A 141635-nucleotide genomic window follows, 5' to 3' on the forward strand; every position below is an offset into this window, starting at 1 on the left:
AAAAAAAAAAAAAAAAAAAAAAAAAAGAGAGAAATCCACTTAGAGCTGCTTCTCCTGTAAAATAAGCCCCAGGTTCACAGAGTGAGATGCCTCCTCCCTGCTGCAGCAGTGAATTAAGTTTGTCATTTGTTATTGTGTCTTGCCAGCGCGCGAAATAGCAGCCCTGGGCTGTAATCTCCACTCATCTGAGTCTGCACAGTAATTGCTGGCAGCCATGGAAACCAAACTTCCCACAGTCATTTATAAACTTGACCCTCCTTGCTTCCTTATTGCTGCATTCAGCCAAGCCCTTGATGGGGGTAAGTGAAGAGAGAGGAAATCGTAAACTGCGAGAAAATCCAAACGTTTGGCGGTGGAGCACAGAGAGCTGGCCAAGAGCCCATCGTGTGAGTGGGAGCCTTTCCAATGTCACCGCTGGCTTTGCAGCAGGCTCCTGGTGAAGAAGGTGGAGCAGTGCCATCTGCTGCGATAAGCTCCAGTTAATGACTAACGGGCCTTTATCTGCATAGCATGGGATGAGAGGCTGTCTCCTGGCCTCCAAACCCCTCCAGGCTTCCCAGGGAGCCGCGGCCAAGCCATGCCATGGCTTGCCTTCTGCCTGAGACATCCCAGCTGTGAACTGGGGATAGCCTATTTCACAGGATCAGGATGAGGGTGAAATGTTGGAGGCCTCTCAGTAGATCAAAGATTTGGACCATAGAAGGCCAAAGAACTCATGCTTCTCTTTTCCCCAAGGGTACAACAAATATTCCAAAAATGTTTCCAGCCCAGCTGAAGGTGTAGAACCTTGCCTAGTTGATGTCCTACTGGAAAACTTGACCAACCACCAAATACTCAGCACATGCACAGTGTTTGGATGGCTGAAGCCAGGTGAGATGTCTGACATCACTGTTAATTACACAGCTTTGTGGCCATCTGAAAACCTGATCATCTTTTAATTGCTGTGAAATACCTATTGCAGCAACAAAGAACAAAGAAATCATTGAGTGAAATTTTGAAAATGGCTAGATTTGATCTAGTTTAATTATTCAAGGATCCTCAGCTGTCACACTTCAGGAACAGCAATGACTGAATGCTGACAGGAGTTTCAACACTACTGAAAAACATGTCATTGACCTTTGGGACCATCAGATTACACCACCTGACAAATAGCTACATCTCATTCCTACAATCCACTTGTAAGGGTTTCTTTTCTTTCCCCAGTACTTTTTCTATGTCAATATTATTTGATCTAAAGCCCAGACCAAAAGGATGACTTTTTCTTCTTAACATGCCACACCAGGTTATGATATCCTGTCAAAACGTGTTAAGCCAGGCTCGGTTACATTTAAAAGTGACACATCCATAACAGCTGCAGCATTCAAAGATGGTCTTTTCTGGCATGGTGGATTAAGAAGTATGCCACCTCATTTAATTTTTTTCCTTTGGGAAGAGGGAAGCTAATTAAGATATGCTTAGCTTGGTCATTTTTTTTTTCCTAAAAAAAGAAGTTCCTCTGTAACTATTTGGACCTTATTTAAAAGGAAAAGGATATGCTTTGGTGTCATTATTTACCCATGAGCTATGTGCTAGCCATTAAGTTTGTCTCTAGAGGTTAAATTTTCTTGTGTTCAGATTTCTTTTGAGTCACGGTTTTCAGATTGAAAGAGTGTTACACCTCTTAGAAGGATTTAGTCTCTTTCTTCGTCTTTAAGTACTGCCTGATGCAACATGCTTCTCCTGGTTGTTGGAAATAACAGCAGCTGCACAACATTCCCTTTTCTTTTCCTAAATCCTTGAAGCCATTTCATCTATATCTTCCCACAACTTCCCTATTTAAATTTCCCATCCCTCTGCATTGTTTAAAAGCCTGCATGGAGCTTGTAGGAGATTTGCACCTCTGTGCTGTACATCACAGACTGGAAATGTTGCTGGAGAGGGGTTCAAGCAGCAGAATTTGCTGGGCCCAGCTGCATCTGCTCAAATTTGGCTTATTAAAACTACCTGAATATCAACTTTTACCATCTATGTTTTCCTCTGTAGCTTGCTAGCAGCTGGTTACTAAACTTAGTCATGAGAAATGGTGCACAGAGGCATGTGGAAAAAAAATAAGTGATCATGATAATCAATAACTGCATCATAATGAACTGGTATGAAAGCTTGGGCTTAAGTATGGTGAGAAATCTATTTTATATTTTCAACACCCAGGCTATTTGCCTTTACATGCTGAGTGTATCTTTGGCATGGTTTGTTTTAAAAAGAGACAAAGATCTAATTAGGTAAGTCCATTACCCCTGCATCTCTGGGTAGTTTAGAGTCTGCACATAAGTTAACCTGCTCTAAAGCTGCACACATGCAAGTCAAACACATGCACCAGAAGTCCTTTCATAGCTTGCTAGAAGTCTTCAGGGAGGCTAATGGGACAGCATGTGAGCGAGCTCATCAGGTCAAGAAACGTACTAACAGTGCCTTTCTCGCAGGTTCCAGACCCACCCAGACCCTCTCTGCCCAGGGTGAGGTCCTGTCTGCCCCTGGAATCAGCTCCACTTCACGTGGTCACCACCTCCTTACCCGCAGCACTGCCCACAGCATGGGTAGGGATCAGCACCTGGGATTTGCCCTAACAAATTTACCAGGGCTTCAGGTGCAACATTGAACAAAACAGAATAAAACTACAGCTTTCGCAGCACCCACTTAATTCAACTGCTGTGATTTCTGTGTATTGACTTGACCTAAATTATTTAACAAGTGATGTTTATTAGAAGGAGCAGCACATACGCTTGCCCTGTTCTTATTCTTTTCCAGGCATCTGTCTATGGCAACAGTTTGGAGGGGAAGAGGAGGAAGGAAGGGAAAGAAAGCTGCTGATTTTGGGGGTTTGTTTTGTTTTGTTTTTTTTTCAGGCTGACAAATTCTCTGGTGACTACAAAAGATATTTTATGAGTGAAGTGGGAAAAGGCCCACTGGAATATCCCAGTTGCTGCAGGGTGTGGGATCTAGGCAGACAGCATTGACCCACTCTTCTCCCCCTCCCAGCCAGGCCCATGAAGGTGCTGTTTGTCTGCTGGCTTTGCCAATTCACCCCATTGTGGGGAGCTACAGCTGCACTGATGCTCTGTGGCACAAAGGCTGAACGCAGTGGGAGGGGGCTGCTCGGACAGAAAGGCAGCAATATTCTCCTCAGGCAAGAGGGGAAGAGCTGGGGGTCAGCACCAGTGTCATAGGGTCTCAGGCCTGATGATCTGGAAGAACACTGTCAGCCTGAGAGCATCAGTCACTGACCCTCACAACCACAGACAGCAAATAAGCAATATGAAGTCCTGAAATTTTCTCCCAAAACCTTTCTAGTGATACTTCCACACATCCCAAACCACCAATCCCCTATCCCAGAATCTAGCTGTGGCAGGATCCTATTACACTGGGCATAGCACAGTGTTTGTTAGCTTTACTTTCCTTGGAGGATTAGATACTTTACTGCCAGTCTTTATGCCATCAGCCGCTCTACCCAAAAGCAGTGCCTGGGATTTGACTTTTAAAAGCTGTCTCTGAGGGCACACAGAACTCTGGTGGCAATGCCTCCATGAGGTTTTGCATGTGTACTGCTTCTGAAGTCCATCTGTTCTCCTCAGAGAAGCTGGGCTCCACTGCTGTTCACCCCAAAGGATCAAGAGAAATGAAGGAAGATGTGACGATTCGTCTGGACCCGTTCTTCAGCAGGAGGTAGGAAAGATGCAAGTGAGAAACTGCTAGTTGTGCTTCCTCCAAAATCTAACTGCACATGGCAAATTGGGCAGGCAGAGCATGGTTTGTTACATCCTGTAGGACAAACAGGATTAACAGCCCTGGTGCTAGCCAAATGCAGAATTATAAAAAACAGGGATGGAAGGGCTCAAAGAACATCTTGTCCACCCCAATTCCACAAGGCACCATCTGCTGTTTGCCTATTCAGCTCTTAAAAGCCTCCCACGATGGAGATGTCACTGCCTTTCCAGGCAACTTTCTCTGCTGCTTTTTCTGCCATTACTGTCAGGAAGTTTTCTTCTCATGCCAAACTAAAATCTCTCTTTCTATGATGCAGGGCCATTATTCCTTACCCTCACCAAAGAAGTCAGGAAAAAAAAAAGTATTCTGTTTTCTTACTGTGGCTTTTTGTGTTTTTAGAAACCATTGTCAACTCTGTCTTCAGTTATCTCTTCTCTCAGTTTAGCCTAGTTCTTTTAGTATTCTCCAACCCAACATGTTTTCCACCATCTATGCTCTCTATTATATGTCACAAGTTAGCTCAGAACTCTTGGAGTGTGGTGATGGCATGTCCAAAAGAGAACCCAGCAGTCTTCCAACTGATGGTGTTCCTCCTTTAACCATAAACTACTTTTCAGGGTCACTTTTTCCATAAAGCATTTCAAATCCTGCCTTTCTAGATGTTTGTAGAGCTCACCCTCAGCTGCAGATTTAATAATCCCCTAGCCTATCCACCAAGCTGTTTTAATGAAAACATGGTATTATAGAGCACCCACTCAATAAATCTTTATGGTCTGACAGCAAATCATTGAAAACTTATCTCTAGATCTGTTTATCCTTTTTCCATTGGACTGTTCTCTAGTTTGTGTAGCTCCATGTCTATAGCAGACTGACATCCTTGTTTTGCCCGGTTTGTACAGTGAAAGCACCAGCAGTGTAGCACCAGCCTGAGTTTCCAAGGGGGTCACGCTAGGTGCAACCTCCAAAGAGGTGGATTTTTCCCTTGCAGGGGCTCCCAGCACAGCAATGTGACTGTAGGGGCTCAAGCTCCACTTCTGGTAGCTGCAGTAAACGAAAGACCAGGCTGCACAGTGTGTTTAGGAAGGGAAAGCTTTCTGGAGCCATTAAGCCACTAACGTCCGTGTAGTCAGACCTGAAAGAAAGGTGCTGAATTGATGGATGTACTTGTCATATTTATGGTTTGTAGCAGTGTGATGAATGTGCTTTGTGGTTTATAATGTGATGCTCATTTAACTCTCCTTTTTAAGATCTGGCTGATTTATAGAAGCCAGTGTTACTACTGCATTTCGGTGGGGTGACAGGGATAATATTAGAGCACAGAGGTTTGTCAATTAGTCTCGTATGACAAAGTCAGGCTCCAAATGGCTGCCTCTGATTGGGAAGATTTAACCCTGGAGAAAATGGATCCATTTAAAATATATCTCTGGTGGTGGAGTGACCCACTGATTTATGTCCTTACCCAGCATTTTGTGGAAGTCCTAATTTATGAGACTACAGCTCCAGGTGCCTCAGTGAGTCAATTCACAGAGGTGTGTCCCAGCACACAGCACATCTCTGGCTGCAGCAGATGTCAGGTACCGCCGCCCAGCTGTAGCAGAACACCCCAGAGCCATCCCTTCCCTACTTTTCCCATGATGGCTAATGGAGTATATTTGGTTTTATTACCCATGGAGAAGCACTTGATTTTCAGGAGTCAGGGGTTCAGCATGCACCAGAAAGGATGGGTGCAAGATCTCTAATCATGTGAGTCAGGGCAGGCATATAGTACTGCTGAGAGCTTCGATTTATCAGATTTAACACACATCAGTGTCCATGTTCTCATCCTCTGCTCTGCCATGGACTCTCTGCTGACTTTTTTAGCAAGTCTCTTCCTCCATCTGCTTCATCTTTCCCCCCACTTTAAAGCTAATGGAAGTACTTAGCTCACACATGTAATTAGCACTCAAGCAGCACTCTAAAACCACCAGGCTCATGTGTGTTTTAAGCTTTTTCACCCCAGGAAGGCAAATGCCTATGTATAACACAAAATCACATCATACTATTTCTGGTAGGCTCTTCCATGTTCATTTAGCTCAAAATGCTTTGCCAGGCTCCTGGAAATGCAGTTAGTTATCAAGCTAAATATAGCAAAACATCTGAGGTTGAGGCAAGAAATTCAGAAAAGTGAAAATGTGTGCAGACAGAGAAGCCAAGATCACCCATTTAAATCAGTCAACACACCTAGTTCTTTTTCATTTGCTGTCTTGGACCCTCTGGATTTTGTTTACTCCTGCAGAATTTTTTGACAGCTGCCCCTTGGGAGTGCATTACACACTGAATTTTGTCCCTGGGACGGAGACATTTTAAGCAGACAGATGGTGCAAGAAACAAATAGTTGGATACACAGGTGCCTGGTGCTGGTCAGGTGCATGGAGGTCAGGATGAAAAGTGGGGATAGCTCTGTTTTGGGAGGGGAGGAGCAGACCTAGCCAGAGGTGTTGTCAGGGGTGGGGTGGAGAGGTGCCTGCTGACAGGCGTTCCAGGGGCAGAGCTGGTACAGGGCTGGTAACATAAAAACATGATTGGGTTTGGGGAGGAACCTCATCTGTTGGCTCGAACAAAACCAAACCCTCATGACCTAGGATGCTTTTGAAGGCTGCTGAGAGCACCTCAGCTCCAGCACCTCCTGAGATAGCCCTGGAGAAATGCGTCCCTCCCATGGAAAATGGTCACAGTAAACCATATGTTAGCAGTGATGTGGCAGTCGGGCTCTGTCACCAGAGAGGCCACAGACAGCCTATCTATTGCTCTGAAGTGGGTCTCCCGCTGGTTTAGTTCTTACTGCTATTTTTAGGCTGAGGCACTTTATGCCTTCAACTTCCCCCCTTTTTTTTTCACCATCAAAGGGCCGTGAACTCTCTCACACAGTTGACAGAAATTTGTATCCTTCAGCAGTAATAGATCCATCAAGACTAGGCTGAGGTAACTGAATGCAGAAATGCATATTTGAGATGCTGTTCATTCTAATAAACTACACTGCATGAGTGGAATAGATATTGAATTTAAAATATGCTGGCATGAAATAATTCTTACTAAGTGGTGTCTGGAGTCAGTTTTCAATCTAATTTCCCTTTTGTAGATTTATTTTTTTTATTTATTTTTTTTTTTGCGTAAATAGATTTTATAAAGATCAGCAAATTTATTTTTGGGCACATAGAAGTTTTCCTTATGATGAAGAAGACAAGAATGGTTAAGCATCCACCTGTACACTTAAGGGACTGAAATTGTTTGTTGGCCCCAATATACTGAAACTCATCTGAATACATTTCATCAGAGAAAAAATTGAATTTTTCAGAGGTCCAGCTGACTTTTGAAAAGCTAAGTCTTGTGTCAAGGTTAACTAGGAGATAACTTTGGAATGGCACCAAGGTAGCTGGCCCAGCATGGAAGACAGCCATCAGGCTGGCCCTCACCCAGCCCTGTGAGGCTCTGGGAGACTGGATGCAGCCATGCAGCCAGAGAGGCTCCTGCCCATGCCCTGGGGTGAGCTGGTGGGAGGGATAGCTTTGCTAAGATGAAAGGTAGAAGAACCCCTCTCTACACTTCTGCCTTTGTCCCCACTGCATCCTTCAAAATGGGGCTCAGGCTGGAAAGTAAGAATTCCATACAGACATGGTTTCTTTCTACAAATATCATCATCATCATTATTATTATTGCCATAAATTGTACAGGTACAAAGCCAAGAGGAACATCATCATTACCCAGCCTGCCTGAGATGGGCAGTGGGAACAGAGGTGGTGTTCATCCTCATCACCGGCCTTCAGAGAGGAGGCCTGTGCACAGACAGACAGGTTTGGTGGATGTTTCCTATTAAAACAAACAGGGGGAGCACAATATAATATATTGCAGTCATTAAGAAGAGAAAGATGTTGATTTCCCCAAAGACTTTACTACAGGACTTCAGCTCAAAGTAGCTGGCACCTTGTGCCACATGACCATCATCTGTCATCTGTCATTTCACCCCCTCACTGGAGCCAACCTGTCTGAGCAAACTCCTCTTTCTGGCTGCTGCTTTCCCAGTGAAGTCTGAGCCAGCCTTTTGCTCCATGACAACACGCTGAATCCAGCCCAGCCTCTCAGCAGCCAGAGCTCTTGCCATCTGATGGGTGGTTTGTCTCAGCTCGGTTCCTTGCTGGGGGAAAACAAGCACATCTCACCACTGGGCTCCCCAGCTTTTGGCAGAACACCAAAGATGGCACAGCATGTGGAGTATCCCCTCATCCCCTGCAGGTGTACAGCTAGGTCCATACCACTGCAGGGGTGCATCACCCCACTATCCTCTGTGCAGGGGGTCAAGCACATTCCAGCCCTGCCCACCAGCAGATCCCTCAAACTGACTCTTTCCATGAAGAATATGGACACATTAAGCTTAATCCACTGGTCATGGAACTTATAGCACACCTGACCCTTCAGTCAAGGTATAGCCTTGAAAGGTCAGAGCAGGCTCAAGTGAAAAAAGGGCTCTGCACTGCTCCAAATTCCTGCAGCTCCATGCCAGCCACACAGCTGTGGTGAGCAGCAGAGACCAGGCTGCAGGCATGTTAGCAAATAACTGCTGTACAGACTGTTTATTGTCCACTTGATGCCAGTCCTTGTCAGCATCAATATCCCAATTTCTCTTGCTACAAACAAAGGTTAAGTGAGTCCAATTACTCTAGTAAGGTAATATCAATAATGCTACTAATTACAGCAATCGCCTTATGGATCATTAGTTCGTGATTATGACTTTGTCAAGTGCTTCGGCAATTTTATGCAAGAATCGCTCACAATGTGTCATGGAAAAGAAATATCTTCCTGGCATTGCTAGGCTCCTCTCTGTATAACTGATACTAAAAGTTTGTGTGAGGTCTGCCAGAAGCTTCTTAGGAAAAGAGATGTCTGTCTAGTATTTGCAAGTCCACAACACACAGTAGGAAGAGGATAATGGCAAGAGAGGGATGGAGAAGTCCTACCTTATGCAAATGGTAATTCATTGTTTTGAGTCCTGAAGAATTTCAGAAAACAGGATCCCATGCAAATAAAATGGACCCAGATTGTGTGAGGTACCGGCATGTTTTTCTAATAAGAGGCATGATTGTCCTTACAGCCTCCCTGGAGAGTCTTGGCATGTCTTATTTTCTTCAAATAAATAATTAATTTAGTTTAATTAAGATCATCCAATAGTCTGGAGATAGGTTTTACTAATTCAGAACTCATGGAAGGGTCTAAGTATGTAGATGGTATCCACGGAAACGGATTTTTCTCTTTCAGTCAAACTGGAGGTGGTTGAAATCTCTCTCTGTCCTGTAAATTTTCCTTTGCCCATAGCTCTGCTGTCAGAGCAGTGGTGGCCAGACACAGAGTGTTCCAGAAGACATGCAGTGAGAACCCTCTGTGACCCCTTCTTTGGTCACAAGCAAGTGAGCTCTTAGTGCCCACATCACACGGAGGAATTTTTGGTCATTTAACAGCTTTTTCAGGGCTTTTCCCAAGACCTTCTCCACATGACCATATTCCACATTTTCAACCCCTTGCTTAAGTGAGTACTAAAACCATTGAAACACAACTTTAATTAAAAAAAAAAAAAAATTGAGTTTAAAGTGAGAGAAGATACCATTATAGCCCACAAATCTCACTCATGCACATGACAGATCATAAATTTCACCCTCCATTTCTTGCACCAATATGCAGTAGAATTAAAATGCCTGTTGTAGAAAAGGTCCTTGTCTGGAAGATGATAAGCTTCCTCAACTCATCATCCCATCAACAAATTCAAGGACTCTTTAGCATTTTGGAGGATCTAATGAAGATCTGAAAGCCTTATGAAGCTAAAGCAAACAGCTGGAAGTGAGATTTATTCACAGACAATCCCAGGGTGCTAGAATATCCCTGCAACATGTAGGCATCTTGTCTACACTTGTTCTTCACTGTTGTTCTGGATCTGCTGTAAGAACCAAACTGACAAAATAACCATGGTGGAAGTCCAGCACAAAAGAATGATATAACCCACTGCTACTCACTAAATTTTCAGAAATGGAGAAAAGTCATTCTGTTCACTGTTAAAGTTCCAGTGTTAACAGTGAAACTCATGGCTAAATGTCTGCCAAGTTGCACAGCTGGACAAATGGTTCAAAAATCCAGGGACCTCAGAGAGTATAAGAAGGTAAATCTCAGATGAACATGACTGTAGAAAAATGGCATCCAGAAAATGCAGCATCCCAGACCAATTTCTGCCACATTCTACCAAAACTAATTTGGTAGGCACTAGCACTTTGTTGGCCATAAAGATGCAATACAAGCAATCATATATTTGGATGGCTTGTGTCATGGTTAGAGCAAGCCAGGTGGGAGAACCAGCTCCTCCCATATGTTGAATACACCACAATGAAAACTGAGGAGACAAGGACCTGACCTCATTTCTCACTTCATACCCTCTTAAACTTAGGAAGGTGGCTCAGGCAAGGCTGAAAGCAATATTCAGTCCATAATCATGTGAAATATTTAACAGAGAAAGCAGATGCTTAATAAGATTTTAAATTACTCATTAGAGAAAACCTTAAGCAAGGGACAATATACACAAGCACATTAAACAGGACAGCATCATGGTTTTTTCTTGTTTTAATGTACAAGCAGGCAACTGAAGAGAAAAAAATCCCTTAAACTCTTGTAATAATGCAGCTCCTGTCCACATCATTGGGATACCAGCTGGAAAAAGATAGATAATTCACCTCCATTTTCATTTGGCAAGATGAGAAGATCAGATGAATTGTGATGGTGTGTAGCATTGGGCCGCAAGAGTAAAATCTGCACTGTTTGTTCTCCATGGTCGGCATTGATTTACCCTCACTTGAACTGAGAGGTTATTTAAGCAGTAATTTCAGCTTCCTGCAACACAGAAGCAATAAATGGATTCTCTCGTGCATTTGAGACATTTTTATTAAGCACATGCATGGGGAGACAACTGTTGATTATTCTCCAAAGACAACTGAAATAATAATTATGGTAACAAAATGTCAGAGGAAAAGCGTGGCTTCAAGCACTCCTGCCATTTGTTTATCCCTGACATGCTCATAAATACCCACCTTTCTCCTCTGTTTTCTTAGGGCTCCAGAGGTGGCAGGGTGGGGAGAAGGGAGTGAGATGCAAGCAGCAAGGCTGTTTGTGGCATTCCTGGTGACTGAGACCCTTTTCATTCATTAGTATGTGGTGAGCAGCTTCATGGAAATGGGAAGTGATGATGTACAAAAGTATTGGACGTTAATTTCTTTTTCCTCATGGGAACATTTGGCCTGTCCTCAAGACCCTGCACTGCTTGGTTGTGCTTTAAGCAAACCAAGAAGCCTAGCCCAGACTTGATGTCACTGTCTTCCCCTACCTACAAGGATACAGAAAGGACCATAGCCTAGTTCTGTATGTCGATGTGCCCAAGTGCCTGACACATAGCTGGAGAACACTGTTATCCCACCTTTTGCTTGTGGTTTGTGCAACCTGATTTTTGCCAGTCCCATTAGCAGGGGTACAAGAGGGCTCATCCACCTGGTCCATGAGAATGCACAAAGGAGACATCAGCACCAACAATTCCCACACAAGCAGTAAGGGCATGGTTTAGGGGCAGGCTTGGTAGTGTTGGGTTAATAGTTGGACTGGATGATCTTAAGGATCTTTTCCAACCTAAATGTGCCCAAGGCACAAGGAGCAGCCCTTACACAGGCAGGCACACACCCTTGCTAACTGGGCTGCAGCATTTCCATGACCTTACCCCCTGGGATATGCACTACATGGATATAGGGAGCTCAATTAAATGCTGCCTCTGAGAGAAGAAAACTGACTCTCTTCACTATGGTCCCTGTATGCATACCCTATTACCAAAGTCAGGCACAAAACAAGTGTCTGAGCACTGCACAAGTGTAGGATCCCCTTCCACCTACTCCCTCTAGTCCAAAAATGATGCCTTTTCCCAGGGAAGTCAAAATGTGCCTCATTTAGCTGATTTAGGGCTGTGAAAATTCACAAAGCTGCCACTCCATCCCCAGCACTGGGAGTATGCACCACACAGCTAAAAGAGGAGGTGCAGCTGACTTATTCCTGCTTCCTCGGTGCATCCATTCCTGAGCAAAGCATCCTTTGTTCATACTGTGCTAGAATTAGTTCCCTGGCTGAATAAAACACTACAGCCTGCAGAGCTGTAATTTTGGCACTGCTCACCAGCACTAAAAACAATTTTGAAAAAGAGAAAACAAAAAGGAATAACATATCTGTCAGTTCTTGGCACTAATCAGTGAAAATGGCTCCACTTCAGCAGTACCAAATGAACGTAAAGGTAATTGAAATGCAGCGGCCAGCAGGCTGACCACCTTTAATAGTATAGTCTCTGTGCCAGATTGAGAATTATTTGGATTTTTCCCAGGGGATTTTCATATGTATAATTACATTAACATGTAGGACCTCTGTGATATGCCAAGCCAACAGCTCTGAAGATCGCTGTTCTCTCTTTATAAACAAAACAGATTCAATCCAGGAAACAGATGCTGCCCTCTCAGGGAGCCTCATCCTGTCCATCAGACATGCAGCTACCTTAGATCATGGCATAGTTACTGACCAGCCCTGGTCAGTACACAAGAGTAATCCAAACAAAGACATCTAGCCCATGTCTGTACCTCTGACCTTTAATCAGGAGCCACCAGCCTGTGGTTCTGAGTCAAAACTCAGAAACAATTCAAGTGCAGCTCAAATGTAGGATCTGTCCAATGACAGAGGCATGGCAGTGCAGGAGTTGCAGGTAATCCAAACCCCTAGCTGTGATGGGAAATGGATTAAACCTCACAGTCCCATCCTCATGTCTGAGTCAAACCAGTCCCTGTGGCGGAGTAGTGGAGAGAAGGCTCTCAACCAGGTACGAGAAGTAGGACACAGTGATTATATGGAAGATTATGATTAGATTTATTACTAATACAATATCTAAATATTGCCAATGCAAGTATCTAAACAACAGCTTTATCATCTATTACAATGGATTACAGTATTATCAGGTCATGGTCCCTCCTGTTGAGTCATGAGCTTCAGTGAGACCCCCCCTGCTGTCTACACTTCTCAGAGAAGTCAAGGTGCAGCTAGGCCCACTTAGTGTCCAATTTGGTTAACAGTTTAAAGGGTTATAAACAAATTTGTCATTCTGCCCTGTCATTCTGCAGGGCCAAATACAGTAAACATGTAGAAATGTCCAATTTGGCCCTCAGAAATTCCAATTACAAAACAATAAAACACCTATGTAGCTATTTTAGGATTTTATCTCTGTATTTGACTAGATATTAGTGCTTTTTAATCATCTGTCCAAAAGTGAGTGTTCCCTGCCTTTATGGACCCTGCAGGCTGCAACTTTGGGAGACCAATTTGCTGAGTTGTCCCAGTCTCCAACAGTATTTTATGCCCTCCTGTAAGCCAGTGTGCAGCAAAGGAAACATCTCAGCTCCCCCAGCACTGGAATGCATTAATTATGCAAGCAACCAGAGAGTTCCTCCTGCAATACCCACCTGGTGCTCTTGTCTGCGGACACATTGCCATCAGAGAAAGGTATGTATGAGGGGAGAATAAATTCAAAGACCTGACTAGCTTTTCTTGCAGTCACAGTCCCCTCTCACCATGAAGAAACAGGATTTCTGGCCAGGCTTTGTCAATCCCTGCCTGTAAATGTCTCCCAAAAACCCTCCCAGCCTTGGCTCCAGGAAGCACACACAATGGTCTGCTGACCCTTGGCAGTCAAAAGTTGTTGACATGATTTTGTAGGATCAGGAAAGCTGGACACATCTATACCATAAGTAGTATTAAGTGGTCTGAAGTATTCCTAAAGAATAAAGTCCTTTGGAGGCAAGGGATTGCCCAGGCAGCAGTCCTGCCTGACTCCTGGCCAGTGTCCAATCTGCTCCTACATGAGATGCGAGTGTTTCTTCCCAAGACTGAAGAGTTAAAGCACAACCCCAAACCCAGAGGCTCATGGATCACAGAGGACTTGCTGTGACTGTGTCTGTGTAGTTCAGCCTGGGATGAAGAGCAGTGCTGAGCTCACCCAGGTGATTGGCTCCTCTCCTTCACACACATCTGGATGTGGCCTTTGCGGATATGAACCAGCACAGATCACTGGGTCAGAGCAAGCCAGCCCAAGCCAAGTCATTTCTCTTCAAAACTGATCTGGGTGGAGTATGAATGCTGTGTGTAAAACGAGGAAACAAGGACCCAAGAGCTGATGAGATTGACTACCAATGCCAGTGGCCTCATTTCATAAAACTTTGGTCACCTCCAGTCTCCTCTGAATCCGAGGAGATTTCAGTTTTGGTTTTCATTCTGAATTCCTCAAACCCAACCTACCTTTCAGTGAGTCTGCTTTTGAGATTTCTTGCTTTGCAGACTGGGAAAACTGGCTTGTTAAAACATTTAGATGGGGAGGACTAAGAGCATCTCCTCTATCTGTAATTCAGGCACAGAACAGAGGATGCAACCACAGGGCATATCAGAGCACACTGATTACTCTGTCAGGAGCAACTTAAGATGGCAAATTTGAAGCTCTTATTTCTGATCATGAAATGCCTGCAAACACATCAAGACTTTTGCACCTGCACTCATTATTCAAAATTATTTGATGAGCAGTATGTGCAAACATGTTTAACTACACATGGATCATCTACAAATAATTTGATGTGACCTTCACTCGAGTTCAACATTCACATACTGCCAAGGGACCTGTCAACCACACCATTCTTTTCAGCCTTGATTTCTTAGGGCTGAAAAAGGGAAAATATTCCCTGCAAGAGGGATGAGAGAAGAATAGCAGGATATTTTGTGTTTCTGTGAGACAAAAATCGGACAATGAAGGGAGGGTTCAAATTTAGAAATATTTTCATCCTTTCCTGTCTAAAGGATCAAGAAAGGCACACTCCTGATCACTGGACTTTTTGGAAAAGTTCACCTCACATTTTCTCCTTGTGGTCTCAAAAAGTCATCACATTTGCCTACATGAGGGTGATCCTCTTTGCAGTGGAAGATCTTTCTCCCTGATTTCACATTGAATAATTGCTTTAGCTCTGGGAGCCTGGATAGAGCTATTAAATGGCCTGTAGAGTCATGCAGTCTTCTTTGTAACGCAAGTCCCACAGAGGCACCAGTTCTCCTCCTCTCTATTTGACTGTTTCAATTTTGCTCTCTTTCTTCTGGAGCCAAAAAGGGAGGAAAGAGGAAAGAACCAGTGACAGACACCACTGATATTGCTTGATAAAAGGAACTCCTACACCACAGTGATGGGTGAGAGGAACCTAGGAAAAATCAAATTTGACTGACAGCCTCAGTTCTGGATCTCTTGACTGTGGTATTGGCATGATAGTGCTAAAGGTCTTCTCTCTAACACAATAATATTTCACATACCTGCCAAGCACGCTGATTTGAATGCATTCATCTCCCAGTTTCTGTCACCACCTATCATGGTTCGTCAAAATCACTGCTGCATTATTAATAATCTTTCCTCTGTGTATATGTGTATGTTTGTGGCCCAGATGGAAAAGTGCTCCACCTGATCAACAGCAATCTCAGTGGAGGGCACCGTCTGGGATTTGGAAAAAATTCACGAGAAGTCTGCTCTTCTGTGTCAGTTTGAGAAACAGTCCATCACCTAGGACATCATCTCAGGTACTAGCTAAAGCATCCTTTCCAGCTGGCCATGCAGGGTACAGGTGAAGGATGAAGTGACAAGGAAGAGCACAAGAGTTTACTTATTTTAATGGAACTAATCAGGAAGCTATCCTGATTAGATCAGAATGTGAAGAGTGTGCAGGTGAAGGGGGATTTCACCCCAGAACTCTCCAGAAAGCCATGAAGATAAGAGCTTTGCCTGGCTAAAATCCTCACGGGGAGGGCATCATGCAACATTTTAGTGAGCTGACAGCATTGTCAATAGGATGACACTACCCTATTTTAAATGCTGAAGTGGGAAAACTGTGTCTGGTGGCATAGCAGAGCAATAAAGAACCTCATCTATTAGTCATGGCTCCTGTTAGGAAAGGAAAAAAAGAAAATCGCTGGCATGAAAAGGGCCAAGGGGCACTGACATGTAATCCCTACTTCAGAAAATTCTGGGAAAGGACATTGAGAGCCCTGTGTTTCCCTTAACACTTGAAATATCTGATGGCTCTCCAAGACACAGGAATGTGAGCAGTGATATTTCCAGAGAAGGATTCAGTAATAAATGCTAATAAATGCTAATAAATCCTGATCTGTGTTTTGCCAGAGGGCAGCTCTCTTTCAAACAAGCATGTATGTTCCATCACCATCTTCCCTTGACAACAGAATGGCAAACAAAACTGTATCCCAGCCCCCAAAGATAACCCCCAGCCCATTATTTCCTCTGTGTGAGCCATCTGTGGCACTTTAGAAGGCTCTAATTTTACCTGTAGGGCCCAGGTGGTGAAATGGAGAGTCCTTCATCTTTAGCAGAATCATCCTGGGACTCATATCATAGCAAATTTGCAGTTTTATCTGTCCTTTGTTCCCTAGTAGATGGAGTTTCATGGCCAATGAATAATGAAACCATCTCTTTCCACAGTACTGAACATGATCTTGGTATCTTCCTCAAGAAAAGACAAGGCCAAATGAGCATGAGAATTGAAGCTGTCCTTCAGCTCTGAACCCAGTTACTCTGGGAGAGCACTCGTCATGCACTGGGCTTGACATATATTTATTTCTTTGACAGAAGGCTTATCTTGTCAGTGTGACAATGATGTTTGATTCTCACAAGTGCTTCTCAAAGCAGGGTGTACATCATAAACATCCCCTCCCATCCGTGCCTTGCGACACTTCCCACCCTGCAGTGACTCTGCCCTGCATCTGCAGCCTCCTGCAGCGTGAGGCTGGCAGTGGTGGAACCGAGGCATGGGGTGCACTAATTCACAGCTTACGGCAGCTGGGAAGGTGAATCTTTGTTAAGGTCCCATCCTGGGAATGAGAGAAGCTGAGCTGAGCCCCATGTTCCCTTCAAGTGCTTCCAGAGGGAGGCAGAAACCCCTCACAAAAGAGTGTGGCATGGGGGTGAGCATGCTTAAGCTCACTTCAACTGCCTGCCATGCTCTGACAAAGAGATGTCCATCCTGCCTCAGGAGAAGGATTTTTCAGGCTTTATCCCAAAGCATATGATCCAATACCTGCCCTTTTGTTTTGCCTCAAGCATGTTGTAAAGGGTTGTAAAGTTAGTCCAGCCACTTTAAAATCCAGCCACAGCTTTTGTGTCCATGACCACTTGGAGAGGGGCAATACATTCCATGGATAAACTACATGCAGCATTTAAAAAAAAAATATTATCAGCTCTAAAGCTGTTGCCCTTTAATTTCAGTGAATGACCCCTTGTTCCCGTGTTGCAGGACAGAGTTTAAAGAAAAAAAAAAAAAGGAGAGAAAGGAAGAAGCAATCAATTTCACTTTCCATCTTTAATCATTGTGAATGTCTCAGACAAGGCTCCCTCCAACTAGTCATCATTTCTGGCTAAAGAGTCCCTGCAATCTCTCATCATCTGTAAATTCAATGACACTTCTATCTTCACTGACCTTCTCTGGACCTTTCAATATCTCTTAAATTTTTCTTCACCTGACAAACAATGATTTCTGACCTTCCATCAGCTTGATCCTTCCTGTTGTCCTCTAAAAAGGAGCCTGTTGCATTATTCAGTCAGTCCCTGACTATTGCTTGCTTTCTGCTTATTTAAAAGTAGGTACTGGAGTCCCTGCTTTCAAAGAAAAGTCCTTTATTTTAGGCAGATTGTCAGTGAAAGAACAAGTTGATAAAATCTTTACACAAACCTCAGAAGAAAGCTTTCAAAGTGAGTTATCCCCTCATTTCTACTCCTAACACACACACACAGAGCTGGATATTGCTGTTGACAAGCCTGGAGAGAACAGAAGCAGTTTTTATTGCTATGGCATCGACTTGCTTTGGAAGCTGCCCATAGTTTAGCTCTTTGAGGCTTTTTTGCCCTTAAAATAAGCTGTAGTTTTGGAGTAAGGCTCAGGATGGGTCTTGGAAAACACAGTCTGCTGCTAGCAGAAATGGTGAGCGCATTGGTCTGTGTACTCTCATGCCTCTTTGTCCCTCTCCGTAAAACAGGCAGTGATGCTGTTGACCTGCTTTGCAAGCATATTGATGGTTGCTAATGAAGAGCTCTAGGAAAGAGCTGGCTGTTGTCCTGCATCAGTAATTTTCCTTAGTTTTGGACTGGCCCCTCCTCCAGAACATTCCATCTCTCTATCCTCAAGGACATGAAAGCAAGGACATGTTCTCCCCCAGCCCTACCTGCTGCTGTCTTACAGCCCAACACATTGCCCAGGCCACTGGTTTGCCTGAGAAGAACATATGAACCTCTGTGAGCCCAGCTTTCCCCTTCTTCTCCCCAGGCTTCTTCGGGCAGCAGCAACATTCCATGCTGAAGACACTGCAAGTGTCAGTGATGGTTGTGAGGAAACAAACTGAAACAAACCAATGCTATTCACACACCACAGCTGCTCCTGCAAACTTCTCCAGTGCTGCAACACTAGGCCAGCTCTTCCTTTCAAAATTTGCTGCAGAGCCCTGGCAGCCAGGCACTTACTGTTTTTCCATGAAACCTGAGATGCTGAAAAACAGCTAAAGGCTTCTGCCAATCCTTCCCTTTCATCTCCTTGCTAAGGCTTCCTGCTACCCACACTACTATTGCAGTCATGCTCAAACTACCCCAGCTTAACTGGTTTCTGCTGCCAGGTCTCCAGAGGACAGGATAGTGCAGGGAGGCGATGAAAAGAAAAAGTTTATTTTCTATGCTGGCTTTCTTTCCTACATGTGGTTTCTTTTCCACTTGGGAAAGGGCTGAAGTGATGATTATCAGGTGTGTGTTAGCAAAGAAATCCTAGAAATCCTGTGCCATATCCTTTTCATGCTGTGAATCACTGACCTTGAGCAGAAAATAATCTGCTATTGAGCCACATTACAATGGAGTATATGCAATGTGGGCATCCCTGCTGATATTTGTCTATCTTTGTTTTACTATTTATATCTGTAATTGTCCTGAAGAGAGAAATTAATTACAGCCTGTCTCCTTATCCAGAGATTTTGTTCATATTACAAACCTCTGAAAGCACAACTCAAGCAATTTCTGATTACCAGTGAAAGTGTCAAACTGGAATACAAGCTTCTTAATTAATCTCTCCCTCTTTCCCTCTTTTCAAATAATGATTTCATGGTGTTTATGGAAAAAAAATTGAGAAGAAGAAAGCATGTGTTAGAGACTGAGAGCAGAGAAACAATTTTCTTCCATGTAGAGGATAATTACAGGGGAGAAGCTGGAGGTAGATTCTGGCTGAAGATTTTAGGCATCATATGTGGCATTTTTCCTTCTCTGTAACAAGCTGGACAATGTATATGTCCATGGAAGCTGGACAATAAAAACTGAGCATCCTATTTGCACAGTCCTTCACATCCCCAGGACTCTCAGGGTCTTCCACTAGCTGAAAAATCACATATTTTCTACAGAAATGTGATTCAAACAATTATGCTTTGTGCAGATGAGTTAATGCACATGTGTCTGTCTGTTCAGTTGTCTGCCTTTCTTTTCCTCACTCCCCTGAGCTCACTGGGAGATTTTAGCTGATTTTAATGACAGGCACAAATGAAAGGTTTCATAGGAAAAAAAGAGGATGTCTGGGTAGAGGACATAGTCCCATGTCCTAAATTATGGAAAGTCTGCAAGCTGAACTCATAGCTCATTAGACTCAAGACAGTCCATATGGATAGAAAACCTTTTAAATGCCCCAACCACAGAAAAAGTTTCAGCTGGAGTAACTTGACCCAGGTCTCATTAGTTCCAGTCGTCATCAACTATTCACTCCTTTCCTCCTGTGCCTCTTACAGGCTCCCAGCAGGTTTTCAGTACCTTTTGGGCCATCAGCAGTTTCCTCTCCAGGCACTGAATCCCCTCCCTCCTTTTGATTCTTAATGGTGAATAGGGATGGGGAAGGAAAGACACTCTACCTCTGCTCCTCCAACATCCACTTGTCCCTCTGGATGCTCAGGCAGAACAGAGGCTCTGTTTTCCCTGTTTCTCTTGTAATGATATAAAAGGAAGAAACTATCCTTTGCTCTCACCTTCCTCTAAACTGCCCTTGAGTGAGAGGATAACTATTTTTCATTATGACTATTACTTCCCAGGTGACTTCCCTCTTCCTGCATTACTACCAGTCTGCTAATCTACAGCAGCTCATGAGGATGAGACCTTGTCAGGGCCCAAGGACAGCGGTGGAGGTCATCAAGGTCCATTTATGGATTGCACAGCCAGCACAGGGGCCAGGGAGCACCGCTACCGAAACTCAAACACATGCAGCTGAGGATGCCCAAAGGCAGCAGTCCTCGAGCCCCATCTAGCCATCAAGCCTGTGGATGTGAGGCAGCAGAGCAAGGACAGGGACTCCCTTGTGTCAGAGCAGTGCCAACAGCCTGAGGAACCTGCTCAAGGCTGCTGGGGTGGCTAGGTAGGGTAGTTCAAGCTATATCACTGTCTCTCGCTGTGGGGCTCACCGTCTGACTGCTTGCTTTGGAAAGGAAGCCTGGCATGGAGTGCCTCCTAAGGGGTTCCCGTACAGAGCCCTGCTCAGCTCTCAGATAAGCAGCTTGCAGCTGAAGGCAGTGTTTATGTCTGAGTTAATTCCCCTCCCTTAGAGGTTATGGAGATATTTGAGCAGTTTATTCTGAGAAAAAGCAAGGGAGACTCTCTCCCCATGGTGATACCTGTGGGAATGCTGAAAGAAGCTGTCTGATCTCCAAGTCAGAGAAAGCTGCACAGCTACAGGTAAGGAAAATTCATCCTCTGGTTTTGGAAAGGAAAGTCAAGCTCACTGTTAATTAAAGCAGAAAGTGTAAATGTTTCTGTTAAGATAGTGTAGATAGGACCCCACATGAGATCTTGTCCTTGCCATAGAGTGGATTAGGAAGAAAACAAACAAACGTGTTGGGAAAAGCAAAGATTCCTCATTATCAGCATTTCCTAGAAGACTGTCAGAGCAGATCATGAGACCCACTGGCATGTCAGAAGAAACCAGATGCATAAATATTGTAAGTCATCTTCTTAGATGGTAGAAAATTAACTGGATGTGTACTTGTTACCTTGCTTTCCCACAGAAACAAAGTTAATAAAAATAAAAAATTTTATAAAACGATCAGGTTTCAGTCCTTCTCCCTTCTCATGAGTAGCTTCTGAAGAGGCTGATTGTGAGACCAGCCAGACTGGACAAAGAGGGTCAAAGACTTTTATGTCTTAGCAAGTCAATGAACAAAAGCTGTCTGAGTGGTAAGTACTTGAATAGCACAGCTGAAAAAAAAAATCATTCAAGAGTCAGCTCAGCACTCAGAGATTAGAGGATCCATAAGCAAGAGACACCTGAGTATACCCCGACCATAAGAACTTGAGGTGGAACTTACCACCCCAAAAAGGACACTGTGCTGTGTTGGTGCTCGCAGCTCACAGTGCCTTTCCACCTGCCAGGTCCCTTCTGTCTCCTGTCTCCTGGAGAGCCCTCTTTGGAAAACAGGGCTGAAGTCTCAGCACGTATCTATCTATGCCTGCCTGCTGGAGCAACAGGAAAACCTCCACAAAAGGAGGGGAAAGAAAAGAGAAGAGGACAGGTAGAGTCAGCTGTGTAGGAGAGCTAAATAAGACCCAGAAGGCCCAGTCAGTAACTACTGAAAAGGAAAGAGCATTGCACAGCAGTGGCTCAGCTTTTCTGACAGATGTTTCTGACAGATGTGTTCAATACCCCATGTCTCACTTCATTTGGTTTCCCTCTCATCTGTTAGCCAGGGATGTTGATTCATGCACACACAAGCAGATATGCACCCTTTGGTGTCTGATGGTGCTTTTTATCCATCCCCAGGAATCTAAGGCTGGACAGACCTTTGAGAACAGACATCAAAAGAAGGAGGCCGTACCACAGCTGACCTGTGAGCTGCCTTACCTTGAAATGCAACTCAACCTAAATGACGCTGGGCAGGGAAGGTAAAGCTGGCTTCTATAAAAAGCAAATACTGTGGTGAATGCTCCAGCAGCAGTGTAATCAGGTGAGAAAACAAGGGCTGCCCAAACATAGTGGAAATCTTTCATGTCTCAGTTATCTTCTTTGAGATGACATGGAAGGACAATCTATCTTTCTTCTCTGAACCCATCTTGAGCTGAGAAACAGAAGGAAAAAGGCATCTTTCTTGAATAGAAGGAAGCATCCTTCCATTACAATGCACAATTGTAAGCCAAGAAAGCCAACCTTGTCTTGGGCCACATCAAGAGCAGTGTGGCAGCAGGGCAAGGGAGGAGAGTCTGCCCCTCTGCTCTGCTCTGGTGAGATCCCACCTGGGTGCTGCATCCACCTCTGGGGCACCCAAAGTAAGAAGGAACATGTACCTGTTGGAGCAAGTCCAGAAGAAGCCAAAGATGATCAGAGGGATGGAGCACTTCTCCTATGAAGACAGGCTGAGAGAGTTTGGGTTGTTCAACCTGGAGAAGAGAAGGCTCTGGGGAGACCTTATCACACCTGTAAGTACTTAAAGGGGTCTACAAGAGAGCTGAAGAGGGAATTTTTAGAGAGTCATGTAGTTAGTAAGGGCTAATGTCTTTAAATTGAAAGAGGTTACAGATTGATTAGATACTAGGAATAAATTACTGTGAGGGTGGTGAGGCAGCAGAACAGGCTGTCGAGGGAAGCAGTGGGTGCTCCATCCCTGGAGGAATTCAAGGCCAGGTTGGATGGGCCTTTAAACAACCTGGTCTAGTGGAAGGTGTCCCTGCCTATGGCAGGGAGGTTGCAATGAGGTGTGCTTAAAGGTCCCTTCTAACACAAACAACTACGATTCCATGACTTTCTTTTAAGCAATGTGATCAGACAAGGACTAGAACAATTGAATAAACTCAGAACCACACAATGAGCTTTTTAGAGTCTACTTTTCAGAGCAGGATGGCACTTGAAGGCAAACCTCATGGAGTTCTGCAGACCTAACAGTGCAGCTATTTGAATGCAATGTGTGATGTTGTTTATAACCTGCTGAGTGGCTGAGTAGTGTGGTATGTGTTACATTTGAATGCACTACATTGCACTGCTAACTGACTCTTATCTTCTTTCTGATGTGTGGTCAGAAAACTATTTGTAAATGTTTACTATCAAAAATTCTGTTATGAGCTATTCTATATGTTAAGTAAGTTGGGCTGAAGTGGACACAAATTATCCCTATCATCAAAGCTTTTAAAGTTCAAATCTTTATTTAACCATGTTTCCTAGGAATCTCTTGCTTTCACATCGATAATAAACTGTTATACTGAGGCCCTCAAGGAGCAGTAAAGTAAAATTTTCAAGCAGGCTTGAAATCATAGGCAGTGTTTCTTTTTGTGTTGGTACATCCTGTACAGTGAGAAGATTTCAACTTGACACGTGTGTTGCTTTGCACTTCAGCGCTCACTACTTCAGTGTCACTCCTCACCCTCTGTCTAGTTCCCTGTTCCAAGAACCAACCTGGCATCCTGCTTCATATGGCACCATGTCTTAGACCTGCCACCTTTTTCCACACATTGTGACATTTCCCTTCCTTCCCACAATGCTGTTGCACATGCCAGTGTTGTCTGCTTAACTGTATGAATTTGGAGAGACTGTAACAGGTGCTGACGTATGCCAAACTTCAGAAAATTCGTCTGTGCTCTTTTAACCCCATTAGGAGGTTTTAAGTGATGTGCAAGATGGCAGATCCTCAAAGTTCTTAATCCTCTGACACCTACTGTGGTATTTAAGCAGCTAAAAACCAATAAGGACTAGAAACATTATCCTTTTGCACTCTTATAAATCTTTTTGTGTGCTTACTCATGATGTGGGCTTCCAGACTGTCCTAGACTCTCACCTTTTATAAATCAATTCCCTGCTGGTTTGCAGAACTAAAGACCTAAGTCAATGAATCAACAGCTTGTTCTTCTTAACCTAAAATTTCAGTTAGAATGAGGAGTCTACACAGACCCCTGCCTGAGTATTTTGTAAAGCCTTGAAATATCAAATCAAAACCCTTCTAAATTCAGCACTTCCCTTGTCTCCTCTTTTCCCTTTGAGTGGAGCGGAGACATATAATGCAGCACAGTCCTGCAGCAGGAAGTTTGTGGCTAGCAGCTGGATAAGCCTCCCCTAGACACAAATTAAGGTGGCTGAAGCAGAGAAAACTAGTTTGACTTTTGAACATAGTCCAGCTTTGTTTTATCAACAACTATTTGTACAAAGCTCACAACTGAAGCAGCACAGATATCAACAAAGTAGTTCAACCACTTGCTTTGATCCTGAGGCACTGACACAGGCAAAGCAGGAGGTACCAACCTGAGAGCTTGCTTTCAGAATTGGCTTTTTGCACCATCCAGACGGGACTCACCTAGGGGCTGTGTGTATTCCAGGTGAGTTGCCATGCTGAAGGGAGTCCATGCAAAGGCTGTTTGTGAGGGGACTCTGCCAGTCCTCTCCCATCCTGCACAGCAGCACAAACCCCAGAAATTTCCACAGCCGCGGGAGATGAGGATGTGGTGACAACCTGCAGCTGCTCAGGGGAAAGCACATTGGAGCCTCCAAATTGTGTGAGACATGGAAGGAGCTGGGCTGAGAAACACAGGCTATCATTGGAGACTTTGCAGTTCTGAAGTGGCATCCACATGAGGGCAAACACACCTGTTAATCTTGGAAACACTGGAGATGCCAGACAGTGGGATCACTGTGGTGCCAAATGTGATAGGGGCTTCTTTTTTGCTCATGGCAATGTCCTGAGATGTGAGATTCTTCTGGACCATCACTCTCTGGAGAAAGAAAGCTGACATGTGCAAACTCCTCATGCCTCTCTCCAGCCAAAGTCCTTATCAGATGTGCCAGACCTGGCTGTTTCTATGTTACATTTCTCCTTTTGTGGCATGGTCCATGCAACTCAGTTCTCAGGTACCTCATCCCCTGTTTTATTTCAACCTGGTAGTATCTGTACAGCAGTGACAGTACTTCAAATTTTGCTCCAATATATTTTAATTCGGAGCACAGATTGCCACAAACGATTGCCAGTCCTATCCTCCCTTTTCTATTCCCTGCAAAACCAGGTTATGCTGTAACAGAAAAGCATTCCACCTCAGTTTAAAGATCAACTTCATGTCATAAAGGGAGTAACTGTGGTCGCAAGGCAGCTCCCAAGGCCCCGGTTCAGCAGTTTGTCTCTGATCAGCAAAACATTTAAGCACATGTTTACCTGCAGGTTGATGATTGTATCACTTAGGCTTGCCAGAGCCATGCTTTTCTGTCTCTGGTTTATGAACCCCTAGAGACTCATGAACTACTCCTAAGGGGGCATGAAAGGTACTTAAGAAGAGCAAGCTTCTCACCAAGAGGCATGTTTGCTACAGAGAAGGTCCAGACTCCTGCTTAGGGAGTGAAGAGACTGAGGACCAGTGTTTGAAAGCAGGACAGGTCTGACAGGGTCAGGCCATGGGCTTTAACAAAGAGCTGAGATCCCACCACCTCTAGGTTTGTCTTCATGGTATCTTGCAAACCAATGTCAAGTTGCTCTGGAGCCAGTCTGACAGGATGCCATCAGCTCCAGACCAAACACGGAGCAGTGGTGGTGAGCACAGGGCTGAGTTTGAGCTGAGACACTGTGATGAGGGACAGGCATTAGCAAAAGCCTCCAGTCTGGGGCTTGTGGTAGGTGGTTTAGAGCAAAATCAGTGTCTGCCTGAAAAATATCTTACCGATATTTCCTTAGATTGAAAGCTATGGAAAGCTTGGTGTTTCTTATCCTCTCCACCATCTGGACAGAAATCGCATGAACTTCCCATTTTTTCTGGGACAAAGCTGTATCAGATTCTTTCCTCACAAAGCTGATCATGAATAGGCACCTGATTTCAGCCCTGGGGGCATTGTGCCCATTTCTGCTCTTGCTTCATCCTCCCATGCAGCCACAGCAAAATAAAGAAGCCTGCAAGTGGTGAATAATCTGGGCCCATCCAATCTTACAAAGTAAATGTCCCATGTCTGCCCTTTATCGATCCATCTGCAAATGTGCATATGAAAGTAGGTAATTCGTGCTGAGATTTACTAAAAATATATCTAACTCACCTTGTGTTTTAACTGGCCATTCAAATTACTTTCAGAAATCTATTATGTGCATTATCATTTTTATTTTCAGCACAAAGGGGAATTTTTTTCCCAGCCAGTCAAGTTACTGTCTACTTTTATACAATAAATTGCAATAAATTAAGTTAGCAGCAGTATAAACAGAGGTAATAGATCCCTGTCTCTGTAGTCGCAGCTGACAGAATTATGGAAATGTAGAATGTCTATTTCTGAGTTTATTCTAATGCTGATGAGTTTGCACTGATGTTCAGTCTCTCTCATTTCTCATTTTATCACCTCTAATGCAGTGATTTCCCCCCTGCAAGCTTCCCTTTCCTGAGGCTTGATTTAGTCAAGTAAATCCTAAAGGCTAATTTAAAAATGAGCTGTAGAAAAATGCTTCGAGTTGGCATTGTAGGTACCACTTAGGCTTTTGTCTGAATAACAGAATTTTGTTTCAAAATAATAAAAGTTGCTGCAATTGAATGCATTCAGTGCATCCAATAAAAATACAATCCATTTTCCCCTTGAAATATGCTCATAATAAAACAGAGAATGTATTTTTGTTTTAAATCCATTTCAAAATTCCAACCCCTGCTGAAGGACAGCATGGAGCAAGTGAAGTAGGTGGGAAAATGTGAAAGTGAAAATTCGTAGCCCAAAATGTGTATTTCTGTGTGCAAACATATAAAATGGCCACCTTTTCTAATTACCTTTCCACAACTCTGGCTGTGTAAAGAAGGCCTCAAAAATGCATGGATTAGCACCTATTTGGGGGATTCTTTCCACCAACAACTGTAATAGGAACTTCTGGGAATAATAATTAAGCCCTTAACCTTCTGACAGTTTCCAGATGCACCAATCCCCAGTATTGATTTAAAAAAAAAAAAAAATCAGTACTTTCATAAATTACAGAGGAGGTGACCTTGGAAGAATCTCTATCCAGAATTATGTTTGATGACCCTCTGTTCTGAAACCCCCATCTGCCTTTTTGCAAAGTACAGGAGCACTATCTTGTTTTTGTGAGAATTTGGTGAAGGTTGTCTTAAAAATCTGTGACAAGAGCCAAGAGCCACATCCTTCCCAGTACATTTGAACAGTTGCTTTGGTCCATTTCCAGACCTAAGATTCCATTGGAAAGAGCTTTTTTTTATGAGGAACAAAAGTGTGGGTTGGTTTTTGACTGGGGGAGGGGAGTGGGGAGAGGATCTGTTAAAAAAACAAGCCAGAAGAATCACAATAACCTTTCCTTCTTGCCCCTGCCCTAGAATTCAGATGGTCATTGAAGCAGATGGGAAAGGAGCTACTGAACCTACAAAGACCAGATTGTGACCACCAGAGGAAACTTTCTCCTGGTTTTAACACTGACATCTGAAGGGTTCCTGGAGACTGCTTAAGTTTGGTGAGATTTCTTTGGGAAACAAGCAAAACAACACTGACCCCAAGATAGGCTGTGCACCCATTCATCACACTGCTATGGAGCCTCAGAGTCTAATGGTTGTAGGTGCGGAACTGGCTGGAATTGTTCCTTTTCCCAGGAAATTCCTGAACTGGGAAACTTGAGGATTGTTTGAGACCAAAATTATTCCGATTTTCTTAATTCTCCAGTGTATTTCTCTCCTCTTAGCACTTTGCTTTTAGCATTTTGTTGAGCAAAGACAACTGCAACAGTGCAACAACAACAAACAGTGCCAATAACAAATTCCTGTTATCAAGTTTCATACCTGAGCCGTGGAATCAACCTCTGTTGGTTCCAGGGATACTCTCTGCTCTCAGCCAAAGCTGAGTTAGTTACTTTGCACTATCTTGGAAGCATAAAACATACCATAACAACACAGCCATTAGCACATATATATATATACACCAGTGTCTGCAAGCTACAAACTGGGGCAATTTCAGAGAAAAACAAGAAATCTGAAGGAAAAATAAGGGCTCATTCATTAAAACCCAGCCTTTGCAAAGGCACCAAATGGAGAGCACAAATCTCTTGCTGAGGAAGAGACAGGTATTTTCTCGGTAGGTATAGCTGCCCTTGCATACCCTGCAAAGCTGGGAACTGGCTAAAGGGAGCACCCCAGAGCACACAGCTGTGACCAGGAGTTCAGGGCAACAGGAGACCAGAAATGGCACTGCTGCCATCTAGTGAGTTTTATAACCATTTGAGCTTAAGAGAAGATGTAAATCTTGGCAGGTAGCACTAGCTTAGTAGTGCAGAATAACACAGACATAAACTGTGAACTTACCTGCGGTAAGGAGAGGAACACGGTGAAAAACACAGTCTTCAGCACATAATGAACATAATGTTGTGTAGATCCACATTCAGGCCAAAAGATATTGCTGAGACATGACTGCTAGCAATGTCCAGAGCAGAAACATTTAAGAAATGATGCATTTGACATTTATGTGATCATTTGTCTCCCATGAGCATTTCTTGACAGGTTCTCAGAATTCAAATTTGACTTCTGTTCTGGAATATGGCAGGGCTCTGCTCTACAGAATGGAAGAGTTTAAATTAAAAGTACATTTTCAACTATAGTAATTACACTAGAATTAACACAGACATTTCCACCCTTACTTAAAATTGTGCTTCTGTACTCCAAAAAACCTGAAAGCAGGGATTTCCACTGCCTCCTTTTGTCATAGCACAAACCTTCATTTTACCAGTTATTTCCGTCTCCACTTAGCTCTCCTTTCTCCTTGTTTCACAAAAAATTCTCAATGATTAGTGGTCACATCTTCTGCACTCTATCTTATATGGTGTACATTTTCCATCCCTTCTTCATCTTTTCACCTATGTTTCAATCTTCCCTTATATGGGAGTTTTTCTATGTCTCGTCCCAGTGCTCTGACTAAAACATAGTCTTCTCCTCCTTTGGAGTAGATCTAAATTGAACTGAAAACTCCTGCTGAAGACATAGCACCAATTTGCATAATAGCACTGCAATATCCCACACACCATACTAGGTGCATTTTGCTTCTCTTTAACCACTAATTTTGTCCAAGCAAAGAACTATTCATTTGTTGAATGTGCTGAAAATATGCAAACACACTTAATAGAAATGGAAGAACGTCTGTTACTTTTTTCCTTGCTTAGACATTGTCCTCATCCTCCCACCTATCAGAGCTTATAATTTCCCAGTGCTGTTTCCAGGACAAATGTGTCTAAAGAGTCCTAAATTTTAGCTCAGTAATAGGATTGCTAAATCCAAATATAGAATGATCTAAATAAATATATAGAGGTTTTAGCCCAGCCTCACTCATTTTACTAGGACACTGATGTGGGGGTGTTTTGAGCTGTGCTAATTTGCAAATTTCTTGGTAATAATCATCTTTTCTTCAGGTTCCTTCAATTGTAAACTAATGCATTTCAAGGAGGAAAATGTGACGAAAACGGCAATAACTGTAATAGGCTCAATGGGGGAGGTTTTCAGATTTTTTTTTTATTTGGTCATTTATTTCTTCAGAAAAAGCAAGCAGCTCAACCAAATGAAAAAAAAAAAAACAACTCCTTGCTTATGAAATCTAGGAGACAATACAATGCTCTTGAGTGATGTGGTAAATGCTTCCATTACCTGAGATATTTAACCATGAATTGAATCCATGACTGCAAAACATCCCATTCTTTCTGTGTTCCAAGTGCAGCACCAATACACAATAGCCTTCCCTGGCTGGTACTGCTAAGAAAAGAAATGAGTTATGGCTGGGATATACACTGGTATAATCTCTCTGCTTCTCTCTATACAAGTACACTGTTATATCCTGCATAGAAACAAACAACAGGTTTTGTGTTGGGTTTTTTTTTTACTTTCCCCCATTCTGACATCATGACTGAAACCGACCAAACTCTTCCCTAGGTTTCTCACCAAAATAAATGTGGGGGAAGACCCATTTGGTTCCCCATTTGGAACCAACCCATGCTGGTTCCTTATTTGGGACCAGCACTTCACGGGAGAACAATTTATCCCCCTTGTGTACAAGTGATCAGTGCACAGCCCAGGCACGTGATAAGGATTTGAGAATTACCAGGAAGCTGGTCAAAACTGTTTCTCAGACTGTTACAGCTTCAGCATCCCCAGACAATATTGAAAACCCTCAACTTCCATCTGGAGAGCAACTGATGAAAGAAAAGAAGAAATTTCAAAATGTTGTTGCATGCTGCAGTGAGTTATGAGCTGAAGGAGCTTCCACTCTGATTCATCTTGAAGCACCTTAGCTTCTTCTGAAGGTTTCTGATGTGCATTAGGAAGAAAACGTTCTCATTTTATGTTTATCCCACGTTTGTACTTACACTTCAGACCAATACTGTCTTCACACAAAAAAATTTTATTACTCTTCTGTCTGCTTGGTGCAAAGCACAGCTAAAATTCATTTTATAGAGGCCTTTCATTCCTCCATCTTTCCCAGCATGAGCTCAGCCGCAGCCTAGACTGCAGAATCCCCCATTAGATTGTTCTCTTGTACCAGGTTGTGATGCCACAGGTCATTATTTTTAGGTTCTCCTGTAATCCAGAAAAGTGAGCTTGATTTAATTTTATTTCAGATTGTGGAGCAGTGAGAGGTGAGGCTTCTTTAAGCAAGTTTGCAAACAAACAATAGTGCAATCACTGTATCCCTGACCAGCTATATTTACCCCCATACCAAGGGCTAACTGCTTTTACGTATTTGGGGAAAGAAGGGTTGATGTCTCCATGAAGTACAGTTTTTCTTTCCTTTGAGTGACATATTCAATTTGCAAAATGAGAATGAGTGCAGGTATGACAGCCCTCTAGAAATACTTCTGAGCAAAAACAGCAACAAAAGACAATAATTATATTAGCTAAAATAAGATGTTGGCACAAGAACAAAAGAATGCAAGCTAACCATGTATACATTTAAGCTGGTAATTAGGAGATGGTTCCTAAGCATCAGACAAAAGAGACTCTGGAACAGTCTCCCAATGAGCATTCTGGGGGAATGAGACTTGATACTTTAAAGATTGATCAGTTTACAAGAAGGGATTGAATGACAATGGGCGTACAACAGCAGGAAACAGCACTTGATGACTCAGACAATGTTGTCTTATCCAGTGACCCTGAAAGCATTGAAAATTACCTGTAATGTAAAACACATAAAATGTCCTGCAACACCACCAACTTCTCCCAACACGTACCACTCTGCAATTCATAGCTTTTTGTTATTCCTCCCTTCTCATCACATTAAGTAAATCTTGCCTTTAGTGTCACGCCAGCCTTGGTAAGTCTGGAGCCCTTTTCACATGCTGTCTCTTGCCCATATTTTTGCAGCAGCTCCATAGTCCATGGCACACTACAGTCACAAGCTTGGCATTACCCCAGCTGGCATCTCAAGAATTTCGCAGGTAACACTGCCCTGTTGCCAGCCTCTGCAAACTCTACTGCCACTTTCTAGCTGTTCAGGTAATGGTGAAATCTCCTGCTTTTCCAGAGAGTTCTGATCTCCAGCAATGGCATCTGTAGCCAGAAAGCAGAGACAACATACAGTCTTGGTCCACAGAAATAGCCATGAGCCATCTACATAATCTGGAGAGAAATCTTAGTAATATGGCAATTTCTGTTACCCAGTACAGGACAAGATATCAACGCTCTGATCTGTCATAAACAGAAAGCTTCAGGAATGAAGCATCCCAGAGTTGCAGGCTTTTTTTCCTAAAAGTGAAGGATCATGCTACAATGTCTAAAAGGAGAAGAGCGAGTCAGTCTGACCTTTACCTATAATGGAATCAAGGTATGAGAGGAGGAATTTAAATAAATTAACAGATTCAAGGGAAAAAGAGGAAAATGCAAAACAAGAATACAGATAAAGCTGATTGCCTGCTGTTTTATGGGACCAGGGCTGTGAGCAGACACCAACAAGGTTTCCAGGGAACAGGCATGGAGGACGACCTCAGCACTGAAAGCAATGCAATACGCCTTGCATGGCTCCGTGAAACTCAGATTAAACCAATTCTACCTCCCTGGCAGGCAGTAGAAGACAGCAAAATCAGTGAAAAGAGGCAAACTCAGTGCTGATTGATTGCCTGCATTTAGCCTTTCCTTTTTGTTTATCAACCCAGTATAGTCCTTTCCCCTTTGCTTAACCACTTCCAGGAACAGACTCTTCCTCTCCAGACCACACAAATCCTACTGTAGTTCACCGTACTTTTTCCCTACCAGATGGACACTAACCTCCCATCTCATGTCAGCTCTCAGCATGAATACAGAGGGTGCAGCACGAGGAACACGGGGAGAAGGTGTGTCCCTCACTGTGACAGATGCTGTGGCTCCAGGGAACATTCAGGCGGCCGTGCTGACATTACAAATGAATGCACACACCTTTGTGGTATCATTAATGACTGAACTGACAGATGAAGAGGCATGAAAATGAATGCATCCTGCAAAAAAAGCAAAGACAAATGGGAAGTAATTTAAATAAAGCCCCAACACCAAAACAATGCATGTAAAAAATCTTTCGAGGTTTTGATCCTCTTGGGAAGCGAGTCCTTGTATCCAAAGAGGAGTCAGCAGCATGGCTTATAAATAAGACTAAGGAAATTGTATGGGTGAGGCAACTGGCAAGCGAGCAAGCAAGGTTCATTACACCTAAATGACACTGTGGCATCGTGGTCACTTCCTCCACTTTCCTGTTTAAGGGCAGCTTGGTAGCCGGTAACCCACAAATTTTGTAATGTGCGCAAAGAGTAACACTGTCTTCACAAAACAAGCAACAACACTAACAAGTGCTACAAGAGTAGCACTGCCTGTGTGCTGCTTTTTCTCCATAGGTGAAGAGCAGAGGTTTTAAACCAGGTCCCATTCCAGTTAATGCCAAATCATCTCAGAATCTAGGGAAAAAATATGAGAAACTGGGGCAGGAGTGAAAAGAGACTTATGAGTTGCAAAATGATGACAGGTAAAATTGATAACTGTTCACACAGCTTTGAGTGCTGAATTTAATTCAGTACATAACTTAGTTGTAAGCTCATGCTCGTGTTATTATTCATTCTTCTTACACTCACTGCACTTGAGACACCACAAAACTATGTACTAAAACCCAATGAAACAAAAGAGGGCTACTAAATCTAGCAGCTTGGGCTGTTCAGTCAGGAGAAAATAAGCCAACAAGGATGCATGGTGGAAATAAAGTGGGAAAGCAAGACAGAGAGAGTGGCTTCATGGGCAGTAAGTCCATAACTAATACATAACTAATCTTGCATTAAGCGTAGGGAACTATACACACATCCCGAAATGTTCTGCACTGCCAAGAGCATTTTATACAATATGTAACTCACAGCCAAGAGGACACCTGAAGGAACATACCATGTACCTTTTTGCAGTTTCTTTCCCAGGGATGTAGGCAAAAGAATGCAAGATGCTCTGAACAAAAGGAATAAGCAATATTCTCACAACAGTCTGAGATTGACTGAAGCTGCACTACAGGTCTTAAAAGCTATAGGGACTATTTGATCTTCTAATTCCCTTGCTACAACCTCTTTCATTCCCGAGTACAAAGAAACAATTCTGTCAAGTGTTAAGGATTTGAAGGGGTTGTGACTCTCTTAAATTTGCTGTCAGCATTCTGACATTTTCCCCACCTGACCTGCTTAATCTTGATGTATACTCTAAAGAGATTCCTGGATTTTCTAGAAAAGTGAAAGGCTAAGCTGTCTGAAAGCACCCAATAAATGCCAATGTTTTGTAGTAGCTAGTTCCCTTTATGAGCACTGAAGAATGGGAATTATTGAAATGAATTTTTCTGAGCATTTCTTTGCTGATGAGAAGTGCAGTAGCAGGGACTACATGTTATTGTTGTTACTGTTACAATTCCTATTATTATTACTATTATGTTTGTTCTGTGGGAGGAAAGAAACGTGAATGGATCTCAACAGGGGAAGTCTGAGTGATTGGTGCTTCAGTGGCTTTATGTGCAAGTATCCTGCTAGATGCTCATTTTTGCAAATACACCTGCAAATTCATTCTCTTTCATACACACACAGTCCCTGACACAATCTAATATCTATGAACCATCCAGCACTAAAAATATTAAACTGCAGGGGAGCTCAAATGCTTTCCCTTTCTAGGGTGCAGAATATTAAACGTACCATCCCCACGCATTTACTAGCTATCATCACCAAAGGCTTGCTATCATCAAATACCAGGCTAATTTAAACTCTCAATTTTCAAAGCAATCTGAATCCCTGTTTCTTTGGGTTGCACATAGCCTCTCCCAACCATGCTCATGGCTTCTTAATTCCTCCCACTCTGCCTCCACCTGACCCATAGGCCAGGAGCCCCCAGGAGTTAACTGATGTTTCTGTTATGTCCATAGATGCTTTTGTACAGCCTGTAATACGAGCAAGAAAGCTGAAAACTATAAAAACACGGGAACTGTGATTTTGTTGTGCTGTGCACTGTCAAATGGGGTATGAATCCACCACTGGGACACCTAGAAACATCACCAATAAGAAGTAAAGGAGCAGATCATGTCAGGTTCAGCTCTGATCAGCAAGATCCTGGTCATAGATTTGAAGAGTCACTTGTCCACCTTGGTGATTCCTCCCTCAGTTTCAGTCTGGAGGGCAGAGTGATTTTGGTTTTGCCATATACATGCAAGAGAACATCTGCACAGGCTTTGTGCTCAGCCTAGGGGCTGGTGAGTTTTTACCCTGATATGTTACAGCTGCTGCACTTGCAGACCCTGATCTGTATGTGTAGGCTGTACCCCTCACTTTGGATCAAACTACACTTTCCCACAGCATAACAGGCATAGGCCTCTATTCTCTTCAAATCCCTCTAGCCCTACTGCAAATAATTACCGTCATCATCCTGTACTTGTTAGGACACAAAAGCATCAGCAGGACCAGAAGATGGATCTGTAGGGGCTGGGGAATGGCCTGGGTCAGGTCTAACCCCAGGCACGGCTGGGAATGGTAGTCTGCAGACAGCATGTGAGTTGTGAGAGTGTGAGCAGCCTTGCCAAAGAGACACGGGGGTATCTGCCGGCACCTAAATCACAGGACAACTCTTGGATCAGTGGAGATTATGGGATCTAAGGTAACAGTGAAATGAGGTTTGTTGAACCTCCCAACAGGTCAGAGCGAAAGAGGGCTAACCTAGTGGGAAAAAGGATTCTTTTCTGACCTGGCTGTTTCCTGAGCTTTTTGTTAACTTCTGTCTTGAAGCCTTTGCAACAATGAATGAGCTCTTTAGAAGATGCTGGGAAAAATTTGCCTTTCTCTTGGCTGCCACCTTTGGACAATCGATAGGAATGAGCGTGAGGGTTGCGTGATGCCTTCACAGGCAGTAGTCCCGAGTGTGCAGCTCAGTCGTGAACAGCCTTATCTCTGTCCCAGCTTCGCCGAATCCCCACCTGTGCCGCGCATCCGCTCAGTTCCTCAGGGAATCAGACAGTCCTGGGGGAGATGTGCCCATTCGTGTGCGTCTGTGACTAATCTCACGGAACTGCTGGCTCTGTAACTGTTTAATAACAGGATTTCCCACTGACCCACCGCGGCAGCAACAAGCAGCCAACAACCAGCGCGGGCTACGAGCGCAGCCAGCTCAGTCTCTTACAGGCACGGACGGCAACACAGGGGAAGCTGTGCCGGCACCTCGCAGCACCCGCACACACGAAGAGGAGGCTGCGCCAAGCCAGGGGGAAGGTAGGCACCCCTCCACTGGTGGTGGTCGGGATCAGAGCCGGCGCCGGGCACAGATGTCACCCGTGTGTCGCACGGCGCCGAGGGGACACGCCGCTCCCGGGGAGCCGCGCCGGCCATCGATGCGCTCGGCGAGCCGGAGTCCCGCCCGGCGGCTGCAGCGTTGGAGGCGCTCGGCGCTCGGCTGGCCGGCGCTGGCGCGGCTCCCTTGTCTCCCTGTCCAAGATGGCGGGCGCGGGCGGCGGCGCGGCGGGAAGCGGCGGGGCCGAGTGAGGCGGCCGCGGCCCGTCCCCACTCCGCGGCCGCGGCTCGGCGCCGGCGGGCCTTGTCGCCGCTGGGCGGCCCCACAGTCGGGGCACGCCTGGGCCTGCTACAGGGGCGGAGCCGCAGGCTGGCGTGAGGCTGGAGCCCGCTCGGGTGAGGGGACGCGCGGGCGGGAGTGGAGCGGACGAGCCCGCTTTGAACGGAGGCGGCGGCGGGGCCCGGGCTCCGGGGGGTGTCGGGGCGCATGCGCAGGACGGGCCGGCCGCCGGTGCGTGCCCGCGGAGGGGCCGGTGCCGGGGTTGGCGCCCTCGGCTGCGGGTGGAATTCCCGGCGGTCCCGCAATTCCCGGCGGTCCCGTCTGCCCTGACGGCCCCGGCTGGGAGCGCTGGCGGGACACGGGGTGAGGGAGCCACCTCTGCGGCCAGTGAGCAGCGGGGCTCCGTGCGAAGCCCCGGGGCTGCAGAAGAGCAAGGCTGGGCCTTGAACCCGCAGGCTTGTGCGCTAAGGAACGGGAGAGGCGAAGGGAGAGCTTCCCCCCTGAGCCTGGGCCATCGCTGCTGCAGCCCGGGAGTTTGAAGCAGGGGAACCTAATTGAGGTTCACAGGATGAGAGTAGTTAAGGGTATGCTTTGTATTTGCCGGATTGGAGGTCTGGGCTGTGAGGGCCTTAGGGCGGTATCTACCAATCTTTGTACCTGCCAAGCAGATAAGGTTTAAAAAGAGACTAAAAGGTATGCATGTAGGTACAAGAGAAATCTTAGGCTCTCCAAGCCTTCCATTCATTAATGACTCTTCAGCTTTGTTTTGCTAGCAGTATCTGGATTAGGCCCTTACCATCTTGAGCACAATACTCTGGTGTTGTGTGTCTTCCCACTGAAGTCTGTATGACAAACAGCACAAAATGTTGACAATGTCTGGTTTAAGATTATGAGCCCACAAGTGGCAAGATGCTCTTTTTCATTGCTGAGTGCAGTGCTCTCTGCATATACACATGCAGTGCTTTTGTGTGTAGGTAGAATCCTTGTGTTTACTACCAGCAATATATAATGGTCAGAGCACTGACTCGACATTCTGCAGTGGGTGTTTTCTCAAAACCTGAAGAAATAACATGTATTCCTATCAATTTAAACATCTCCTGTGTACCCACAAGCCTGATTGAGTTGTGACATTGTTGCATCAGCTAAGTAACCACTATAGGATGAGCAAGTTGTACATTGTCAGCATCAGCCAGTTGTTTATAAAATCGTGTTGCATGTACAAGCACAAGTTCCCTGCTCCCAAAGTATTGCCATGTAGCTTCAGTGTGGCGAGGTTACCATGACAGCTGGGATAAGCAGACTTCATGGTTTTTGTGGCTGGGTGTTTACACGTGTGCACGTACACAAAAACACACAAAGGCAGCTGGGAGCGATTTGATTAATCCTGTCAGAGCAGAATGTGGATCTTTTTTTGCTGAGCTGGTCACTGGCTGAGGGAACATCAGTGTAGCTATTCCACAGCAGCACTGCCCTGTTGTATGCCCCTAGCTGGCACAGTGACTCAGTTAGAGGAGGCCTGAAGCCTGGGGGCAGAGGTTGGGTTGCTGCAGGCCCGGCTAAAAGGAATGCACTCTTCCATCCCCTCTCCCAGGCTGGCATTCAGAATGGCTGCAGTGGTAGCATTGGGAAACACATCAGAAGGATACACACCTCTAATACAGAATGTGTGATCCTCTAGTAAAAACAAACAAACAAACAAAAATAATGATTCTTTTGTAATTTAATTCTTTCTGCCTGGTCCCTTCTTTTCTTCATCTGAGATTCAAGGGTTTGAAATCTATTTAAACATCCCACTCTTTGCTACTGTGGCTCCTGACAAAAAATGGCTTTGACACAGTTTGTGTGTGGTTTTGTGGGTCATGAAAATCAAACTCAGTTGTCTTCTCACCCTCTCTCTTTTTCTGTAAATAAATTAGTTCAGTGATTCAGATATTTTATAAGAGATGGTATTTTCTGTCTTTAAAACAATGCAACATCCATTTTGATTAAAAAACACAAATCTGTCAAACCTGAAGAGTGACCTTTCAGGTCACTCATTTCCTTTCCCACTGTCTTCCAAAGAATCCTTATTTGGTTCAGAGAAAGTTTCCCCATTTACATAGTGATTTTTCTTTATGGGAAGGTTATTTTCATTCTCTGTTTCTCAGACCTTTTCCTATAGATGGGAACGGGGGAAGGAGCCCAGACGTGGCAACTCATTCACAGGCTCCTGCAGGACCACCATGGCTTATGATGGCTCCAAGAGGAAAGAAGGTATGACTGCTTCGTAATCTCAGAGGGATTTGCAAAAATAAAATAAAAATAGATTTTTTTAAAGGGTGCCCCTTGCAGCCCTTGCCAGACCATGCAGTCAGAGTGGGAAAGAAGTTAGGGTGCTGTGAAGCCCTTAAATTTAACCTGGCCAAGTTACTGGAAGATCCCAAGCCCTTGACTTCCAGGTGTAAAGCACTGGGATTAGAACTTGAGAGAAATGGGTGGTATTTCCTGGTGCAGAATGGTGGTATTTTCCCTGATCAGGAACTCTGCCACTGCAGCCTTTCTTCTCTCTGCCAGGTCAGTGGGACAGGGGATGAGGTATAATGATACATTTAGTCATTGTATTTCTAGGTCCACAAGTCTTTAGGAAGGAATATACAAGCATTAGAGATTAAATCTGGAATGCCTGTGTTAGAGCACCGAGTCCCATCCCTCTAGTCAGACATTACAGACTGTTTGTTACCTTTCAGGCCTCTGTGCTCAGTTTTGTGCATCACTCTGTGCCAATGTTCTCTGTTAGCTTATTTTATGAGTGATCCACTTTTCTGTCCTTCCTAATGTGGTATTTAATTTCTTCCCTATTTCCCATTTCACATAAATCACAGAGTTCCTAGAGAGTCACCGAAGTACTGATGACGTGCTGGCACCTGGCAGGATACAGCGAGAGAAAAAGCGCTCATACAAGGATCTTCTGCAAGAGGAAGATGAGATAGCAACTCAGGTAGAAACCCTCAGAGAAAAGGTTCAAGGTGTAAGGACATGCATAAAGGTAGTAATGGGATGGAATGGGTTTCTTGTCCTTTTCTTGTTTGTTTTTTTTTTTTATTTAGAAGTGTGCGTAGAAGACAGCAAGAGCAGCTAATCATGGCCTGTATTGTTCAGTAACTTTCCTGGGGAAAAGGAGGGAATCAGTCCCTGATTCTGATTTTTCTGGCCTCAGAAAATGAGATAGTAGGAGTGTTGTTCTAGTGTTGATGTAGAACCTTGCAAGTCAGAAAATTCTATTAATAACTTCTTACCTACATTTTTAAAAAATAGCATTTACGGTTGTATAAATAGCCAGCAAAGGATGGATAGAATATTAATTGATGCACTCTTGTCTTCCTAATTTTGCAGACAGACTGAAACCATAGCTCTTGAGAAGAATGAACTTTGCCCTATTTACTTCTTTGAGGCCTTACCTCTTGAAATCACATAGTTGCAACTTAAGTTTCTTCAAAGCTTTCCTCTTTCAGCTACAATTTCTGCTGTTAGGTCAGAGGTGGCTATCTAGTGATTTGGGTTTTTTTTCATTTCAAAAGCAAGTTCTTGTTTAGAATTAAAATCTTCTACCATGCAGTTGGAATTCTTTAGAGGAGCTTCAGTTTTGGATTTATAAATTGATCAAGACACAGATAATAATTAGGTGATATGGAATATTATGGACATATTTTTGCCCCATCATTCTAGTTGTCACCTCTTTGTATCTCCTGTTGCTTCTTTTTCAGCATAGGAAGCATGAACTGCTCTCCTTTGTTTTCAAGGCTTGACAGTCTGTGCATCTGAGGTTATTTTTTAGCTTTATTGAAGGGTAGATTTCTGTCTTTTGTCAGCTTAACAGCTGATCTCCAAGTGATGGCTTTTATTGCCCATATCCCAACACTTTGCAAATGTGCTTTATCTTTTATGTTGCTCCTCTCACTTGGGGGTCTCCCTACAGAGATGTGTGTTTCAGTTTCCTTGGAGCCCTGTTGTGCTGCTGTGCCTATAGAAAGCTCAGTGTCAATTAGATGACCATTGTGCTGAAACCAATCCTGACTAATGATATTTTTTTGTATTTTCACACCTGTCTGTAACATGTGTTTTGTCTTACTTTGAACCTACACTGTGTGCTCTTGGGGACAGAGTAGGTTTTCTTTAGCACCTAGAATGATGATCCTAGTTCATACCTATGGTTCCTTGATGTTACAGTGGTAGAAATAACTTTTGATACCTCCTACAAATTTTTATCCATGTTAATCGTCCATGTGACTCTCATATTATTTCCCTCCTTTTGTTCAGCAAAATTTTTCTTTTTATTCCAGGACAGTGAGTTTTTTCCAGGGACAGAAGCTCATAAAAAAAAGAGAAAGCATTCCTCTGATGAGTTCTGCTACAGAGGTAAGGTAGTAATCAAGCAGGGGAAGGGGCTAACAGATCATGACTTTAAGGAAAGGATGCTCTTAAGCCAGTGTAAACAAGATTTGTGATTAGCATTTTATAGGACAGTACATCAACCTGTCTTAGAACATGTAATCAGAAACCTGACACTGATTGGCACCAGAGAGCAGATTAGGGAATTATATTTTCAGAGTTTTAAATTTCTGTTGCAGGGGTTAGAGATTCTTCCACTCCCTTTTCATTGACAAATTGTAGTTTTCTAACTCACAGCCTCACATTTGACATTTGCTTTTCTTGTTTTCCTATTGCACTACAAACTAATTACACTTACAGGTAGTATAACTTGCTCTGAATTTATAAAAATAGAATGTCTGAGGCTGAAAAATTAGTGTTTTTCTGTTCAGTTATTCTCACAATTAATAGGTTGGCCAGAAAATGACAATTCGGCTCATAGAAGCTTAACACATTTAGGATTTATTATTGGCCCAATAGAAGGAGAAAGCCAAGCTGAAATTTCATCTTCCATCAAAATCCGTCCACGGAATGGAAAAGCTCAAATTTTTGACTCATTGATCTCACCTTGGCTAAAAACGTCATGAAAACCTTGCACTTGAGATGCAATTTCAGTTAGATGTATTTTCATCAAAACATTTTATTTCACAACTCAGAAATGGAGTCTCACAAAACTTCAAGAATTTTCCTCCTGTCTCTCCCTTCCTTAAATGATTTGACCAGCTCAGGTGTCACATCCTCTGAATTGTATCAGTAAAGCTGTGCTGATGTGGTTCTGTTTCAGCCAGGATGTAAATCTGCCACCTGTAATTGTAAAGCTCAGGATTCTCACTTACCTCCTTCACTGTCTTTAAGGGAATCATCTCAATGTACATTTCTCTTGATCTTTTTCAGGTGTCTCGCCTTTGGATCTGCCATCAAAGAAGAAGAAAAAAGCAGCTTCTAGCCCATCCTCAGCTGATACAACCATGGATTTACTCAAGGCTATCAACTCACCTTTGGCCACAAGCTCAAAGTCTTCAAAGAGGACCTCTGAAAAATCATCTCATTCTTCCTCTGGCCATTCTGAAAGCAGAAAGGAGCATCCCAAGAAGAAGCTGAGTGGGAGCAGTGGGGAGCACTCAGTGGATGATGGCAGCTCCCACAAATCTAAAAAGATGAAACCTCTTTATGTGAACACGGAGACACTTACTCTTCGTGAACCTGACGGCTTGAAGATGAAGCTCATCCTTTCACCAAAAGAGAAAAGTAGTGCAGCAGATGATGATTCTTTATCCTACTCTTCAGCACCAGCAGCTGCAAAGAAATCTTCAAAGAAATCAGCTCGAGATGAGCAAGGCTCATTCCTGCTGGGGCACGATCTGCAGAGCTTCCTGAAGTCATCCCGGAAAAAGCACAAACCTCCTCCGGACTCACATCCACCTTCTGAGAGTTTTGGTGCTGACACCTCCCTTCATTCAGAGGGCCATGGAAGTGAGTACGAAGTTTCAGGTATGGAGGCACCGCCAGAATCTGGTTCTTCTTCTGGTGGAGAGTTGGAGGCTGGAGAGCTGGTTATAGATGACTCCTACCGGGAGATCAAGAAGAAGAAGAAGTCAAAAAAAAGTAAGAAAAAAAAGGACAAGGAGAAACACAGGGAGAAGAAGCACTCCAAGTCTAAAAAGAGTTCTGGGCACTCTCCTGTGGCAGTAGGAGAAGTAAGAGTATCACCACCACCTCCCAGTACTCCCTATGTTGTCCCTCCACCTCCTGCTGTTTTTCACTCAGATGGTCAAGGTGAGAAGAGGAGGAAAAAGGAAGACAAGGAGAAGGACAAGGCTGAGAAATGGGAAAAGGAAAAGGAAAGAGAAAAGGAAAGAGAAAAAGAAAAGGAAAGAGAAAAAGAAAAGGAAAGAGAGAAGGAGAAGGAAAGAGAAAAAGAAAAGGAAAGGGAGAAGGAAAAGGAAAGAGAGAAGGAGAAGGAAAGAGAAAAAGAAAAGGAAAAAGAAAGAGAAAAAGAAAGAGAAAAAGAAAAGGAAAGAGAAAAGGAAAGAGAAAGAGACAAAGTAAGAAAAAATTGTAGGGAAAATAGAAATTGGGTGGTGGGAAATTGTGAATTAGGCACTCCATTATAAAGGCATGTTAAATTGAAACAAAGGATAACTGATACCAATTATCACTGGTTTAACTGAAGCATGTTTGGAAAAATGTGTCAAACACTGTGATTTCTCTTTGTAGCAAAAGGAATATATGTTCTTCTGGCCTTATGGCACAGACAGTCTTTAGCCAATAGAGGTTCTCTGGGAAAGTTATACTTAATTTTGCTTGGTACAGGTCATGTACCAAGCACATCTGCATCTTTTTCTAATGTGACTGGCTCTAACTGTTCCCAGGCAGACTTTTGGACTAGTGATCAAAGTTCCTGTAAAAAAGAATCAAGCTGTTACCTGAAAATTGAAGATATTTACCTATTCACTCCTGTATGCAAATGAAATTCTAATTCTAATAGACTACCATGTTCCCAGTTTTGTCCTGTACTTATATATTCAGTTTTCCATGGTTACTGCATAAAGATAAAAGTAGCAGAAATGGTAGCTAGCATATGAACAAGTTTGCAAATGAGATAACTGTAGCTGTGTAAGTAAATGGGGAAGAGCAGCTTGTGCATGTTCATATAGAGAAATAATGCTTTGTGTGAGGAAATGGACAGACAGAGCCCAAGTCTATTCAGCCATCATCCTATTCTGTTTGGGAATTTTTCCCTGATCATAGCTCAGCAATTGCGATGCCTTTGCTGTCAATGTACTAACTACACAGTCTCTTTTCCTCCCTAATGGAAGTACTTTGTAAGTGTGCAAGGAACAAAACATCATGAGGACTAAATTGTTTTGACAGATCTATAATAGGTACTGTGAATAGTATAACAGATACTGGGTTTTATTATAGGTTTTAAAACTGAGATACATTAATGGTGTTGTATGTTGACCCTGAATTTAGAATAGCAGCTTGTTGAGTTTTGCAAGATAAGCCTTGTACTAAGACTGGTTCTGGCTGATTCCTGTGCTTTCATAAAGACTAAATTGAGCCAGAAGATGTAAAGGACTGCTTTTTAAGGTTCCTGATCTAAGTACCATATCTTTCTTTAAGTCTTTAATAAATGTCAAATTTGTATTAAATTGGTGACGGTCTCATCATAATTAAAAATCTTTGTTTCCTTTCTTCTTCTGACTAGCCAAAGAAGAAAAACATGTCTGCTTATCAGGTGTTCTGTAAGGAATATCGTACAACTATTGTGTCTGAGCACCCTGGAATAGGTAAGGGAAAAATCCAGCCTTCTCTTCTTTTGATTTTACACCAGGCAGATTAACTAGCAGAACGTACTTTGTCTGTTTCAGACCAACTTCTTAATTTTGACATAATGCAGAGAATCTGCCAATGTTATTTAGAATAAGAGGTGACAAAGGGAACAGGAGTGGATTTCATGATTGTATTATAATTGTATTTTAACCAAGTTGTGAATCTAGATAAAGAACTTCCTATGTCTTTCTTTACTTAAAGAATTACCTTCATTGTGTCCCTTTCCTGTAAATACACTCTGACTTCATCTCTTCATCTTCTTGCTATCAGCTTTTTTTTTTTTTTTTTTAAATTTTAAAGAGTAACAGAAATGCATATTTTCAGGACAGTGTGGAACAGTTCCAGTTGTAGAATGGCTTGCTTCCTAAATGTGTATGGATGGGCCAGTAAATTTCTTATGTTCTCTCCAGGATTTTATTATCAAATTTAATTTAAACATTTTTCTTCTTTCTTTCTTTCTGCCAGATTTTGGAGAGCTAAGTAAAAAACTGGCAGAAGTGTGGAAGCAGCTACCTGAAAAGGATAAACTGGTGAGTGTTTGTGTGAGATTTTTTTGTGAAAAGATATCTGTGAACTAGGTGCTTAGATCAGAATGTGCTGGCAGCATTGCCACAATGCCTTGAAATATGTTACCTATATCCCTAAAGCATGTAAAGGTGGAAAGTATGGAAATCTTGCCCTTGCAAACATGAAAGCATTCATTTTCTTCTCATGTGATTGCTTCACCTTCTAGCTGTGTAACATCATTCTGCCTCCAGGTCCTGGCATCAGGTAACAGAATTACCTAATGTTATGAATCTTTATTTTCTTACCATTGTAACTACAGATCTGGAAACAGAAAGCTCAGTATCTCCAACACAAGCAGAATAAAGCAGAGGCCACCACTGTGAAGAGAAAAGCATCATCTTCAGATGGTGCACCGAAAATGAAAGGTAATTGTTGAACTTTGTCTCATCTTTTTTCTTGGACAGGGAAGGTAGTGTTACCTGTAGAATAAAAAGCAAAGGTCCTTACCTGCTTTCTCACAAAGCATGACATTTAAATCACTTGTCAAATCAACTTTTCTGTGAGAGCGAGAATGATGTCAGCATTTTTCATAAATATCTCCTCATCTGATTTGTAGAATGGTATTGGTTTTGGCAGTTTAGGAATTGAAGTGTAAAATAAGTTAAAGAGGCAGAAAGGAGGTTCTAGTGGGATTAGTTTGCTGATAGAGGGAAGATGGGTTCTTGTTTTAGCATCTCTGATACCAAATCTCCCCAACTGCATTCAGCTGAGGTGGATGTTCTGTGCATGTAAAAAAAAAGTTTCAACTTCAAAGACTACACAACTGGGGCAACAGAACTATTTAAGCATCTCATGCCTATGAGATTTGAATTGTAGCAACTAAATAGGCTTGTGAGTAAAAGAGTGAAAGCAAGGAGTATGGAATTTTAATTTGTGTGTTTTCCAGCTTCTCCAACAGGAGTTATTTCTCCTCACAAAAAATCCCCCACCAGCACTGTGGTGGTGCCTTCCTCACCAGCCAAAGTCCCTGAGACAGATCCCATTGATGTAGCTGCACATTTACAGTTGCTGGGTGAATCTCTGAGCCTCATTGGACACAGACTGCAGGAAACAGAGGTGAGCTTGTAACCAGCTATGTCACAATGATGTCCTATAATCTGCACAATGAATTCAGGGGGATGATTCTTTCCTTTTCTTAAAAGTTTAACCAATGGTCTCCTGTTAGGAAGATAAATTAGAGGTGGCATGCCCTGTTTCTTTGATGCATCACTATTTATTTTCAGTGAAATAAAAGGCTTTAGTAAACAGTAGGCATCAAAGAAAGACAGGTGCTTTGCAGTTCTAGGTCCTTGAAAGCAATTTGTAGTTCAGCAAACTCTTCAGTCTTTTCTCACTGTATGTTCACCTTGGACTTGGTATTTCCTTGCTATTTTGTCAGTCTCTGGTCAGTTTCTGCTACTGTTCTACTTTTTTGAAAACTATCAGCCTTTCCCAAGAAGTTTTTTGCATGTCCTCTAGTTTTCTGGCAGTATCATATTGCCAGTGCTTTGGATAGGGCTACAATTGTTTCAACTTACCTGGTAACATAATGTCACATTTTTAATGGTTATCTACTGTTGAATGACAGTGACTCTGTAAATGCACATTCACACCTGTACACTCTGAGAACTCAGCCCAGCCTCTAAGGAGAAAACATATTTGTCTCAAATAATATCACTGAATTTTATGAGTGATGATCTCACCCCACTATGTTTGCTTATTTTATAAACAGTGAAATAAATGTTCTTGTATTTTGGATTTGGTATGACTGATTGAGATCATGAGAGGAATGACCAGAGCCCAGAAAAGCACACAAATTCCCTTTCCCGAAAGTATATCAATGACTAAAGCATTTGCTATAGGCTTAGCATTCCTTTAACTTCAAAAATAAAACAACTTTGTCGTTAGGACTTACGTGGTTAACAACATAGATGGTACAAAATGGCACAGAAAATATATTACAAAAATTTGTGGAATCAGTTTTTTATGCAACTGACAACTTTCTGCTGTTTTCTGTTGATTCCTAACTTTACCTTGCACCATTTCGTTGCCTACTGAACTCTCAATTTTTTGAACTAACAGTCTCTCTGTGAAGCACAAGGCACAGTTTTGTTACTGTGTAAATAGTGAAAGTGGTCTGGAGGAGGTGAAGATACAGTATCTGCATGAGAACAGAAACAGTTGAGAAAGAAGCCAAATTTCCACTACCCATCCCTATCCAATTTTTTTCTTTTCTCACTACCAGGGAATGGTGGCTGTTTCAGGAAGTTTGTCAGTACTCCTGGATTCAATCATCTGTGCTTTGGGTCCGTTGGCATGTCTGACCACACAACTGCCTGAGCTGAATGGCTGCCCAAAGCATGTTTTGGTGAGTTCTTTGTGTTATTTTCTTTCTAGCACTATTAATTTTGGTAGAGTCCAAATAGAGCTTTCTTGATCAATCATTAATCATTACAGTGTCATGTAATTATAATTCCAATGCAATAAGAAAATTAGAAAATTTGTCTTGGTCATGGGCTTTTATAGAGGAATATTTATTGAAATTTTTACAGACACTACTGTCGTACAATGCTGTGCAACCTTTTTTTCTCTCAGTAGCAACTGACCTAATATTTGTAGAATTGACTGCAGTGTGGGTAGGTCCTGTTTATGTCATGATGGAGTCAGTCAATCTGAATCAAATAAAAGTATACCAGTATTTTTGAAAGTTCTAATTTTCCGTAAAAATAAAACCCACCTTCTAGCTGCTCTGTATCATACAAGCTGTTTTTCCTTCAGCAGCATAAAAGCAATTTGTGATCTCAGAATTCCTAATGTGACGGTGTAGGACCTTTTACAAGTGGCCAAAACCTTTTCTGAGGAAAGAAAAGTACTCTCTGTCTTAAGGAGCTTCATGACTACAGTTTATTTTCCACTTTTAGCTACTCTTACCATTGAGCCCTGATTTAGCAACAGCTCATGGCATCTATGTAGCCTGACGTGGACATTGATTAAGATGACAGCAGCCATCAGGAGTCATACTTCCTACAGGATACATGAACAAAGCAGCAAAGGAGAGGAGCAAAAATAAAAAAATACAGTCTGCAGAAGTTCAGAAACTAAAAACACATCTGTCAGAGGGAGCAAATGGGATATGAATTGACATGTCATAATAGGGCAGCCCAAACATGTATTCATTAAGAGAATGGGTTGTCAATAACAGGAACAAAGCTGACAGTTTAGTCTGTGAACACCCACAAACTGGCTCTGTGCACAAAAGCTGAGTCAGTGGGGTGTTCCCATCTTAAGCTGTGGAAAAACTCTGATGCTTTTTTTCCTTCCTGCTTGCCAAGTTTATTCAGAGCAGTGATGCCACATGACAAGTGGTGCGTTTATTAGAAACCCGATCAACTTATTGTTATGAGGACCAATAGAGCTTTAGGTGAATTATGGCAGCTACCCTTCACTTCTGTTCAGAAGCTGATAATAAATCTGATTTTCACAGTCAGATACAACAGTAGTGTTCTAAGACACAGATAAACCCCAGCAGTTGTGTTGCAATTTATATTTGAGACAGTAGGTGGCATTGCTAAGTTCTAGAATCACAACTGGTGCAGGTCAGTTCCTCCGTCTCTCAGTTAAAGGTGCTGTTTCTAAGGCCTCCTTCAGCTGTCCAGCCACGGGTTTGCGCTTACTGAAACACTGCATCTGAAAAACATACAGCAGGGTCATTTTTTCTGATGTGCATGAGAAGGGTTCCTACTCTCAGAACTCTGTTACGTTTTCCAAGAAAAACTGAAGGGCGCTTCTTTTTGCTGACACGCTATTAAAGGTGATCAGTAGGCAGATTTGGTTGTCTTATCCTATGATAACTTGTAACACAAGTGACTGTGCTTAGAACCTGATCCATTTTTTAAGGATTTTGAGTTGTTTCCTGACACTAAAAACCACTGAATTTCCTTTCCCAGTCGAACACACTAGACAACATTGCCTACATCATGCCTGGACTTTGATGAGAAAGGATCCTGGGATGTACTCAACCTCTGTGTAACTGACTTGTGTACATGCACTACACCGACGCTCCCAAAGGGCTCCGTGTGGAGGCTTTTAAAGTTTTGTATATGTATAGTATATACATAGGATTGTAACTATTTGATTTCTATTTTATGAAAAGTTGTGAAGTTATGCTGAGAAAACCGTTTTGTGTTGATGGGTGAAATGTCCTCCAGTCTGAAAGTATTTTGTATGAAGAATTCAGAAAGCTTTTGAGATACTCGCCTTAAATTCAGATTTAGTGGGGGAAGCAAACAGAGAATGGACTTCTTGATATAAAGAAGAAAGCTGTCACCATGAGAGGGGTTATTGGAACAGGTGGCCCAGAGGGGTTCATGAGTCTCCTTCCTTGATGATATTCAAAAACTGAATGAGCAGCCTGCTGTAGTTGGACTTGTTTTAAGCAGAGAGATGGACCAGATGATCTCCTGATATCCCTGCCTAAACTAAAGTATTCTGATATTCTATGGGCAGGTAGAGATGATAATATATTTTGGACCAAGGAATAGAACTGAATTCTTCACCAGCCCTATTTGTAACTTTTTTTTTGTTTAAAACCCACTTCTTGAGCGGAAAGCTGGATAGGTTTTTGCCTCTTTCTTTTGGTCACTTTCTCCAGCCCTTACTCCTCAGTCAGTAATAACTGAAAGTTGTCAGTGTTGGCTGGCTGGTCTGGTAGCTGGCATTTGAAGTGAAGTAGAAGATGACAAGAATTTTTATTTTTTTCTGTGGACTCATACTCAAATCATCATTAGCACAATGTATCAACCCATTGTGTTGGCTTGAGAGAATGAACCTCCTGCTGATTCTTCCACGGCATGGTCAGTCTGCTTTGATGGAAAGGAGTAGAGAAGCAGATGGGACAAACTTGGATTGTTTCTGCCTGTCTTGCACCTGTTTTGTGAAATGGCTCATCCCCCATCCCTCTCACCAGCACTGTTGCAGGAGCTGTGGTGCTGCTGCAAGGCAGTAGCCAGTGGCCAGTTTGAAGCAGTTACGGCACATGTGGGTTGATTGGGGCAGTTTCCCTTCCTTCCAGCCACATACTTGGAGTTTGGTTTTCTGCTCCTCTGGAAGAGGAGCCGCAGGAGAACACTTGATTCCTGTTTAGGCTTTTTGTCTGTGTGTATGTGGTGTTCATATCACATGTATTTAACTTTTACCAATATCTGTAACAGATTTTAATTTATCCTGTATATTTCTGTGTGTGTGTGTATATATTTATATATATATACATAATTTAAAAGCAAAAATTCCTCCCTCAGCCAACAGTGTGTGAAAAATGTGAATCAAGTTTCCCTCACCTCATTTCCTGCAGGAATCAGCTCTGTGTATAGTAGTAAGCATGGGCATTGTGTAAGGAAACACCAGGAAGATTCTAAATGTTTGTAGAAACAGGCTATCTTGTGAAGGTAGGCAGAACAACTGAAATATCATTCGACTCAGGCCTTATCAGCTCTGTAACAGAAAAGTTTTAAAATTACAGAAGAGGCATTTTTTACTTCCAAGTAAGTCTAGTTTCTGTTTTTTAGGACAGTTGAAAGTAACCTGTCCCTCACTGTGGCTGAGCCGCAAATCAGAAGTAAATTAAATCTTGGGGTGTGGAGGAGGGCTTTTCTCCCCATGCCTCTTTGCCACGTATTCCACAGATGTGCCTGTACAAGGTAGTCTGTCTCCTATGGATCTTTTCTCAGTGCAGTGAGGGGTTTTCTCAGCAGGGGAGGTGCAGAAGGTTCTCAGACCACCAGGCCAGAACACGTTTTAACAGCTTAGGACAAATCCCAATGAGCCTGGAAATAGACAGGGCCCAGGAGAGAGGCAGTCCAATCGTGCTTCATGTCCTGGCCCATATTAAAGCATCTGCTGTTGTGAGCAGCACAAAATAACCGGCTCTTTCCAGCCCTTTACAGTTGAGAGCATTGTGGTGAAGGGGTAGATCTGCTTCTGAAGAAACAGAAGGGGATCAGCTTTAGCTTTGTCCTCTGTAGAACAGAAAACTCTTGAGGAGTGAAAAACATGCACGACCCTGGTGTATTGTATTTTTATTAAAATTTGTACACTTTGTATAATCTGTATCTTGTGGTATTTGGTACTATAGGGAAACTTTGTCAAGACTTAGCAGTTTTTATATTTTTGTTATTTCTTTGCTGTTTGGTCCAGATTACATTACAATTCTACACAGACTTTTTTGTACTGTACTTACAATATAATTTTTTTTTTTAACTTCTGGAGTATTGTCGTTCATTTCTGGCATGTGCTGTTTTCTGCAGCTGTTGTTACTATTTGTATTTAGAGTTTCTCAGGAAAACACATCCAATCTTAAACCTGCTTAACTCACTCCCTTAGCAGGCAAGCTGTACTGTTTCCAGCAGCAGCAGACACCCAAAGTATCGCTCAGGTTCCTGACTGCTTGGGACCCCCCAGAAAGGAGATGTGGCATGGAGCACTGCAGGTAACACCAGGGCATTTGTCTTCCCTGCTGCCTCACCTCAGTTTAGGTTCATGGTGTTCAGCTGACACCGATACACAGGACTCGAGTGTGTTATTCAGGATGTCAGGCGTGGCAGTGTTAGAGCAGGTTTTGTGCTGGTTATTAACACGTCCCCATTTTCCAGGTATGGGTGTTGGTTGATTGCAGCCTCAGCTTGGGCAGGGCAGTTGCTTGGGCCAGGAACACGTCCCAGAACGTGCCAACCACCCTGTGGAGAGACACAGGATGGTTTGGGTTGGAAGGCACCTTAAGGATCATTTCCAACACCCCTGCCACAGACAGGGGACATCTCCACAAAAAAATTTGTTCAAAGCCCCATCCAACCTGGCCTGGAACACTTCCAGGGATGGGGCATCCACAATTCCCTGTCCCGGTGCCTCACCACCCTCGCAGTAAAGAATTTCTTCCTAACTCCTACGAGTATACTCCCACACCGGGCTATGCAAAACTACAAGCCCATCGCCACGGGCTTTCCAGGGTCTGGGCACCGCTCAGGCTCGCGAGTGTTCTGCACGAGCTCGGCGTGGTCGCAGAAAGCGGCGGAGGCTCTCGGCGCCGGGAGCCCCTCGGTTCCTGCGGCCGGGGGCTAAGGGCCAGCAGGGCCAGGGACCCGTCGGCTCGCACACCGCCCTGCGCCGGCAGCCGCCGCCCCTCCGCGGCCGCTCCGCGCCTCACTCAGCCCGTGGCACGGCGGGGCCGCTCCGGGCGGCGAACGGTGGCGTCACAGCGGGGCCCGGCGGGGCCCGCCCCGGCCGGCGCGCGGGTCACGTGAGCGGCGGCGGCGGCGGCGTCAGCTGATCGCGGCGCGGCGGCGGCGGCGATGGACTTTCTGCTGGGGAACCCCTTCAGCTCCCCCGTGGGGCAGCGCATCGGTGAGAGCCGTACCCGCGCCCCCCGAACCTTCCTGCGCCCCCCGTCGCCCGTCCGGCCCTGCGCCCCCGGGGGCGTCCGCCGGACCCTTCCTCGGGGAAACGCCGGCCCCCGCCTCCGCGGCGGGACCGGCAGCGCGCTGACCAATCAGAGGATAGTTCCGCTCTGACTGACGGGCGCCTTTGGCCAATAGCGGGCGCGCAGCCCGAGGCGGCTCCGTCGGGGGCCCCGCCAGCCAATCCGGGTGCGAGGGGGTCTCGGGGTGGCGAGGTGAAGTTTGCTCACTTAAAGGGGCCGCGGGCCGGTGGTCCGCGCCACGCCCCCCGGCACCGCCGAGTCCTGTGATTGGCTCGAGGCCATTCCCGCCCGCGCCTCTTCGGGGGTGCGTGACCCGCGGTGGCGCGAGGGGCGGCCGCGAGACAGCGGGGCTGAGGGATGTGGGGACAGCGGGGATGTGGGACAGGGTCAGCGAGGGATGCGGGGATGTGGGGACAGCAGCCTTAGGCTGGGCTGGCCCTGGGGCACACAGCTCACCCAGTCGGACCCATGTCTCCTACCCGAAGGAGTCAGGCGCTGGGCAGCTGGGAGTGTTTGCCCGCCCTGAGCCTCCCTGCACTGGGCTGTGGGACAAGCGGTGCCTGGCAGTGCCGCGCCCTGGCTCCTGCTGGCTCACAGGATGGAGCAGCAGCTCCGGCAGTGAACACAGCACCCACCCTGTCACCTGGCGGGCCCAGGGGCACTGTGGTGTCCTGCAGTGCCTGTGCTCAGGGCAGCTTGTGGAACGTGGGAGAAGGATGTGGCCTGAGAAAGTCGTGCAGAGATGCCGCAGTTAGAGAGAAAGACTGTCAACAGCTGCACTGGAGTCAGGACAGGGATGCAGTTCTTAAAATGCTTAGGATGAAGACTCTCTGTTCCCATGTTGTTTTGTCTAAGGGCCTTGAAGTTGTGCTTGAAGGTTGATGCCCATTTAAACTCTCCACTTGTAAGTTTATTCACTTGCTCATTCTTGCTGTTCATTGCTTGTCAGACTTTGCTCTTTGCTGTGAACATCCAGTCCCACATTAAGTCTTTTTGGTGTCCTTACATGGGTGAATAGGAGGTTCTGCCTGAGGTGAGAAGAGGGCAAGGAGCTGCTCTAGGTAATGCTTTTATTATAATGATTTTAGGGGCTACCTTAACACTGTCCCAAAGTGTGTCAGGGGCATTGTGATGTGCCACTCTGGTGTTGGGACAGATAGGTGAGATGCATTACAGTTAGGTGGTGGAAGAATCATCAGAGAAGACTTTCTGTTACCAAAATTCTCCAGATGACCTTCAGCATACCCCCAGAAGAACATCACATGTTTCATCCTGCCCTTTCCCAAATGAATGCTCTTTGTTCCCTCGGTGAGTGTATCAGATGTGTCCTTGTGTTTGGGTGGAGGCAATCTGAAGGCTGCCTTACAGATCTTCTGATCAGTTTAGTAACCAGGTTGTAACTGGCTTATACCTCTAGGCTTTGTTTCAAATAAATAAGCAACAAAGCAACAGCAAAGAAGAGGAAAAAAGAAAAGTTATTTCAAAAGTGTTGTCAGAGAGGAACTGAGAAGCAGAGGTGTGATACTAGGGAGATCTTACTGACTGGGGTTCACTGGGGTTATGGGAGTACAGCATATGGGAAAGGAACTCTGTGGACAACTTGAAAGGGCTGGTGATTGAAATTATGAATATTTTCTCCTTTTGTACATTGCTTATCAACATCCTGGGAACATGGATATAATGCTATCTTCCCTACTTAATTTGGGACACAAACACAACTTCCCCAAACTCGTTTGGTAGGTCTGTGGCAGCTGTGTGTCCAACCTGTGAGCCTGATCACCAAACCTGCACAGTGCTGCTGCCCTGGGCTGTCTACAGAAAGATAATGCTGCGTCCTTGTAAATTATTTGGGCAAAGTCATGTATGCTTGATATAGCTTATGAAGTCTAAAATAGCTTTAGATGAAGACTAAGGAATAAAAAAAAAAATCCTCTGTGGCACACCGCAGCAATGTTCTCAAATTCCTTCATTAATGTTAATCTAGTAAGACCCATTTCTTTCGCTGACTAGGAAAGCAATGCTCAGATAATCTCAGTGATCTGTGACAGAATGAGTCACTTGCAGAGGAGTAGGTCTTCTAGTTTCTTACTCACAGTTCTGAGATTTAGTCACAAAAGTTGTCTCTGTCCTGTTTTTGTGCCATGATGTCTCTTCCCAAATAAGAGGAATACAGACTTGCTTGTTTGGATTTTTTTTTTTATTTATTTCTGGGTTTTTTTAAACACCAGTGGGAAAATTTCCAAAGACTGATAAAGCATCATAGTTCAGATTCCCCCCTTGAAAGGGAAATCCACTATGCCTCCATCTAGAAGAAGCTTTTTTCCATTTTCAAAATGGAAAATCTAATTTCAAGGAGGTGAATTGTCTCTGAGTGAGAGAATGGAGAAGAAACCACCAATGCTCTCTCCTCACCCTAGAAGTCTAAAATAACTAGTAATTATAGCAATACCAAAAGGGACAGAGGCAGGTTATTTCAGTGAGTGAGGGCAGGCAAGGGATAGAAGTAACGGTGTAGCACAGAGATGACACAGATTTTTTTATGGATGGGAGTTATTTCAAGCATGAGGACCGGGAAATGTTGAGACTGTAAAGACAGAGCAAGTAAAAGGCTCCTGGGTGAGGAGGAGAGGCAGATGCAAAACAATATGCCAGAAAAATCCCCACAACCTTTTGGATCCCACCTTGCAGGTGTTCCTGCTCCCCTCTGTGGGTCCCTGCAAGGTTGTGCTTCTCAAAAAGGCATTGCCTTGTCTTCTGTGCCTGCTCTATCTGGAGGAAAAGCAACAGAGGCAGCGGTTGAAGTCACTTGATCCCTGAGAATATGAGCTGATTCACAGGAAAGGAGCAGGAGTTCAGAGACACAAATACCCACACCACTATATCAGCGCAGTCTGTGTCCATCACCATCCTTGAATTAGGTTTGAAGTCGTATCTCTGGTCTCTCTAGAATGCACGTTGTCCTCAGGCTTCTGAGGAAGGATACAGCTAAATGGTAAAGTCCTGACAGAGCTGGTGCTGAAGTTCCCTCAAAGGAAGTAAAAGCATGAGGCTTGTACAGGATGCTGATTTGGGCCTGTGAGTTTGTGAACTGAAGGGAAGCTGGGAGAAGGGACATCTTGCATTGCTTTCTGCTGAACTTAAGCTGTCTCATGCAATGAACCGCTGGTGCCCTCAAACACCTGTTGACATGGGTGAGAAGGTGCTTGATGCTTTGCTGAGGAACTTAGAGCCAGCAAGAAGCACTGCAGGAAGCACTTTTTGAAGGCTTCATTTGGAGGAGGGGAGAGCATACCACTGGCAAAGGATTTCTGAGCAGCATCTGGCTGGTTATGGGTGCTTCAGGTCGGGAATGGGGAGCAAAGGGGACAGGAGCCTGCACAGTACCTTCTGTCCCTGGCTCCTGTACTCCCCCAAACTACTGACTGCAGTGCTGGTGTGCTGCTGCAGGGACAGTTGAGTGGGATCCCCAACCCCACAGTGTGCTCTCCCCTGCCACCAGGGACAATAACCTTGAAAAGAAGCAAAGTTTGAAATGTACTCATAGCACAAAGCAATGTACAGCTCCTTTGTGCCAGTTATGCCAAGTGTTTGGAGTTCTTTGTTATCAGTTGGTTCCAAATAACTTATAACCTAGCTGCAGTCAGCAGGAGCACATCCAGTGCCATGCAGGAAAAGAGCTGATGCTCTGGTTCAACCCGTACCACAGTCCTGCGCGGTTCTGGGTCAATCTGAGCAATTTGTGAGGCAGCAGACTGGAATCAGACAAACCCCACTGCTGTCACACCCGGGAAGCCAGACTGGCTGCCAGAACAATGTGGCTTTGGAGCAGCCCCATGAAGGGCCTCCTGTATATTCAGCAGCCAGTTGGTTTGGGGCTTGGAGGGGGATGCCATTCACAGCCTTGCAATAACCTCTGCCAGGGGAATTCTCTGCTGCAGGTCAGGCTCAGCTGGTAACACATAGAAGTAGGTGCTGCCTGATGAGTCCTCCCAAGCAGAATGCTGGGCGTGTGGCAGTGCCCTGCCTCCCGTGCTCGCTCTTTTTAGGGACTTGTCGCTGTCCCCAGCCATCCTGGGCTCAGATTTCGTGCGGAGCAGACAGCTCATGTGCTAATTACAGCTCATGAAATGGGGCCAGCCACCCTGATCCTTCATGTGACTAATTAGGCTTTGTTTCCTTCCCTTCTGCAGGCTTTACAAAAGAGCAAAGTTCAGGATTTTGGAGAAAACTCCATATCTTACTAGGCTTGGACAGTCCCTTACAGCTTGGAAGAGAGCAAGGAGGATTAGAAGGGCATTAACTCCAGCTTTCCCAATGCCAGCTAGGCCAGGCCTTAATTTGTACTGGGTAAATTCAAGCATTTTGTCCTTGGAATTGCCTCAGGGTCACATTCCTGTTTCCCATATGCTCTAATACTGCTCTTCCAGCTTTGCATTTTGTGACCCTGTGTTGTGTTTATGGCACTTTTGTTGCTTTCCTGCAGCTCTCCCTTGATGAGTGTATGAACTGGAGTGACAGTAGCAGGATGATCACCGTATTGTGGGGTAACAGGGGCAGGTAACAGGTGTGTCACTTCTTAGGAAGCCCAGTTTTCCCCTAGTTGGCCAGCCAGGTGAAGGAGCACACATGGTTTATTTACATTCCTTTCTGAAAAGCAAACCTGCTGCTCGACCTTGGCAGGATTGGTGCATTTGGAGGGAAAGGGTGGTGGTGAGCAGGTTACAATGTGCCACCTAACATTGGAGAGCAAGGAAAGGGTGTTTGCAGATTCAGTTCATGTTTGTGTACAATGAGAAGGAAGGCTGGGGAGATTTGAACAGCAAGGATTGATGGTTAAATGAAGATTTTATTTTGTCCTTTGTTTCTTCTGAAGCTCAGAGCTTCCAAGCAGGTTCAGCCCTGTTCCTAAGTTGTGGGTTTTTCCTTCTGTGTGGAGTGAGAAAGAGTGGATGTAGACATTTTCAGCAGAGCAACCCCTGTGTAGTGGATTTCTGTGATTCATTGGCAGTTCCAGCAGTGCAGGGAAACTTCTGCCTTGTTCAAACCATGATATGTCATGAGCAGGGTATCCTGGAGGAGAGCACAAGTGAGGGGGGCTTTGTGACCATGTGAGCCAAACCCACCAGACTGACCTGAGCCACAACCTGCCTGCCCACCTGCAAGGCTGGTGACCCAGGGCAGGAGGAAACCTGGAGCTCTGATATTGTGAGTCCTGATTCCAAAGGAGCCCCAATGGAAAACATTTTCCCTCGTGTTACCACAGGTTTCCCCCATTGACTGGTACATGCCCTGGTGCATGCCTATTGCCCTGGATGTGTTCTCCACCACATCTCTCAGTGCAATCCTTCCTCCTGTGCCTGACTGAGGAAGCTTGGATCTGCCAGAGATCAGGATCCCTATGTAAAGTTAATACTCAAAGTGACAAAATATTACCTGAATCAAGGAGCCTTAAGGTTACTCCAATAATAGCCAGACCTTTTAAAAGGTGGAAGAGCGTCAAGAACATTCTGCCACTCTCCTTCCCTGTTTGCCTTCTTCCATGTGGCTGTGGCCACAATGTCATCAGCATAATCACTGTGTAATCAATGCATTCTGTAGCCAACAGAAAAGGTGGTGGCAGGATTGTGATAAGATCCAGATAGCTTCACACTGTGGTGTGCAGTCTATGGAAGGGACACGTTTGTAAGAGGCTGCATTGCACAGTGGTGTGAGTAGCTCTGTGCCTGACCCTTAACAGGACATGATGGATGTGCTTACCCAGGCAGGAATTAAAAAGTCATCTTCTTCCTGCGTTATGGCCTTATCCCATTACTATCTGAACAGGAATTTAATTTCATTCCCACACAGGGATCATTAAGTGCTGGGCCAAAAGTAGAAAAAGGCAGCTCTGCAGAGGAAGGACCTCTCAAAAGGGGTAGAGGACCCACAGCAGCAAGGGACAGCCCCAGATTTTGCAGGGACAGCAGTTTTGAAAATGCAGGCACTTCTCTAAGTACCTTGCTGGGACTGAGATCTCCTGAAGAGCACCTGGTAAATGCTAAACCGGTCTGGCCAGTTTTAATTCTCTTGCCCCAGTGCTAAGTGTTTTGTAGGATGAGAGAGCTGGAAATGATGGTTCTTGTCCTCTGATTGCCTTTTGCCGCGTCTCTGTGTTTCCCTGTGGTCTGGGGAGTGCCTGGGTCCTGCTCACCCCACTGGCAGTTCTTTCCCTAGCTACTGGTGGTGTCCCTGAAGGCATCAGTCAATGGCATGGCTAGGACAGAGACATGGATGATTACAGGGTGGAGACACTGGTGCTCCCAGTAATAGCTGCTCATTTCCCAAATCTCTGCCTTGAATAAATAACATCAAGGCTGACTGAGGAATTCCTAATTAAAAGGGACACAATCAAAGCTGGAACAATATTGCTTCAACTTCAGCCTGCGGTTTGCTTCTGCCCACACTCCCTAGAGGCCAGAAGTTCAGGGGAGAGGTGTAAATGTTAAGCAAGAGAAACTCTGCTTTGGCTTTCTGTGTTTGCTTGTTTGTTTTTATAGAGCTGGTGTACAAAAAAAGGGGGGTTGATTCTTTTGTCTCCTTATGTGGTACAGACTAAGAATTGGAGCTATTGGCATTAGATCTGTATCAGTGTGAGCAGGCTGAACTCACACTTTTTCACCTTGCAGTAACAAAGCAAACAAGCCCCCTTTTCCCCATCTGTGGAACTGAAGCCATGCTGAGCCCCTTTTCTTCGTGTGCAGGACACCAGAGGTGTTTGTGTGTCAGTGGTCATTGGTGGCATGGGCAGAGCTGGGCACTCACCATCCCAGCAGTGTGCTCTGCCCTGGTGACACCTAGTGGGGAACACCTGGTGACCCGGAATTTGCATATGGATTTTCTTCCTAGCATGTTGTAGTGGCAGTCAGGGAGAAGCAGGCTGGGGTCTGTGGTCTTGTGAGAGCTTAACTGAAAAGTGCCGGGGCTGCTCTTAACCTTGTCTTGGTTTCTGTTTTCCAGAGAGAGCTACCGATGGGTCCCTGCGGAGTGAGGACTGGGCTCTCAACATGGAGATCTGTGACATCATTAATGAGACTGAAGAAGGGTAAGAAAGCTGACAAGGGCCCATATCCAGCAGCAGGTCCCTGCATTCCTGTAACACCACATCCCTAGGCTGCAATGGTAGTTTGCACTGATGGAGGTAATTAGCTAGGCTTCCCAGCAATCCCTGAGACAAGGCTCTGCTAGGAGACCTAGAAACATAGCAAAGCTGTCAGAGCATTTATTAGATGCTTCTCTATTATCTTGGTGAGCACTAGGAGCCATTCAAATGGCCTTTCAGGGTCCCCAGACAACCTTCTGTTCAAGTCAGGCTGCCTCCCATCTCCAGAAGGCATATTTGCATTTCTTCCACTTTGATTTATTCCCCCTTCATACCCTTCTCTTTCTCTCCTCTGGGAATGTAAAAATCTAAGGGCTGGTGACTGAGAAGAGGGGAAAATCTCAGGCTGATATTCAGTCCTCTCACTGTGCCAGTCTTTCTTGAGTTTCTTCTCAAGTATTTTCATGTACTCAAACACACACAAAGTGAGTGGGGGAGATCTTGTCTCACTCTCCCTGCAGGGAGATGTTCATCAATCTGCCAGACCTGGTAATTCAGGAGCTGGGGATTTGCCAGTGAATTCAAGGGAGAATGCCCCTTCTCACAGTGGAGATGTCAAGAGCAGCATTTAAAAAAGAAGGTGCTACATGGAATAAAACATGTAGGTTTCACTCCTGCTGTCCTACCCCACAGTGATGTTGACAGAGGATTAGCGAGCCCAGTTTTCAGCTTCATAGTTGTATGGAAACAAAGTCAAACATCTCTACTTACAGATCTGTCACCACTCTTTTTCCACTATCCCCACGGTGCAAATACACCTGTGTCTGTCCACAGTTCTCAGGCCTGAGCTGTGGCCACTTCTTTCAGATCTGAGCACCTGATAACACAGCTGGACAGGCTCTCCTGTTGCCCTGCTAGTGCCTATCCACTGGCACCTTGCTGCCCCACAGGCCAATACACTTCTGCCCTCCTCACTGCCTCAGTGTCTCCACCCCACTTTTCTCCTGCAGCTTCTCTTCCAGCTCAGCTTCTCTTCCTGTGCTCTGCAAGAACATGTTGGTTCATTTGTGCCCTCTTAAGACCACAGTGGTCTGAGACCATGGGGTTTCTCCCCTCTGAGAATGGTTAATGAGGCCCTGTGATGCTGTTGCTCTCCTACACACTTCCAATATACAAAAGATTTTACCCCTGCATCTCCCCTGCAGCTTTTGAGCCTCCTTCTCTCCATGGAAATGTTAAACGGCTCCCCTTTGAGTAACACAGGAATTGCCGCAGCTTGATCTTCCTGTTTCTAACCCACACCAAGCTCTTCTGTGATCTCCTCTTCAGTCTCTCTGCCATGGGATTTTGCTCTATCCCCCAGGAGTTTCTAGTATTGTTTTTACTGTGTTCTCTGTTGTGTCCTGAGCACCTTGAGCTGTTGCAGACATCAGCACAGAGGCCTCTAATTTCAGTAACAGCATTCAAGGACACGGTTTAATGGTGGACTTCACAGTGTTTGGTTTATGGTTGGACTCAATGACCTTAAAAGGTCTTTTCCAACCTAAATGGTTCTGTGATCAGCCAACCCCACTCCTCTTGCAGAAGCACAAGCAAAAGCTGCTTTACCAGACACTGCTTCAAGCCAACCTGAAAACATGGTGAGGAGGGACACTCGCTGAGTATGAGGTATCCAGAACCTGTGGCTGTTTTCCTTTGCCTCAACCTTCTGATGATCTTTCTTCATCTCATTTCTCCTTCAGGCCCAAAGATGCCTTCCGAGCCATTAAGAAGAGAATTGTAGGGAATAAGAACTTCCATGAAGTTATGCTGGCTTTGACGGTGAGCGGTCAGGGCTCTTTCTCTGCTCTCTGATATCCTGCTGTAAAGATGAGTGCTGAACACAAGTTCTAGCACACATGCTGAACAGACCCATGTACCTAAAGCCAACAAGGGTAACACATGAGGGCAGAGAAGGCTACAGCTAAAGCTTTATTGCCTTTGAAGGTCCTGGAGACCTGTGTCAAGAACTGCGGCCACCGCTTCCACATCCTTGTGTCCAGCCAGGACTTTGTAGAAGGTGTCCTGGTGAGAACAATCCTGCCAAAGAACAATCCACCTGCCATAGTGCATGACAAGGTGCTGACCCTCATCCAGGTGAGCAAGAAGTGTGAGCATCTGCACCAGTCCAGAGAGTGTGTGTCTTTAGGTGTTTGTACAGAAGGCTGTTGTATTTGGTGATGGGCTGTACTGTCTCCTTCTCCCCAGTCCTGGGCAGATGCCTTCCGCAGCTCTCCGGACTTGACTGGTGTCGTTGCTGTATATGAAGACCTGAGACGGAAGGGTTTGGAGTTCCCCATGACTGATCTGGACATGCTGTCACCCATCCACACACCACAGAGGGTATGTGAGTATTGCTGAAGAGAAGAATGTTGGGCAGCTGCCATTCTGGAACAGTGAGGGGACTTCAGGAACTCTGTCTTGAATTTAGAGGGGTTTTGGGTGGTGAGAAGCTCCAGGACAGCCAAGAGCTGTTGGAACCAGATGGGGAATTGACATCAATATTTCTCCTCTAGTTGCACTGCCCTGTCAAGTGTGTCTAACATCTCCTTCTCTCTGTCTCTCTCCCCACCTTTGTCTGTAGACTGTCTATAGCTCCAACTCTCAATCTGGGCAGAACTCACCTGCAGTCAACTCCCCTCAGCAGATGGAGTCCATCCTCCACCCTGTCACCCTGCCCCCTGGGAGAGGCACATCCAGTGATGCGCCCATCACACCCACACCAGAGCAGGTGAGTTGGACACAAGTCCCAGGATGTTGCTGACTATTCCTGTGTTTGAGGCTATTTCACAAACGTTGTTCTGGGACTGCAGTACTGCTCCCGCTCTGGCCTCTGTCTTCAAGGAGCTGTTCCTCTAAAGCACATTCCTTCAAGAGCTCCCCAGAACTCCATTGTGGTTACACTGATGAACTGGGATACCGCAACCCAAATGGAGTGGTTATGTTTCCCTCAGACAGGGCTGCTTGCAGGTAGAGGGAAGTGGGGAGCTGGGACATGATGCCTCCTTATCATCTTTGTTTGTCTTGCCTCACTGCTTACTTTATATGAATCAACCTTGTGTGGCTATGTGGTTTCCAAAGGCTAGGGCTTCCTCACTTGTTTCCCCATCCTCTTTTCTCCTTCCTCACCCTGATTTCATATGACACCATGTTCAGCACCAAAGCCCCAGCTGCCAGTGTTTTGCATTCCCTTACAGAACAGAGGGTAGAGGGTCTGTTCTAAAGAGGCTCATTAGCACCTTGTAAACCAGAGGACTAAAGCTTCAACTGCACACTTAGCTGAGGCTCTCCTGTTGAATGGGAATTAATTGTTTTCTCCTCTCTTACACCACTCTCAAAATTATACAATTTAAATGGCTACCACATGGGAGCTGTTAGCTGAGGAGATATTTGAATCATACCAACAGCCTGTGCTGGCTATTAAAAATCAAGGCTAGACTAGTTGCCAAAGATCCCAGGTGAGGGCCTGGCATCTGCTGCCAGCAAATGAATTTGATGGTAAGTAATGGAGAGGTTTCCTGCTGGGAGCTTCTGAGAGCTAAAATGAGTGGTGACAAATGAACTCCCTGGAGACTGTTCTCTCCAGCTCTGTGAACAGGCATGCACACACATGCATGCAATGTGGTGCCATTCCCTGCCATTCAGAGCTACCTCAGCTATGTCCCCAGCCTCCCCTGGCAGAGCTGTCACTTCACTTTGCTTTTGCAGATTGGGAAGCTGCGCAGTGAGCTGGAAGTGGTGAATGGGAACACAAAGGTTATGTCGGAGATGTTGACAGAGCTGGTGCCGTCCCAGGCAGAGCCTTCTGACCTGGAGCTGCTGCAAGTAAGGAACACTGGGCAGGGTGGAGGGCTGGCACATGCAGCACAATTTAGCAATGACCTGATGGACTGGGGCCCAATGCATGCCAGGTGTGGGGAATGACTGGACAGTTTAGTGTGGGGCTTGTCAGGGAGTGAAGGGATAAGGGAGACACAAGGAAAGCGGATTTTCAGTGGTGGATGGAAATCACATTACTGAGGCTGGAATTATCTCACAGGGGAACTTGTCATCCCCAAGGACCTTTCTTTCTGGATTGTGTTACACAAAAAACATACAATTATTCCATGTAAAGCTCAGATTCAATTTATCCCTCACACCAATATTTGTTGCCCATGATAGATTTGTTGTCCCTGATAGATCCCAGTAGCCTCTGGGGTCTGTGTTCCAGTCAGACTTCCAAATTTGTGAGTGCTCAGCCATAGTGTGACTTTTGTGGTGACTTGCCCTGCTTTGAACAGGAGCTGAATCGGACATGCAGAGCCATGCAGCAGCGAGTCCTGGAGCTGATTCCCCGTGTCCTCCATGAGCAACTCACTGAGGAGCTGCTCATCATCAATGACAACCTCAATAACGTGTTTCTACGCCATGAAAGGTACCTCTCTCCTTCCCTCTCTTCCCTGCTCTCCCACAAGACTTTACAAGCCCTTGAAGACTGCCTATCCCACCCTTTTGATCTGCCCATGAGTATAATACTCGAGATGTATCAGTCTGTATCATCCATCTCTGAGAACAAAGCCTGTTCTCAGTTTTTGGTGACTAATTCCTGTCCTTTCAAAGCTGCTGTGTCAGTTCCTGATGGGGTATAAAGATGTCCCTGTGGCATAACCCAAAAGAAGGAGGCAAGTGCATGGAAAGAGCTGGTTTTTTAGCTCTGAGGCAGATGGGAACAGAAAGAAATCGCCCAGGTGGGATCAGCATATCTTTTTTTTTCCCTTCCATTTCAACAAACACATCTCTTTGCTGGGATGAAGTCTGGGGAGTTCATCCTCAGATGAACTGTATGGAGAGCTGTTGGTTAGGAGTAACTCTGAAAGATCCTAAGAAACTTTCTTACACCATCTCTCAGGAGACATCAACTCTGTGGGTCTTGTTGGGGTATCTTGAGGGAAAATTGGGCCCTGAGCCATTGTTCCCCTTTCCTAGTGGTTAGGAAAGGGCAGCGTGTGCCAAATCTTATAAATCTCTTTTTATTGCTGTGGGTGAATGAGCCCACACTACTGAAATGCGTCCTGTCATCTTTCTTACAGGTTTGAGCGACTTCGGACAGGACAGCCTGTTAAGGTAACTCAGAGCAACTGCCCCTCTGTGCAGCTTGGTTTGCATCCTGCAGGTCCAGCAGTGCCCTCCCTCCAGGGAGGTTCAGTCTCCTCCACTTAGAAATGGTGGGCTTTGCTGTCCTAGCCAAGCTGCACCAGAGCACCTGGTGTGTAGGACACCCCATTTCCCACTGCAAACCTCTCCTGCCCTGCCCAAAGAGCAAGAGCAGAGCAGCAGCAGCAGTTATTGAATAGTGAGATTCCCATTCCCATATGAGCATTCTCTGAGCACTACCCTCAGAACCAGCATCTGCCCTGCTTACTGACATCCAGCAGATCTGGGAGGCTGGCTACCAAGGCATATGCTGCCCTGGGACACTATTGCCAACCAGTTCTCTGATCACTGTCCCTCTTCTTCAGAAGCTGCAGAAGGGCTTTCCTCTCCAGTATCAATGAGCTAGGATTGTAGGGTCAGAAACTCTCCACCAGCTTCTTTTTTCTTCTTCCAAAGGCACCAAATGAGGCAGAGAACAGCTTGATTGACCTGGGACCCAGTACTCCTTCAGCATTGAAACAGCCTGAAGTCACCAGCAACCTTTCCTCTCAGCTGGCTGGAATGAGTATGTTGCCATGTGATTTTCCCCTGAGTCTTTCTCCTGTGCTGCTTTGAAAATCCTTTCCTGCCCTTGACTCATCTCCCAAAATTATTTAGTCAGATTCCTAGAGTAACCTAGAAAAATGCCATGTGTTTTCAACTAATAAGCTCATGAAGAAACCTGTATATGCCCCAAGGCACTCAAGCATATGTCTTGGCATCCTCACCTCATGTTGTGCAGGAGGTGGCCATTAGTCTGTGGCTAAGGACCTGGCCTTCCAGCAGGACCAGGGATAAAGCTGCTCCCTCTGCAATGCCTGGCAGCATTGTCTGCTTGCATCTCTTGCTGTGTGGTGTCAGGCTGACCACTGAGGTCTGGGAGAAGCAGAGAATCTGAAGTTATGCTGCAAAGGCAGCCATGAGCATCTTGGGTTCAGGATGCAGGATTTGACAGGTTGTTTACTCAAAAAGCCCAATGGGTCCTGGGAGTTCTTCGAGACATACAACAGCCTACATAGCACTGCCTGGATGCAGTTGCAGAAAATTGGCATCAGACTGTTTTTACAGACAAGCCAGCTGAGATATTTTTCAAATCAAGTGTTTTTTTCAGATGATGCCTGAGTCATGAAAATCCACTCATCTGTCTCAGAGGTGCTTGCCCAGAAGCACAGGTTACTTTCTTCCATAGGTTATGCAGTAATTCCCTCCAGAGTTGTCTAAGATGCTCAGGAATATCTGGCCTTCAGCATCAGTAAATTGATACTGCTGCTTCTGTCTGAAACTGAGCCAAAAATATCTACTGAGTGGGCAAAGAAACAGCTTCTGTTACTTCACCTACAACTGCACACATGCATAGACTGTGCTGCAGCTGAGGAGCAGGATGGAGGAGTGGGCCTAGAGTAGTTTAGCCTGTTCTGATGACAGTTTTTCCATCCAACACTCTCTAAGCCCACAGTCCTCCATTTGCTGTTCTGTGCTGCATGCTCACCCTGCTCTCTCTCCCACAGACCTGGGCTCAAGCAGTGTAAGTGCAGGGCTGCACTCCCTTGACACTTCTGGCAAGCTGGAAGAAGACTTTGACATGTTTGCCCTGACCCGTGGCAGCTCGCTGGCTGAGCAGCGCAGAGGGTGAGTGGAGCAGCTCACTCTGTCCCATCCTGCCTTCTTGCAAGGGATGAGGGCTCAGGGAAAATGGGGCCATGCCCCAACTAGCAGCTCCTGGAGAGAGCTCCTGTGAGCAGCTCCTGGGAGACAGTAGGATGAAACAAAAATGCACTCTTCACACACACCGTGTTAGTAGGATGAGATCTATGATCCCAGTCCTTGTTCCTGCTGCCATCATCTCCCCTTCATGGCATCCTCCTAGGTATGGGGAGATGGAATTGGTCCCTGCATGTGAGAGTTGCAGTGCTGCATACTCTGGGAGACTCAGTGTCTGGGGATTGAAGGCGTGAAGTGGGACTGGCTCAGTTTTCTTGTCTGCCTCTGAACTCACATGCTGACTGGGGTGATATTGAATTTGTGAATCACTGATTACTGATTCAGCCTAACAGAATATTGAGCTGAAGTACAGGAAGAGTGCAGTCAGTTGTGGTTTGCAAGAGGGCACTCTTCTGTGCTTCAGCTTCAATCTTGGCAAGTGGGACTGCTGTTTCCTCCTCCATGGTGTGTTTGAGACCTCCTGGTGTAAAGCCCTAATAGTTGAGTCTCCACAGTACTGGCTGAACTGAAGAGGTCTTCTCCACTGCAGAGTGGATTCCTGAATCCTTGTTCTGGAGGAGCTGACAAGAGCTGTGCTGATCAGATCCTCTGGGTTTAGACACTGTGGCTGATCTCATGCTGCTCTGCCTGGCAAAGCCATTTGCTGCTCTTCATAGAGTACCAAGCAGTAGAGCCCATGGGTACATCATTGCCTCCAGCCCTCCAAGGCCTGTGCTCCTGCATTCCTGCAGCCACTGGAGTATCTTGTCCTGCAGCTGGCCAGTAGCAAGTTAAGGTCTCTTAACAATGTTTCCTTCCATTCCTCTGCCTCAGACTGTTCTGGTAAATGTAGTGGGGAAACCCATGGCCTTCACAACTTCATATGTTTTGTCCCTGGGTTTCCCCACTGCTTTTACTGTGTGTTGTGCTGCCTGAGGACAGAGGCAGTCCAGCACAGAAACAGTTGTACCAACAGCACCCAATCTGGGGCTGAAACCGGAGCCACTGGTATGCGCTCCGCGCTGGAGTTCTGGACAGAGGTGGAATTGTATCCTCTCTGCTGTAGCACAGTCCCTAACAGGCTGAGGCTTATGATCTCTGCACAAGTAACAAGACATCTTCTATTTATTCCTCACTGCCCTTCATCTGCCTGCACTTGCACTCCTGCCAGGTAACCTCTCGTGGCTCAGGCTTCACATTTCACTCACAAACCTCTGCTCTCAGTGTCTCCCTCCACTTCAAAAGACCCATTGCTCTACAGCTCCCATACAGGACTGTGCTGGCAGATCCTCCGGGGTTTGTTCCTGACCCCCCCTTGCTTCATGTGTGTCTCGGTGAGGCAGTGCTTGAGGCACTTCAAGCCTTTCCTGCCATTCTTCCTCATCAGTGGCATGATAGCAGCGCTTTATTTCATCCTGGATGCCATTGTCCACAGCAGCCCCTTCACTGATGAACACTTCTTTGAGAAGTTTGAGAGGCAGTGGCCCAAGCCCCCGGCCCCCAACAAAAACAGCTCCACTTGATGGTCTCCTGGATCTGTGGGAATGGGCCTGGGAGCAGCTGGAGAGGAAACTTGTGGAGAGTTCCTGTGAAAGGCTTCATTTTCCTATGGAGAGTTTTCCTCACTCGGCATGGATCAAATGGTGACGTGTGGCATTGTCATGTGTGGTGGCAGCTTAGAGGGGACACAAGATTGGGATGAGGGAAATTATGGGTGACATAAAACTGTGTGGAAAGAGATTGCTGTAATGGTGCATTTGGAGACCTGGAAGCAACATTAGGCTCTTCTGATTATCCAGTCTCACCTATGGCCAGCATAGGCCAGTGAGCCTCTTCCACCATCACTTGTCATGTGGTGTTAGTTAAAGAGATGTTTTTGACCTGTTCATGTCCATGAAGATATGTATGTAGGGGCTTGTTCCTCAAATCCTTTCTAAAATATCTGTAATATTCTGGTCAGTCAGTGTTAGTTTTCTCTCTTTATAGTCCACCCTAAAGAAGGTAAGTGTCATGGTTAATGCACCTAGCTCTCTAAGTCTGTGTCTTGGTTTCCAGATGAGTCCTTGTCAGCCTTCTGTCCCTGTACCAAGGATGTTGTATCCCACAATGATGTTCCAGTGAGCAGATTAGTCTGTTTTGTGGTGGGCTACACTTTTAATAAGGGCTTTGCACACCTTTCTAAAAGCTCTTGGGAACAGAATGACAAGGATGAAAAGTTGTGCAGTCAGAAGAACCAAATGTATGTTTAGAAGTTCCTTCTCTTCACTCTCAGGCATCTCATCAGCCTGTTGTGTCTCTTTTTGCTTCCAGGGTAAAGTACGAAGACCCCCAAGCCACCAAAGGCCTTGCTGGTGCCCTGGATGCCCGGCAGCAGAACACAGGAGCGGTAAGTGGCCACAGCTTTTACTGCATCACCAGGAATGAGAGTAACCTCCTGCCTCACCAAGGCACTAAGGGTGCTGTCTGTTTGGAAAAAGTCAAGTGATGATAACTCCCAGTTTCCATCAACCTGCATTTCCTAGCTGGGCTGCATACCTCATTCCTTAAAGCCCTGAGGTAAGGAGCTGTGAAAAGTCTGGGGTTGCCTCAGGCAGTTGAAAGATGTCCCCACAGGGAAATTTCCACCTGGAAATGTTTTATTCCTCTTCAGCAAATTTCCAAGTCTGGTTGCCTTCTCTCTGCAATCAGAGAAGTAGGCTACCATTATTAGTATATTCTTTCCCTCACCCAAAACCCACTGCCTCCCATCTCCCTCACACTGCAATGCAGACTCTCTGTCATCCAGGGGGAGTCTGGTGCCTCTGGTGAAGGAGCCCAGCTGACAAAGTGGATGATGCGTCAAGGAATGGTGAGATCTGAGGTTGTGGAGCACCAGCAGGGAAGAAGGAGGATGGGGCTGCTGAAACAGAAGTGTCACTGGCACAGCACATGAGGATGCACAGCAGACATCAGCAGATACTGCTAACTGAAATAGAGCAACCCTGGGCTGGGCCAGTAGTGGAGACCAGGTTTGAGAAGGAAGCAGGCAGTGTGCCAGTCCTTCCTCAAGTAAACCTATGTGTAAGAAAAAATCCTAGGAGCTCTGAGGCCAAAAAAGATGTGCCACTCTGAGCTAGAGGATGGCCTGTTTTGGGGTGCATGTCTGAGGCAGAGGCAATAGCTGGTGGCATCATGAGGGCAGCTGTTACCATTCATTCTCCTTGCAGTCTCTTCTCCTTAGCATGAGGTGCCTCATTTGAAGGGAAACACATTCCAACTTTAACTCTGTTGAAGGCCTCCTCCTGTAGCCAGTGGCTGAGCTTTCAGGCAGTTGAATTTGGTCTTTTGGCAGTAGGAATTCCTGCAATTACATTCCCTCAGGCACACAGAGGCTTTGACAGCTCGTGGGTCTGAAGCTTGTTAGCCTTGTCTTCCTGTTATGGGCACAACCCAGGCTGATGTCTGCTCTAAGAAGTTTCCCCACATGCTGTACAGTTGGCTTGAATGCACTTCTACCCCAAAGAGATCCTCTCTGGGTAGGCAAAGCTAGTTTGCTTTGAAACTTCCCTAATCTCACACATCCTCTTCTGTTCCCATTTATCCATCTGCCAGCTGTGATAACTATCTGCGCTTGCTCCCTGGTTTGAGGAAATCTGCCTGTCTTTGGTACGAAGGTGTTACTCTTTTTCTTGGTCTTGGTGTTTTCCTGAGGGCAAGGGAGCTATATATATTAGAAAACTAATAAATAAGTTCCCACAAATACTCTCTCCTTCTACTTGGGGAGCCTCTAGCAAGGGCTGCTTCTTGCTCGGCTTTGTTCAGAAGCTCTTGACTCAAGAAAAGGATCTGAGGTTTTGAATCAAGCTTTGTTTTTTTCAAAGTTACCTCTGTCCACTAGGAATATGTCTCTTTGCTGTTTAAATTGACCAAGGCCATGAATTTTTCTGAGCTAGCCTCATCCCTACTGGAAGTAAAATTTAATTGTTGATTACTTTCTCTTTGATGGGTCTGTTTCAGTAGTTTAGTGAGATATCAAATCCTGCTGTGCTTCATGATCATACCAGGGAATCAGTTCTTGGCAGGTGTCTTTCCCCCTTACTGTGCTGTCAGACCTGGCACCTCCAATATCTTCAGCATTGCAGACTTTGACATCAGACTGTCACTGGTTTGTAGAGGGAAAAAGTGCAGAGAAATGCACATCTCTTGTTCTCTGGCTGCCTACACAAGCAGCCAACTTCCACCTAGTGCATCCTCACCAAAAAGTAAATTCTGTTCCAGTCGTTATACCCCAAAGCCAACCACCAAGCCACAGATGCTTTTAATGGCATGAATCCTGGAAACTGTGTGTCTGGGCATGGATGGAACAGAGGATGCTGGTGAGCAATGGCACTGGTAGCTGGGAGAGCTTTGCAGTGGCAGTGGCTGGATTTGGAGGGGCCTGAGCTGACTGAACAGTGGAGCAAGAGGCTGAGCTTCTGGGTTAGGCTTTCTTCTTACACAGTGGATTTACTGGAACATCCTCTATTTTCTTGGCCTCATCACCCTTTTTTTTGGTCCCAGGTACCAGTTCCTCAAGCCAATTTCATGGAAGACATAGAAAAGTGGCTCTCCACTGATGTGGTAAGTGAGGGGCTGCCTTCTTGGAGCCAGCAGTCCAGCCAGAGTTGTCTGTGGGGCTGGACTTCAGGCAGTGTATAACTACTGTACAACTAATAGTGCTGGCATCACTGAATGTGTGGCACAGGCTGCTGGAAGGGACCAGAGAAGGAAAAGCCAGGGACACAAGCTTTGGGATACCACAACAGTATCATCAGCCTTCTGGGAGCCATAGCTAATGAACTGAGGCTCAGAGCCCCTCTAACATATTTGTACTGTAGAAGTGGGGGGAACATTATCCTGTCTCTCTGTGTACAAAGAATCACATCTGTGAGATGCCTTTACCCACCTTCCTTCTCACCATGCCCTTCTCTTTCTTTGCTAGGGAGAATCAGAGGATCCAAAAGGTGTTACCAGTGAAGGTAAGACATGCCAGCCAACCCTTTTATTTAACTCTTCCTGGCAGCACTTTGGCTCTTCCACAAATCTTCCTCTTCGTTAATGGTCTGCTCTTCTCTTGCCCTCAGAGTTTGACAAATTTCTGGAAGAGCGAGCGAAAGTTGCAGACCGCCTCCCCACTTTGTCCAGCTCCTCAGCAGGGAGGTCTGTGTCCCCTCCTGCTGCCAGCCATCATCAGAAGCAAGCAAAGGAAGATGATGCTATGTTTGCCTTGTGAATGCTATGGACCAGTGTGCTGTGGAGCAAGAGGCTGTGTGTGCTGTTTTGCTTGCTTCCAGCCAGGGGCCAGCAGAGGAAGGACTCTGTCCCCTTCCTCCATTCTCTTCCTGTTTTACCTTTGAGTTGTTTTTATTTTTAAGTTGCTTTCAGACATCAGATAATCTTCGTTGTGTTTAGGGATATCATACAATAGACTTGTAAAGGGGGGTTTCAAAGCTGCTAGAGAATGTGGGAGTTCAGTGGGCTTTTCTTTTTATGGTACAGTGTGGGCAAAGCAGAAGAAGCTCCGGAAGAAGCTCCCCAATCCTACTCTCCAGTGAGGTAGTTAGAGATCTTGCCCAAGAAACAGGAGAGGCTGCAGTCTGCTGCTGAAATCATTCCTGCCTGCCTCTTTCCTCACCCCTCCCCTAGAATGTATCTCCAGCCCTCTGCCTGCCAGTGTTAGACTGGAAAGCACGGGGATGTGAAGCATTACTGGTGGCCAAGGAGGAACACTAATGGTAGAGGGACCCTGTTGCTCTAATCCCTCTTGCACAAGTGCTTGTGGTATGCAACACCTTCCCACTCACAACCCCTTCTCTTCCTCTTCCTTGCCTCCCTTTCCCCATCAGTTTATCCAGAATCCTACCCACAGCCCAGATGCTTCCACTGCATGACAGCCAGTCATCCAAGCCCTCGGACTTGGACAGGACTGCAAGTGGTACCCCAGGCTCAAGGGGTTGTCTCCCACGGGGTAGGATGTGCCTTCAGCAAACTATTTGCAGTTAATTTAATTCTCCATTATCATACTTTACTCCCAATGTGCTCTTACCTCCCTCTCTCACTTCCACTGATGCCTTCCACCACATCGTGCCGTGGTGTGGGGAGTCTCTGTGAGCCAGGCCAATGCTACAGCCTCCCTCAGGATGGCTGTGTGTGCCGGGGTCACAGAGCTGCATCCCCTTAAAGCAGGAGGCCCTTCCATCGCCACTGTCACACCCATGGGAACGTGCTGTTGCTGCAGAAGCTCGTTCAGCTGGTGAACACAGAGGGGAAGTGAGACATCAGTCATCTCATGCCAGTGCAACAGCCCTGCAGCAGCCAGAAGTTCCTCTGCACACGGGGAGAAAAACCCTTCAGAGCAAACCGCACACGCTGCCCACTTGTAAATGAAAGCCAAGGAGGAGGGTGCCAAGCTCAGGGCTCCTGCTCGTGGGATTTCTTGATGAGCGTGGGAGAGTTGTCTTTTTTTACTGCACATTAAAGGAGCAAAGACTTGAGCCTCCCTTGAAGAGATGGTGTGTGCTGTCTGTGCTGGTGTGGGAGGGGAGGATGCTGTGGGGTGAAGAGGGATGAAACCATGCAGCCACATTTGCTCTCCATGAAAAGGCGAAGGCACTGGTACTGAGAGGAGAACAGCATGGGGGCTGAGGGTGCTGGGAGCCAAGGCAGGTGCTTTTCGCTACAGTCTTGTGGGGAGGTGATTACAGGCCATCTCAAAATAGCAAGAGGATGAGCTACCTCCTCTCCTTTCCCTCTCTGCCTTGTGACCAGATCTGAAGACCCACCTTGCAGCCCATAAGCCACTTAAAAAGACATGCAAGAAATACAGTTACTACTAAAGGGGCCTCTGGTATCCATAGGACATCCTCAGTTGTCCCTATACCAGCTCTCCAGTGCCTAGCTGAGTGGGAGCTGTGGGAAGGACTCTTAAAAGGAGGTTGAGTGGATTTGAAAATGTTATCTGAAGAAACAAAAGGGCCAAGTGGCTGAGCTTCCCCTGTTGGGGCATGTGCAAGGGAGGAAGCAAGAGTAGGATCATGATGGAACACAGGCTGGTTTTGTAACTCTGGGGCCAGAAAGGCATCCAGAGCAAGCAAGGCCAAGCCCTCTGGCCAGTGCCTGGCCTCAGGCTGCCTAACTCAGCCGGGAAAGAAGGAAGAGCTTCTGGTGCCCCATCAGCGTTTATGAAGGGTACCAGCCTGCTCACACGAGCGATGCTTTAACACTAAGTCATGCCTCATCTAGCACTTAAAGTTCTCTGTGCCTCCAGCTGCCTTGGAGCGCTGCTGAAAATTCCCCAAAAGAAAAAACTAAGACATCCCTGAATGAGTATCCTGAGTATGGGGAGTTCAAACTCCTCTTTACTGCATCCGGGATGCCCTGAGCCCACCCCAGGATAAAGACCCCATCTTCACCCTCTCCTTGGTTTTACTTCCCCAGACAGCCAGTATGGGACCTGGCAAAGCCAGGAGGGAACTGTCCCCAAGGAAGACTTGAGTGAAACAGAAATGGGGTTGCTGCTATTTTTGTCAAGGGACAAACGGATGGAAAGCATTTTTGGTGTCTGCCAAGTGAGATCAGTTTGAATCGATGGCCAACAGGTGAAAATTCAGAGAGCTGCTTGTGGCCCTTAGGGTGAGCCTGTCCCCTCCCAACTGTGCAGCCAGCCATGGTCACTGTGCTTTTCACTGAGATTTATCCAACAGTGATGAGGTATCTCTTTTTCAAGTGACTGAAAATATGAAGAATGGGGACAAAGGCATGGAAAGATTCCAAATTAGTGCTGTTGTATTATAGAGTATACCAGTAATAGCTTGAATAATTTTGCACGGTTTCTTTTAAGAAGAAACCTGGGGAAAAAAAATCCTGCTAGGTCTGCAAGGGATCATTTTAAGCAGAGGCTGGGCATTTTGCATTGGCAAAAACTGCTTCATGATTGGGGAAAAAAAATAAAAAAGACAGCACTGTAAGGAATTTTTTTAAATTCCTTTCCCTTTTTAAAAGTTTTCTGATGTTGTTTTAAAAAGCACAGCGCTGCGTGCTCGCCCTGACCACCAGATGGCTGTGGTCCCTCGCACACCCAGCCCGGGCTTCCCGATTGCAGAGGACAGCCCCTCCCTTGGCAATGACCTGCTTAGCAGGCTCTGCCACCCCCGGGGACAGAAACAAAACAAAGTTTTACGGTATTCCAGTATTATGCCGTAACCATCAGCCCTGTGCAGCTTCGCACAGCGACCACTCCAGCACATGCATTTATCCACACGTTGTGACTGCACGGAGGACGGGAAGGGTGCTTGTGCACAGCCTAAGCATCCATTAATAACCATACTGGGAACAGGCTCCTGAACAGATATCCAGGACAGATATTTTGCATGACCCAGAACAGCAGTTGCTATGCCAGATGAAGAAAGTACTGGGTCAGAGTTGCTTGACATCTCTAAAAACTAAATAGACACTAAAAGTTAATGAGAATTTCCATGATGTTTGGGTAGTGTGATACTTGTCATGACAGCATCACATTCATATAGGCAAAAAATTACATGTTTCTCTTTTACCAACCACTAACCTCCAAATGGTACATGAATGTTTTTTAAAGGGTGGTAACAAAAATATGTCCTGATTTCCCACAGTATTGTCTCACAAAGCCAGCACAGAGGGGTCCCGAGCCAATACACTGGGAAGGCTGTTCTCCGTTCCACAGGACTTTCATGTTGCTTTGCCATGTCAAAACTTCCACAAAGCTTATTTTGAATAACAAAATTCTCCCTCCCTTCACAAACTGAGAATAAAGCCACTTCCCCTTTCCTTTAGATTATTGTTGGTGCTGCTAAGGGTGGATGAAGACCATATAAACAAATGAGAGGAAAAGTAGGTGCTCCAGTGCTCGGGAGCAAGGGAACAGAGATGGCCATTGGCAGGATCACTCCCCATGAATACAAGTTTGCTGCAGTGCTGTTTCCAGCAGCCTTCCTGCAAGGCTGGACATCAACCCTTGCCAGGAGCTCTTGGATGGGGTGTGCAGAGGGTGCTACACAGTGCAACAGAGAGGTTGGGGGCTCAGCCCTGTCACGGAGACTGCTGGGGATTCTGCAGCAGGGATTTTCTGGAGAGGATCAGGAATTCCCTCACAGCACAGAAAAGATACATGTGCCTGTATCCAGGCACTTGTTTTCCTGGCCAATCTCAGCAGAAAAGCATGGATCAGGCATGAAGCAAATTTGACAATGGGGTGAGGCAAGGACACGGCCTTCCTGCAGCTTTAGGGAAATCTCTTTCACCAGCACAGAGTGGTAGGAAAATCTGTGTTTAGAAAGGTTGCTGTGAGGCACTTCAGTGGTATTTTTAGCTGCTTGACCAAAAAAAAAAAAAAATTTAAGAAGAGCTTAAATGGCAGATCAGTCTCAGTGAGAGAGAGGTGCAAATTTCTCTGAGCTCTTCTGCAGTCTTAGCCCAAAAAAGGAGGAAGAAAAACCAAAAAGAAAATTCAAAAAGTCAAGGTGTGGGTGATCTGCCAGCAGTGCCCCGCTGCCCTTGGGACATGTTCTGAACCACCAGCTCCGGCAGGACAGTCAGGCAGTGGCTCACCCCACACCAGGCACCTTCAGTCTCACCACTTCCCGAGTACCTTTGGTCTCCCTCGGCCTCTGCCGGACCACACCCGGCAGCCGAACACTTCCATTCAAATCCCACGTTGCCTTTGTTGGAGTCTGAAATACAGACTGTGTGCCCTTGTTTTTAATATTTAGTTCTAAAATTCAAGAAAACACTGAATTTCATATAATATGAAATTCATGAGCATGTTTTCATGGTGATACATGAAAACAAATGTTAAAGTTAGATAGAAAAAGCTAAAAGTGTAAGTGTGTAGATTAGAAAGTTTCTTAAATCACTGGGTGAAAAAAAGTAGTTTAGAGAACAGGAGACAAGATGGAGGATTTAGGGTGTTGTCCCTTGTCCTTTCTTCTTTCTTCTTCATGTTCTTCTCCTGGAGGTTTTTAGGTAATAGTGAGTGATTGGATAGAAAATGCCACAGTGCATCACAGAGGTGATGGGTCATTGGGTCATTAAGAAAAATAATATACGTGTCTATTGTTAATTGGATAAAAATAAGTATAAAGATAAAAGAACTGCGTAGTTCGGGGCCATTTTGTGTATCAGACACGAAGTGTGCCACAAGGCCTTGTTTGTACCATCAGAGGAAAGAAATGTACCAGATTGCAAAGATTAACCTTGTAACCAGCCTGGAGAGACCTGTTAAGTTTTGTAAGGATCCTTCAATAAACACGAGAAACAAGAGCTCGAGAGTTTACTTCGAATCATAAAGACTGAGATAAGTGAAACTCCCCACGAGGGAGGATCCCAGAAGAATTCAGCCCAAAGAAGGCTGAGAGACTAGAGAAAAGTTGTATTCACAGAGAATTGAGCCCAAAGGAGGCAAAGAAAAGGAAAGAGAAATTACAGCCTTGTTAATGATTATTTAGCTAAAGAGCTGCCGGCACCGCTCCGAGGTCTCGCTGTGCCCAGCACTGCTCAGGGGAAGGGCTGAGCCCAAAGTCCTGACTCCTCGGTGCCTGGGGTTCTAGGCAATGCATCCCCCCCAAAAAGGGAGATGTTCTGGCTCCTTATTGCACCGGCTGCAGTCCATAAGCTACATAGTGCACAGGGCTCTCCCATGCTGAGCCCACTCTGCCCTAAACTAAGGTCTTTGGAGTAATATCTGCCCTTCTTTGGCTTATTTCTCCTCCTCAGCGTGTACCTGTCACCCTCTCAAGACAGCAAGTCCTGCCTGCTGCCCTGGAGCGATATTTGGTGAGGAGTGAAGGAGGGAGCACAGACTATGCCACAGACACCCTATGTGTGTCTTGAGTAAGTCACTTAAATTTGCCGCATCCTGAATGCCGGTCTCTAAAATGGATTCATTCCCACACATTGCTCCTGGGTTTGCTGTTTTGCACCAGCACAGGTGACAGCCGGGTGCCCATCCGGCACCCCAGCGTTGCCATGCCTCGATTCCCCGGCACGGAGCAGAGGCTGTCGCAGACCCACAGGAGATGGACACAGCAACCCCGCGCGTCCCCAGCTGAGAGAGGTGTGCAGCTTTCCCAGCCTGGAGCAGCAGCTTTTCCAGCCCTTCCCGCCTCAGCTGGTGCGGCCCTGGGAAGGACGGCTGAAAGAGGAACATTTTATGGCTGCGAGCGACGCCGCGCTTCCCGCCCGGCCGTGAGCCCCAGAGCCCGCGGCCACCGCCTCCCGCGGCTGCTGAGTCACGCTTTTCCCAGCGGGGGCGAACTGCTGAGTCAGGCCCGGGCCGGGACCGCTGAGCAAGGGCGGCACGAGGGGCGATTTGTGCTGAGTCACGGCGGGGCCGCTGCTCCGGCAGGGCGCTCCCTCCGCCCCGCCGAGATTGCGGCGGCTGCTGCTGCTGCTGCTGGCCCCGGTCCCAGTGCTCCCGACAACTGGAGAAATCTCCAGAAACAGCCCCTTCCCACGGCCCAGCTTTACTCCTGGAGCCGGGAACCACGCGGAGGTCATTTGGAAACCTTGCGGGGAGGGGGGGCTCGGGTCTCGCTTTCTGTGCAAAACTTGGCTTCCCGTTCCTCCTTCTCCTGGGAAAAGGGTGCGAGCAGTGAGGTACAAGGTCCTCTTTCTTGTGTACGTGTGATTTGTCAAATCCAAAGCTGCGCTGTTTGTTCTGTCTCGCAGTCAGGGCGCACTTAATTTTCCACGGTTGTGGCACTGAAACAAAGGATGCAGCAGCACTGACTGAAACCTTTGCACAAATGGGACTTTTATTTGCTAACTCTGCCCCATTCCCTTCCACACCTCCCTTTGGCCGCCAGAGCAGCTCCTAGCTGGACACAGGATTGATTCCCCTGACCACCAAGACCCTAGGAAGTGTGGCACAACCTGTCCCAACATTTCAGCCCAGTGTACCCATAACCTGCTGTGTGTTTAAGGTCACTGCCTGACTCTGGCCAGGCACATGCCTTGCAGGGCACTTGATCTGTTCTCCCTCCTTCTCCCCGCTCTGTTTCCAGAGAGCCCAGGCTCTCTCCTGGCTCATAGCTATGTGCTGGAGACGCCAGTGTGCTGCAACACACATATACCTATACATCTATGAAAATATTTATTGTAATCTCCATTTCCTATTTTTGTCATGCTGGTTCATTTATCCTGGGAAATCTGCCTGCACCTCCATCTCCCACCACTCTGTTTCCTGAGGGGGGTTTGCCTAGCGCAGCCTGTCCATGCAACTCTCCAAAGGTACCAGCAGTGCCAGCCCCAAGGACAGCTGCAGCACCTGAGCTCTCCATAGGGATTTCCAGTGCATTGGACTCTTGACCTCCTTTTTTTCCACCTGTATCTTAGCTCTAGACTGGGATTTCTGGATGCTGAGAGTGCAGTGAGCACAGTCAGTTCTGTTAAGGTGGGGCTGGGAGAGGTAATCTCCCTTTGGTAAACACAGATTAACACACAGGATATCCCTGTACACTCCAGCACAGACTCCTTTCTCCAGCAAGTTATTTTAAGCAGCTGCTGTAACTCCCTTTTCCCTTACCATTACTCAGCAAATCCTGGTCACTGAGTCAGCTGAATGCAAGCCAGGCAGCTGCATTTTGCTGTGTCACGGTTTGAGAGAGCCCATTAGCCCCTCTGAGCTGGCTAAGGCCGGTTTTCCCCATGGAAACCAAGCCAAGCCGAGCTGAGCTGCTGGGAGCTGCCTGCCAGAGCCCAGCGTGGAACAGCACTACCCACAAGGGACTCAAGAGAGCTGATTTTGCATCCCGTGACTGCCTGTGTAACTAGACATTTCTGGCCATAAATCTACTGGCAAAATAGTCTGTTAATGGACAAAGAGGAGAAATTTCCTGTTCCACATGGAAACACTGACCCCTCAAGAACTTTCTGTTGATTTTTAACCGCTCATCTCCCATCTCGTGACTAAACTTTCTCAGGGGCTGGGATGTGCAGGCAGGTTTTAAGCCCAGCAGGAACTTTTACAAATATCTTGCCTGAGGCCACTTCATTTGCCTTTGCTAGAAATCCCCTGGGTAGTTTTGCTGGTGTCCTCACAGTGAGTAGCTCTAGCACTACCCAGCCATAGCTCATTGGAAGGGCAGGAGACAGCAGGGCTTCTGGCAGGCACAGTGGAGACCACAGCTCTGATACTTCAGTGATATTCAAGCAGAATTTCCTAGTGACCTGGATGCAGACTGGCCTCTGAGTTCCCATTGCCCACTATGCTCTGGGAGTTTGCTCCTTCTACTGAAAGCACTCACCTCCCTCCCTGTTCGTTGCTCTCAAGTGCAAAGTTCTCTTTGAGGAGGAGATGGTTCCTCACAAACACCTGCTGGCACATTGGCTAGCTCAGTGTCACTGACATCCCACCCACCATAAAGCAACAACACAGCAGAAGCAACTCAAGCCCTTGCTGTACAACACTGGAGGGGCCAGAAATGCTCCAGCCCAGCAACTGCAAAGATGATGACACCCCACTTTCAGTTCTCCATCTTGCTGCAGGGCATTTGGGCCTTTCCAGAGGGCTGGGCTCAGTCTCACAGCTGCCCCATCCCAAGAAACCCAAATCAGAGAGAGATCAGACAGCACAAATCACTTACATGGCGTGGCTTTCTTGTCTGCACCTTTGCCCATCTGGCAGAGGTGAGCTGCACCTCTTGTGACCTGCCCAGGGGAAGGTAAAGGCCCAAGAACCCGAGGAAGTACTGCTCCATGTCCTGGGGCAGTATGGTTAAAAGCCAGAAAACCTACCTGGAATGGTAGCAACATGACTAGACACCCTCTCTGTCTTGCCCCCCAGTCTCATTCAGACCTACCACAATCTGGACGAAAGGGAAAAGGACTTTTAGGTATATCTTTTATGGAGTCTCCAAGCACACAGCTGTTTGGAAGAAGGCAGGAGGGCAGGCTAGGGAAAAAATCATTGGCTTGAAAGCACACAGAAAGTCCTCAGGAAGAACTGGGTGAATTAGCAGGGCTGCGGGTGAAAGGAGGGGCAGGGATTGAGGATTGGATTTTTTTCATATTATTTCACAAAATTAATAATATACTGTCATAACATAATCCTTATTCTCATATAATTCTCATATATTTCCTGCTTCACTAGAACTAGAAGTTAAATTTGTGCTCCAGCTTCCCCTGTCACGATAGGACTCACTGAAAATGACAAGAAACAAGAGCTTTAAAAAATTATGCCAGAGGGAAACATTAATTTTGGGGGCTTTCCTATGCCATACTGGTATCAATGTTTTCAGGAGGGACTGGCCATGGGGCTGTCTGCTCTACACATGCACTCTGCACTCAGATGGTTGGGGCTTTGTCACACTTGCTTTGAAGATTCAGATGTGTGCACTGTTGCTTTAAAAGACAAAAGCAAGACAGGAAAAGTCTGGCTGAGTCAGGATGGAAACGCTGAGTAATCCTTCCTGAACGCTGCATGCCAGATGTCTGCATATTTTTTCCAGAACAGCTTTTTAACCTACAGCCCCCAGCCCTGCTGGGGCTGGTGTGGGTGCAGTGACAGGGAGACAGGCGAGCTGCTGGCTTGGATGGCAGCACCCACAGAGAGGGCTGCCTGCAGAGGGACAGCAGACACCACAGTCCTTCTTCTTCCACCTAGGGGCTCTGCCTCCCCACCACCCACTGCACGAGAGAACCGGGAGTTTCTCACATCCACAGCAGCAGGGCAATGGTGGCTGGAAGTGCCCTGCTCTTTTGGGCTGAGCACAAATGTGTGCTTTTCCAAAGCACCGGCAGCCAGTGCATCATCTGTCCCTGCTAGCCCAGCTTCCAGCATAGCTACAGGTGGGCAGGAAGGGCCCAGCTTCATCTGTTGGCTGCTTCCCTGACCACTTTATAAAAAAAAATCAAAACAAAAAAACCCAAAAAACAGCAGAGCAACAGCTACTGACAGAAGCACCAAGTCTAGCTCTTCTCTCAAATCAGAGAAATTATTTGCCTTTGAAAGCCTCTGCAGACATCCTCAGTTTCCCCCAATCATTGTATGATATCTTTTCAGCTACCTCACCCTTCTGGGTGTCTAGGAGACGGTGTGCTATTTTCCTAAATTGCCCTGCACGCTGCTGTGGTGACGACAGGAGCCAGCCGTCAAACAAATCAGATGCCATTGTTTCCACGAGCAAGAGAGCACGGGAGGGATTTCGCTGCACATCGGTGCTGGCATGCCTGTGCTGGCTCTGTGCAGAGGGACAGGGCTCACTGTCCAGTGCCAAGGGAAGGGGCAGCTGCACAAGGACAGGGCTGGCACCTGCAGGCCAGAGCTGGTGCGTGAGCACAGACGGGGCAGATGGGATGTTTATACCTGAGCTGTGCTAGAGCAGGTGACGGTGAGTGCTGGCTTAGCTCTCCAGGCAGGGTGCAAGGCACACAGCCTGGGGCAGAGGGCGAGGAGGCTGCCCTCTGTTCCCCTGTAAACCCATCCTCCTTGTCCAAGCCCTCTGTCCCAGGACAATGAGCACCCCTTGCAGTACCCGGGCACAGGCAAGGCACTGAAAGGGTTACAGAGCCACGCACCCTTAAAAGAGAAGTTTCTGGACATCCTCTTGTTTTTTGCTTAGTTATCAAGATGCATCAGGTGACTTCCTTCTGGTTCTTGGGGGCTGCAGGCCAGGAGAGAGCCCAGCTGGGAAGGGAAGTGCTGCTGTGTCGCAAGCAGAGTGTGCTCGCCCGGAGGTCAGCGGTTCGTGCTCACGTGGGCTGGCGGTATAAAGCTGGATGTGCGAGCCGGGCTGCCCCGCTCACAGCTTCGCTGTCCCGCCAGCTGCCGGCACAGAGAGCAAGGAAGCCACAGCAGGGAAGCAGAGGAGTGAAACGACGTGGAGAAACATGGAAACTTCCCAGGCACACAGCTCCGAGAGGTGAGAGCGGGACGGGAATGAGAGGGAAGCGTTTTGTCAGAGGAGGGTTGTGTTTCTCCCCTTGCTTTTAGGCATGCTGTTCCTGTTCCTGCTCTGCAGGGAAAGGCATGCTGCTGCCTCCACCTCTGGATGGAGTCCCTCAGTCTTCCTCGCTCGGGACACTGTTTGGAAATCTGGTGCTCTCTGCTTCCCACCCACATCTCTCGGGAATGCTCAGCTGCTTTTTCTGCCATCCCAGGCTCCCCCTTTTGCCCTAGAGAGCCAAGATGTGTTTTGTCAGAGGAGACAGCACTAACACCCGTTTCACTATTCTTCCCCAGAATGTCCACAGACCTGTCAGAGCTGCTGAAGGAAGCTACCAAGGAGGTGCACGAGCAGGCAGAGAACACACCGTTCATGAGGAATTTCCAAAAGGGGCAGGTGTCACTCCAGGAGTTTAAGGTACTTCAAAGCAGCATTGCTCGGGGATGGGATTTCCTCACCAGTTCCATCAGATGGGCTGTGAGGGGACTAAAGGGGGGAGGATGGGGCCAGTACAGGTAAGGAGGATGGGGACATGATGTATCAGCATCTCCTATGAAAAACATCAAACTTGTGCACCCTGGGGTCTTACTGGCTCCTCTTGCAGAAGGTGGGGAAGGACTGTGCATATCACGATGGGCAGCCAAGCTGAAACAGAAGGACAAAGAGGTTGATGGGACTAATGCTATTGCTTTTCTCTTTCTATATAAATGCCTGCATGTTAATTATTGCCAGTCATAGTTAATAGAGATAGAACTATGTTCAGATATTGAGCAGCTGAAATGCCCAAAAGAGGGGGAATTCTATATTTACAACGCTCTAGGCAGCTGCAGCTAGAAATAATGATGGGATGGTGAGAAAGTGAGGATATGGGATCATTGCTGGCACTGAACATTGCATTGTCACTTGAGTTATACCACAGCTGAGATCATGAACAATAACTTAAAAGTAGACTGAGTTTGAGCAATCTGTGTCTGCTACTAACAAGCATGAGCCTGTTGCTTTTTTCAAGATAAAGGACAACATTTCCACATATTAGCCTAACCTGGCTAGATACAGTTCCTGGGATCTCAACCACATAACAAAGCCATGAGCAAAACCAAAGCAAACACCTGGGCCAGAAATTCCTGAGAGGCTATAGGATGTGACGCACAGCATTGCAAATAACAGCTACCAATTCAACCTATGGCTTAATTACTTTGTTGTTGAATTGTTCCTTGGCAAATAAATCCACAAAAGTAGGAAAGAGACTACTTATTTCTGATAGGTGACATTCAGAATACTTAGCCAAGCATAAATTCAATCCCAGGTGCTGACTTCCTGCTGTTAGAAATACAGTATTGGTTAGGCAGTGAACTTTGAGACAGGCAAGAGTGTAAAAAGACCTTCGGGAACAAAACTTTGTTTCTTCGATATTTGTTTTTTTTTACATGCTGTCAGGCAAATGAGATGGGACATGGATTTTAAAAATTAACAAGTTTTAAAAAGCCATGTTTTTCATTAAACCACTACCTGCTTCTGAAAACCATCAGCTGAGCTGTATTTTTGCTTAACTTGTAAGCCAATGTTCCCATATTTTGCTTCTTTTCCGGTAACAGGTTACTGTTTAAAAAACTCTGTTTTTGTTTACTCTCTTGGCAGACCTATGTATCTGGCCTGCTACGTGACTCCCCAGATGGTTGATATTTGTTCCCACAGCCAGTCACTGCCCCTGTGCTTATCAAAGCCCTACTTGCTGGCACAGCGGGGAAAGGTTGAAACGGGAACTCTCTCACTGCAGAACTGACTGCTTTGTGAGAAAGGAAACTGCTTTCTCTCCTGTGAGCAGCATAATCCCCCCTACCCAAACCTGACTCACCTCTACTGCAACACCTTCATCCTTTACCGTTTGCTGCTCACAGGGGGTCCCGGGGTAAGGAAGGGGTGGTGTAGGTGTAACAGCCTCTGAAAACAGAATGCCTGGGGAAGGAAAGAACACAGCTATATTGTCTCAGACCACGTGGAAAAGCTGGCAGATAGAAGAAAGTATCGCATAAGCTGGGAAAAACAACAGTAACAATGGTTTCAAAATAGAGGGGAGAACACAGCCTCACAGCACTCCTTCACAAAGGCGTCTTTCAGAGGCAGGCTGTGCTTCCAGATCCCTTTTATCTTGTCTCCCTGGGGCAACCGAGGAGGCAACCCCACTTGCATGCCTGAGTGAGCAGAGTGGTGGTGCCTCAGTTCCCAGGATGGTGGGATGCCGACAGGATGAATATATTGAAAAATAACCAGGGTGTGTCATCATCTCACAAGGCCCCACAAAGAGAAGCCACATTTTGGAGCATTCAAATTTGAACAATGTACCAGAAAGGATACCTTTGGGAATACCCTCTCTATTGACTGAGGGAACGGGAAGAGACCAGGAATGCTTAAACAGTTTACATTACATCAAGCTGCAGGACTTTAACTTGAAGGAAAGGCAGTGACTTTAAGAGCGAGTAAGACCAATACCTGCTGGAAAGGGCTCACCTGACTGCTGTCTCAAGCAGAAGGGGAAGGGCTAAACAGTGTCTCCCTGTACCTTGCACTGCTTTCCACATGGGAAATCTGCAACATTACAGATGTTCATGACTCACAGTGGGTGTGCCCACAAGTACCTTTTTTGTTAGTACAATTTGTCCCACAGACTTGAAAAGACAAACACATGCACCTGTAGCTCATCCTCTTTCTTCTCTTTCAGCTGGTTACAGCATCCCTGTACTTCATCTACTCTGCTCTGGAGGAAGAGATTGAACGTAACAAGAACAATCCAGTTTATGCCCCTGTGTATTTTCCGGCGGAGCTGCACCGCAAAGCTGCCCTGGAGGAAGACCTGAAGTACTTCTATGGCCAAAACTGGAGGGAAGAGATCCCATGTCCTGAGGCTACTCAGAAATATGTTGAGAGGCTCCATTACATAGGCAAGAACGAGCCAGAGCTCCTGGTGGCCCATGCCTACACTCGGTATTTGGGAGACCTGTCTGGGGGCCAGGTGCTGAAGAAAATTGCCCAGAAGGCCCTCCAGCTGCCCAGCACTGGGGAAGGGCTGGCTTTCTTCACCTTTGATGGGGTCTCCAATGCCACCAAGTTCAAGCAGCTCTATCGCTCCCGCATGAATGCTCTCGAGATGGACCTTGCCACTAAGAAAAGAGTCATGGAGGAAGCCAAGAAAGCATTCCTGTTAAATATACAGGTGAGTAAGAACCAGCCAGCCCTGCCAGCCCACATCCTCTCTCAAACAAGAAAATAGCTACAGGGGAAATACAAGGCTAGTATTTCCACTGGGGAACTTATGAGAAGTTGTGGATCAGGGCAAGCTGCTCAGAGTTGGATGGCCATGCTTCTCCAACCTGGGACCTGAATAAAACAATGGTTTCTGAAAAGCTCTTCTCCCTCCCTTAGTGTTTGAATTCAGTCTCTTACATGTGATCGATTGATTCATTCATTCATTTGGATATGAATGAGGGTTAACCCTGGGACTGGGGATTACCATCTAGTATCTGTCCTGCCTCTGTGGTGAAATTCCACAGGTCTGCTGTGCACTCTGACTAGGTTACAGGTACCCTGGCTTTTCTTCGCATCAGAAGATGGCAAATAGCCTTCTCCTTGGCTGAAAGCTTCAGGGAGAACCTGTAAAGTGAATGAGGAGTTTGAAAGACATCCTCTTGACTTCACAGCCAACTTTTGTTCTATGCAAAATGTGCCAGGAGACTTAAACTGAAGCCCTATGTCTTCCTCTAGTTCCTAAAGTGCCTGGGGAAGGGGCAAGTGGTCCAGTGAAAGAACAAGAGGAGGCCACATAATGAGACAGTGTTCCTTCTTCTCAGGTGTTTGAGGCACTGCAGGAGCTGGTGTCCAAGGGCCAGGAGAATGGTCACCCTGTGCAGCCAAAGACAGAGCTTCTTCGCACGAGGAACGTCAACAAATCACATGAGCACGGTAAGACACTTCTAAGGGCAGGTGCTTCACAGTGCTCCTTCATTTCCTTCTCCTCCTATCCTCTGTCCTTGTTTGTAAAAGCCATTGGGAAACAAGCATGGGGTGCTTGCCCCATCTCTTCTCCAGCCATCAGCAGGTGGTGCAAGGAGAGGCACTGCTGTGTGCAAAGCTTCTTCTAGACATGACAGAGCAAGGATAACACATGGGGGCTCTCCAGAAAGTGTGTCAGTGAGGAAGCTTTACAAAAAGAGACTCCTCTCTCCACCTCTAGGGCCTTAACAAATCTAAGGTTCATTCACCACAGGGAAAACTGACCTTGAGTTCACAGAAGCAAAGGCATCAATTTTGGGTGCTGCAGATCAGCTGTGGTGCTGTGATGCTGACAGAAGGTTCTTCTGGACACAGCCCTATCCAGCAGCCTGTCTATTTGGACTGTATCTCCCTCTGATCATTTTCTTGCCTTCCAGAAGTATTTACTGAAAACACTCCAGAGAGTGTGCTGGGTTTATAGTGAGCAGGGCTCTGGGTAGTGGAATGTAATCAGCTCGTAAGTCAGGCTTGTACCTGAGTGAGGAGCGAGCTCACATGTTTACAGAGCAGAGTGGTTTCCATGATGACATGCAATTCAAATAAAAAACCCCTTATGGCCTACCCTTTCTGAAACTAAAATGGAGATTTGTTTTCAGTGCATAATGGATTGAACCACAGTTTTTCCATGGCAAAGATGAAAAGCAAACCTTGCCTTAAGCATCTCTAGATAATGAAGCTTAAAGCAGCTTCTGTGGGAAAGGCATTAAAAGTTCTCTGTGAAACTTTGCCATTCCTTTCCCAATACATGCATACAAGTAAGATTTTCAGAAAAAATTGGTGTTGGATGAGGAAGTTCCTGTACTGCGAAAACTGCTTGGAGTGCTAAAGACTGCTCACTGTCTTTAGACGCCTAACTAATTAAATCAGTGAGAAGTAGGAGACAGAATGCCTTTTAAAATTCTAGCTTCAGTATTTGCCTGTCTTCTGCACACATCAGGGGTTTGATGGAGCTGGGCAGTGCATGTAAGGAGACACGGGAAGAGGCTGGTAGTCACCTACAGGCAGAGGAGCTGTGGGCCTTTGTGATTTCCAGGTCAAGTCTGCTGCTTCCCTTCTCCACTGGGAGAGCAGAGCCTGCTGCCATGGTTTCTCCCAGCTGGGCTCTGGGCTTTCTCCTTCTTCCCTGGATGACTCCAGCAGGGTGTGCTCTGGCACTGGGGAGAGCAAGCACCGCACCTTAGCAGCTTCTTGCCACAGCCTCTTCTCAATCGTCTTTATTTGCTTTTCTCCCTATTTGATCTAGGTCCAGCAGCTGGGAAAGAAAGTGAGAGGACAAAGATGAGAAACACAGACTCGACACCCACCACTTCCCTGGTGCGGTGGATCATGGCGCTCAGCTTCCTCGCCATGACAGTCGCCGTGGGCTTATTTGCCATGTGAAAGAGCAGGACCTTCACCTTCTCTTTGTGACTTCCTTCACCCTGAACTAATCCAACTTTCCCAGTCCTTGTGAGAGAAATTACCCCTGACTGGGTACTGTGATCTTGGTTCTGCCACTAATACTAGGAGACTTTTCTCCCCAGAAATCAGAGTGTTGTAAGGGGTTTTGGGCAAAGTCTCTCCTGTGCTTGGTGTGAGCTCTTCTCAGAGACTAACTTTATCACCAAAAACCAAGGGTAGAAAAGGCTAAAAGCAATGGCCAAGAATTGTCATTGCTTTACAGAGTGCCTACAAAAACCCAGGATCAGAAACACAGCTTTGACATCTGTCTTTCCTCAGAAAGACAGAGCTCCTCGGAGCTCTTTTGCTTGGATTTTTTATACTGCTAGATAATACTGTGATCACTTTTTCTGTGGAGCCACATGGCTCCCATGGGCTACAGACGGTTTTACATGGCACTAGTAGGTCTTTGTTATTTCTTTTTCCAATAATTTTTGGTCTTTGAAAAACAAGACAGTTGTTGAAGATACAGTGTCATTCTTGTCTGGTTGTATAATTTATACACATAATAAATTTCAACATAAAATCTTCAGGCCTGGTGTTTCCTATCACTGAAGCCTTACCCAGGGAGAAAGGAGGTGCCTTCCTCATAGTTTTATGTCTTTTGGAGCTACTCCCTGCACAGACATGACAATAGACAGAAGTGGGAGCTATCATCAAAGCCAGACTCTGCTCCCACTCACTGCTAACAATAACCTGTTATAAGCTGGGGCAGGCTCCTTCTGCTCCTACACACTGCTATTTCTAGAAACAGCCTGAAATTCAGTCAGTGTGCAAAGTATTTTTAAGGGGTGGAAGTGGTACATAAGAGCTGGTTGCTATTCTATCAGAAGCAAAAGGTGATCTCTGAAGTGCCAGCAAAGGGCTGCGTTACCAGGCTGCCTTTGCAAGAACTTCAGCATGAATCAGAACTGCGAGTGTGTTTTCACCACTCAAAAGTTAAAGGCATCCCAGGTTTTGGTCGAGTTGGCTGAATGGGAGGCATCAAGCACACAACCACTGCCTCCACCCAAGTGGCAAACCAACCTCCCCACTCCCAGGACTTGGCACACACGTGGCATTGCTAAAGACACTCCAAACACAGCACTGCTGGAGCAGCCCATGCACACAGCTTGTTTTCCTTGCCTTTTGCTGAGGCAGATTGGGAGGGCTGGCTTTGTGCCCAGCCACAGACCCTGCCTGCTCCAGGAGCTCTCCCAACACAGGAGAGGCTGCAGTTTGGGTATGGTACTGACAGAACTGCCGTACTACCACCTCAGAGGCCTCTCTTTCTACCAGAAAGCCTCTGTGATCAACCTGTCCCCATGATCTGCCTGTTCTGGCTGTGACCTTAATCCCGAAGACACGTGTTCCTACTGATCTGTTTTAATGACCAGCACTGAACCTGCTCAAAGAACAAGAATCAGAAAGCAGGTCCTGCTGAGAATGAGCAGTGGGAAAACACGACTGTCATCATTCTCAGGCTCTTTTCCACTCTGCATCCCTTCCCCAACTCCCTTTAATAATTATCTCTTTGGATCCACCTGCCAGAAAAAATAGTTAATTCTTGGGAAAGATAGTTGGGTGTTTGAAAAGCAGGGATATGAGGCTTGATAGCTATTTAAATCCAAGAACTTGTTCATTCAGATTTGAATTAAATTCTACCTGTTGAGTCCCTCTAAACCACCCCAACTAAACCACTTTGTTCATTCAAACATGCTGACACAACTAAGATCCCAAAGAGCCAAACAAATGCCCAGGAGCTCAGAATCACGCTGCACCACACTCAGCCCCTCTCCACTGCTCAGAGAGCCTGACTGTGACCTCAAAGTTGGAAAATATGTGTTCTGACTGGCATCATACCCTCCCTGCTCACGGCAGGACAGAGATGGTGCTTTGGGTATCTCACAACCATTGTTGTCACACACTCCAGACTGAGCCTCGAGCCTGCAGAGGTGGAGACTAAGGCTCTGCACTCATCTGTGATCTTTATGAACACATCTGGTTTCTCTGCAACAACAACACCATCTTTATTTCCCACGGGCTGCAGCTGAAACCTGCTTTGCCATGCACTGCGCTTCACAGCTCACTCTGCATTTAGGGCGGGCATTTCCACGCTTTGGAAGGGCCAAAATGCACACACAGCGACCTGCCAGCCTTCCCCCTTAGTTCACTAATAGCCAGGAGGAAGGCATCCCGGAGAACTCGTGTCCTGAGGCCCTGAAGCAGCGACAAGCCCGAGCCGCCCCCCACAACAGTAATTAATTGAATTTATTCCCGCGCCGTCCAGGCCGCTCCCCCCGCCCGCAATGGTATCACCCGCTCCCCCTCCGCGCCCCGCCTCAATGGTGCGGCCCGCCCACCATTTCGCCTCCCCCCGCCCTTCGCTCGCGGATTTCGCGCCAGACCGCTGGGGGCGGGCAGGGAGCGGAGCGCCCCGGCCAATCAGCGGTGGCAGCGGCGCCGCGCGCTCCCTCTCGGGGCGGGGCGAGAAGGAGGCAGCGGCCCAATCGGCGGCGGCGCGCGGCGGGCCGGCCAATCGGAGCGCGCGGCGGCGGAGGCAGCGCGCGCGCCTTGCGTCGGTTTGGTTTCCGCCGCGCGCCGCTTTTGCCGCGAAAACGTTGTCAGCGGGTTCCGGCGGGGAGCGAGGTACGGAGCGGCAGGGGACTGGCACCGGGATTGGCACCGGGACTGGCACCGGGACTGGCACCGGGATTGGCACCGGGATTGGCACCGGGACTGGTACCGGGACTGGCACCGGGACTGGCACCGGGATTGGCACCGGGATTAGCACCGGGATTGGCACCGGGACTGGTACCGGGGTTGGCACCGGGATGTCCCTGGGGCATTGCGGGGAAAGAGCGCGGCCAGTGCGTGGGGTGGGGTGCGGTGCGGGGCGGCTGGCGAGGGGCGGGCCCGCGGGGCATTTGGTGCGGGGCGGGGGGAGGAGGCGGCTGGGGCTGACCGAGCGCTCTCGCCCCCGCAGCGGAGCAGCAGCCGCGATGTCCGGCTTCGACGACCCCGGCATTTACTACAGCGACAGTTTCGGGGGAGACGCGTCCGTGGACGAGGGGCAGGTTCGGAAGTCGCAGCTGCAGAAGCGTTTCAAGGAATTCCTGCGGCAGTACCGAGTGGGCACGGACCGGACGGGCTTCACTTTCAAATACAGGTGCTGCTGTGGCCCCTTTTCTCCTTCTGAGCCTTACCCATTCCCACCTGCACATCCAGTCTGCTTTTAACCTCCCTCCTGCAGTGCACACCCCACATACACAATAGCCATTTTGTCTCTTCTTGTAGGCCGTAAAAAGCTCGGTATTAAGAGATGTTCGTATTTAACCTGATAGAAAAGCAGAGGTCTGGTGTTCTTACCGTTTTTTAGGCATCCAGCCAGCAGAAAAGGTGGCAATAGAGGGATCCACACTGCCAGGCTTGCACTTAGTTCTGAGATTCAAGGTCTGTCTTTGCAGTTGTAGTGCTTTCTGGTCTGGAGAATTGTCTGCATCCATTAAATCAGTGCACCGCTCCTCATGTGTGCCTTCTAAGTGTATGGAATTCCTTTGGCCACCCTTTGCCTATGAAGTTTGGAAATACAATGTTGAGAAAACATGGAGATACATCATAATCAAGGACTAGAATAGTCTTTCACCTCTGAATTTCAGTAATCCTGGCATTTTTAAGGAAAGTGTTGTTTGTTCTGTTATTACTTCCTTTGTTTTAAACCAGATCTTATGTACAGTCACTATTATCCTACAATAGAAATTTTCTCCTTGTTTATCTGGTCATGTAACTCCAGTAAATACTTTACATTGCCACTGCAAGCACTGGTGTCCCTGGTCTTATGTCACCTTTCAGAGTGGGCTTGGGTGAAAGATTGCCCGAGTTCCCCTGCACTTCTGGAACTCACCCTTTCTTGCTTTCCAAACCAAGGACTCCCTGCAGAACCTGTCTTTTCTGATCCCTGCTTGTTCTGAGGCCACTGTGGGTGACTAGTGCTTTCTACCCTGCAAACCTTTGCTGCTTCCTGCCTTCCAGGGATGAGCTCAAACGGCACTACAACCTGGGGCAGTACTGGGTGGAGGTGGAGATGGAAGACTTGGCCAGCTTTGATGAAGATCTTGCGGACTATTTGTACAAGCAACCGGCAGAGCACCTGCAGCTGGTAAGGATGGAGACTGGCAACCTAGAACATTGTCACGAGAGGAGCTCTGATGTCCTGCTGTAACAGACCCACTGATAGCCCATTGTTCCCTCTCTAGTTGGAAGAAGCAGCAAAAGAAGTCGCAGATGAGGTCACTCGTCCTCGTCCCTCGGGGGAGGAGGCTCTCCAAGACATCCAAGTGATGCTGAAGTCGGATGCCAACTCAGCCAACATCCGCAGCCTGAAGGTGAAGTGAATTGGCTGCTGTGCACAGCAGCATCTGTGTGGGTGTGATTGCAGGGGAGCTTTTGGTACCTGGTCACATGGCTGAGGGCACAGGCCACTCACTAATTAACAAGCAGCGTTACTCTGGAGCCTAACTCTGACTGCAAAGGGCTGTTATTGCTGGTTCCTGCTGCAGGGACATTATTGCTGTTAGTGCTGTTCTGCACAGAGTGTTCTGTCCTTTGCTCTCAGGCTTTCTACTTTCCCATCCAACTTCCATTGATGGCTTTCTCACTTTCCCTTTTCAGTCTGACCAGATGTCCCACCTTGTGAAGATCCCTGGGATTGTAATTGCAGCAACCCCTGTGAGAGCCAAAGCCACTAGAATCACCATCCAGTGCCGCAGCTGCCGCAACACCATCAGCAACATCTCGGTGCGCCCGGGCCTGGAGGGCTACGCTCTGCCCAGGAAATGCAACACGTAAGGACGGACATGGGCGTGCACCAGCAGGCTGGAGGGCGAGAAAAGACTGCATTTCCCCTTCCTGCTCCTGCTACATCCCGTGCATTGCAGAATCTGCTCCCATTTCCACAAGGCAGCAGCATCTGCACTGCTCTGCCTCCACCCTTCATGCTGCTCCTGTGCCAGTGTGCAACTCTGAGACTGGCAAGTTCTAGCTGTCCATCTGTGCACGTACTGGTTGTGACTCTGCGTGGTCAGTGCAGCATGCAGTGTTGAGTGAGCGTGTCCAGGGAGTTCTTTTTATTTACAGGGAATTTCGCCTGTTGTACCTAAAGGTTCATTCCTGACTCCAGCTGTCTCATAAAGCTGTGTTAAGTTGCTCTTCTCTTTTCCAAACAAACTCCTTGCTTCCACATTCGTACTCCTGAGGGGGCTGTTTTGTGTTACCTTCCTTAGGGATGCTTTTCTACTAGCCTTTTTATCCTGTTTTACAGCTCTTGGTGCCTCAGAACTGTGAGCATCAGGCTGCCACTGTGCTGCAGCTGTCGAGGCAGCCAGTCCTGATGGGTTAGGTTTTTGGGCTCATTCCTGCCAGTATTTATTTTCTGCACCTGACCTCTAATGCAGCTTGAGAGGGGTTTGGGCTGGGGATCATTCTTGTGTGTGGTCTGTACAGCACCTCACTCCTGATCCCTGACTTCATGAGTGCATCTGCACTCTGGTTTTGCCCTCCCTGAAAGCCCTGCATGGAGTCAGGCATCAGTCATGCCGCTCTGAGACAGCAGCAGGATGTGGAGCTGCTCGTTGTCTCAGAGAGCTTGTAAATCTAGCAAGGCAGCTATGTCTTGAGAGACTGGGAGGTGGATGTCAGCCTTGTCACATTGCTAATTGCTTTCTCACCAGAAACCACTTAACATTTGCTTCGTGCATGAGGTTGTAAGGAAAAACGCCCTGCCATGTCACGGAGTCTGTGCTGCTACCTTCTGTGTAATTAATGAATTACCTTTCCTGCTTATAGCTAGCAGGGGAGGGGTGGGAGGCAGGGAGAGTGCCCAGACAAGTGTCACCCTGCCTCTGGCTTGTTCTAATGTACACATTTGGCACCTGTTGAAGACAAGACAGAGGGCTTGGTGGCCTTTGGTCTGGCCCCCTGTGTCTACCCTTACCTGCTGATGTGGCGCTGCTTGGAAGGGGCAGCTGCCCCTTGCTATCCCTGCCATCCCCTCCACAGGTGTGCTCTGAGGGGTGACTCCTCAGTGCTAACAGCCTTCCCTGGTTGATCTCTCTGCACAGAGAACAAGCTGGACGCCCAAGGTGCCCTCTGGACCCTTACTTTATCATGCCAGATAAGTGCAAGTGTGTGGATTTCCAGGTCCTGAAGCTGCAGGAGTCGCCGGATGCTGTGCCACACGGGGAGATGCCCCGGCACTTGCAGCTCTACTGTGAAAGGTACTGGCACAGCCTTCCCACCCTGCCCCTGCTGGCTGTTGCTGGTGCCATCATTTCCCACCACCATCCTCTGCTTTCCCCTGTCTCCCCTTAGGTACCTGTGTGACAAAGTTGTCCCAGGGAACAGAGTCACTATCATGGGGATCTACTCCATCAAGAAATCTGTGCAGAGCAAGAACAAAAGCCGTTACAGTGTGGGGGTGGGCATCCGGAGCGCTTACATCCGCGTGGTGGGCATCCAGGTGGATACAGAGGGCTCAGGTGAGGGCAGCTTCTGGTGTGCATTTGGTCTGTGTTGGTAGCCTGGTGTAGGGAGACACTCCCCACCCTGTTCCTGAACAATGTGATCCCTCAGCAAGAGCTGTTTGAAATCACAGCCTTGTTGGTCCTTCTCTGCTGTTTATATAACAGAGGGTTCAAGCCATTTCAGGGGTCTGACTTGCCCTGGGCTCTCTATAGTTATGTCCTATAAGGCTTTTTCTCAGTCATATTAAATGAGGAGGTCTCAGCCTGAGTCCTTCAGGGTGTTTAAGTGAGAATCTGCTAAGCCATCCCTGAGGATCCTGGCTGAAGTCCATGCTTAAAATTGTATTTAAAACAATGGTCCTGACTGTAATTCTCCCTCTGGTTCTAGCAGAGCTGCTTTGCCCAAGGTCCTTGCTTTTTCTTACCAGCCTTTAAGGACAGCCTGCCTTGCTGGGTTAGCAGGCCTTCTCCACTTTTCCCACGTGGTGGCACTTGGCATGATCTGCAAGAGGGGATTTTGGTTGTGGGGTGAGGGGGGGTGATATAATTTCCTTTAAAACCTCCATTTGTTCACTGTTGCATCACTCCCCTCATCCCTGTGCAGGACGTAGCTTCACTGGCTCGGTGACCCCTCAAGAAGAGGAGGAACTCCGTCGCCTTGCTGCCACGCCCAACATCTACGAGACCATTGCCAAGAGCATTGCGCCCTCCATCTACGGCAGCACTGACATCAAGAAGGCCATTGCCTGCCTCTTATTTGGAGGCTCCCGCAAGAGGTGGGGAAGAGTCAGCCTTTCTTAGCAAAGTCAGTACTTTCTTATCAAAATAAAGGCTCACCATCTCTCCTCCCTCTCTTCTTTCCAACCCCATCACTCCAGGCTTCCGGATGGGCTGACCCGCAGAGGGGACATCAACTTGCTGATGCTGGGGGACCCTGGCACAGCCAAATCCCAACTGCTGAAGTTTGTTGAGAAGTGTTCACCCATTGGGGTACGTGGCTCGAGGTACCACTTGTAGCACACCCCTTTTCTCTCTGCTGCTCCTTGTCTAGCCCCAGAGATGAGACTGTGGTCACAGCAGACACTTGCCTGTGCATCCCCAAGTAGACTTGGTGGCAGAGGCATGAACTGCCATTTTTGGTACTAGCCTAGAAGGGATGGGGAATGAGGGTGGGAAGGGGAAGAAGGTAATGCTTTTTATTATGCTGTGAGCTGGGCTGTTTGCAGATGTCCAAAGACGTGCCTTATGCTGCTGTTTATTGTCGAGAATTGATCAGCAGAGGGGCTGGCTGGTCAGGACAAATTGAGTTGACTGCATCTCAGGCACGGACCTCCAGCCTGAGCCCAGGCATAGAATTATGTTTTCAGCTGTGGTTTTTTGTAGTCTCTATTAAACTCAGCCTCTGACTGTATTGTTCCCTCCAGGGGCAAACAAAGCTAATGCAGCAGCCTACCAAACAATGAATCACTCCCTGTTCTGTACTTAATATCTGTGTTTGTGTCTGCACGCCCTTCAGTGTGTCAAGCTTAGTCCAAGGCTCTGGACAAGGCAGTAGTCCTTCTCTTTACCCAGCACATCCGCTTTTTACATGTGCTGAGGGCTTTTCCTGGAGGTTCTTCCCCCAGGAGCTCTAGATTTTGTGGTGCTAGGGGTGTTCTGTCTCTCGGCTGGGGCACTGGGCTCCTGGGTGCTGCTGCAGCTGATGTGCTGTCCCTTTCTTTGTCCCACATGCCACTAGGTGTACACCTCAGGAAAAGGCAGCAGTGCTGCTGGCTTGACAGCCTCAGTGATCCGTGACCCTGTCTCCAGGAATTTCTTCATGGAGGGAGGAGCCATGGTGCTGGCAGACGGGGGAGTGGTGTGCATCGATGAGTTTGACAAGGTACCGCTGGGGCTGCCTGTGTGGGAGTGGGAAGGAGAGCCCTTGGGATGCCAGCCTGTCCCAGACGAACCCAGAGTTGCAGAAGGAAGGGCAACTCCTCTGAGACCCTCACTTTCTTTCAGGGAAGGTCAGGGGGATGGGGCTGCAAGGGAATTCAGTTACATCCTGCCCTCTTGGGCAGAGGTCCTCACAGAGCTTTTTGCTGGGGGTCACTTCAGTAAGCATGTAGCAGAGGTGTGGCAGAGGTGACTGATGGTGACCTTTTCTCCTTGCCTGGTTTCTCTCACCTGGGATGAAAAGATGCGGGAGGATGACCGTGTGGCCATCCACGAGGCGATGGAGCAGCAGACCATCTCCATTGCCAAGGTGAGCTGTGCACTGATGCATGCTGCCCTGAGGGGGGACCTGAGAGCCCAGCAACCAGTGGTCACACATCTTTTGACAGAACTGCCCATTTTAGAGTCCAGGCAGTGGTATTGATGGTTGCTGGTCCGAGATCAGTCAGCCCTGCCTGGAGGCTTTGGGCAGCTTGAACTTCATGGCTTCTCCTTGCTGGTGGCTGTCAGGCTGTACCTGCAAACCCGTGCTTTGTGCCAGAGCTGCTCAGGAGGACTCAGCCCTGTCTGCCCAGTGTCAGATCACAAACCTGGGGTGAGGTCTCCTGTGTCTCTGCCCTTGTCAAGAGGTTTTAAATGAAATTACTCAGTGCTCAAGTTTCAGCTGAAGCCAGTCCCCCTCCAAAAGGATATGTGCTTCCGGCCCCTCAATTACAGAGCAATTGGTGCTACTTATGGGACTTTATTTAAATGCAAGTGATTGACAATGAGTCCTTGGAAATGGCTTTCAACCTTTCACTGAATTAATGACCTGCTGTGACATGGAGGTGGTGTTGACACCATCCCTTTTTTTTGCCTTCACCCACAGGCAGGAATCACAACCACACTGAATTCCCGCTGCTCTGTTCTGGCAGCTGCCAACTCCGTCTTTGGGCGCTGGGATGAGACCAAGGGCGAGGAGAACATTGATTTTATGCCCACCATCCTGTCCCGATTTGACATGATCTTCATTGTTAAGGATGAGCACAATGAGGAGCGAGACATGGTGCGTTGAGCCGCGTGGGTGCAGCTGGTGCCCCTTCCTTTGGGAGGAGGAGGAGGTGGGGGCGTTCTCCTGTCTGACTGCCCTATGCTTTCCCAGACACTGGCCAAGCACGTGATGTCCTTACACGTGAGTGCCTTGACGCAGACCCAGGCCGTGGAGGGCGAGATCGAGCTGAACAAGCTGAAGAAGCTCATCTCCTTCTGTCGGACGTGAGTGGCATGCGTGTCTTTCTGGCAGCGCCCAGGCTGCGCAGGGGGAGGCATGGGGAGAGTGGTGAGAGGAAAACCATGCAGCACTCTGGGTGGCCTTTCTCTTAACTCCTGTCTTGAAAAAAAGGTGCAAGAGTGGCTCTCTCTGGTGCTGCAGCACCCAAGGAAGGGAGGGGGGCCCAAGGGTCCGTCCCCAGTGGCGCTGCCTCCAGCTCCTGTCCCCCCTTGCAGGAAGTGTGGCCCTCGGCTGTCGGCAGGGGCGGCGGAGAAGCTGAAGAACCGCTACGTCCTGATGCGCAGCGGCACCCGCCAGCACGAGCAGGAGAGCAACCGCCGCTCCAGCATCCCCATCACTATCCGGTGAGCAGCACCCCGAAACCGCTGGGATTAGGGCTGCATTACTGGGCTGGTCCAGGAAGGGGACTGGTATGGGAGGGTGTGGCCCTGAACACTGAAAGTGGTGTGGGGGGAGGCAGGAGGTGCTTGGAGTGGGGTAGATGGGCATGACAGGCAGGAGTCGGGGAAGAAAACACCCTAGCTGCAGTAGAAAGCAGAGAATGTTTCCTGTGGCTGCAGGCAGCTGGAGGCCGTCGTGCGCATTGCCGAGTCCCTGGCCAAGATGAGGCTTCAGCCCTTTGCCACCGAGGCAGATGTTGAGGAGGCCTTGCGGCTCTTCCACGTGTCCACTCTCGATGCGGCCATGTCGGGCAACCTGTCAGGTGAGGAGGAGATGTTCTGTGCTGGGGGTAGGAGCCATGGCTGGACCTGGCTGCTCAGGGCAGGGAGACACGAGCTCCTCTCCCACAACCTGGCTGTCAGGGGCAGGTGCTGGACCTCCTTCCTGGACAAAGACAAAGCAATGCTTGTGGCAGCAAGGGGCCATCATGGCTGTGGGGCTGTGCCTCACAGGGAGAGCAATGGCAAATTACACTGAGGGTCTCCTGTGCTGCTCAGGGAGGGCTGGCCTGGTCCCAACAGCAGAGTCTGGTGTTGGATATGACGCCCCAACCAGTTAACCCTCTAACATCTTTCTCTGTGGGGATGAAGACAATGTTTCCTTGGGCAGCAGGATGGAACAAAGGGTTTGAAGGACTCCAGAAGTCAGGTCAATGTTCAGTTGTGTGGTTGGAGTTCCACAGCCTTTTACAGTGGAGTTGTTCATGGGTTCCCTAAAGTCTCTAAGCTGTGCAGGTGTGGTGAGAGACACAGGAGATGAGTGCTTTGTCTTGGAGAGTGACTTCTGGGCGGCACAGAGAGCTCACACAATGTCTCTCTGCAGGGGCAGAAGGCTTCACAACCCAGGAGGACCAAGAGATGCTGTCCCGCATTGAGAAGCAGCTCAAGCGCCGCTTTGCCATCGGCTCCCAGGTGTCTGAGCACAGCATCGTCCAGGACTTCCTGCGGCAGGTAGGTCAGGAACCCCATGGAGGGCTGGGCTGTGAAACCAGGGACTCCAGGCTGCTGCTGGGAGCATGAAACCCCTTCCCCAAGAGTGGACTAGCGAGCCATTTGGTCATGCTTTTGAAGTTGTTTGTAGGGAATGGGGTGCAATGTGATTGCAGAGTTTAAGGGGACTCAGGTGAGTTTCTGCAAAAGCTCTGAGGTCTAGGGCTGGTTTGGGGTCCTACCCTTGAAACCAGAATTTTGATTTGTGACACTGGCTGCAGTCAGATCTAAAATAGTGAAAGGGGAAGTGAGCATCAGTGTCTTGACTATTGGGCTTGCTCCTTCTAGAGAGTCCTAGCCAGGCTCTAGGCAAAGGTTGCAGGTTCCTGCTGAGCTCCTGTCTGCTATTTCGTGGTGGCTCATCTTTCCCCGCTCTCCTCTCTTGCAGAAATACCCAGAACATGCCATCTACAAGGTGCTGCAGCTGATGATGCGGCGGGGGGAGATCCAGCACCGCATGCAGCGCAAGGTCCTGTATCGCATCAAGTGACCTCCCTGTCCCAGGCTCCAGGAGAGAACTGCTGCTGCTGCTTGACACCTGCCCAGGAATAGGCAGAGTGCCCCTGGGAGCTGGGGCCTGCTCCTGAAAGAAGCTTTTCCTTGGGGAGCCAAAAAGCTCCAGGCCTCCATCTTGAACCAGGGTTTGGGGTGCTCCAGGTGTCCCTTGTGTGCTGTGTTGCTGTGTCACGTCCACATTTCTTTGAACTCCAAAAGCTTTTAGTCTGTATTAAAATAAAACCTGATATTGGTAGCTCGGGATCTTTGGTCCTGCGGTGCAGAGGACATAGGGATCCCCTTCCTCCTTTGAAGGGGGTGCAGGATTTTGAAGAGAAAGGTGGCCCTCCTGCCTGCCTCCTGTTACGCACTTAATCTCACTCAGGCTCCAGCCTCATGGGCAGCACCAGCAGCCCTGAAGGCAGAAATTCATTTCTCACTCAGGGTTTGTCTATTAAGGCATAAAGCCTGTTGGCACAGGCTGTCCAGTTGGGCTCAGCAGTGCAGGAGGTACTTTACCCACTCCCTGTGTGCAGTCTGCTGCATTTTTCCCCCTTGGCCAGTGGCAGTGAAGGAAATTATTTGCTGTTTGTTCCCTGCTCTTTGCTAATCCCTTTGCCTTCTCCCAGGGCTGCAGCAGGGAAACCCTTTAGTCTGCAGTTTTAAGAGGAGGCAGGGGCTGAGTTCCCTGCTTGCTCCAGTGGGGATGTGGATGCAGGATAATCCCCATGAGCTGTGTGCTGTCCTCCAAGTAGTCCCTGACACCTCCTCCTTTATACCAATGGCACACGCCAGGAGCCTTTCCTGGACACTGCCCCAGGGTGTCCTTGTGCAGCTACTCACCCTTCTACATTTGCAGCACAATCTTGCACTTACAAACTTGGCAGAATTTCGTTATTTCTAGCATATTAGTACTGGCTCTCCTAAGTGTTCTCACAAGATGTGTGGTGCTGGTAGGTCCCTGCTCTCAGCAGGTCAGGGCCACCTTGGCTGTGAGAACACTGGTGGGGGCCTTTGAAGACAGCAGTGTTGGGTGAGCAAAGCTGCTGCACGTGGTGGACAGGCTGGTGCCTATGTCTGCTTTCAGGCTGAAAAACCCCAGGAGAGGTTTCAATAGCGACAGAAGCGTTCAGGGCCAGCAGAGGGTACCAGAGCCTTGAGGATGCCGAGCTGTGGCCCTGCTTGTGGTGCTGCCTCCTTCTAGAGGGAAAACCAAGGGGTCCCAAGGGCTGTGGTGTGGTGTGCACTCAGTGTGGCAGCTGCTACACAAGGGCTGGGCCCCACTGCAGCACTTGGGGAGTTCAACAACATCCCTCTGCTTCTGGGTTTTTTTTTTTGCACATAAGGTGCACTCCTTATGTGGTTGTGGAAGTCTAGAGGGGCTGGGGTGGTGGTGACATGGGAAAGACTGGCTGCAAATTAGGAGAAGGAGCCTTCTGCTCTTCATTTTCCAATTTTTTTGGTTGGGGACAGCCTTTGTGTAGGGCTAGAAGGAAGAGAAGGCTGGCCTCAGAATATGCAGGGATAGGTCTCATTCTAGTGATTTTATCGCCCCATGTTTTTGCATGTGCCAAGCACCTCACAGTGCTTCTTAGAGCAAGCAATGCTGGGGCAAAAGGGGGCCCCTTCTTTTCCCCATAGGAAAAAAAAAAGGCACCTCCTATTCTCACAGTGCTCCCTGGATGGAAAAACAAGAAAAGGATGTTGCTGCTCCATGGAGGGGATCATCTACAGGAAGAAGAGTAAGTGAATTTAGGAATAACAGCCACATCCTCCCCTAGAAACTGAAGTTCTCAAAACTACCAGTCAGAAAGCATCCTGCCCTCCTCTCAAGCTTGCAGCATCAGGAGTGGCTCAGAGCAGGGCCAGCACAGGCCTGAGGCAGCAGCTTGGTGTTGTGGCTGTTTTTCTGCCATGAGCCACTGCCCCTGCAGAGCTGCAGTAATGGGTCCTGCAGGTTTCTCAGATCCTGCCACCGTCCCACAAGTACCTCTGTCCTTGCTTTGAAGGTGCAGGCAGTATCTGTCTGTGGTTCTTTCAGAGGTGCACAAGAGCCCAGCAAACAAGGGAAGTGGGTGTGGGAGTATGGGACCAGTACCTACAGCCTCTATTAATGCTGCCTCTGGAGCATTAAGAGGCAATGCCTCTGTTCCCAGGCTTGAAAACAACAGCCAGTGATGGGGCTGTGTGGGGAGAGAGATGGGGATAGGCTAATGGAACACAATGCAAAGGGCTCTATTTCCATCATGTACCTTCCTTCCTTCCTTGCCTCCTTTCTTCCCTCAGACACCCCCTCATCATCACAATTTTTTTTCTGTACAGGAGCAATAGGACAGGGCTGGATTTTGGCTGCTGCTGGCTGCCAGTGGTGGTCATGTGTCGTTCAGAGGTCTTAAATGAGCCATCATCTCCAGGAACATCAAGCTGTGCTGGGCGTTGGCAGGTGTGGAGGTTGGAAATTCTAATTTTTTAATGTTGTTTTTGTGACATGATAGAGAGCGAAGGTAGATTTCCGTGATGGGGATCAGAATGATTGATCTCTTTGTGGCAAGAAATGTGTTGATTATATGGTATGAGGTTATGTAAGTGTACGTACGACTTGAAACAACATTGTTTAGCAATTAATGCATGCAGCGTTACCAAAAGGAGCAGAGCTGGGATGTGCGCAACTGGTATTGTTTGGAACTTGAGATCACTGGTTAGTGCTGATTTGTGTTGAACGTAGCACTGCAAGTGGAAATTTTGTGATGAACAGTTCTCAGTTGGGTAGGTGCATGGCAATACCTACCTGATAAGGGATTGCTGGTCCTGAAGATGACCAGATTTTTCCTCAAATCAAATGATAACTACTTGAGACTGTCATCCTCCTGGTGAAGGTGTCTCTTTTTGGTCTCATTTGAAGTTCTGGCATGCTGAGATTTGGGATAAAGTCCATGTCCAAATGTCATTAGATGACCAAAAATACTGTTTTCAAATACAATACTAACAGAGAGAGCAAAACCAATCAGGCTTAGCCACTTGGATCTGAGCAGCACAGCATTCCCTTACCTAGCCCACTCACCGGACCTTGTCCCTTCCTCACCTCAGTTCTGTCTCTGGCACAGGAAGCCCCTTCCCTACCCATGGTTTATCCCCTTGGGAAGCACAGTTGGATGAAAGTAATCACCCCAAACCAGGCAGCCATCAAGGTGCCTTTGATTCAAAGCTTGGGCTGTTGTAGAAGACACTGACCTCTTGCCACAATGAGTTAATACCCAAAGAACTTGCAGACTACATCTAATTCTGCATGAGATGTGTTAATCTGTGTGAGTGGATCACTCCAAAGAGACACAGTCCACTGGGCTCTTGGCAGAATGTTTGGTTGTCCAAGGACATAGCCTTAAGCTGCACCAGGGAGGGTTTTGGCTGGACATTATGAGCAATTTCTTCACAGGAAAGGTGATTGGAATGGGCTGCCCAGGGAGGTGTTTAAGGAAAGACTGGATGTGGTGCTTAGTGCCATGGTCTAGTTGACATGGTGGTATTAGGTCATAGGTCAGACTTGATGATCTCAAAGGTCTTTTCCAATCTAGTTGATTTGTGATTCTGTGAAGCTCATCAGAATATTTCTATGAAATGTCAGTGGAGCTCCAGCAAAGCTGAGTCATCACATCTGCACCACTCAGATTTCTTCCATCTCTGTGTAGGATGAGAGCTGTTGCAGTGCAGCAACATAACCTCTGAACATGTTGTGAGTGTCACTTCCTCCATAAAATAAAACAGAACCGAACTGCAGAGTCCTGAGGGCTATTGCTCAAGGATGTGAGATAAACACTGGCGAGTGGGATATGCTCATATGGGCAATGTGAGAAATAATCTCATCTGGTCCAGCAAGCACCAATCTCAGACAGATGAAGCTGGGACTCCTTCCCCCTTTCTGCTGCTGACTTACTGGACTAGTTGTGCAAGGACTTTATCTCTTTGCCTGTTATGGATAATAACCTTTTTGGAGCACACATCACTTCTTACCATGATTTTGTGCAGTGTCTGACAGAACCAGTAGCCCAGTCTCAGTGGAAGAGTTTACCTGCTGGCTTAAATAATTAACACATTCTAGGGCTTCTCCAGCCCTTATTAGGATGAGAAATGATCTCCTGCAGGCAAAGAAATTCCTGTGACTTGCTCTGGACAATGCCAGAAAAGATCAAGAAACCAAGGAAGACCATGGTACAGCAATGCTGTGCTGCCATGTGGAACAGCACATGTGTCATGGGTTGGGGTGCCTCTGAAGTGCTCTGCTGGGTGGGGCTCTCATGCTGACTCTCAAGTCCTCTAAATCTGGCTAGCAGCCTGTATCCCCTAATTCTGGCCTAGGCTCCTTCAAAATCCCAAACCAGTCATTCTCCCACAGTGGTAACGTACCTATGTCTGCTACTGCTCTTTGTCATGTTCTGCCATCCTTTTGCAGCATCCTTTGCTCTTTCCTGGACACCTCTGCTCCAGGTTTCTCCCAGCAATCCCAGGCAGTCCATTTACTTCTCTTCCCCTCCACTTCATGCCTCATGCCTGCTCTCTCTTCTCATCTGCATGGTCATCCCCTCCTGTTTCCCTTCCTGGCCATTGTGGTCTGTCCCATGCCACTTTACAGAGTGCTTAGCAAAAGCTTCCCTGCTTCACATGCAGGCATGACATCAGGGTATAACTTGCTGGATCAACTCTCAGCACTGCATGTTAGGAACAGGACACTAAACACTAAGAGACATTCCTTAGAGAACATCTCCTGGACCATCTGCTACTTCCTGGCTATTCCTCTTCTCCTTGCCCTTCAGCTTTCACTGAGCCAAGGTGCTCCACCTCCTCTCCCCATTATTTATCTTTGCCTTATATTGCCTTCCTTTTTTATTTTTTCATAAAGCTTTTCTTTTTCTCAGACTGATGTGTGGGCAATCTGGTCCGAAATCCCACAGATCTCTGGCCACGAAAGCCAGGCAGCACTGGTTTATAAGCCTTTTGGATCCTCAGAACAAAGGCAGGAGCACTATCCTGCTTGCCTTGATCCCAGTAACCGTGGACTGCTTGCTGAGTGGGAAGCAGGTCTGTCCATAGCTGGCCACACACTGTCACTGGTCAGCACCCAGCACCTCTGGCAGTTTAAAAATACATCTATAAATAGATGCACAGGCATCCTTCCTTGCTGGAAATCCTTCACTTGATAGTCTGTCAGGTTTCAAACTGCACCTGGTATTATTTAGACCCTGACACGAATGACCAAAAAGGTGAACTTCAATATTTCACTAGGACTCTGCAGTGAAGTGCATAATGTTAAAGATATTTATAAAGTTTTTAGAGAAATGGCTGACAGCCCATCTAGCATACAGGTAATATCACTGTCCTAGACCCTTGCACCAGAATAAGGTGCACATTCTACATTATCAGTTATCTTCCCTTTGTGCCTTGTAATGAGGAGGTGTTTGGTGGTCTGCCCAGGAGTGCAGACTGCCACCGGTCTGGGAGGTTTGCCATTCGCATGGGTCCAGCAGGTGAAGGGTGAGGGCATGAGCTGGGGAGAACTGAAGACACAGAGGAAAACAGCTTTGCCAGCACCACATGGCTCTGACAAACTGCTCAGTGCCAGAGTCCTACGTACCTGATGCTCAGTCCAGATTTTTTGGCAGCATAGCTGCTGCAATGGGGGAACTCCAATGACTGATTTACCTGGCTTCTCCTGAGTCAGGCAATTAAAATATCATGGTTTCCCCAGTAACATCACTACTGCCACACTGCACCAACATTGCTTTACTGTACCCTATTCAGGTACAGATGCAACTTCTAGTAATGGATAGATCACATGCACAGAGGGTGGAGCTTCTGCGGTTGCATCTCTTGCACTGGAGAAAAGCTAGGTCAGAGAACCAGCTCAGAAGGAGAAGTTCAGCATTCAAGTCCATCCTCTATGAGAAAATACAGAAGACCTATTTGTTTGTGGCTCATGCTGCATGCCCCAAACCCAGAGCCACAATTTACAGTCATGATCCCTTCACCTTTCTTGCTCCTCAGAGGATAAAATGGTTTCCTGTTTATTCCAATGGGCAGCTGTTGTATCCACAGGGGAGAGCAGCACTCATGGTTAACATGGCTGATGTCCAGACACGTTTTGCAGAAGTTGCTTGTTTGTTTGCTGGGCTGTCCAGCAGCTGCTGAATGGCCTGCCTTTGGGAACAGGAGACTCCCAGGCAATTCTCAGATGCTAGAGCATGGGAGAGGACGTGTTCCCCCCACACTGGGATCAGCAGACAGGGAAGAGGTCCTGAGGTCTTCTTCAACATCTGCCATGTGCTGAAGTATTTTAGGCACTATTAGGTCCTCCTTTGACTTCTTCACCTGGTTCATGTGTGCTCCAGAGATGTTCTGTGTTACCCATGGGAGAGCAGAGGCAATGCTCTGCCTCAGGGTCTCATAACCTCAGCAAATACTGCTACACATGAGCTGGAGTTCATAGCCAAGGCTATAAGACATCCAGAACCAGTGAGGGAAAAGTCCTGGAGTCAGTGCTCAGGCAAGAGAAGTCTTGGGGTGTAGACAATCCCTGAAAATATAATTGCCATGGGAGTCATTCCTCAGGCTGCTTTTGTGGTCACTTGGACAGAAGAAAATGTCCCAGGATGTGGAGGATGCAGCTCCCAGGAGATTCTCTGCCAGACATGGCCATCACCATAGGCCATTTTTGATCTCCTCCATCAGCTTGGAAGAGGCAGTTAAAATTGAATGCCCATGGGAAGGAAGCATCAAAGACAATTAAAGGCAGGAGAAAGACAAAGCCTGATGCCCTCTGTCTCTGTATGTTTCTCTGCTGACATCAAGAGCACTTCTCATGTTTACTTTTCTTCTTTGCATCTGCCTGCCAGGGCTGCGTTGGCTGTTGATGTTTTTTAATGCTACATTGACCCAGATTTGGAACAGGCAGGTGGTGATCCAGGCAGTGGGTTTGTATCTGACTCTGCTTATGCAGTCAGCTATGAAATGCTGAAATGGAAAGAAATCAAAGCCTAATCTCCAGTGACCCATACACAGGCATCAGAGTCACCATCAGTCTGGAACTGGGGCACTGAGATTCAGGCTGAAAAGTGGAGACCTGGCAAGAGCTGGCCTAATGAATCAGTTGTGCCCTCTGGTCAAGCCTTTGCTGGTACCAACCTGATATATTTACTCATTGGCTTTGCTTTTCAGCAGCACATCCTGTGTGCACCTCCAGGCTGGAAGAGATGCTGGCTCACAGGCATTGCAATAGCCAAGGGCTTTGGAGATCTATTGAAGTGGTAATTTGTTCTAAGCATGTCATCTGCCTGCATATGACATAAAAAAGAATGTAAATGGTTCTGTTCTGGGTCACAGCAAGCAGCAAGAGATAGGAGAAACCTGTACAGTCCAAATGACTCTCACTTCTCTGCTAGTTAATTTCTCTGCTTTTTCTGGCCCCTTTTGTGGCCTCCCTCATATGCAGGTGACAGCAGAGCGAAAGGAGCAGTGAGAGGCTGCCCAGGGCACCACTGACTGCTGGTGGAGGCAAGGGAAACACAGGGCTAGTGGGAGCTGCTGGGAGGGAGATCTTATGTAAACCATGCCAAGGCAATCCCACTTCTAAACTGGTTCCCAAACTGTTGCCCAGGTCTGTAATGATTGTTCGTGGTGATCACATTTATTGCAGCAGGATGTCAGTAAGAGATCCGGGCCTTACTATCTGGAAAGAAAGTAATCCCTGCTTCAGTGCATTTCAGCCAAATACACTGACAAATAGCAGAGGTGAGGACTGTAATATGTTAGTGAGAGAGAAAGGGATTGCAGCGCTTCTCTGCAGAAGGAAAATGGGTTTCTGCTTAAGCGTAAGTTAAATATCAGAGGAATGATGATCTTACAAATGAAACATAACACCCCCAGGGGCTTATTTCTGTATCAGCCACTAATTTACTGTGTGACCTCCAGTAGTTCATTCAGGCTCTCTCTTCTTCCATCACTTTTTTTGTCAAACAAGCCCAGTGACAAATTCCTTTCTTGCAGAGGTCTTGTGAGGACTATGCATCTCCACGAGATCCTCACCGGATATATCAAAGGCAAAGTGTTTTCTCAACGAGATCTCATTTAATCTCCTCAGTGATGTAATGTGCACATTAGCTCCTTGTGCTAAGCCTGGAGCCTCCCACTCAGAGCCCGTCCCACCTGCCTCACACGAAGGCGTGTGTTGCCCTTCCGCAGCCACTTCTCAGCACACTTGCTTCCTCTCCCTCTGCTTCCTTGGATATCTTTGTAGCCTCCCTTTCACCTCCACCCTTGCTGTAGCACACGGGTCTTCACAGAAGAGCCCTTGCCTTGGCACAGACAGGCAGAGCCAATCACTTCCCTCTAAAGAGAGATGTTGCCTCAGCAACCAAAGTTTTGAAGTTAGGCAAAGTTCTGAAGAAAAATCCTAACCAATTGTGATGGGAAATGACACTTGGGAACAAATGTACCACGTTGCCATGGCAGCCTGGATACTTGCACAGAACTTGGTGTTTTGAAAATATAAAAAGACTGTGCTTCAAATGAGTCCAACTAACTTAATGCCTTTGTCAGGTAGCTGCACAATGCCAACGGTCTGGCATTTGTGTTTTATACCTGGCATGTGAATGACTTCATCACTTCTGAAATGAAAGTAGCTTCTGCTCTCAGTCTGACAGACGAGTGTTTGAGACCCCAGGTTCTTCCAGGTTGTCTAGTCTGGTATTGATCTGTTAGGGTTATTTCTGTCATTTGAACTCCATCAGTTCTTGGTTGTCTTGGTTTCCACATCTGTGTTTCATCTGTTATTTCATTTGGTGCATTTCTATGTCTCAGTGTCTGGACTAAAAATAGCAGGTGATTTGTTCAAAAATATGGGACCTCTTGCTAGTCCCACTGTCTTTCTTTTGAGCCATGAGGTGCATGAGTGCTTTCAGGGGACATAGACTTTTTCATTCAGCTCTGTGAGCTGAACCAAACATAATTTTTCTCCATCAGCTAGATGCCTTCTCCTAATTACAGTGAGGAAGAGAAAAAAATCAGCCTGAAGGTATTCCTGTGCCTGTTAGACAGATTCACTTTGCAAAACCAAATGTGAACTGAATTCTTCTGAGAGTCTGTAAGACCATCCAGATTTGGAGTTCATCAATATTTGCCCTAGAAAGGCCTGATTCTCATTTGGCAACTTCTTGATAGGGCTTCCTGTGACTTGGGAAGTAAGAGCAGAAGGAGGGCAAGAAAATGAATTTTGGTGATCTGCTGCTGTGATTCTTTACTGTCACAGGCATCCAGCCCTCTGGTAAAAGCAGTGTGGGTAGGAAAAGGACTGTGAGATGCAGCAGGGAAACAGGCACTGGTCCAGTGCTGAGAAAATTGAATCCCAGATGGTTCATAGGAGGCAGATTCTCAGTATTTAGCTGAGAAGCAACCTGGGGCCCTGACACCTCATTTCATTCCTTGTTGGTGGAAAGCTAAGCATGGGGACAGCTCTCGCAGCTGGCCAGAGCAAATATGACTTTGACAAAGCCAACTCCTCTCTGTTGGCAGAGAAACACCTCAGCTGAGGATCCACCATACTACGGGTGCAGCGAGGCCACAGATGGACCCCCATGTGCCAGCTTGGGTCTAGTGCATGCACAGAGCACGATGACATGGGGACTTCCCACCTATGTTGGGCCACAACTCAGAGATCACCATCACCAGATTCCACCATCATCTGGGAGTTTTCTTTGTCCTTTGTCCCCTGGAGTGTGTTTCTAATCGCCCAACCCTCCCTTGCATCATATCATCTGGGGTTCTGCTTTATCATCCTTAGTGTCCTCCCCATTGCCCTGGGTGGTCCAGTGCTGGCTGCTCTCACTTGTAGGCTGTGTGGGAGTGACCTAATTTGGAGAAACTGTGGGAGAAACATCAGGAAGCCCACAGGGAAGTGGGAATTTCTGTGCTCCATGGCAGGAGCTCAAGACACGTATCCATCCCCTGCAGCTCCTGGGCACTCTTCCATGGGTCATCTACTCCCCTGGTCCATGTGTGCATCTCACCCCAAATGCTTCTCTCCAAGGAGGCAGTTTATCTCAAGTGCTTTGGAGAGAGGAGTCACTGTTCTTAATTACTTGGCAGTACAGAAGTTTCTAGTCTCTCATTTTCCCTTGACAGTTTTATTATGGAAATATTTTTTTACTCTGGGTTCTCTCCTTTGTGTTTTTGTGTGGCTTTTACAATAGGGGCTCTTCAGTGCTTGCTCTCAAGCAGCTCCAGTGAGAGATTGGCTTCAGACAAAACACACAGCTGCCTCTGAGGAGGCAAGCAGAGAGTGTCAGCTGTTCTGTAAGGGCACACTCTGCTCAGTCCCAGCTCCCCAGCCTCCACTCCTACATCTGCCTTTTCTTCTCTTGGCCTCCACAACTGCAGCAGACTCAAGGAAGGGAGTCAGTCCCATGCCCAGTGACAGGTTCCTCTTTGTAGCAGTGCTCTGCCCATGATATTTAGGACACATTGCAGTGCTATGAGCTTCGTCCCTCATGGAACTCCTCTCTGCCACTCCACCTAATTACTCTTTCTTATCTGCTGTTTGTACAGGGCCATGCCAATAGATGGAACGGTATGGTACATACCCAGTAGATGATGATGCGATCTGGAAAATAAATGGAAAGAACGTGAGGTCACTCTAAATACTCACTTCAGATGGATCCCTTGATCTGAGCCTGTTGAGGTCTGAGGCAGTTTTGCTGGAGATTAATGCCACAATTATTGAATAAAGAAATTGTATAAAATCCATAATCATTAGTACATTTGAGATTGTTCCAGTTTACTAGACGAGTAAGTGCTCAAGCCTACAGCAATCCCATTTAGGAGGTTTATTTTATGCCATGAGGGCTAAATATACTTCTGAGCCACACACTTTATAGACTTAGACAGAAATCTCTTCTCAATCTATGTAAGGAAAAGCATAGAGAAGCAGTTATCCAAAATTAAAGTATTGCCCTGCCCATGATCCTGTCCACCACATTTTGTTATTTTGCATGGAATGGGTCTGTCTCCTCTCTGTGTGCAAGGTATAAGGGAATCACAGTCACTATGTGAGAACAGGGCCTTGAAAGAAGATTGTGCATACCCCAACCCAAGCCAGTCAACCTGCCCCAGCAGTGGAGGCTTTCAAGGAGTGGGATCTGTGTAGGGTGTTCAGATAAGGAGTGAAGGTCTGTTTCATGTTATGTTAGTATTTTTTGCTTGTGTTATAGTTTCTACTAGCAGGGATGAGTAAAGTTGAATTGGTGGGAATGAAGCAAGGCTGGTTTTCTAGAGAAGTCCCAGTGGATCCGTGGTGGTTGCTTTGCTAATACTTTATTGCTCAGAGTTGACTCACTCTGTCCAGAGGGGACCTGATCAGCAACAGCAGAATCTGCCTTGCAGGACAGTGCCTGGTGACGTGGATTTTTCCCAGGATGGTGAAGATGACCACGTGCCATTACCTCTGACAGTTCCTCACAGAACCTGTCAGGAGGGTTTCTGCAGTGTGGCTCCATGGTTGCCTGCAGTTTTGGTGCTTGGGGTTTGATATGTGCACAAGTTTTTGTGTGTGTGCACTCATCCATAAGCTGTAAATTACTGTGCTGCTCAACCAAAAGACACTGTAGCTCCTTCTCAACACCCTGGAGAACTGCTGGCTGGAAACACTACCAGCATAAATAACCAGGGAGACCTGCAATTTTCGACATCCCAAAACCCAAAATAGGAAAATGGCTCCAATTTCTCACCATACTTTATTTTTTTTTTTTTTTTTTAAAGGGTGCTTGTGGCTGAATGAATCCCTGCTTTCTAGTCTCAGCAATAGGCAGAAAGCACTATTTATAGTGTGTGTACAGATGTGCAGAACCAGCCCTGCCAGGGCTGAAACAAGGCCCTGCAGAGCCCTGGTCTGCTGAACTGTAACTGCAGGAATTTGTTAGAAAGTAAGGGAAGGAGGAGAGGGAAGAGGGAGCTGAAAGTTACACAGGATTTTGGTACATGTATGACAGAGCAGACAGGGTGGCATCACTGGCAGTGCCAGAAAGGAGGAAAAGGGGCAGATGAAAGAGGAGAGATTAGCAGGAGCTTCTGAAATTTGCTCTCCACCTAAAAGCTATCTGTCCTCCAACAAGGCACACTGTGACACCCTGAGGCAGTAGGACTGGATACATCCCAGCTTCTGGCAAAAAGGGCAGAGTTGTTCTTGTGCCCTGAGAGTGGCAGGGCTGCACTCTTCCTTCTTGTGTGCATCCCTGGGGGCCTCTAGCTTGGCTGTGCACTGGTCTGGGCTTCACCTGTGACCATTTGCTGACAGCCAGTGCAAGATGCAGTGGTAACACGGGTTTTCCAGTACCTTTCCTCAGCAGACCTCTCATCTCTCACACCATGAGGGCCAGCATCTCCTCTCAGTTTGCACCCAGCCCCAAGCCTGAAGACACTGCTGCTTTGAAGAGACAGTGGCAGCATATCTCCCATGTCTCCACATGCAGAGGAATGTGCAGAAGACAGCAGAAAGAGATGAAAGCATGTTGATTAACACCCAGGACTGACCACCTGAAATCAGAAAGGAGGAGGGAAGCATTATCTCTGAGTATTGAGGCCATCAGGCTGGAGCACTGCTGAGTGGTACACAGAAATAAATGACTCACTCAGAAAAAGGTCAGCCACACTTGATTTGCCAGAGCCAATTCGTGGTGAGCGTGCAAGCCATGACACGCAGCAGTGACCACTTTCAGATGATTTGTTTTGAGGCCACCGTGAATCTCCCTTCTTGGAGACCACTGCCCTGAGAGCTTTCACCCAGTGACATCTCATCCTGAGGAGGGTGGATTTCAGCAGAAATGGGATGGAGGCAGGGGTCTTTATTGGCAGACAGACCTGGTCAGCAAATGGAAAATATTAGTGAAATAAAAAAAATTGGGATTTTTTTTCACAAAACTTCATGTTAGTATTGTTTGCTTTCTCACAAAGAAAAATGCTAAAATTTCAGAAGAAAAAAAACCCCAACTTTTTAATTTTCAATACTTTATCTCCTACCAAATCCAGGAGTGGAAATTGGTGAAGATGGCTTCACAAAGATGGATTGAATGAAGATTAATCTTAAAAGGAACAAAATAGGTGATCTCTAAACACATTAAGGGAAAAGTGAGATGATTATCCACAACAGTGTTTTGTCATGCTGTGTTCCATGTCTCTCTCAGTTTGCACAGAGGGTCATTTCATGAGTACCCACTTAGGACACCCTTTGGTAACAACATCCTCTCAGCAAGATTGTCCTGGGACAGCTCAGATAACAGAACAAAACATTTCTTCTTCTAAAAACAGCTCCCAGGCAGCCTCTGGGCACTCTCAATCTGATTATTTAAGTGGAGTTTGAGTACAAGATATGATTTGGTCATTACAAACTCCGATCCTTAAATAAATTTACATTGGTCTTTCACAGGAATGTTTACTCCTGCTTCCCTGAGTTCCAGACATTAAACAAATGGGTTTTGTTTAATTAAAAGCACTCTGCAGGGGTGCTTCGTTAGCTGGGAGATGGGAGATGAGGAAAGGAAACAAATGGGGAAAAATGAGATGTATTTCTTCTTCTCTTGGAACTGCAGATCTGTGTCAGGATCTCCCATCCCACAGTTGTTTTAATACATGGGGTTGTTTGGCTTCAGAGTTCAAAATCTGTAAAGCAAACCAATTCATTTTGAGTTTCCCATATGGATCTCAAAGAGAACAAGATATTCCTTTGTACTCTGCTGCACAGTTGGGAGTCTTCCGTTATTTCTTCTTTTTCTTTTTTTCTTTCCTTCCCCTTTTTTCTTTCCCTGCTCTGGCAGGATGGGATGTGTTTCTGAAGGGTGTTATACCCACCTTTCCAGAGCAGAACTCCCTGTTCCATGGCAGAGAACAAGCCCAGATGAGAGGGGTCAGGACATTCAGAGACAAGGGTAGTGTGCACACTCCACTCATGGAAGAATGCTCTCTGGAATCCTGGATCCTGAAGGGGTGGGAGCCCTTACAACTCCATAATTTCCAAGATAGGTTCATGTGATTCATTCCAGTGGCGCTCATGTGAAAATGTAAGGTGAAGAAAACATGGTGGTATAACCCTGAGATTCAACTTTCCTTTGCCTCTTCCAGCAGGCAGTTTTGCGTAAGGAAGAGTACAGCATGCAGGGTAAGTATTAAGTGGTGTTGCCTCAGAAGAACCCTTCTGAAAATCAGTAGTTACAGGAATTCCTGAGCCAGGAGATTCTTCTGGGTGACTGTGTTTAATAATCATTGAAGAAGCCAGTTACAGCTACCACAACACCTCATCATGAAATTCCACTGGAGCAATAATGGGCATTTTTTGCCAAGATCCAGAGAGCTCCTAGTGCTGCCATTTTACTGCATTTTTATACTTGACAGTTTTCAAAACACTATAAAATTATACAAGAGTGAACTGAATGTTGTTCTGCCTATGTTAGATTGTGAGCTGGAGCTGAATTTGGGGTTTCAGCTTAGCCTCTGTATTACTAGAGAGATAAATACTCCCAGCACCTTGATGATGAGCAAAAAAAAAGCCTCCCAATCATAAAGGAAATTGAGAAAACAACTCTAAACTGTTATTATTTATAAGATGAGAATATTTCCTATTCTTATGAAATAATGTGCAAGGCTATTTTCACAAAAAAACTTTTGCAGAGCATCTCAGTGCTGAATTCTATGACCAAAAAAGGGTTTCTTGGTGTTTCTGAACCGCTTTTCCTGAATCTAGGTAGTATATAGGATTTTTCAGTGATCTTAGACACTTATTTGGCTCTAGAATACATGGCAAGCCACAGTGTTCTGGACCCAAATGGTGTTCCTAGAGCGTCTCCTGGTACTTGAGCTTACCCCTTGATATGCAAGCAAAGGTTACTGTGGAGCATTCACCTTATGAAAATGTTCCTAGAGTGATGGACGAGGAAAAAGTTTAAACAGCTGTTGAGAAAAGAGGGTTATGCAGGAGTGAAATACTTCACATAATAAGCAAACCTTAAGTAAGCCAAGCACTAGGAATAGCAAAACAACAGAAAGAAAAGCAGAAATATTTTGAAATGCATCAGTGCATCCTCATAGAGATGCTCTTTAATCAAGCTAGTGCCATTGGATTTGTTCTCTCTTCACCATTTAAGGAGCTCCTTGCATTTTCTGTACATCATTGTGACATTGATCCTAGCATGCAATGAGTAATTGTGTTTTCTTTTAGTGAAAATTTCCAGCCCCCAGCTTGGTTTCTATAGCCATGTTCTTGTAACCCTTCTTGAGAGGGTGCCTGATATTGTTCCACTTATTCATTAATAACATGTGTTGTGGCTTTTTCTGATGTAAACATTAGCCAGGCTTTCATTAAGTTTTTAATAAACTTGTCCACCACCACATACATTAACATGAAGAATTATCAGTGACCCCTTTTGCAAGTCATTAATGATGACACGCAATTTGGCTGATGAATCATGAGTTTGCTGTAGATTTAGGCTATGTTTGTGTCCATCTCAGTGGAGTCTGTCCCCTTCTCCATGGTAACTGCTCTGCCTCTGACATCACTAGCCAAAATAGAGCATGGAGGTTATAAAATCCTGAGGGGGCGTGGGGTGGGGAAGAGTAGAGACAGACAGAGTGAAAATTCAATTCAATAAAGGAAGCTTCCTTAATGCTTCAGTCACCGGACAGTGCCCCATGCATCAATCAGGCAAAAGAAAATCTGAGAAATGGTGATATCAGGATTCCAGAGCTCAAGATTAGCATGAGGTTATTGAAATAATTTGGAAAGCAAAACAATCTGTGACTTCTTTTTGGACTGAGTCATGAAGCACTTTATCAATATGATTTTCTTTTTTGGCATCAAAAATCCCCTTCCTCACAAGGAGGGCAAAGAGTCTGATATTTGGAGTCAAAAAAGCTCTTTCACAGCCACTAGGGCAGGAATTGCAAAGTGTACTAAAACAGATGCCAGTACCACTCAGTCTTTATCACGACTTTTGTCTGTGGCCTGGGATGCTGCTTTTCTAAAACCCAGACCCTAGAAGCCATGAACTAGATAACCAAAAAAAAAAAACCAAAAAAAAAAAAAAAAAAAAAACTTTTTAGGTTAAAAGAGACAACTATAACAAAAAAAGACCAACATGGAAATTCAAAACCAGAAGGGAAAAACAATGACCCCAAGGTTTCTCAGCCATTAACATTTCACAGCTCAAAGTACAACTGGGAATTTCCTAGGCCCCAGTTTAGTGTTCTGGAGCCATCAGTACTACAATCTGGATGCCACTGGAGAACAGGATTGCTTAGAAGGTGTACTATGGGGTGAGGGGAGACTGGGCATGGGGAAAGGTGAAGAGAACAGGGGGAAGTTTAGGCTGATCTCTGTTCATTTGAACAAGGTTGTTGGTCTTGGGAGGGTTAAGTGTTTCCAGGGGAATGGAAACTCAGCTCCAGCCTTGTCAGAGCTCTGACGTGACAACACATATAAAATAAACACCAGTGGAGAGTTAAGATAATGCACACACACCAGGCCTGTGCAATGTCGGGATCATTTTTTATCACTTCACAAAGCTATTATCCCTTTTTGACTTGTATTTTTAGCCAGTTTTAAACGTCCTGAGGACTGCTTCATTTAGGAGAAAAAAGCTAATAATGGAGCCATGTATTTTCTTATTGCAGCCCTGCTTTATTTACACTGAAGGTATATGAAACCCTCTTTCTTTGGACAAAACAGGAATGAAACAGCAGGAAACAGTTTCTTTGTTCACAACTCTGAGGCAGTATTTAGTCCCAAAACCATTTTCTCTATAATCTGTTATTGCTATGTTTTCTCTTTCTCATTGCCAGCATTTTTCCCCCCTTCATAAACCAGATGTAGCAGAGGTTTTGTTTATTTTTACTGTAATAAAATGTCTTCTAGGAAATTCAGAAAGCAAGATGTGCAGTGAACAGCAGAAAGAATGCAGTGTGAGTTCCTGTAAATTTGTACCCACTGTCCCTGTCTCTATATCCACTCAAGAGCCCAAACAACACAGACAGTGATCATGTGTCTGATCCCCACTTGCAGTTTGGCTTGACTGCATACTGAACAGGAAAAATAACTGTTAAATTTATGCTGTGGCCTCCCCCTCAGCACATTCCTAGCTTGAATATCTTCACTTGGTCCTTGGTTTTCATGCAACTTGTAAGAATTTGTTATGTTTGAGGCTTTCACTGTAGAAACTAAGGAGAGTGATGCCTAGACTGCATTGTCTCATGTCTTATTTCCTTAGGACAGCCAGATGAAAAACAGTAAATAAATCCACCTTTATTTTTAATATTTCAATGAAGTAAAAAAAGAAAGAAAGAAAGAAACAAAAAATGAGTAAAGAAGTGAGGAAGGTGGAGAAGGAGGGAGGGAGAAGTATGGTGAACAAAGGAAGAATTACATTTTAAGATAATGTGAGAGGCGAAAAGACAAGTAATTGAGAAGAAACAGATAAAGAATCAAAAGTAATCAGACAATTTAGGTAACGGAATTTTACACTACTTATTTTATAAAATGAATTTAAGCTGTCTTGCAAATACAGACGCAATTAAATCATCTTTCGCTATTAAAAACAAGCATTAAAGGGTAAGAAAATTTAGTTATGTCATCTGCAGAAACAGCTGTCAAATATCAGCTGCTTCTCTTTATTTTGGTGAATCTGAGTTTGGACCATTGAATGTATGCACACCATATATATAAAATTATATTAAGAAGATGGGTGACATGGTTTGGTCCGTTGCCATGATGGTTTTAGACCAGTTCTTAAACATACGTGTTCCAAAATGCTTTTGGCTGCAAGGATGGTCAAGGACCCAGAGCTGAGGTTTGGACTGGTGTCCAGTAGGACCAAGGGCAGTGTCAAAGAGAGGCAGGAGGTCCCAGCCTGGGTTTGTAGCTCAGCCCCAGCTCCATGAGCTGCAGGGCCAAGGCACCTCCAATCACCACTCTGACCCCTCTTGCCTCTTCAAGGACCCCTCAGATCATGCAGAGCATCTGCTGCCACATGGCTTCAGACCCAAGACAGGGAGGTACAGTGTGGCCAACCACCCTCCCAGCCTCCTACCCTAATCCATGCAATGAGGAGCATCCCTTCCTGCCTCTGTCCCTCACTGTCCTCCCTCTGACATGGTGGCTGGCCCTGGTCAGCAGAGAGACTGTCATCCTCTGATGGAAACACCCTGCTTCCTTCATGGTCATGCACCTGTGAGACAAAGGCTGCACTGGCACTGGCAAGGATGTGCAAAGGTATTGTAGGCGGTCACTGGTGTGTGCCCACACGGGACAATGTCTTCACTTGCTCCAAAGCCCAGGTGAGAACCTGGCAGAGAACAGGAAGGGGAATCAAGCAAGCAACCATCATGGGGTGATTCAGATCTGAGCAAGGAAAGCCCAGAGGCACAGACATTAGCTCAGGGGTGATGAAGAAATGTCATCATCCCTTTCCAGATCACTGTGTTTCACGGGTGGGCAAATGCTGCAAATGCCAAGTGTAGAACTCCCACTTCATCTTCTCCATCTTGCACTTTCACCACACATAGCCTGAGCTGTGCAATTCATCACCATGCTGGAACCACTCCGTGGGCTCACAGAAAGCTGTACCTAGCAAAAAGTAATGGAGTATACCAGTATTTTTAAATTAGTGAAGAGGAATGACACAGGTGACAAGAATCAGCCTGAGAGCCTAGCCCCAGTTAATATTGCAGCTGGATCCTTTAACTGGAGCTAAAGGAGCAAGAATGTTTATGGGTGCACTTCCAGGAGTGAGCAGACAGGTTGGATACTCTTTTGAGGTAGAGATGGAGCTCTTTTTTCTAGACTGATCAGAGAGTGTTTCTGCCCATTCTGACGAGGGGCAGAAAATGTTTTGCTCTTTGGGTTCAACTGTCCTGTTACTCTTCTGTGTTTCAGATAAAGCACTTTTCAGGATGCTCAATTTTGTGCTGATGTGGCTGGTGCACTCATTGGTACAGAGCTTCCTAGAGGCCTGAGCAGCTTCATCAGGTCCCTGTGTCCCATGAGAGCTTCTAGAGAGGGAGCTTCCAACTGCTGCCTAAATTGTCGGTCTCTCCGTTGTCCTGGGTTAAATTGCAGATCTGTCAAGTGATGAGTGTGGGTTTTCCCCAGCCATGTGACAATGAATAAACCCTGCCTGTGGGATTCAGATCATGCAGCTGCTGTGTGATCTGAGCAAGGATGCAGGGACTGATGCGTAGGTTGGAAGAACGTGGAAGAACCTACAAACTGGTGTCCTCCTTATCAGGCAGAGAGGTTAGTGCTGGTTAAAACACGATGTCTGTTTTCTCCAGAAGTGATTTTCTGTGTCATACTGCCTATCCCCCAAAGTTTGATTAAGGAGACATACAGTGATTCAGGTTTCACAGCATTCGCGTTTGATTCCAGCACTGTGGGCCAGGCGAGAAAGATGGGGTGGGTCCTGAGTAAATCCTAAAGGATTCAGATCTAACAAGGAAATTACAAGGAAGGCAGTGAAATTATCTTAACTGTGGAGTTTAAAGATTCCCTGGTGATTTTTGGCAGCTGTACTCAATCATCCCCTGTAGCAACAGACACACTTCTGAGCGTGGTGTGGAAACGGCGCTGCTGCCTGGTTGTTATGAACACTCCTTGCTGTGGAGGGCCAAGTGCTATTTGGTTGTGGGGAAGGTGCTTTGGGAGGCAGGGGACATATGCCTGCCCATAAGCAGAGGATGTGATACAGTGTGATAGCGTGGCTCCCTGCCATTGGACCCAAGTTGTAGCTATTAGTGCAGATAATTACAGGTGTTTCAAGTTTGTCAGTATGCTTTTTCCAGAACTGCGTGTCTTAGCACATTTCAAAAGAAGCAAGCAACCCACAATAAGCATGCTAATTAGCAAGTGGCAGTGATGAGAGACACCAAAGAGATGCTGGAGGAAAAGAAATGCCACAAATGGTTCACAGGATTGTGCATTTCAACTCTGAGCCAGATTCAGACCCTGCAGTCAGACTCCTGGCTTAGTCGGGGTGCAATTCCAGCCTTTGAAGTCACATTTTCTGCTGACACCTTTGTGTGGTGAATATGAGCCCACACTGCAATCCCTGATGTGCAGAATGGGATGCAGATGGGATAGCACAAATCACTGCTGTGACAGAGCAGAGCAGTGACAGCCTGCAAGCCCTGGGTGGGCAGGCACTGGCTGGGGATGCAGCATCCGGGGTACAGCTGTGGTTCGGGGTGCTGCTGGCTGCCATTTGTCACCCTTGCTTTGAACACCAATGCCCTTGGCCAAGCCAGGTCAGGCACAGCAGGTCCCAATTGGAAACCTCACTCCTTGGAATGCCAGGAGGCTACCGGGACTGTCCCTGGTTGGAGGAAGTGGCACTGCACTTCAGAAATGAATCATAGAGTCTTCTCTTTCAAATTCCGCTTAAAATCCATCCTCCTTTGCCTTATTTTTCTGAGCTCTCTCCCAAGTGATTTCTCAGAATTTCCATGATAATTAACTCACAGCATAATGGAAACAAAATTAAAAAATACATCCCATCTTTTTTCTTGGTGACTGAAGCTTTTTTAAGGTGAGGGTGTCATGATGGGTGAGTGAGGAAGTTCATTTCCCTTTTAATTTCAAACTTCAGTGGAGTGGGTCACCCACTTCATTTTCTAAGTGAGGCATTGTGCTGTTACCTCTAGGCTTGGCTGCATTAAAAACACATCACATTAACTTCAAATCTCTTCATGTTGTATTTAAACTCTAGGTGTGCCTCCTGGGTGGATTTTCAAAGGCTGCTGTTAGCCCAGCAAGGCCAATCTGTCCTGGGGAGCTGCCCCTGTTGTCAAAGATAAAAGAAGCTGTACAAAATTCTGTTTAAAATGGTAGAAAACAAGGCCGTGGCTTGGACTGAGTGAGAGGATCCTTCTTAATGTGTCTTTTCACTGGGATGAATACTGGAGAGGTAGAGGGGATTGTTTGGGTCAGAGTGAAGTAGAAAATTTTAAATATATTTTTCTCAAAATAAAAAAGTGAAAACCCAAAAGTAAGGGCACTTCAGGTCATCCTGAGGCCTTTTTGCTCAGGCCAAGAGAAAACATTGTCTTCTGAATCTTCTGCAAGTCTTTTTTTTTTTTCTTTTTTTTAATACAAAACTGCTATCAACTATCAAAACCCACTGTTTTGGAATCCAGTGATTGGAATGCTGTTTGAAAGTCTGAAGCCAGTCAGAAAATCTTTCATGTGATTTAGGCTTTTCCAAAACGGAACATCTCATTTTGCACATGTCTAAGTGACATTGCATGGCATTTTCAAAATTCCTCCTTCTCTTCACAACTTTTTTTTTTCCCAGCCAAAATTATTTGTTGATTTTTACAAGTAGTTCCATTTAGTGCTTGTCAAAACATTTTCCAGATGATCTAGTTGTGCTGGGGTGAGAGGCCAGGAGAAGACATGGGATGCAGCAAGGGCTACGTGATGAAGGAACAGAGGGCAGAGGTGGGAATGGTTGAGCAGGGGCACAGCAGGTTCTGGCCACTGTCCTCATTGTAGATGCTTAAATTCAGCAAATGGGGTGTCACAACCACTCAGGGAAGAAGTGGGAGGAAAACCTGGAGTGTGGAAGGCTCCAGGAGAAGAGCTGAGGGGAAAGAGAGAAAGAGTTAATTGGAACATCCAAAATAAAGCATGAATGTGTTTTCTGGTGACAGTAAAGCCACACTAATTCATCATAGCTCAATAAGGAACTGAATGCAACAAAAGGGATTAAAAGCAGACCCAAATCTATGCAAATGGGCATGCAGAGGGTTAAGCTCAGCCAGCTGAGCAACATCTTTGTCTGAAGCTGGCCGAAACAGGAATGGGAAGAGGGTGAAGTCCAAAATGCTGGCTCAAATTTTTTTCCCATTAGACTGCCAGTAGACTGTGAGCTCTTAATCTCACTTGCAATGAAGCAGGCTCTGTTTGCATTGCTATGCCTGTGGTGGCTATAGAAGCCAAGCCCCTCAATGCCCAGACAGATCCTGGAGGGGGAGATGTGTTGTGTACTCTGGTTCCATGTGAATAACTCACTGAAAGCACAGATGATACCCCTCAAATTCACTTCTGCCCTTAGGTGAAGTGCAGATGCTTACCATGCTTCTTGAAGGTAAAGCTTCTGTGTTCAAACACTGTTTCTTCACAGCCCGGGGTTTGACTCAGCTCCCTGTGGCCAGGTGACAGGGCCAGGCCCATGGCATGCAACAGAGCTGAACTGTGAAAGAAAACAGGGACGGCCTCTGCAGGCAGCAAAGGAAAACTGAGACAGGTGCACACTGAAACATAAAGATCAGGAGCACTAGGAAAGGGTTTCAGGAAACAACATCTTTAAAACTTGCAGTCAGTTTTCCCGTCTCCCCTTTTTCAATGGTGTCCTGGTTAGAGAAGTAGAGTGCCAGTTTAGCGCTATGGGAGTGTAACTAAACTCTGTATTCTACTCCCCTCTAAGTAATGTCTGATGAACTGTTGATGATGGGTGGTTTGCAGGAACTGCCCAGTGCACACCTGACACCTCAGGCTACAAGCTGGGTGTTAAATTAGATAAGTAAAAGAAGGCAAACTCTGGAGGCAGGGTAGCGTTTGTTTCTCTTCACAAATGACTTAGCTGTGATAACTCCCTCGGGGAAAGCACCAGCACGGTCACCTGGTCCTGGGAGGATCATCTCTTCTGATGGGTCATGATGGATGCAATGGCACCACCAGAATAGACACCTGCAAAGACTTGGACCATCAAGGACTTCCAAAGTACCCCATGACTCACAGGATTACATCATTCCATTGTGAAACTCCCTGCCCTGGGGGAGGTACTGAGCATTCTCACCCAAACCTGAGGGTATATAATCTTTGGGTTTGGAGACCTGGGACACCACCACCACCCCTCGATAGATCCAGAGGAGTACTAGAAATTTACAGGACACTTGCTTTGAACAGGACTGCAACCACCATTTGGTAGGACAGTGGCCACCACCCTGACCAACAGGTTCCACTCTGAGCTGGTGGGTTTAAGCCAGTTTTTCTCTGTATTGTTGCCTTTATTATAATCTCTCTAACTTGTAACTCTGAGAGATTTGAAATCTCTCTTAAGGTAATTGAGTGGGATTCACTTCTCCTGACAGTTTACTTTCAAACCAGAACAAATGGCCATCTGTCCCTCTAGGGCTGCTCAGGGACAGAAGCGTCTGGTAGAGGTACACAGCACTTAGATGTCACAGCAGTTTGAGCCAAGCAGATCTTCTGGGCCCATGGGGACCTGTGCTCCCTCCTATTATTTACTTCTTGAGCTGGCTTCCACAGCAAAATACTTTAGACTTGTTTCTGTTCATGTCTGTGTTTTTCTCTGATATTTAAGAAGAGACATCAGTGGGAAAGGATACTCACCCACAGGGCTGGGGAAAGCCCACATATTTTGGATATTCCTCAAGGATACAGAAAATATCTAGGTATAAAGGAAGCCTGGCAGATTTGGATTTCTGCATGCAGTGGTGATAGGAGGCAAATAATAATAATACATATCAATATAGGCCAATAACGATATATAACAATATAGGCAAATAACAATAGAGGCTGGTGATTAAAATGCAAAACTCAAATTGCCTTACTCTTCCTTGCAGCAGGCCAGGTGTCCCATACCTTGTGTGTAGGACACAATATTCCAGCTATTTCCTTCCCCAAAGCCCTCCTGAACCAGATAGAGCTGAATGTCCTGTGTCTTCTGATCCATGGCACCTGGGTGGGAGAGGCACTGCAGTACCACACTGCCACAGGAAGTGCACCAGCCTCCACAGCTACTGTTTCCCACTGCAGCCCCTTCCCCATCCTCCCTGATATGCTAGATATGTCTGTCATCACATAACAGGATTGCTGTAGCATTATACAGGGGGATGCTTGAGAGATCTGGGCAAGGAAGATAGGGGAATTTCCAGAAAGGAGAGGGAATAAATAGTAGTCATCTCTCCAGAGCTAACTGGAGAGAGTTATTGCAAGCTCTTGATTCTCCTCTGCATTGAGTAATAGTTGTGTAGATCCTCAGCTAGAGTAAATCAGCATTGCTGCTCAGCACACACAGTGAGTTGTTCTCATGCTCTCCCCTCTGTCAGTAAACTGAGAGCATCCTTCTCAGTTCAACATGAGACCAAAATCCTTAAATCCCTGATGATTTAGAGTCGCTGTCTCTGGCTTTGGCTGCGTACTATATACTCTGCCTTTAGTTCCCTGTTTCTCATGGGTGCCCTTTCATTTTATGAATGCTTTTCCAGTGAAAACAACAAAACAGGTAGAGAGCTCTTGGGTATGCTCAGAAAGGAAGAATGACTCCACAGTGAGTGCCACACCATGTTCAAGCCTTTGCTATAGGCTCCCCAGGCTTCTAAGCCATGAAAATGGGCTTAAAAAAAATAAGCATCTAAGCTCCCCTAGCTTTTAACCCATGAAAATGATTTTCTTGTAAAAATACCAACTAGGAACACAGGAAGTCCAGTTCTAGGGAATGTCAGAGAGTCTCAACATCTTCATTTAGTTTCACTTAATTTTACAAGTATTTAAGTGTGGCTCTGTCCTGCCTGAGTGGTGGAGGCAGAGGGAGGAGGCTCACTCAAGCAGCAGAGGAGTCAGGCTGTGCAGAGGTTGGTGCTGTGCAAGGCTGATCTGTTGAGCAGGAGGAAGCAGCTCTTGGCTTAGGGTGATTAAAGAACAACACTGCCTCAGCAGGATAAGGGCACAGTATAGGCCCCAGCCTGACCAACAACTGCTTGGATATGTAGAGCTGAAGAAGGACTAGACAGCACTGCATTCTGTAGTTACAAACAGGGAAATACAGCAGGAAAAAAAAAGAAACATGCCAAGGTTAAAATGAAATATCTAAGCAATGTATTTTTAGACAAAGTATAAAGATCTGGTGAAAAATGTAGAAAGGTTTTAATTCTAACAAAACAGTGCTGCACTCTAGTTTAGCTGATTGTTTGTCTAATCCCTTAGTTTAAATTCACAAAAGCACTCTGTGTCATGGCAGCAGCTATAGGCACGTAAGACCAGCACTGCCATGGATCCAGGGTATCGCTTTCAGTAAAGGAGAAAAGTCACAATCCCCAGCAGCCTCTCATGGGTACTTCTGACACACATTGGACTTCGTTGTTTGCAGCTTTGACTCACAAAGTTGGAGGAAAATCAGTTCAACAACAAAATAAAAATGGTTAGTCTGTAACAAGGTACTGAGTTTGCACTTCCAGTAGCCCTGGAGCTCCAGGCTTTGTGGCTTTTTTTAATCCTAATCCTCTCCCAAATCCTAATTGCAGCCTTTGGCTGAGACTTTGGCCATCATCACGGACTGTCCAGATGAGAAAGGTGTGTGACAGGTACCATTTCCCCTCCTCTCCTTCCTGATGGAACTGGGGCTCATTCGACTCCTTCAGCACACTGGTTTAGAGAAAAAACCTCTTGAGAACTAATTATTTATTTTTTTTTTCTTTAACCTAACCCTGTTATCTGATTCACTGCAGGTACAGAAAATCATCAGGGTGAGGGAATGCTATAATTACTAGTTCCCCTGCCCCTCTGCTACCACTGTCCGTCCTGCAGCAGCCAGGGAGGCGGGGAGGTAGATTAGCTTCCAAAGAAGACTGAAAACGAGGCTCTTTCCCTTTGCTGAGATGGCAGTCGCAGCTTTATTTCTTGGGATCTTTCAGGGTGAAGTTGCAGGAGGGAAAGAGGAAGAGGTATTGATAACCAGTCCTTTTTCAGGACAGGGGAAGGGGGTGTGGGAGATTTACACAGCCAGTAAGGGGAACTGGAGAGAATAAGATAAGGGAAAGAACTTACAAGTCTACATTTTTGGGGGTACATTTTTTGGGTCATACCATTTTTTCTAACTGCATTACAACAAGGGAAGGGATTAGGGAACCTGGCTGTGGACAGAGGGCAGGACAAACCTACCAGAGATAAGTGGCCACTGGATTTGAAACCACACATTCCAGATCATACTGGTCCAGCAGATGGGGAATGCTTGCCAGGATGTTGATGCTGTCTCGATGCTGAACTGCTGGTATCTTCTGTTCACCTATAACTGCTGGGCCTCACTGACATATTTCTTCCCTCACTACAGATATTTGCTAAAAATAGTCATATTAAAACTGAAGGGTATTTTTTCTTCAGAAAACGGTAGTAATCAAACCCTCAACAATGCAAGAGATTACAGGTTTAAGAGGGTCCTTACAAAAGAGACTGAATTTAGGGAGTGCTAATACTTTCCCCTGCCAGCCACTCATTCAAACACAGCCTTGGTCCTTAGTAACTAGAAGTGGTTCCTGCCTGATGGATTTTTCATTGAGCAACATAAATAGAGGTGAAATGGAGAGGATCCTTGACACAATGGCCAGATGCCAACATCACAGCCCCCCAGTGTAATTTTCAATGGAATTCAATGGTTCAAATGTATTATGAACAGCACCTTTTTCACTTGGTCTAAGTATTTTCCTCCATGGTCCTCTCCTGGTGGTGAGTAGCTTGCCTTCCCACTATCACAGCTGTAGCTTTTTTGTGGGTAAGTGGAAGATTTCACTCTTGTGGGCTGCCAGTTAGGTGGCTTTCAGTACCAGCTAGAGTTAGAGGGATGATTAAAATAAAGTGCAGCCTTTTGTCCTGTCCTTTGCAAAAGGAACTATCAGTCATTTCAGGGGAGAATAAAGACTTATTCCACCTCCTGCAGTCCAAAAGATGAATGGAATAACTTTCAAAATGTTAGAAATACATATTGATTTTCCACAATTCTCATTTCCCATTGAAAGAGACAACTTGCCTCTTATTTTGTATGAACCCTGTCATTTTATTTCAGTGGTTTGGCTGCCTCCTGGACCTCTGTTTACAGTGCTAGTGCAAACTAGTGACAGTGTTAGTGTAAGCCTAACTCTTACAAAATAGACATTTCTTTTCCTGCTGTTTGGCATAACTGTACCATTTTCTTTCCTCAGGAATGTAATAATATCTTTAATAGGAGACTGACATTCAGGTATAAAAAGACCTTCTAAATTCTGATCAGACAGAAACCCAGGCTACCCATCATTTATGATCATTTGTAAGTACCTTCTCAAAGAGCAGTGATCACACTGCTCATGTCCTGATCCTATTGCAGTCTGACAAACTTTAACTGCAGTTTGGGATGGATGTTTTTTTGGTTGGTTTTTTTTTTCTGACTATGGAGAACCTTAAATCTCTCTCTGGACTGTTACACAGATGTCACATTTCATACCAGATGTGAATTTCCTAAAGTAAATCCTACTGTGTATAGAGAAGACTAATGTAAAGCCTTCAAAGCCAGTAGCAAAACTTGCTATTGACTCTGGATCATGTATCTATGGGCTGTAAAGATATTTGCAAGTTCTTTTGGATAAGAAGACCACATAGATATAGATTATCCCTACAGGCCAGTACAAGTTTCTGCAATTCATTTGAGATGGAAATCACCCTGCAGTCTTCAATGGGAGATAGATTTCAGAATAAATATGTAGAGTAAATATATTTTTCCATCCTTAGAAGTTTTTTGAAGGGCAAATATTATTCTATTCCTGCATTGATATAAATCTACTGGGGGATGGGTCTCTCTCATCAGTTTCAACAATGGCGAAAAATACACAGCAAAGTCTCTGAATGACAACCAATCTCCCCCAAGGACAAGTTTCAACTCAGATGGTTTATCCCTGAAAAAAAATCCTCAGTTTCAGTGGATGGGCATGAAAACATTAAAAAAAACCCAAACCTTCTTTGGAAAGTTCCTGACAAGGAATTTTGTTACAGAGGATTCTAAGCACAGGCTGATACTGAGAAAGAGACTGGGAGGTATTTGGCTCCTGGCAGGCATTGTTTCTTAGTTTGATTAAGCTCTTAATCTTGTGTTTCCTCTGTGAGTATCAAGCTCCAGAAAACTGCCTTATTCAGATGCCTAAAGGGAAATAAGATTCAACCTCAAACAAACAACAACCACTGCTCCATTTTTGATCATAATCTGGGGGGAAATGTATCATGAAGCATCGTGGCTCAATACCTCAAAAAATCAAGTTTGGGAGTCAGAATTTAAGAATCTGTCAAAGCTAATCACTTCAAATAATGCTGCAGTAGAAGATTGGACTCACCACAAGAAGCATTTGCAGCATGAGATAAAAAGATTACATGCTGAATGGTCTGATATGAATAGGAAAGATGCTATTCCTAAAAGCCCTGAGCTCCCATGATGCAGTATTACAGCTTTGGACTGAAATGGTAAAGCTAAACTAGAACTGAGCACTGATAACATCACAGCAATCAGCCTCTGGGATGAGAGCAGAATTCCTACTTCAAAAACTATTTCTTTTGTTGAATTACCATTATTAGTATTTAGAACACCAGCAATTAGTCACTGAATCCAAGAGGCATTGTGCTGGGCTTTATTCTGTGCTCTATAGTGAAGAGCTGATGCCACAAGGACTGACTAAAAAATGTGTTAACAGACAAAATAGAAATATGGATGGAGGGGATACAGAGAAGGAATGACCTTCTGAATGCTTAATATCAAGTCAACATCACAGCCAAAAATACAACAGAGGGTTTTAATCTGCTGCTTGCTTCAGCCAAAACTGCCCAGAGCTGCCTTCCCTGAGAATTCACTTTACACCAAAAGAATCTCATCTCAATGATGAGATGGTGGGAATGATTCCTGGTGGGAATAGGGAAGCAAATGACAGCAGCTGTGATAAGGTAAATTCCATGGGTTAATCACCTGTTCTGCATTCACCTCTGAAATTAAAAGCCTTTGGAATGAAGCCTTTGGAAAGAGACAGGAAATTCCTAAGGGAACAGGGAGTGAGTCCAGGACTTCTGAAAATACATGTGAGTACCTTTTCAGGGGATTAAAATCTGAGCATCTGTTCAGATGCTCAGACATCTAAAGAATAGTGGGTATTGGCTGCAGTGAAACTCAAGCTGCATTCAATCTTCGTCAAGCCATGTTCAGGGAAGGTGAATCCAACAGGCAGGGAAAGGAGTTTCCTGGGGAGTTTAAGGAAATGCTGTTGTATAAAGAGTGGCCACAACAGCCTATCTCTTGAGTCTGGCTTCAGCTAAACACAGCAGGAGGAAAAGATTATCAAGTTGGGAGAGCAGCTATTCCAGACACAGGACAATGTTAAAAAGTGGTAAATGTGCAAAAGTTTTCTACAAATGCATTTAGCCTTTGAGCAACCTCTGCTGAGAGGACTAGTGAGGCAAAAACTAGAAATGCTTTTAAAGTGGAGCTTGTGAACTGGGTATTGCAATGATTTTTGCAATAGAAAAGGGAATAGAGTTAATTGGTCCTCCCAGGCCTTTGTTCTAAGAAGATACTTCTATCCTTCATAAGACATTTTTCTAGAAAAAAGCAATGAATTTTTTAAAAAACTCTGCGTTACACAGAAATCTTGTTAAGTCTTGTTGCTATTGCAGCATCATAGTATATTTTATAAATGTGGGAATATCTGATTGATATTTCCACAAGGAATATCTTGAAGAGGCTCTTGTGATCATTGAGTCATTTAGTCTTTATTATTTTTCAGCTGGCCATTTAACATTTTTAGGAATTATACTTCTATACTAAAACCTGAATACTTTTGGCCAAAAATCCCCCCAAGTTCCCCTAAAATTCAGGAAACTGGAAGAACAAAGCTGCCCACCTGAACAGAGAGCCAGCGAACTGCAGTAATCCTAAAGTTCATAATAGACATATTTACAGCGATCTTTTGACCCACACATCTCAAGATGATTCATTTTTGAGAAAGTTTAAAGCCTGCCTTTAAAGGATGTCTTCACTACCACATACACCCATATCTGTTGCCTCTGGGGGAAAAAAATTAATTATAATACATTGCGTTGGTATTGATCATCATACATATGTGGTGATTATTCTTGATAATGCAGCTTAACAATATAATACAGTGTTAAGGTAGAGGTCTGATTACATGTCATTCAGCAAGGGTTGAGCCACTATATTTAGATGCTGACTAATTTGGGAGAGTGCTTATCCATCTTCCTGAGGAATTTCTGCAGCTCCTCTTCCTGTGGGATCTGAAGAGTTCACAACAGCTGGGCTTTTCACTCCCAGGGTTCCTGCAAGGCTTGAACATGCTGATCCCCCCATTCCACACCTTCCTCCTAGAGCTCCTTCCCTCCACTTGCACAGTGTCTTTCAGGTATCAACACTTCTGACCCTTCGAGGAGTGGCAAAGCCCTGGTGTCACCTGGACAGGGGTGAACTGAAGGACATGTCCCAGAAAAACTGCATCTGTGATGATGGAGATCTGGTGTCTGTAGTGCAGCATCACCTGGATGTACACTTACACCTAAAATGTTGGTTTGACTTAACTGAACCTGAATCTTAGTTAAAATATGGGCACTTTATTTTTTTTGTATGGTGTATGTAGGAATGGAGGAGTACAGAGTTCTTGAATAGGTGTAAGTGCTACTCTTCAAGTTCTCCTTAAAGGTGCCCCAGTGTATTTCCAGTACAGGGTACTGTGTTTATCTGCAAGGTATCTCTAAGGAAGCATCCTTACCGAGGAGACATGGGGTCCCCACAGCTGCAGTGCTGCTGCGACACATTTGCTGGGAGCTAGAAGAAAACATTGCTCACATCTATGATGAGGAGCCATGGTTACAAAGTCCACAGGGACAGCAGAAGTCAGCTCAGCAGTGACTTCCCAGACTGAAAAAGATCCATGTCCTGGACAGACCCAGGGATTTGTAGCAAAAGCCTTTTCTGGAGGTTGCGTGAACTGAGCATACAGACAGACCCACCAGTGGCAAAAGCTGGAGGAGGCATCAAAGGGCTGACAAGAGGTTGGCAAGGAGAAGCTGCAAGAGCAGAGCTAGACCAAGAGAGCCAGGAATCACCCATCATCCAGCTCAGAGCTCCAGCAACATGAAAAGACAAGGCAATCAATCTTTCTAACTTACTTGGCTACATGATCAAGGAACATTAAGCACTGCATCACAAGGCTGCTGTACTTGGAAAGGTATTTCAGGTCCACAGTGTACTGAACCAGAGCGTCCTGAGCAAGACTGGGTGGGAGGTTATTGGTTGATTCTTACAGAGACAGCAAACTCCTCAGCATAGGAAGAGAGGACCACACATAAAGATTGCACACGTGAGCTATACAATTCACTCCTTTAAGCAGACCCCAGGGTCCAAGCAATGAAGCACATTTGAATGTGTCTGGCAAGAACACAATCCCACAGAGTACAGAGACAGCATGGTGCACACAAGGTTAGAGATAGCTGAGCCAGAGGACATGGGAACTCAATCTCATTTCAGCACAGGGAATCTGTGCACACTCTCTATCCCTGCTTTGTAACAGGTGGACAAACAAATAACAGGATCATATTTGATTGCCCCCCTCAGAAATGTCAGGTCATCATTGCAAGGGCAGCTGGCTGAAATGAATGTGTTTTTAAAATCACTGCATTTAGCTGTGCCTAAAGCTACCAAACAAGAAAGTTTAATCTATTATTGTTATTCATGAGTTTGAGTTTTTTGTGAGTTTTTTTTTCTTTTCATTTTTTTCTTTTAAATTGTTTCCCTGGAAAAAAAGTAGTTTTTCTTTCCCCCTTGCTTCTTGTCAGTCTGATTTGCAACTAGTTACACACTGAAGAATAAATAAGATGGTTTTTTTTTTGCAAATCAAGAGAACAACTTGGCCACGTACTTAAACATCTTAGTATAGTAGAACAATCATTCACTGCTTTTTAAATAGTTACATTTTTAAAATTCCTAATGTAAATATCATTAGGAAGCAGCTTAGAATCCAGAAAAATAGCATTTTAACTGGTATTACAAGCTAAGTCAAACAACATTACATGTGCTGGACAGAAGTCACTTATCAAAATATTTTACATTAAAACATATGGTTTGTTACCCAAAGAAAATATGCTAGTGGCAGTTATTTTCCTCTTGGTGTTCATCAGGTCTGTAGAACTAGTAGATATCAGCCTAATTTTGAAGAGAACAGCCTTTCCCTTTTCATTGTCTATGCTGCTTTTTAGCTTTGAGTGGGTTAACTGTCGGACTAATATAAACTGGAAACAAAAGCAAGGAAAATGTTATTCAGCTGCAAAAGGGATCTCAGTTGTCAAAGTGATCCACTTCGGTAAACTCTCACTCTTGGCAAATAGCCAGTTCAGCCAGGTTTTTTTTTAATTTCTAGCAATTAATCTCTCCTGACAACTGTTAATTTTAAACCTCAGTCATTCACATTTCTTATGCTCCAGAGGAAGCAATGCGGATCCTTAAGGCTAAGAGAAGCCTCCACAGCCTGTCCCATCTGTGTCCCCCAGCTCATCCCAGTCTGTGAAGGCAGCTGGGTAGGGTACAGCCAGGCATAGAAGGCACCTCTTGCATAGGGAGAGGGAAGAGGAAAAAGGCAGAAGATGCTACAGGCAGATGGTATAGGAGAGGAGGAGATGGCTGCCCAGGTGGCCCACTTTGAGTTAGATGCCTAAGCAATTAATTGGGAGAATCAGTGTTTGCAATTGGTTTCCTTGTAGACTAAGACAGTGCCAAAACTAGACAATACACATCTGAAAAGAGAGATATGGCTACATCTTTCCCAGGTGCTTTGCTGACTGAATTGCTGGGTAGGTAGATCAAGGTAGAAAGATCAAGGTGCTTGAATACCACTGCAAGAAGCAGACAGGGACTGTCTTTTAAGGCATGTGCATAATCATGACTTATTTTTGTTCTGGAAACAACTTATGTTCTTCCCATATGGGTGTTTTTGAATGCAGCCCCAAAATAACAACCTCCAGTTGGTTGGGAGTGAGAGTACAGAGGAATGAGCAAAGCTGTAAACAGCCAAATTCTCCGGAGAAATAAGTAGCAGTTAGGAGTTCCTAATCAAAGGCTTTTTCATGCCTTTATAGGCCTTATTAAAATCCTAAAGGGGCAAGTTAGACTTGGAAACTCCCCATCTAAGAAATCTGCTCCAGAAGGTCTTGGGTGGAAGTTAGATGCCACCTCACCATGAAGTCTCAGATCCTGGGGGAGAACTGATTAGCAGCTGCTGAGGACATCATCTCAAAACCAGTTCCCATAGATTTGGAAGGCACATGAAACTCCTGTGGTTGCTGGGCAGAGTGCCCAGGGATTACTCCAAGGCTTACACCAGATAGTCAGCACTGGGCCAGAGAAAGAGCCAGAAAAGCACCCCTGGCAGAAGATATAAGCAGTCAGTGCCTGTGGGTACAACAACTGAAAGGCTGAATAGGGCTGAGGAAGACAAGTCTGATGAGGACTCCACTATTCTCCCTGAAGGGTAAAGCTGAATGTCCATAGAAGAACACACAGCTTTTGCCTCGGTAGCAGCTGGTTTATCTGCTCCAGCAGAGTCTAGGAGTAAACTAACATACGTGTAGTGTGGATGTTCCCATAACCACGCTCTGCAGTGAGAAAGCTGACCCAGGATCAGATCAGCCCTGTCCTTCTGCTGGGGTGTAGGACAGACAGAGTTCATGGCCAAAGCAGCAGACTATTCCCTTGCCCAAGTATTGGAGTCTCTTGAACTGCCTTTTAATATTAGAACCTGATTTTTCTCCCACTGCCTCTGATGCTGCCTGTGGAGCTGTCAGGGAGGGGCCTCAGTCAGTTCCCAGCACAGGATTGTTGATTGTACTCACACCAGTGCACACTGGCTGGGGGACCATCAGTCTTACCACCTAGGTGGTAACTGCAGCACAGTGTTTCCCCAGCTCATGATTTCCCTGCTCTTCTCCCAGGTAAGCTGTGTGCTAAAGGACCCCCTGCACAAAGCTGGCATGTGGCACAGTGTTTAGGAGATGTGGAGGCCCATCTTCCCCCACACCCATGCACAGCCTTCTGAGCTACGCCAGCACTGAACAGAGATGTTCCACCCGCCTGCCTCTCATATTTGTTTTCGTCTGTCCAAATCTGAGTCTGAAGGCTTGTAGGAAAATTCTGGAGTCCAGATCCAGGCTTCAAATAGAAGGAGTAAAAGTCACATATATTTATATTAATATGTATATTTTTTTTCATGTTGAAGACATATTAAGAAACCCAGAATTATCAGCTATAGCAGATTTTTACTGTATCTCTAATATTTAACTCTACATCCATGTTCATGTTCAGACTGGCTAATATGTTTTGGAGCCATACGGAGATGCCATATTTTGGACCTAGTGTAAAAAACATGGCATCAGTAAAATGCCATATTTAATAATCTTGAAAGAATAATCTGATCTACCAGTAATGAATACAGATAGAAGAAATTGCACCAAGCTGGCTTTATCAGTAAGGAAGAGAAGAAAACTGGAGAGAACTGGCTGATCCTCATGCCTCATTTAGGACTGGGGTCTTAGTGGTGGTTTTGAATCATCTCTAAAGTCTCCCTGAGCAAGTAGAAAAGGCATTTTCCAAAAATTACACCAACCAACGTATCCAATGGTTCCAGGTATCCATGATATATTTCTTCTCACAGGTTTTTTGCTAAAACCTTCCTTTGGGAGAAGAGGGAAGCATTATTTTTTCTGGATTGCTGAGTATGCTGATGCAGAGACAACTCATGAGCCAGGCTCTGACAGGGGTGCCAGGCTATCATTCAATGCTTAGACTATGGATATGGTTTATCCCAAAGGAAACCACAGCAGTCTTTCACCACTGAGCAGCTAATTACCCATAATGTGCTGAGATGCTTTGCAGTTACAGATGGGGGCAGAACTTCTAGAAGTAAACTGTCTGTAAGTCCTGCATCCTCGCTGTAACAGTAAATAGACAACCTCTCAGTTTCTCGTGGCTAAGGTCTAGTGTAAACTGTGATTTACAAGATTGAATATCTTTTCCAGAGTGGATTTACAGGCTCTGACTTTACCCTCTTCTTTTAACTCAGATAGGGATTTGCAGCTGTGTAAACGAAATGAGAATTGCATCTATATCTATGCCAAGAAAATGTGCTAAATATACAAATAGGCTGCAATGAATATGATTTAATCCTCAAAGTAGACACATTTTGAAGGATTTGATTTCCTTTCCCTTCTTGCTGTGAGCCTGTATCTGTAGAAAAATACCATTTGTGGGGTTCCCTGGTTCTTCCTTTGGCTTGGGGAGTACCAAGACCCAGAACAGCTCTGGCAGCCTCTGTCTTAAGACCCTTTTTAGAATGAGGAAATCTGGGTGAGATGAGAGGAGGAAATCCCTTCAGTGGGGAACAGAGTGTGAAGGGATGTTGCCATTTTGGAAGACTCCTAATCAGAGCTTTGCAAGCCAGTATTTTTCAGATAAATCACACAGAGGGAGGCTTAGGACAAGGTGTCTCTTGCCCAGCCTAGATTAGCTCTGTGACAAGGACGTTTGTTTCTCTGCACTGTGACATTTCGCTTTCAAGAAGCCAGAGAAGCCAAGGCTCGTTCATCCATGTGCTGGTGGCCTTTCCAGAGTCACGTTGAAGCTGGGCTTGGGGCCATTCTGGCAGCACTGCTGGCTTGGGTTAAATCTGCCTGTTTATTAAGGTAATGTCCCCTTAACTCCCAGTGCACTGAGTTTCCTGTGAGTGTGCAGACAGGTGTGTGTGTGTGTGCAGGTGCAGTGCAGCAAGATTATGAGAAGAGAAGCAGGGAATGTTATATCCCTATGTTATATCCCTGTGTGACAGTAACTCAGTCTGGGGAGGTGGGATGAGGAGGACACTCCTACCAAAAGCAAATGAGAGCCCCAGATTCCCGGGACATTTAGGGCAGTTTCTGCCACACCTGTGCACTGGGACTGTTTCACACCAGGTGTATGGTTTAATGAGAGGGATCTACCACCCTGGCAGTAGGCTGGGGCACTCACTGGCTGACCTGGGAGAACTGGGATGCAAAGCTGTGGTGAAGCAATCATTTATCATGAGCTGCCCAGACTCTGGTGTGAGCAGTGGGTCCAGCTGGAGACAGCAAATCTCTATTGCTTAAAGAGAAAAAAGGAAGCAAGAAAAGAGGTTAATACTGCTTACCCTTGATAAAGCTTTTAGCTGCAAAATGTCACATTCTTCAAAACCCAATCAGCCAGTCATGCCTTAGGCTTTAGCAGCTGTATCTCTAATTGGACCAAGAAAATTAGTTGATCTGCAGCATGAAAACACAAAACACAGGAAAAAAAAAAAAAAAAACCAGCAAAAAAAACCAAACACAAAGCACATGCTAATTGAGTTAACATGGTGAGAGGGTCTGTATGACTTGAGTGTTCACTTCATTGCCGGTGTGGCCTTTACAGCCCCTTCCAGATGACAAAGCCCACTCTGAACTCTGCCTCCAAAGTGCCTGAGCTCCTAAGATGTGGCAACCACACCAAATTGCACCATAAAGAAATGCAGTTTTAATTGCTGATATCAGTCAGCCTTGGAGCAGTGGAACAAGCAGCTCACCCAGATGATTAACATTCCTGCTGCTGGTAGAGCTGGAGTCCAGCCTTGTGGAGGGATGCAAATGTTGACTGACACCTTCCCACACTCATTGTGCTGTTTTCTCCTTCCCGAGGAGAAGGGCATGCTCTCCTTTGTCCATGTCTGACAGCACCATACGTCACCTCTCTTTTTCCTGCAATTTTTCCAGTGGCACTACCAAGAATAGCTCCAGACCTCAGAGCAGGGAAGGAGCTGCCCAGGGTCTGAGTGAAAGCAAAGAAAATTATTCAAGGATCCAGTCAGATGGACAGTTTCCCATTTTATGCACTCCATATTTATTTATGTGCACTGCCTCCAAGCAGTTTTGATAATGGCAGACTAGACCTGGATTTCTGACTGTGGGAGTTCCCTGCCCTGCTGTGTCTAAAGGCTGAAATGTGTTGCAGCCTGCCCTGGAGGACTCCTGAGACTCTTGTTTGTGAAAGACAGGGCTGTGCATCTGCTTGGTCTATTTAGGGGTAAGAAAGGCTGGTGTTTATCGTGATGGTAACTCCTTGCCAGAAGAGGACTGCTCACTACAGGGTACTTCCCAGAGTCTGAGTCTGTCAAACTTTATACAAGCAACAAAAAGCAAACTGGGTTTCACCATTTTCCCTGGAGATTAGTACAAAACCAGATGGATCCCAGCATTCAGAGACTGTCATGGCACTGAACAGAATGTCTGCTCCACAAACCATGTCAAGCAGTTCTCTCTTTTCCTTGATGTCTGCATCCGTCGAGCTTTTGTGGACTATGGCTATATCCTCTATTATTTTCCCCATTTTAGGTGTTTCCCATATGCAAAGGCCTTAATACCTATGGAGGGATGGATCTACAGCTGCTGTGTCTTTCAAACAAAGCGTAATTTCCACCAAGCAAAGAAATTGTTAGTGCAGTTGGAGATTTTTGACATGTATGTTTAACAAGGAGGTATCAAATCCTGCTTCCATGCAGCTTCTTTCCTCTTGGGTCCTAAAATCTTTTAAAGAGCATAAAGCATGCCAGTCTTTCTCCAGGCTCTCTTCAGAGCCTCTTCCAGGGCCATTCTTCCAGGCATTTCCTTTTCCAAATGTTGCCGCCTGCTCTTCACAGGAACAGTAATAGGTAAAAGCCTTTCATCTGCCTTTAATTTGGGTAGAAAAACCTATCCATATTTGAGGTAGAAGATGCTCTTATTTTAGTTACTCATTTCACAGAGGAGTTATTTTATAGGAAAGGCTTTATGGGTGTCTCTTTATGGGTATCTCATGCACAAAGTTTCATAATTCCTTTATTTGCAAAGGTATCATTGTATCAACATGAGCAAACTCAAGAGAGCAGAGGAAAGAAGTGTTTCAGGGTCTGTCACAATCATCCCCACTTTCAAAGAGGAGTACTTGCAGAAAGATTTGCAGTCCTAAACTCTTGAGTCTTCAGGAGTGTGATGGTCAGGTCACACTTCCAGCAGTTTGGGTTTGTCCCTGCTCTAAATAAGGCAATGTAGGTATGTAAGAAACAGGTTTCTTCTTTTACAGATTCCTGTGGTGGAATTCCTCTGGCAGGGTGTGACTGAGGAGAGGGGGATGTGACTCTCTGGGAGATGAGAGTGATCTGAGCTGGACTCTAAGCAATGAGTTTCCCCAGTGTCCTTCTGGTAAGTGCCCACACTCAGCATTACTATTCCATAAGACTGCTGGTCACAGTCACCTAAATAGTAAGTGCTGCCTTCCAAGGCTATGACAGAAAGCAGTGCCAACCAAACTGCTTGTGTTTAGTTTCCTGGCTGACATACATGACCTGTGGAGCCAAGACCAATTTGCTGCCCACTATTCCTCTCTCATGTCTCATTGGACACTGTTGCTTTGTGTTTCTACCTCCCAGGGAGCAATGTGCCTTTTTGCTGTTTCCAGCAGTTAGCATTTGACACAACTTGCTCTTACTGACTTGTCTACATATCTCCTCTCTCTTTAAACTGCTGATGTAACTGTGGTTGATGCTTTTGAACCTGGACTGGTCTGCAAATCTCAGGGTTAGTTGTGACTGCAGGCTAGGCTTCAAAAATTAAGTGCTTTGCTGGACTCCTGTCTGAGAACTGGAGAAGGATCAAATGTGTACACTATGCAGCCATCCATCTCCCTAGAGTTTCATAATATTATCCATCTGGTTTTTTGCTTTCTTATGAGAAAGGCTCGTGGGGTTACAGAGGTTCAAATTAACACATCTTGCTGAGATTGTGTTTAAAAATATTCGTTGTCCATCTGTGTGGAGACAAAAATCTATTTCTGTTAACATGGTTATTTTCCTTCTGACACTTGCTGTTTGCAGTACCCAACGTGGAACGAGTGTTGGAAGAAGGGAAGAGCTTAACAGCAAGTGGACCAGTGCCTAACTTTGCATGGGGCTGGTAAGAGTCAGTACTAGAGAGTAAGAGGGAAGTTTTGGGTGCAGGAAGGTGGCAGAGGAAAGGGAAGTATTTGTAGTATTCCCCCTTCCCACCCCCAAATGCCACTGGAGGCAAAGCCTCCAGTGGTATGGTGCCACACTTGGGGTGCAGTATCTAACAGGGCTCTGTTAAGTGCATGCTCACTTCTATCTTACTGGACAAAGGACTGCAAAGGGAGGTTTTGCAGAAAACAAGCGCTGCATTGAGCACAGATTGCCATCTGCTTGTCTTACAGGGCTCCTTAAAGGTCTGATGGCAAGACTCCTAGCCTTTCTCCACAGCCACTGACTTCAACTCCATCATGCTTGGACACTGTATTCGTGATCCTCTTTTACTCTCCCTGACAATGGCAGGCTATAGAAAGCAGCAGAGATGTGAAGGAATCTGTCTGTCCTCTCATCTGAGGGCAGCTTTGGTTGTCAGGCCAAGAAAATGGCTGATATGGATGGTAAATCCCTTTGTGAGCAGGAAGACTGAGGGGGTAGCAGCTAGACAGGAGAACAATGAGCAGCTCTGTGTCATCCCTCTGCCACCCCCTGCAAGACACCCCCTCCAAGAGCCACTCAGCCCATTTTAAATGTGGTGCCTGTCAACTTCCTTCAACAGCAATGAAGCACTGCGAAAGGCACTCACCATGTCTCCCACAACTCCCTTGAACACCTGGGATTTGACTTCCTAACTGTGTCTGTATGCTGGGTTGCTCTTGCTGCTATGGCAAGGGAGAAATGCAAAGCTACAGAGGCACTGACTGGAGAGAAACAGGCAGCAAACCATGCGTGGCTGTGCAGTCCATGTGTGCTTGGCCTGCGTTTTGCACCGGGTGCTGTCACAGCCTCAAAAGGCAATGGTGTGCCTACATAACTCTGGCCTGTTGTGTCAGACTCTCTTGGGATAGACAGTGGTCAGTGAGGAAGGGAGATGCTGTCTGCGTGAGGTCAGTAGCAAGATCTGACAGTCTGAGGGAAGCTGAGGGACATCTCCATTCCCACACACAGATATTGGTGATATTCCAGGACCTCTCTGCACTGCAGCTATGGGACAACTAGGGAATGCAAAACCTTTAGCTTAAGGAAGAGTTTAAAATTGTTCTGTAACATTTTTCTTGGCCATTTATGACTTTGTGTGATCTCATTGTAGTTGGAACTGGCATGCTGCAGCCTTAGGTCTGTGTATCTTCCTTCACCAATAACCACAGGGGAGGTGACAGTACCTGTCATGTCATTCTTAGGGCTATCTGCAATTTTCATATTCATTTTATAGCTGGGGTTGATCAAAAAGGAAGCCTGAAGGAAGTTTACAGACCCAAGCCACTAAATGTGAGGACCTTTCAGTGCAGGCTGACTTGCATGTAAGTGTTAGTTTGCTCAGGTGCTGGTGAACAGACTATAACCTTCTTCCTCACTGTGAACTCAACAAATCTGTGCTTGCTTGGGGCAGGCTCTATCAGGAGCAGTGTTTCCCTCTAGAGATACTGGCACGAGGTGTGAACGTCCCTTTCTCCCTTCCCTTCGTATTTTCATGATGCTCATGTGCCACAAATAGGACAATTGTGAGACAGGAGTTGGGGAAGAGGGCCGAAAAGATTGTTAAAGGCAGCTTGAGTAGCTGTTCCCTTTCTGTAAGTACATCCTTCTTCAGAATTAGCTGGGATGAGCCTGCCAGCTCCTGCCACCTTCCTCTGCTTTCATCTCAGAGAATGGTAAAAAATGGAATCACCACAAAAGAATGTGTATGGGCTGGCTTTGGTCCATCAAGCCATTTAATAAATTCCCTGAAGCTCAGAGTTGGAAGTGCTGGAAAACTGCACCCTGGCTAGAGACAATTTCCATATAGAAAAAACCATCCAGCCACAGAGCAGCTGAGAAGTGTCTGAGCTCCTCACCACCTTTGATGGTGCTAAAGAGGCCAGGTTCACTGAGAAACACATCAGGGCATGTTTGGCAGGCCAAGGCACTGAGGGATTCTAACCTGGACAGCCAAGGCTTTTTGCTTCTGTGGTTGCCATGTGGGAAGTCCCAGCACCTCTGACTGGGTGCTAATGGGGCACTGAAGGTGTTTGTATGTCAATGTCAATGCTGGCCTGACAAGCATCTTGAAGCATGAGTCACCTCTTCCTTAATCATGAGACTGGCCTACAAGTTATTAATATTTATTTTCTGACTGAAAATAGGAATGATCTGCCTTTACTTCCAAACATTTGAATCTGTAGAATTAATTCCAATGATGCTTACAGAATTTTCTCTGCATTCACAAAAACTTTGTTTTGTTGTCTTTGTGTTGCTTTCCCTGCTTTAAAATAAAAATAAAACTGAGGAGTTTTTTTCTTCTCATCACACAGATCCAAATCCTGAAGGACTCATCAGCTGTTAGGAGATTTACTGTAAAACCACAAGGATTTGCAGTGGTTGTTGACCAGCCATATGCTCAGCTCAGTGCAGTGCCCTTTTGCACTTCTGACCAAGCTGCCTATCTGTCCACTTTAAAGCTCTCCCTGCTGGCAAGAGTTTACATTAGCTCAGCTACAGCAAAGACATCACATTTATTCCATATTTGCCCTTTCCAGTATTCACAAATAAAATTTGTTCAGTGCGATAGATGCAGTTGCTAGTGGTGCCTAAAAAACTCATAACCAAGGATGCAATAAGCCAAGATGAAAGCAAATCTCCAATCAACCCCATGAACTACTATATGCTGAAGAATGAATCTTGGAGATTCATTCTGCTAACAGAGCCCTGGCTTTTCTTCACCTTTTCATTCACTTAAATGGGGAGAAGAGCTACCTAGCTGTTCACCTGAAAACATCTAGAACCTAAAACCTCCATGCTTTGTATTGGCAGTGAGAGTATAAACCATACACCCTTGTAATAAATTATGTGTAAGTAAAAATTCGTAAAGATATATAAATAAGATGTATATGTTAAAATAATAAAAACCAAAGATGTGTATGTAAAAAGAAAGAAATCCTCCTCCCAAACCTGGCTGGGAGCTCTTCTCCGAAAGAAAAAGATTGTAGCCAACACCCAGATAAGAGACATTAACTCGGAAAATAGGCAGGATGGGAGCCATCAAAGACAACAAAAGGACTAGCTCGGGGGAGGAACCCAACTCCGGACCTGACCAACGTCTCTGCAGACATCAGTTGTGAAACAATCAAAGTCGACAAAGACAAGCCTCAGAAAAAGTATCCTCTGCGAGTCCTGAATCCCCCACCTGTCAGACTAGTGTTGGAGATACAATCACTGGAAACAAAGGGGGAGACTCCGCCAAGATTTCCATCGGCACCAACCCCGGATCACACCACTTCTGCCTTGATAACCCAAAATTAAAATACATACAGAGTCTCTTTACATATGAGGAGACTCTGTCTGGACACAAGTTAGGTCTATTCTTCCAAGCCAGGAAATCTATTCACCAAACAATCAAGAACACTTGGTGAATAGAGCCTGCTTGGAATTTTAGCCTGAGGACTTAAAAATCCTATAAAACCCCAAGCCTGAGAGCGCTCAGACGTGGACTTGGGAAACCTACACCTCGGGTGTAGGTCCTGTCCACCCAGCGCTGCGCTGATCATTTTTATTGTGGTTTTTCTCTCTGTTTTTTCCTATGTTGTTTATTAATAAATTTCTCTTTAATTTTATCCAAAAATTGCCTTTGCATTTATAACAGATTGGTGCCGTGACTCGGATCGGAAAACTGTGGGAGAACCTCGCTGTCCAGGAGGGTACCCCCGCTGATTTCAGCGGCCTGGGAAGCCGAGAACCTCCGCAGTTCACTCCGATATCCGAACCAAATTTAGGCTGAGGTAAAAACCACAATAAAATAGGATACGGATCCAAGAAGAGCTCGGGAAAAAGCCATGGCTTGGTAGCTCATAAAAAGTCAGTCGTGCACGAAGACATCCTCGCAAGAAAATTGCTGTAAGTACTGCGAGGTTGAGCGAGTGATTGGGCGAGCGTGTGTGAGACGTGATCTGATCACGGAGCGAGAGCGGACTCCAAAGCCGCGGTTCCATCCTCCCGCGAGGGAATTGGCCGGCCACGGAGGAAGCGAATCGGTGTGAGAGGGCTC

The 141635-nt window shown here is 46.1% G+C and overlaps 4 protein-coding genes across 10 annotated transcripts; all 4 read left to right on the plus strand.

The window, feature by feature from the left end:
* Positions 1-35849: 35849 nt before the first annotated feature.
* Positions 35850-49295, plus strand: LOC131591569 (HMG domain-containing protein 4-like). Its single transcript, XM_058862386.1, has 11 exons — positions 35850-35982; positions 38014-38119; positions 38728-38843; positions 40186-40261; positions 41168-42318; positions 43485-43566; positions 44075-44139; positions 44436-44541; positions 45063-45232; positions 46401-46523; positions 48103-49295. The coding sequence occupies exons 2-11, from the start codon at positions 38089-38091 to the stop codon at positions 48145-48147; spliced, it is 1965 nt and encodes a 654-aa protein (XP_058718369.1). The 5' UTR covers positions 35850-35982; positions 38014-38088; the 3' UTR covers positions 48148-49295.
* A 2070-nt stretch (positions 49296-51365) lies between these two features.
* Positions 51366-72128, plus strand: LOC131591570 (target of Myb1 membrane trafficking protein). 2 transcript variants are annotated; one of them, XM_058862387.1, is made up of 16 exons: positions 51366-51550; positions 58623-58707; positions 60447-60525; positions 60691-60840; positions 60952-61086; positions 61328-61474; positions 62452-62568; positions 63024-63157; positions 63813-63846; positions 64333-64441; positions 65424-65544; positions 67927-68002; positions 68402-68464; positions 70156-70215; positions 70577-70613; positions 70719-72128. In XM_058862387.1, the coding sequence occupies exons 1-16, from the start codon at positions 51499-51501 to the stop codon at positions 70865-70867; spliced, it is 1548 nt and encodes a 515-aa protein (XP_058718370.1). In that variant the 5' UTR covers positions 51366-51498; the 3' UTR covers positions 70868-72128. The 2 variants fall into 2 exon arrangements, with proteins under 2 accessions (XP_058718370.1, XP_058718371.1); XM_058862388.1 differs by lacking the exon at positions 68402-68464.
* Positions 72129-81369: 9241 nt separating this feature from the next.
* Positions 81370-87568, plus strand: LOC131592076 (heme oxygenase 1-like). 3 transcript variants are annotated; one of them, XM_058863349.1, is made up of 5 exons: positions 81370-81527; positions 81848-81968; positions 84271-84762; positions 85397-85529; positions 86842-87568. In XM_058863349.1, exons 1-5 carry the CDS (start codon positions 81385-81387, stop codon positions 86976-86978), a joined length of 1026 nt encoding a protein of 341 aa, XP_058719332.1. In that variant the 5' UTR covers positions 81370-81384; the 3' UTR covers positions 86979-87568. The 3 variants fall into 3 exon arrangements, with proteins under 3 accessions (XP_058719332.1, XP_058719334.1, XP_058719331.1); XM_058863351.1 differs by having other exon boundaries at positions 85397-85508; XM_058863348.1 differs by lacking the exon at positions 81370-81527 and having other exon boundaries at positions 81642-81968; positions 85397-85508.
* A 2042-nt stretch (positions 87569-89610) lies between these two features.
* On the plus strand, positions 89611-98926 carry LOC131591764 (DNA replication licensing factor MCM5-like). Of its 4 annotated transcripts, none has more exons than XM_058862801.1 (17): positions 89611-89723; positions 90004-90186; positions 91050-91176; positions 91274-91402; positions 91689-91861; positions 93137-93292; positions 93387-93553; positions 94143-94314; positions 94417-94528; positions 95277-95420; positions 95721-95786; positions 96345-96521; positions 96618-96730; positions 96962-97090; positions 97307-97449; positions 98010-98137; positions 98565-98926. In XM_058862801.1, the coding sequence occupies exons 2-17, from the start codon at positions 90020-90022 to the stop codon at positions 98664-98666; spliced, it is 2205 nt and encodes a 734-aa protein (XP_058718784.1). In that variant the 5' UTR covers positions 89611-89723; positions 90004-90019; the 3' UTR covers positions 98667-98926. The 4 variants fall into 4 exon arrangements, with proteins under 4 accessions (XP_058718784.1, XP_058718783.1, XP_058718786.1 ...); XM_058862800.1 differs by having other exon boundaries at positions 89625-89831; XM_058862803.1 differs by having other exon boundaries at positions 89645-89666.
* The last annotated feature ends 42709 nt before the right edge of the window (positions 98927-141635 follow it).

The sequence above is a fragment of the Poecile atricapillus genome, chromosome W, assembly GCF_030490865.1.
Source record: "Poecile atricapillus isolate bPoeAtr1 chromosome W, bPoeAtr1.hap1, whole genome shotgun sequence".
NCBI lineage: Eukaryota > Metazoa > Chordata > Aves > Passeriformes > Paridae > Poecile > Poecile atricapillus.

Coding starts and splice junctions, on each gene's coding strand:
- LOC131591570 (XM_058862387.1), top strand. CDS start 51,499: ATGGACTTTCTGCTGGGGAACCCCTTCAGCTCCCCCGTGGGGCAGCGC. Junction 51,551..58,622: donor CCCCGTGGGGCAGCGCATCG/GTGAGAGCCGTA, acceptor TCTGTTTTCCAG/AGAGAGCTACCGATGGGTCC. Junction 63,847..64,332: donor GGACAGGACAGCCTGTTAAG/GTAACTCAGAGC, acceptor CTTCTTCCAAAG/GCACCAAATGAGGCAGAGAA.
- LOC131591569 (XM_058862386.1), top strand. CDS start 38,089: ATGGCTTATGATGGCTCCAAGAGGAAAGAAG. Junction 42,319..43,484: donor AGGAAAGAGAAAGAGACAAA/GTAAGAAAAAAT, acceptor TCTTCTGACTAG/CCAAAGAAGAAAAACATGTC. Junction 44,542..45,062: donor TGGTGCACCGAAAATGAAAG/GTAATTGTTGAA, acceptor TGTGTTTTCCAG/CTTCTCCAACAGGAGTTATT.
- LOC131592076 (XM_058863348.1), top strand. CDS start 81,657: ATGGAGTCCCTCAGTCTTCCTCGCTCGGGACACTGTTTGGAAATCTGG. Junction 84,763..85,396: donor CATTCCTGTTAAATATACAG/GTGAGTAAGAAC, acceptor CCTTCTTCTCAG/GTGTTTGAGGCACTGCAGGA. Junction 85,509..86,841: donor CAACAAATCACATGAGCACG/GTAAGACACTTC, acceptor TATTTGATCTAG/GTCCAGCAGCTGGGAAAGAA.
- LOC131591764 (XM_058862801.1), top strand. CDS start 90,020: ATGTCCGGCTTCGACGACCCCGGCATTTACTACAGCGACAGTTTCGGG. Junction 94,529..95,276: donor AGAAGTGTTCACCCATTGGG/GTACGTGGCTCG, acceptor ACATGCCACTAG/GTGTACACCTCAGGAAAAGG. Junction 97,450..98,009: donor CATGTCGGGCAACCTGTCAG/GTGAGGAGGAGA, acceptor GTCTCTCTGCAG/GGGCAGAAGGCTTCACAACC.